The sequence below is a fragment of the Peromyscus californicus genome, unplaced genomic scaffold, assembly GCF_007827085.1.
Source record: "Peromyscus californicus insignis strain IS unplaced genomic scaffold, ASM782708v3 Scaffold_10__1_contigs__length_136768540, whole genome shotgun sequence".
In the NCBI taxonomy this organism is placed as follows: Eukaryota; Metazoa; Chordata; class Mammalia; order Rodentia; family Cricetidae; genus Peromyscus; species Peromyscus californicus.
The window spans coordinates 20,207,470-20,351,648 of record NW_026294391.1 but is presented as its reverse complement, the minus strand read 5'-3'; the positions used below and the strand labels follow the sequence as shown (position 1 = coordinate 20,351,648).

The 144,179-nt window shown below is 41.0% G+C and overlaps 1 protein-coding gene across 2 annotated transcripts; it reads right to left on the bottom strand.

Annotated features, from left to right (window-relative positions):
• Positions 1-29,738: 29,738 nt before the first annotated feature.
• Positions 29,739-136,556, bottom strand: Wwc3 (WWC family member 3). Of its 2 annotated transcripts, none has more exons than XM_052712390.1 (23): positions 136,226-136,556; positions 96,372-96,481; positions 92,627-92,830; positions 81,125-81,201; positions 79,549-79,628; positions 67,911-68,040; positions 66,880-67,029; positions 64,390-64,463; positions 56,608-56,850; positions 51,209-51,298; positions 49,948-50,510; positions 44,916-45,033; positions 43,839-43,913; positions 42,857-42,943; positions 41,735-41,927; positions 41,165-41,332; positions 40,659-40,810; positions 39,083-39,248; positions 37,820-37,984; positions 36,037-36,129; positions 34,411-34,638; positions 33,647-33,774; positions 29,739-32,280 (listed from the first exon to the last, which is right to left on the bottom strand). In XM_052712390.1, exons 1-23 carry the CDS (start codon positions 136,510-136,512, stop codon positions 32,214-32,216), a joined length of 3,648 nt encoding a protein of 1,215 aa, XP_052568350.1. In that variant the 5' UTR covers positions 136,513-136,556; the 3' UTR covers positions 29,739-32,213. The 2 variants fall into 2 exon arrangements, with proteins under 2 accessions (XP_052568350.1, XP_052568266.1); XM_052712306.1 differs by having other exon boundaries at positions 44,916-45,036; positions 136,226-136,555.
• Between the last annotated feature and the right edge of the window lie 7,623 nt (positions 136,557-144,179).

Sequence of the window (144,179 nt, the reverse complement as noted above, 5' to 3'; positions counted from 1 at the left end):
CCATTTGAGAGGTTACAATGCTCCCTGGGATTATTGCCTAGAATCAGAGTTCTGACTTCACTGTGTAGAAGACCTTAGGTTCCATTCCTGGTGTTCAATTCCCTTTGCCGCCTGATTTTCTTAAGTCAGTTTTGAGCTTTTTTGTGCCCAAACCCAAGACACCTATGTATCATTATCCAGAGGACCCAAAGAGTTCACTCATAACATATGTATGCAAATGTATCAACCAAAAATAAAACTAATAAAGGTTACGTTAGATTATAGCAGCTAGGGCTGGAGAGATGACTCAGTGGTTCAGAGCACAGGCTGCTGTTCCCAGAGAACCATGGTTCAATTGGGAGCACCCACAAGACAACTCACAATGGTCTGTAACTCCAGTTCCCCAGGACCTGACACCCTCAAACAGACATGCATAGAGAAAAAAATACCAATGCACATAAAATAGAAATAAATAAATCACTATTAAAATATTACAACAGCTATTGTTCCTATGGCTACAAATACCCAAAAATCCAGTAGAAATGGACCTGGTGATTTCTTCAATCTTCTCACCTATCTCCCGAGTAGGACCTTACACAGAACATCTAAGGAATACAGACATTTTTTGAGGAGGTGATACCTGTCAGGTACTGGGCCAAAGCATTACACGGATTTGCAGAGATGATTGACATTCCTCATGTGATCAACCCAACCAAGGGTCAGTTGGGCCACAAGCAGGAATTTTAGGGGAGGTCTCCAAGTGTAGGGTCCCTTAAATGGCAGTTTACTCTGGTTTTGAGAACTGGAGGTTCACACAAGGAGGGAAGTTTAAACCAGGCGAGAGTCTCGTGTCCTTGGAAGTGGATCTAGTTACATTCTTCAGTCCTGACTTCAGGAGTGTTTAACAGATGTCACAGCAGTCTCACAGGTCACCTTAGCTACCCTCAGGCAAGGTTCAGTGTGTGGCTTTGAGTCAGAGAGCTAGACTACTACAGCTGAGGCCCTAAGTTCGAAACCCCCTTCCCCCTTTCCTTTTTTGATGAGTCCACTCTCTCCTGATCTTTTGTTTTCCTCATACATTTCACTCCTCTGGCTTCTTGTATATGGTTCTATCAGCCATGTGAGAGGCATGGGAGCAAACAGAGGACAACAAGCCATAATTTCAGACCTCACAAGTTTTATCTCATGTCAACTTCTTCCTGTTTGTTTTGGTGTCTTTTTGGTTTTTCCACATAGGGTTTCTCTGTGTAGTCTTGGATGTCCTGGAACTTGGCTTTGTAGATCAGGCTGGTCTAACATTCAGAGAGTACTCCTGCCTCATTTGCCTCCTGAGTGCTCAGATTAGTGTCGAACCCCACATTTGCCCCTGCAAGATACTGACACTTTTAAAACAAGTGTCCTAGATGGAGAGATTGTGAGCTACAGCCCAGATTGATTTAATAAAATTAACCACTGGTTTGGAGAGGCCATGAATATCCAACGAATGAGCTGGAAGTCAGAATGGAGTCCTAGAAACTGTGAAGATGAGGCCTGAAGTGAGGAAGAATGGGGAAGCCTGAAATAGATATAGAGATAGAGATAGAGATAGAGATAGATAAAGAGATGTGGATATGTCTTGAATCTGTTAGCTCAGCACATTTAAGCCTTGTTCTTATATTTTTAGATAAACAATTCATTGTTCACTATTTGTTCCCTACTGTCCTAAGATAGAAGTCCAGTGTTCTGAGTCTTAGGTCTGTGGAGATGTTTTAGCTAGGTTATTTGTCTTGACACCACTAGTACTCCTTAGCATGGGTCATAGTCTTTTGTATGCCATTTGAGAGGCTACAATGCTCCCTGGGATTATAGCCTTTTGTCAGAGTTCTGGCTTCAGTGTGTAAAAGAACTTAGGTTCCATTCCTGGTGTTCAATTCTCTTTGACACCTGATTTCCCTGATTTTCTTAAGTTAGTTTTGAGTGTTTTTGTTCCAAAACACAATTCTCCTATGTATCATTATCCAGTGAACCCAAATACATCTCTCATCCCATATATATGCAAATATATCAACCAAAAATAAAAGTAATAAAGATTATGTTAGATTATAGCAGCTAGGGCTGGAATGATGACTCAGTGGTTCAGAGCATAGGCTGTGTTCCCAGAGGACCATAGTTCAATTACCAGCACCACAAGACAACTCACAACAGTCTGTAACTCCTGTTACTGAGGTTCCAACACCCTCACACAGACATGCATACAGAAAAAAATACCAATGCACATTAAATAGAAATGAATAAAGCATTTTTAAAATATTACATCAGCTATTGTTCCTATGGCTACAAATACCCAAATATGCAGTAGTGATGGACCGGGTGATTTCTTCATTCTTCTCACCTATCTCCCACATAGGACCTTACACAGAACATCTAAGGAATACCGACATTTATTGAGGAGGTGATATGTGTCAGGTACTGGGCCAAAGCATTACACGGCTTTGCAGAGATGATTGACATTCCTCACGAGATCCACCCAACCAAGGGTCAGTTGGGTCACAAGGAGGATTTTTAGGGGAGGTTTCCAAGGGTCGGAACCCTTAAACGCAGTTTACTGTGTTTTTGAGAACTGGAGGTTCACACACGAAGCGCACTTTAAACCAGGCCGGAGAGTCTTGTGTCCTTGGACGTGGATCTAGTTACATTTTAAGTCCTGACTTCAGGAGTGTTTAACAGAATCCACAGCAGTCTCACAAGTCCCTTTAGCTGCCCTCGGGCAAGGTTCAGTGTGTGGCTTGAAGTGAGAGAGCTAGACTACTACAGCTGAGGCCCTAAGTTCGAAACCCTCTTCCCCCTTTCCCTTTTTCATGAGTCCACTCTCTCCTGATCTTTTGTTTTCCTCATACATTTCACTCCTCTGGCCGATTATATGTGGCTCTCTCAGCCATGTGAGAGGGATGGGAGCAAGCAGAGGACAACAAGCCATAATTTTAGATCTCACAAATTTTATCTCATGTCAACTTTTTCCTGTTTTGTTTTGGTTTTTTTTTTTTGTTTTTTTTTTTTTTGGTTTTTCCACACACGGTTTCTCTTTGTAGTCTTGGTTGTTCTGGAACTCGGCTTTGGAGATCAGGCTGGACTCACATTCAGAGAGTGCTCCTGACTCATTTGCCTCCTGAGTGCTCAGATCAGTGTCGAACCCCAAACTGCCCCTGCAAGATACTGACACTTTTAAAACAAGTGTCCTAGATGGAGAGATTGTGAGCTACAGCCATGATTGATTGAAAAAAAAAATTAACCAGTGGTTTGGAGAGGCCATGAATAACCAAAGAATGAGCTGCAAGTCAGAATGGAGACCGAGAAACTGTGAAGTAGAGGTGGAAGATAGGAAGAACTGGGATGCGGGATATAGACATAGAGACAGAGATATGGATATGTCTTGTATCTGTTAGATCAGCATATTTAAGACTTGTGCTTATATTTCTATATAAACAGTTCTAAGGTCACTATTTGTTCCCTACTGTCCTAAGACAGAAGTACAGTGTTCTGAGTCTTAGGTCTGTGGAGTTGGGTTTAGCTAGGTTATGTCTTGATACCACTAGTACTCCTTAGCATGGGTCATAGTCTTCTGTATGACATTTGAGCGGGTACAATGCTCCCTGGGATTATCGCCTATTGTCAGCGTTCCGGCATCACTGTGTAGAAGACCTTCGGTTCCGTTTCTGGTGTTCAATTCTCTTTGCCACCTGATTTCCATGATTTTCTTAAGTTAGTTTTGAGTTTTTTTGTTCCCAAACACAATACTCCTATGTATCATTATCCAGTGAACCCGAATACGTCTCTCACCCCATATATATGCAAATATATCAACCAAAAATAAAAGTAATAAATATTACGTTAGATCATAGCAGCTAGGGCTGGAGAGATGACTCAGTGGTTCAGAGCACAGGCTGCACTTCCCAGAGGACCACAGTTCAATTGGCAGAACCCACATGACAACTCACAACGGTCTGTAACTCCAGATCCCCAGGACCAGATACCCTCACACAGACATGCATACGGAAAAAAAAAAATATCAATTCACATAAAATAGAAATAAATAAATCACTATTAAAATATTACAACAGCTATTGTTCCTATGGCTACAAATACCCAAAAATCCAGTAGAAATGGACCTGGTGATTTCTTCAATCTTCTCACCTATCTCCCGCAGTAGGACCGTACACAGAACATCTAAGGAATACAGGCATTTTTTGAGGAGGTGATACCTGTCAGGTACTGGGCCAAAGCATTACACGGATTTGCAGAGATGATTGACATTCCTCATGTGATCAACCCAACCAAGGGTCAGTTGGGTCCCAAGCAGGATTTTTAGGGGAGGTCTCCAAGTGTAGGTTCCCTTAAATGGCAGTTTACTGTGGTTTTAAGAACTGGAGGTTCACACAAGGAGGGAAGTTTAAACCAGGCCTGAGAGTCTCGTGTCCTTGGAAGTGGATCTAGATACATTCTTCAGTCCTGACTTCAGGACTGTTTAACAGACGTCACAGCAGTCTCACAAGTCACCTTAGCTGCCCTCAGGCAAGGTTCAGTGTGTGGCTTTGAGTCAGAGAGCTAGACTACTACAGCTTGAATCCCTAAGTTTGAAACCTTCTTCCCCCTTTCCTTTTTTGATGAGTCTACTCTCTCCTGATTTGTTGTTTTCCTCATACATTTCACTCCTCTGGCCTCCTGTATATGGCTCTATCAGCCATGTGAGAGGGATGGGAGCAAACAGAGGACAACAAGCCATAATTTCAGACCTCACATGTTGTATCTCATGTCAAATTTTCTGCTTTTTTTGGTGTTTTTTTGGTTTTCAACACAGGGTTTCTCTGTGTAGCCTTGACTGTCTTGGAACTCGGATTTGTAGATCAGGCTGGTCTCAAATTCAGAGAGTCCTCCTGTCTCATTTGCCTCCCAAGTGCTCAGATTATTGTTGAATCCCACAAGTGCCCTGCAGGATACTGGAACTTTTAAAACAAGTGTCCTAGATGGAGAGATTGTGAGCTTCAGCCAAGATTTATTTAAAAAAAATTAACCAGTGGTTTGGAGGGGTCATGAATATCCAGTGAATGAGCTGGAAGTCAGAATGGAGACCTAGAAACTGTGAAAATGAGGCATAAAGTGAGGAAGAATTGGGAAGGTGGAAATAGATATAGAGATAGAGATGAGGATATGTCTTGAATCTAATTGATGATCACATTTAAGCCTTCTTCTCATATTTTTAGATAAACTGTTCATTGCTTACTATTTGTTCCCTACTCTCCTAACACAGAAGTACAGTGTTCTGATTCTTAGGTGTGTGGGGATGGGTTTAGTGAGGCTATCTGTCTTGACACCACTAGTACTCTTTAGCATGGGTCATAGACTTTTGTATGCCATTTGAGAGGTTACAATGCTCCCTGGGATTATTGCCTAGAATCAGAGTTCTGACTTCACTGTGTAGAAGACCTTAGGTTCCATTCCTAGTGTTCAATTCCCTTTGCCGCCTGATTTTCTTAAGTCAGTTTTGAGCTTTTTTGTGCCCAAACCCAAGACACCTATGTATCATTATCCAGAGAACCCAAAGAGTTCACTCATAACATATGTATGCAAATGTATCAACCAAAAATAAAACTAATAAAGGTTACATTAGATTATAGCAGCTAGGGCTGGAGAGATGACTCAGTGGTTCAGAGCACAGTCTGCTGTTCCCAGAGAACCATGGTTCAATTGGGAGCACACACATGACAACTCACAATGGTCTGTACCTCCAGTTCCCCAGGACCTGACACCCTCAAACAGACATGCATAGAGAAAAAAATACCAATGCACATATAATAGAAATAAATAAATCACTATTAAAATATTACAACAGCTATTGTTCCTATGGCTACAAATACCCAAAAATCCAGTAGAAATGGACCGGGTGATTTCTTCAAGCTTCTCACCTATCTCCCGAGTAGGACCTTACACAGAACATCTAAGGAATACAATACCTGTCAGGTACTGGGCCAAAGCATTACACGGATTTGCAGAGATGATTGACATTCCTCATGTGATCAACCCAACCAAGGGTCAGTTGGATCACAAGCAGGATTTTTAGGGGAGGTCTCCAAGTGTAGGGTTCCTTAAATGGCAGTTTACTGTGGTTTTGAGAACTGGAGGTTCACACAAGAGGGAAGTTTAAACCAGGCCTGAGAGTCTCGTGTCCTTGGAAATGGATCTAGTTACATTTGAAGTCCTGACTTCAGGAGTGTTTAACAGACGTCACAGCAGTCTCACAAGTCACCTTAGCTGCCCTCAGGCAAGGTTCAGTGTGTGGCTTTGAGTCAGAGAGCTAGACTACTACAGCTTGAGTCCCTAAGTTCGAAACCCTCTTCCCCCTTTTCTTTTTTGATGAGTCCACTCTCTCCTGATGTTTTGTTTTCCTCATACATTTCACTCCTCTGGCCTCCTGTATATGGCTCTATCAGCCATGTGAGAGGGATGGGAGCAAACAGAGGACAACAAGCCATAATTTCAGACCTCACATGTTGTATCTCATGTCAAATTTCCTGCTTTTTTTTTGGTGTTTTTTTTTTTTTTTTGGTTTTCAACACAGGGTTTCTCTGTGTAGCCTTGACTGTCTTGGAACTCGGTTTGTAGATCAGGCTGGTCTCAAATTCAGAGAGTTCTCCTGCCTCATTTGCCTCCCAAGTGCTCAGATTATTGCCGAATCCCACAAGTGCCCCTGCAGGATACTGGAACTTTTAAAACAAGTGTCCTAGATGGAGAGATTGTGAGCTACTGCCAAGATTTATTTAAAAAAAAATAACCAGTGGTTTGGAGGGGCCATGAATATCCAATGAATGAGCTGGAAGTCAGAATGGAGACCTAGAAACTGTGAAAATGAGGCATAAAGTGAGGAAGAATTGGGAAGGTGGAAATAGATATAGAGATACCGATAGAGATAGAAATGTGGATATGTCTTGATTCTAATTGATGATCACATTTAAGCCTTCTTCTTATATTTTTAGATAAACTGTTCATTGCTTACTATTTGTTCCCTACTCTCCTAATACAGAAGTACAGTGTTCTGATTCTTAGGTGTGTGGGGATGGGTTTAGCGAGGTTACCTGTCTTGACACCACTAGTACTCTTTAGCATGGGTCATAGACTTTTGATTGCCATTTGAGAGGTTACAATGCTCCCTGGGATTATTGCCTAGAATCAGAGTCCTGACTTCACTGTGTAGACGACCTTAGGTTCCATTCCTGGTGTTCAATTCCCTTTGCCGCCTGATTTTCTTAAGTCAGTTTTGAGCTTTTTTGTGCCCAAACCCAAGACACCTATGTATCATTATCCAGAGAACCCAAAGAGTTCACTCATAACATATGTATGCAAATGTATCAACCAAAAATAAAACTAATAAAGGTTACATTAGATTATAGCAGCTAGGGCTGGAGAGATGACTCAGTGGTTCAGAGCACAGTCTGCTGTTCCCAAAGAACCACGGTTCAATTGGGAGCACCCACATGACAACTCACAATGGTCTGTACCTCCAGTTCCCCAGGACCGGACACCCGCACACAGACATGCATACAGAAAAAAATACCAATGCACATATAATAGAAATAAATAAATCACTATTAAAATATTACAACAGCTATTGTTCCTATGGCTACAAATACCCAAAAATCCAGTAGAAATGGACCTGGTGATTTCTTCAATCTTCTCACCTATCTCCTGCATAGGACCGTACATAGAACATCTAAGGAATACAGACATTCCTTGAGGAGGTGATACCTGTCAGGTACTAGGCCAAAGCATTACACGGCTTTGCAGAGATGATTGACATTCCTCATGTGATCAACCCAACCAATGGTCAGTTGGATCACAAGCAGGATTTTTAGGGGAGATCTCCAAGTGTAGGGTCCCTTAAATGGCAGTTTACTGTGGTTTTGAGAACCAGGCCTGACAGTCCCGTGTCCTTGGAAGTGGATCTAGTTACATTTGAAGTCCTGACATCAGGAGTGTTTAACAGAATTCACAACAGTCTCACAAGTCCCTTTAGCTGCCCTCTGGCAAGGTTCAGTGTGTGGCTTGAAGTGAGAGAGCTAGACTACTACAGCTGAGGCTCTGAGTTCGACACCCTCTTCCCCATTTCCCTTTTTCATGAGTCTACTCTCTCCTGATCTTTTGTTTTCCTCATACATTTCACCCCTGTGGCCTCCTATAAATGGCTCTCTCAGCCATGTGAGAGGGATGGGAGTTAGCCGGTGACAACAAGCCATAATTTCAGACCTCACAAATTTTATCTCAAGTCAACTTTTTCCTGTTTTGTTTTCATGGTTTTCTTTTTGGTTTTTCCACACACGGTTTCTCTTTGTAGTCTTGGTTGTCCTGGAACTCGGCTTTGGAAATCAGGCTGGTCTCACATTCAGAGAGGTCTCCTGACTCATTTGCCTCCCGAGTGCTCAGATCAGTGTCGAACCCCACAACTGCCAATGCATGATACTGACACTTTTAAAACAAGTGTCCTAGATGGAGAGATTGTGAGCTACAGCCCTGATTGATTGAAAAAAAAAAATTAACCAGTGGTTTGGAGAGGCCCTGAATAACCAAAGAATGAGCTGGAAGTCAGAATGGAGACCGAGAAACTGTGAAATTGACGTGGAAAATAGGAAGAATTGGGATGCGGGATATCGACCTAGAGACAGAGATATGGATATGTCTTGTATCTGTTAGATCAGCATATTTAAGACTTGTTCTTATATTTCTATATAAACAGTTCTAAACTCACTATTTGTTCCCTAATAATAATGTCCTAAGATAGAAGTACAGTGTTCTGAGTCTTAGGTCTCTGGAGTTGGGTTTAGCTAGGTTATGTCTTGACACCACTAGTACTCCTTAGCATGGGTCATAGTCTTCTGTATGCCATTTGAGAGGGTACAATGCTCCCTCGGATTATCGCCTATTGTCAGAGTTCTGGCTTCACTGTGTAGAAGACCTTCGGTTCCGTTTCTGTTGATCAATTCTCTTTGCCACCTGATTTCCATGATTTTCTTAAGTTAGTTTTGAGTTTTTTTGTTCCCAAACACAATACTCCTATGTATCATTATCCAGTGAACCCAAATATGTCTCTCACCCCATATATATGCAAATATATTAACCAAAAATAAAAGTAATAAAGATTACGTTAGATTATAGCAGCTATGGCTGGAGAGATGACTCAGTGGTTCAGAGCACAGGCTGCTCTTCCCAGAGGACCACAGTTCAATTGGCAGAACCCACATGACAACTCACAACGGTCTGTAACTCCAGTTCCCCAGGACCAGATACCCTCACACAGACATGCATTTAAAAAAAAAAAATCAATTCACATAAAATAGAAATAAATAAATCACTTTTAAAATAAAACAGCAGCTATTTTTCCTATGGTTATAAATACCCAAATATCCTGTAGTGATGGACCGGGTGATTTCTTCAATCTTCTCACCTATCTCCCGAGTAGGACCTTACACAGAACATCTAAGGAATACAGACATTTATTGAGGAGGTGATATGTGTCAGGAACTGGGCCAAATCATTACACGGCTTTGCAGAGTTGATTGACATTCCTCACGAGATCCACCCAACCAAGGGTCAGTTGGGTCACAAGGAGGATTTTTAGGGGAGTTTTCCATGGGTCGGAATCTTTAAATGCAGTTTACTGTGGTTTTGAGAACTGGAGGTTCACACACGAAGGGCAATTTAAACCAGGCCTGAGAGTCTTGTGTCCTTGGAAGTATATCTAGTTACATTTGAAGTCCTGACTTCAGGACTGTTTAACAGTCGTCACAGCAGTCTCACAGGTCACCTTAGCTGCCCTCAGGCAAGTTTCAGTGTGTGGCTTTGAGTCAGAGAGTTAGACTACTATAGCTGAGGCTCTAAGTTCGAAACCTTCTTCCTCTTTTCCTTTTTTGATGAGTCCACTCTCTCCTGATCTTTTGTTTTTATCATACATTTCACTCCTCTGGCCTCCTGTATATGCCTCTATCAGCCATTTGAGAGGGATGGGAGCAAACAGAGGACAACAAGCCATAATTTCAGACCTCACAAGTTTTATCTCATGTCAACTTTTTCCTGTTTGTTTTGGTGTCTTTTTGTTTTTTCCACATAGGGTTTCTCTGTGTAGTCTTGGTTTTCCTGGAACTCGGCTTTGTTGATCAGGCTGGTCTCACATTCAGAGAGTAGTCCTGCCTCATTTGCCTCCTGAGTGCTCAGATTAGTGTAGAACCCCACAATTGCCCCTGCAAGATACTGGACACTTTTAAAACAAGTGTCCTAGATGGAGAGATTGTGAGCTACAGCCAAGATTGATTTAAAAAAAAATCTTAACCAGTTGTTTGAAGACGCCATGAATATCCAATGAATGAGCTGGAAGTCAGAATGGAGACCTAGAAACTGAATTTGAGGCGTGAAGGGAGGAAGAATGGGGAAGCCTGAAATAGATATATAGATAGAGATAGATATAGAGATGTGGATATGTCTTGAATCTGTTAGATCAGCACATTTAAGCCTTGTTCTTTTACTTTTAGATAAACAATTCATTGCTCACTATTTGTTCCCTACTGTCCTAAGATAGAAGTACAGTGTTCTTATTTGTAGGTCTATAGAGGTGGGTTTAGCTGGGTTTTCTGTCTTGACACCATTAGTACTCCTTAGCATGGGTCATAGTCTTTTGTATGACATTTGTGAGGCTACAGTGCTCGCTGGGATTATCGCCTATTGTCAGAATTCTGGCTTCACTGTGTAGAAGACCTTAGGTTCCTTTCCTGATGTTCAATTCTCTTTGCCGCGTGATTTCCCTGATTTTCTTAAGTTAGTTTTGAGTTTTTTTGTTCCCAATCCCATGACTCCTATGTATCATTATCCAGTGAACCCAAATAATTCTCTCATCCCATATATATGCAAATATATCAACCAAAAATAAAAGCAATAAAGATTATGTTAGATTATAGCTCCGAGGGCGGGAGAGATGATTCAGGGGTTCAGAGCACAGGCTGCTGGTCCCAGAGGACCATGGTTCCATTGACAGCACCACGTGACAACACACAAAGGTCTGTTACTCCAGTTCCTGAGGATCCGAAACCCTCACACAGACATGCATACAGAAAACAATGCCAATGCACATAAAATAGAAAAAAAAATCACTTTTAAAATAAAACAGCAGCTAATGTTCCTATGGCTACAAATAACCAAAAATCCAGGAGTGATGGACCGGGTGATTTCTTCAATCTTCTCACCTATCTCCCGCATAGGACCGGACACAGAACAACTAAGGAATACAAACATTTATTGAGGAGGTGATATATGTCAGGAACTGGGCCAAAGCATTTCACCGTTTGGCAGAGATGATTGACCTTCTTCACGAGATCCACCCAACCAAGGCTCAGTTGGGTCACAAGGAGGATTTTTAGTGCAGGTCTCCAAGTGTCGGGTCCCGTAAATGGCAGTTTACTGTGGTTTTGAGAACTGGAGGTTCACACAAGGAGGGCAGTTTAAACCGGGTCTGAGAGTCTCGGGTCCTTGGAAGTGGATCTAGTTACATTTTAAGTCCTGACTTCAGGAGTGTTTAACAGAAGTCACAGCAGTCTCACAAGTCCCTTTAGCTGCCCTTACGCAAGGTTCAGTGTGTGGCTTGAAGTCAGAGAGCTGGACTACCACAGCTGAGGCCTTAAGTTCGATACCCCATTCCCCCTTTCCTTTTTCATGAGTCCACTCTCTCCTGATCTTTTGTTTTCTCATACATTTCACTCCTCTGGCCTCTTGTATTTGGCTCTCCAATCCATGTGAGAGGGTTGGAAACAAACAGAGGACAAAAAGCCATAAATTCAGAACTCACAAGTTTTATCTCATGTCAAATTTTCCTGTTTTGTTTTGGTGTTTCATGGTTTTTCAACACAGTATTTCTCTGTGTAGTCTTGGCTGTCCTGGAACTCGGCTTTGTAGACCAGGCTGGTCTCAAATTCAGAGAGTCCTCCTTCTTCATTTGCCTCCCTAGTGCTCAGATCAGTGTCGAACCCCACAACTGCCCCTGCACGATACAGACACTTTTAAAACAAGTGTCCTAGATGGAGAGATTGTGACCTTCAGCCAAGATTGATTTAAAAAAACACAAAACTTACCCAGTGGTTTGGAGAGGCCATGAATATGCAATGAATGAGCTGGAATTGAGAATGGAGACCTAGAAACTGTGAAGTTGAGGCATGAAGTGAGGAAGAATGGGGAAGCCTGAAATAGAGATAGAGATAGAGATGTGGATATGTCTTGAATCTGTTAGATCGGCACATTTAAGTCTTGTTCTTATATTTTTAAATAAACAGTTCATTGCTCACTATTTGTTCCCTACTGTCCTAAGATAGAAGTCCAGTGTTCTGAGTCTTAGGTCTCTGGAAATGGGTTTAGCTAGGTTATCTGTCTTGATACCACTAGTACTCCTTAGCATGGGACATAGTCTTTTGTATGCCATTTGAGAGGGTACAATGCTCCCTAGGATTATCGCCTATTGTCAGAGTTCTGGCTTCACTGTGTAGAAGACCTTAGGTTCCATTCCCCATGTTCAATTCCCTTTGCTGCCTGATTTCCCCCATTTTCTTAAGTTAGTTTTGAGCTTTTTTGTTCCCAAACCCAAGACTCCTATGTATCTTTATACAATGAACCCTAATACGTCCCTCATCCCATATATGTGCAAATATATAAACCAAAAATTAAAGTAATAAAGATCATGTGAGATTATAGCAACTAGGGCTGGAGAGATGACTCAGTGGTTCAGAGCACAGGCTACTCTTCTGTGAGGACAATGGTTCAATTGACACCACCCACATGACAATTCACAAAGGTCTGTAACTCCAGTTCCTGAGGATCCAACACCCTCACACAGACATGCATACAGAAAAATACCAATCCACATGATATAGAAATAAATAAATCACTTTTGAAATATAACAGCAGCTACTGTTCCTATGGCTACAAATACCCAAATATCCAGTAGTGATGGACTGGGTGATTTCTTCAATCTTCTCACCTATCTCCCGCATAGGACCTTATACAGAACATCTAAGGAATACAGACATTTATTGAGGAGGTGATATGTGTCAGGTACTGTGCCAAAGTATTACAGGGCTTCGCAGAGATGATTGACATTCATCACTTGATCAACCCAACCAAGGGTCAGTTGGGTCACAAGGAGGATTTTTAGGGGAGGTCTCCAAGTGTCGGGTCCCTTAAATGGCAGTTTACTCTGTTTTTGAGAACTGGAGGTTCACATAAGGAGGGCAGTTTAAACCGGGTCTGAGAGTCTCTGGTCCTTTGAAGTGGATCTAGCTTCATTCTAAGTCCTGCCTTCAGGAATGTTTAACAGATGTCACAGCAGTCTCACAAGTCCCTTTAGCTGCCCTCGGGCAAGGTTCAGTGTGTGGCTTGAAGTCAGAGAACTAGACTACCACAGCTGAGACCTTAAGTTCAACACCCCCTTCCCTCTTTCCCTTTTTATGAGTCCACTCTCTCCTGATCTTTTGTTTTTCTCATACATTTCACTCCTCTGGCCTCTTATATATGGCTCTCCCAGCCATGAGAGAAGGATGGGAGGAAACAGAGGACAAAAAGCCATAATTTCAGACTTCACAAGTTCTATCTCATGTCAACTTTTTCTTGTTTTTTTTTTTTTTGGTGTTTTTTGATATTTCAAAACAGTGTTTCTCTGTGTAGTCCTGGCTGTCCTGGAACTAGCTTTGTAAACCAATTTGGCCATGATCTCACAGAGATCGGCGTTCCTCTTCCTCGGATTTACTGGGATTAAAGTTGTGCCCCACCACCACCTGGTGCATCTTGAATATTTTTACACCTTGGTCCATTACTTGAATGAATTAATGAATGAATCCTCCCATCTAATTTGGTGCTATACATGTGAATAATGTTTTAAAAGTTTTAGAGGAATAAGTAAATGATGTAAAATATAATGCTGGCATTCTGAGGTGTGTTCATAGATCTTATCGTACATCTCAAAACTGTAGACTTGGACTATATTACTCTTATCTAGATTGAGGTAATGCCCTTATGGATGTGATAAATGACAGCCTTAAACACCCCCCATTTTTCAGTTAAGTTGCTGTGAATGTCATTGTTTATTCTAGGCTGCTTGTGGCAAGAGGCTGCATAAGTTACAGGAGTAAGAGAACTGTTGCTCCACCTCCCATACCCACACCCACACCCTGTGACTCTACACTTAGAACTCTGTGGGTGATAGTATCTCCCTTTTCTATTTGGCTGCCAGAAAATCAGATTGTGCTAAGGCAACTCACATCTCTCCCTTTTCCCTCTCTTTCTCCTTCCCTCCCTACCCCCTCCATTTGAACCTAGGGGCATGCACGTGCCAGACCAACATTTTACCACTGAGCTACAATTTGAGCCCTCTTCTTGACATTTTTTAAAACAATCTTACTTAGTTGCTCAGGTTGGCCTTGAACTCACTCTGTAGCCCAAGCATGCATTGAACTTCCAATACTCTTGTTTCAGTCAGACATAGTGGCTGGGATGATAGGCATGTATCACCAAGCTTGGTTCAGAAGGCCGTCTTCTCCAGCTGACACATGTATTGTGATATGTCTGTCAATGACAAGCAACCCAGCTCTTCAAGATTAGAGCAAAGCAGCCTTGAGCTACAGCATTTATTGACTCCCATAGACTGTGTTGTTTCACCAAGGCTGATTTCAAACTACTGAATGAGGAGTTAGAAACTGATACACAGTGGCCATTGTTACATACCATCACCATTGCATAGGGACCCTAGAAGTAATTGGATTTTTATTTAGTTCTTTGACAATTTCATGCATGTATATAATGAATTCTAGCTTTTTTCTCATCAAGCTCCCCCATCCACACCCCAACCCACATGTCCCTCTCCCAGATTAATGCCTTTTTGTTTGGTTTTGTGACCCATTTAATTTCACCAGGGCCATCTGTGTGACTACTAGATTGGGACTACCCATTGAAAGCTAGTTGGGGGTCATCAGTAGGATACACACTACCAAGGGCAATGACTCCTACTCTCCCTGAAACTATTCAGAGGAAGTAGTTCAGCAGTGAGGGACAAGGCCCTCTGAGAAGTTCCTCCCTTCATGCCTTATTGTTGATGCTACTCATTCTTGTGCAGACCCAGTGCAGTCCTGTGCAGTTGTTGAGTATTCATGGTTACAACAACTGTGTATTATCCAAAAGGTTATGTTTCACAACCCTTCTCCTATCTTCAGGATTTTACATTCTTTCCACTCCTCTCTTCCACAATGTTCCCTGAGTTTGAAAGAAATGTTATATGTGTCTTCTTTAGGGATGATCACCCCATTGTCATTTAGTTTCAGTACCTCGTGCAACCAAAAGTCTCTATTCACTCAACAAAGTTCATTGGAAAGAGAACCTTCTCTGAGATTAAGGATATATATGGTGCTTCAACATTATGCCAATTTATCTAAATGACAGAATTAAGATTTTACTGCCCCTAAGCCAGGAGTAGCTCTTTTAATCTAGAAAAACATGTTCCTTGTCTCAGTACTGTGAAGCAGAAATATGAATTTTTCTGAATTGTACTGGCCAAGGATGCTGGCCACCAGCAACATTGGCTACTTACAAAAGAATTAGCTTAAATTATAAGTTAAAATTCAGTCTCTCATTCATAGTAGCTACATGTCAAGTGCTTAAATCTCACATGTGCTCCATTAACTTTAATATTTTATTAGGAATCTAGAAAATTGCATCATCATAGACGATTCTGTTAATGCCACCAAGTATTTCTACTAAACAAATTCCACTGAGGTAAAACAATTTGTGTTTATTGCCCTTGGCATGCTGCCTGTAATTTCAGGGCAGGTAAAGCAATCTGGCTGGAAAATATGTTGGTGGGAATGATAGAAAGGCACAGATTCCAGAGGTCTATGTGCCTCTAAGTACAGAACTCAGGCATGGCATTTCCAAATACCACAAAATGGACAGTTTCTGCCTTTGGGCCTCCAGACCTTGCTTCAAGAAGACACAGCAGTACCTGAGCATTGGTTCCAAAGCAAAGATAGAGATGGCTTCAAGTGGATATTCACATAGGAACTCAGAAACACACCCTTCAAAGGTGTATTTTGCACTATATTGAACTGTTGCCCCCCAAAAGTGTTCAGTCCCTTGTCTGCAGGACCTCTAAAGATATTGGCTTAGATGAGGAAAGGAAATATACAGATGTGGTTGAGTTAGTGGGTCTGGAGTGATGGAGAGTTTGCCCTGTGTGTCAGTTATGTTTCTGTTGCTGTGAAAAACACCATGACCAAAAGCAACTTGGGGAGAAAATGGTTTATTTGGCTTACACTTCCATATTCCAATCTATCATCAAAGGAAATCATAGCAGGAACTCAAAGTAGGAACCTTAGGCAGGAGCTGAAGAAGAGACCATGGAGGAATTTTGCCTGTTTCCCATGGCTTGCTCAGCCTGCTTTCTTATACACCCCAGGGAACCTTCTCAGGAGTGGCACCTTCTACGGTAGACTCGGCCTTCTATCTATCATCTATTAAGGAAATGCATCACAAACTTAGCTACAAGCCAATCTTAAAGAAGCATTTTTAAAATTTCAATTATCTCTTCCTAGACATGGCTGTATTTGTGTCAAGTTTACAAAAAATAACCAGCACACCCTAGAACATGTGCATGGTTGCAATGACATCAATAGGACCCTAATAAGGAGATAGGATCAAAATCAGAGAAAATGACATGAAGATTAAATAAGCAATTAAAAAGCAAGAGCTAAAGATACTGCATGATGAGCCTTGAGGATGGAACCATGAGCAGACAAATCGCAGCTGCTTCTAGAAGTTGTAAAGGCAAAGAAATGTTGTTCCCTAGTGCCTGAAGACTAAACACAGTACTTTGGGCTCAGTGTAGCCCATTATAAACTTCCAACCTCCAGAAGTATAAGAGTGTAAATGTGTGTTGTTAAAACCCTAACATTGTTATGATTTGTTATGTTGGATTAATTGCTGAGACCAAAAGATAAAGTAAAAGGGTTTCCTGAGCATTAAGATGTAAGCCTAAAAGAAGGACCAGGTCCTTGAACAAGTTCCTGCAACTACCAGCTGGAGAGCTAGGCATCAGCTGAAAAGTGTCTGCCAGAACAGAAGCAAGAATGTTTTTTTTAATAAAGCAACATCATTAATAAATGTGCACATCCAGATGATCTGTTCAAAGAAAGCATTTCTAGAAATATCAAACACAATGCATTTTAATATTAATCTATGGAGAAACACAGGTACCAAAAAAAGACAGAAAACAGAATATGTACATAGGTACTTAAGGGAGAAAACAACAAAATGAAAGTATCTTTGGCACTCTTGGTGTCTAACAAGATGGAGTTGGGGCTGAAAAGCATGGGACGCAATAAAGAAGGCCACTTCATGGAGGTGCTGTGGGTGATGCTGTCCATTGAAAAGTTAAAGAGTCATTAGGCAATAGCTTTCAAAAGTAGGAATTACCATCAGTGTGAGGAAAAATGGAAGCTTTAACCCGCAAGTATCAACACACCCAGGACAACTCCAATGGACAGAACCTGAGCAAAGCTGAAGAGCATCCAGGTAGTATGACCAATAAGCAGTTCACTAGTGCTTGGATATATGTGTTTAAGTGTGTTCAGTGTTGAAATGTGTATGTGTTCTGCTCCCCAAATCCAGGTCTGTTCAGAATGTCAGAACATGACTGTTTAGAAATAGCATCAGCCAGATGTAATTAACTAAGGATTCTCAAGCTGAAACTTAGGGTAGGTCATAAATCCAATAGTTAGTGTTTTCATAAAAGAAAGGAGGGGAAGATTTGAGGAAACACAGGTGAGAAGGCCCTGTGAAAATGGAGACAGAGACAGGAGGCATGGAGCCACAAGCCAGGGGATGCCTGTAACCCCTAGGATCTAGAAGAGACAGAAATGACCCTCCCTTGGTGTCCATGGAGGAAGCATGGGTCTGACATACCTGCCCTTCAGGTTTTTAAAAATAGGAGAAAAGGGTTTTGTTTTTAATCTAAAAACAAACCTAATCAAGAAAACACATGGAAGAAAACACAAACACAGAAATCAGGAAATTACAGGGGAAAGAACTAGAAAAAAAAGGAATTTTTTTCATATAATATATTTTGTATCATGATCGTGTTCCCCTCCCCAACTCTTCCCAGTCCCTCCCCACTTCCCTACCCACCCAACTTCATGTTCTTTCTCTCTCTAAAAAAATCCAAAGAAACAAAACCCAATAAAACAAAAATGCTAAAATAAAACAAAGAAACCACCCCCTCATACACCGAAAGAAAATACATGGAGTTTGTTTTGTATTGGTTATCTACTGCTAGGCATGGGCCCTAACGTTAAGTGTGGTTTCAGTAAGACTCCACTGGAGAAACTAATTTTTCCTTTGCAGTGAATGTCTATTGGAGACAGTTTTTTGTTTAGGGATTTAAGTTCTTGTCCCTTCTCTCTCTCAGTGCTGGGGCCCCATCTGGCTTGAATCTGTGCAGGTCTTGTGTATGCTGCCACAGATTCTGTGAGTTCATATGTTCATTAGTACTGTTGTATCTAGAGGATGGTGTTTCCTTGGAGTCATCCATCACCCCTGACTTTTACAATCTTTCCACCTCCTTCTATGAATAGATAGACCCCTCAGCAAAAGGAAATACTTTCTTTAAAAGATTACAAAGAAATTTAAAATCACAGATAAAATAAATTTCAAATTACTATGGCTTATGAGGCTGGAGAGATGGCTCAGCACCTAAGAGCTCATATTACTCTTTCAGAGGACTTGAATTTGCTTCCCAGCACCCAAGTTGGGCATCTCACAACTGCCTGTAATCCAGATCCAGAGGTTCTGACACTCTCCTCTGGCCTCCTCTGGCACTACACTCATTTTCACATACTCATACATAGACACAAACATATATAGCTAATAATAAAAAATAGAGCTTACCAAAGTTGGTCTCAAGAAATGTTCTTATTATTTAATTAATTTTGCTTTTTGACAATTTCATACATGTGTAAAACATATTCTGATTGCTCTCTCATTTATCTCCCCCATCCCTGTCAACACTACCCCATCATAATCAGTTCCTTTTCTGTATTCATACAGTACTCTTAGCCTTAGCCAGACAAATCTCTCTTTCTAGTGAATGATGATAGATGTTGAGACTAATGACAGCACAAAATGCTGGGAATGAGTGACAAATAATTGTCTATATCTAAATAAGACATTTATATTTCCCCTCTGGGCTCAGGGGAAATTGCAGAATGGACAGCAGAAAGAATGTAGTATCCAGAACATAGAGTTGGAGGGTGAGAAATGCCATCTCCTTGACAAGACACAGTTATTGTTGTCACAAACTCACAACGGTTGTAGATGCATGCACTGGGTCTGAACAAAAATATGCCTGTCAGCAGGTAGAGATGGTGGAGGAGGTCTGGGGGTTCCTATCCAATGTTGTTGAACTATTGACTACTGATAGATTCAGGGGAATGTAACTGCTTTCACTGGGGTCTTCACTGATGACCCCACAGGCTATAATGCGTAGTTCTAATCCAACTGACAACACAAATGGTCTTGGTTAAACTAAATTAGTCAAGAGATAAAATTTAAAAGACAAACTTCCATAGGAAAGGGGTTAAGAAAACAGCTTAAAGCACTCCTCTGCAAAAAAGTAAAATAAACAGAGCATGGAACAGGCCCAGAGAGCTTCATGGCAGAATTCCCCCAAACTTATTCCCCAAACCAAGAAAAAGAAGAAAAACTTGGAGCTGAGGACACACCTTAGTTGGTAGAGTGCTTGCCTAACATATATAAAGTATAAGCAGTCTATAAACTAACACTCAGGAGGTATAGGCAGAAGGACCAAAAGCTCAAAGTTATCCTTAGCTTCATAGTGAGTTCAAGGTCAACCTGGCTACATGGGTTCTGTGTCAAATAGAAAGATAAAGAGGGAAAGAGAGCAAGAGAGCGAGAGTGAGAGCGAGAGAGCGAGAGAGTGAGCGAGCAAGCGAGAGAGAGAGAGAGAGAGAGAGAGAGAGAGAGAGAGAGAGAGAGAGAGAGAGAGAGAGAGAGAGATCCATGTTTCTTTCATGGAACAGTAATTGACCCTTCCCTTGGCAAAATTTCATTTTTTTTTTTACAAAGGCAACATGATATCACATACCTGTCATTTCAAAATGTGGGAGGAAGAGGCAGGAGGATTACTATAAATTAGAGGCTTGCCTAGTCTACATAGTGAATTATAGGTCAGCCGGGGCTACTTAAGTAAAACTGTGTCTCAAAAAAGTTTTTTATACTGTTTCAATACAAAAATAATGCTAGCAAACCAGCTTCAAAGCATGTTAAAATATACTTATCCTCTGTTGTTTATTTTTACAAAAGCAAGGGTACTTCTCTATCAGTTGAATCATTGACATAATCAATCATGTTTTCAGGGCTAAGAAGGAAAATTTTATGTTCGTCTTAGCAGATGGAGAAGAAAAATGTGAAAGAAATCCAACTTTTCATTTTTAAAACACTCAAAAAGGGTCTGAACTCCATAGTAGCACACATACCCAGCTCATGTGAGGCCCAGCATTTAGACCCCAGCAGTGCTGGTACCCAAGAGGGCTAGAGAAATGGCTCAGAGATTACTGACTGCTCTTCCAAAAGACTCAGGTTCAATTCCCAGCATCTATATCATGGCTCATAGTAACCTGAAAATCCAGTCCCAAAGGCCTGATAACATCTTCTGGCCTCTATGAGTACCACATGCATATGGTATACAGACATGCACATGGGCAAAATACTCATAAGCATAAAATAATTTTTAAAAACTAAGAGAAATGTAAAAGTATTCAATAGACTAGGAATTTGGTATTAACATATATGTGAGAATATGTTTATGGTGTAATTTAGCACTACAGCAATATCTTAATTTAATGGGGGAATCCAGGTGTTGGGCTCAGATACAGTTGTTCTCAAAATTCATTTTGAAAATTTTTTAATGTGTGTGTGTGTTGGTATGTGGAGTCTTTACAAGGTGATTAGTTGCTGAGATAAATTAGTGCCTTTCTGAAGGGAGCAGATTATTGACAGTGGGAGTGCATAACCAGACTCCCACATTTAGTCTATCCCACAGGTGCCTGCTTGCCCTTATTATTTGCACTGTTACGATGATGCAGCACTAGATACCCACCAGAAACTGAGCTGATGCTGTTATTAGCTTTTAAGTAAAGCTGTGTCTTCCAGGGTGAACTCCTACATTATTGTACTCTGATTCATGTTTCTTTTGTTCAAGGAGGGCATTGTTTGGGGGGAAAATGTCTGTACTCTCCTTTCTTGTGGCAGGTAATGAGTCTGTTTGTTTGTTTTGGTTTTTTGAGGCAGGGTTTCTCTACTTAGCCCTGGCTGTCCTGGAACTCACTCTGTAGACCAGGCTGGCCTTGAACTCCCAAGTGCTTGGATTAAATGTGTGTGCCATCACCTGGCAGGTAATAAGTAATTTATTATTATTTCCTGGTAGTGCTGGTTTTGGCTTTGCGCTCAACCAAAATGTGAAGCCATTGCATTCATTTACATTGTCACCATGTGTTTGGCATTATTGGCTTCCAGAACCATCAAGTAAATAAACCTATATTCTTTATAAGCCACCTGATACCAAGTATTTTGTAATACCATCAGAAAGCTGGGTGAAGATCAGGCCTCTAATCCCAACACTTGGGAGACTGGGTAAGGAAAATTGTTAGGAGTTTAAGATAAATCTGGGCTACATAATGAATTCCAGTCCAGCCTTAGTCTTTGAAATGCTGGGATTATAAGTAAGTGCATGCCACAAAGCCCAACTGAAACAATGCTAATTTTAGTGTATATGTATTTATCCTTTTTGTTTGTTTGTTTTTTGTTTTTTTGAGACAGGGTTTCTTTGTGTAACATCCCTAGCTGTACTGGAATTCACTCTGTAGGCCAGGCTGGCCTTGAACTCAAAGAGTTCCACTTGCCTCTGGCTCCTGAGTGCTGGGATTAAGGGCATGTGCCACCACCACCTGGCTATGTGTATTTATCTTATCTTTATTCTCTGCTTTCAAGACCAAAAACAAAATAGGAAAGAGAAGAAATATCCAAAGACTTCATTTTTTCTTGGAGCCAGATAAGTTGATTATAAGGTTCATTTGGAACAGACAAGCAAGAAAGGCTAGGAAAGAAGAAAGGAAGGAGGGCTAGGCTTGAAAGTTAGGAAACACTGTCAACAGCCCTTCCAGGGGGACAGATATAGAGTCTGCAGTGTTTTCTCACATATGTGACATCCTACCAGTGAGGAAACTGACTTACATTACAATGGGAATATAAAATAGGGTTCCTTGAGTAGGGAAACACAGTGACACCTCACAGAATTCCATATGCAGTTGCCCTTGGCTCAGAGATTGCACTTTGTGGGTCCATTACCCCAGAAGTCTTGATCCCCCAAAATGTGAAAAGGTGTTTATAAAAGAAATTCGTCAATGAGTTTTTTCTTTTTTTAAAATTCATTTTACATACCAACCACAGTTCCCCCTCCCAGCCCTCCTCCTGCGCCCCCCCACCTCCTGCAAAAGGGTAAAGCCTTCCATGGTGAGTCAACAAAGCCTGGTACATTCAGTTGAGGCAGACCAAGTCCCTCCCCGCTGCATCAAGGCCGAGCAAGGTGTCCTACCATAGGTAATGGGATCCAGAAAGCCAGCTCATGCACCTGGGATAGATCCTGATCCCATTGCCAGGGGCCCCTCAAACAGACCAAGCTACACAACTGTCTTCCACATGCAGAGGGCCTAGTTTGGTCCCATGCAGGCTCCCCAGCTGTCGGTCTGGAGTCTGTGAGCCCCCACGAGCTTGGTTCATCTGTTTCTTTAGGTTTCCCCATCACGATCTTGATCTCCCCACTCTCCCGCTCATATAATCCCTCCTCTCTCTCTTCGACTGGATTCCCGGAGCTCCGCCTGGTGCTTGGCTGTGGATTTCTGCATCTGCTTCTATCAGTTACTGGATGAAGGCTCTATGATGACAGTTACATTCACCGATCTAATTACAGGGGAAGGCCAATTCAGGCACCCTCTCTACTATTACTAGTAGTCTTAGCCGGAATCATTCTTGTGGATTCCTGGGAATTTCCCTAGCACCAGGTTTCTCCCCAACCCCATAATGGCTCCCTCTATCAAGATATCTCTTTTACTGCTCTCCCACTCCGTCTGTCCCCCGGCTCAACCATCCCATTCCCTCATGTTCTCGTCCTCAATCTCCTCCCTTTTACCCTCCCCTGCCCCAGTTTACCCAGGATATCTCATCTATTTCGTCTTCTCAATGTGATCCATGTGTCCCTCTCAGGGTGCTCCTTGTTACCTAGCTTCTCTGAATCTGTGGATTGTAGTCTGGTTATCCTTTTCTTTACATATAGCATCCACTTATGAATGAGTACACACCGTGTTTGCCTTTCTGGGTCTGGGTACCTTATTCAGGATGATTTTTTCTAGTTCCATCCATTTCCCTGTAAACTTCATGATGTCATTGTTTTTTTTACAGCTGAGTAATACTCCATTGTGTAAATGTACCACATTTTCTTTATCCATTCTTCAGTTGAGGGGCATCTAGGTTGTTCCCAGGTTCTGGCTATTACGAATAATGTTGCTATGAACATAGCTGAGCAAATGTCCTTGTGGTACGACTGAGCATCCTTTGGGTATATGCCCAAGAGTGGTGTAGCTGGATCTTGAGGTAGATTGATTCCCAATTTTCTGAGAAGTCGACATACTGATTTGCAAAGTGCCTGTATAAGTTTGCACTCCCACCAGCAGTAGAGGAGTGTTCCCTTTGAGTTTATTTATTTATTTATTTACTTAGGTTTTTTTGAGACAGGGTTTCTCTGTGTAGTTTTGCGCCTTTCCTGGATCTCGCTCTGTAGACCAGGCTGGCCTTGAACTCACAAAGATCCACCTGCCTCTGCCTCCCGAGTGCTGGGATTAAAGGCATGCACCACCACTGCCCGGCGAGTTTATTTTTTAATAGTAGAAGGTTGAAACAATTGCAAGATGGTTGGATAAACTCACACCCACCAATGCAGTATGCAAAAGTTAAAAAAATGGAGGGGGCGTGAATAATGCTCTATGCATAACTGTGACAGAAGTGGGAGTTGAAAGAGTGTATTTTGCATGTAGGACAGATTTAAATTTTGCAGGGCCAGAAAGCAGACTGTACTGGGTTGACTGATTTTCTTTTTAGAGACACAGTTTATACAGCTCAGATCAGCCTCAGATTTGCTATGCAGACCAGGTTGGTTTTAAGTTCAGGCTCCTCCTGCCTCAACCTCCCAAGTGCTGGGATTACAGGCCTCCATGTCTATACCTCGCTGCACACTGGTTTAAATGGTGGTTCTTCTGGTGATCCAAAAGTTATCTCATCTTAGCACCCGAGAATGTGACCTTACTTAGAGTCTTTGCAAAAATAATTAAATAAAAATCCCAATCTGGGATCATCACGGATTAGCCATGTGGCCTGAAATCCAATGACACATGTTCTTACTGGAGACAGAAACACAGACTAAGGGATGTGGGGATGGGGACAGTGACTAGAGGGAAGCTGTTATAACAACCACTGCAGAGGTGTATGCGTGTGTCCAAGCAATCGAATGCATGTGGGTGTGTGCCAGTGTGAGTGCAGGCTGTGTGCAGAGCTGGGAATCAAACTGTTAGCCTTGTGCATGTAACACAGCTGCTTTACTGCTGAGCTACACTTACAGCCCCTCAGACAAATTTTTATATGAAAAAAATCAAGTGGAGAATATTACTGTGAAAGGGAAGAAACTCAAATGTAATTGTGTATATATTTGGGTATTTATAGTCTTGTGTACTTATCTGTATATGTTTATTTGTGTATAGATATGTTTGTATCAACAAAAAATGCAAATAAAACCAATATTTTAAAAATACTTACTTGTAAAGAAAGAAGGCAGAAGGGCAAAAATAAAAATTAGACTTCTTTGGATAGACTTCACATTGTATATTTGTCTTTGGAACTATGTCAGTATTTTAGATAGTTATAAAAATTTTAAAGTAAATTGACTTTACAGTCCTAATAAAAATATCTTAAGAATGAGGAGACTGCAGAAAAAAATCACAAATGGTTTCTAGCAATTCTATCATCAGTAGTACTGTTGGTTTTATTCTCAAACTGTTGTGCATGTGCTTACATGAGATGGGTTAAAGTAAATGAATAGTGGTGTGACAGTCTAGTACTACCATCCATTTTTCCCTAGGAAAAAATCTCTGACTCTAAACATTAAAAAAATCTAAAAATAATGACCAACCCAGTAGTAATAAAGACCTCTAGCAGTAAAATATGTTGCCCTGAGAAAATGGCCAATTCTAGTCCTGGGGCAATGAGTTCTGCAGGACAGTGGTGATGAGGCCATCTCAGACTACTAGGGTCAGAACGGAGGGGCACAGGAGCTGGGCAGATTCCTCCTGTCAAAGATGGGTGAGTTTGAGCATTAAGCACAAGTCTAGTACATTAAAACACCAGGAAAAGTTTTACATATGTGAGTTATTAATAATGATAGTAAAGTTCTCAAAAATAAAACAACAGAAACAAATTGCTCACCACTGTACATTGGTAGTATGATTTTCTCTTTTGAAAACCAGGAACAAAGAAAAAAAATCATGCATTTCTCACGTCTTTCCCACAGAAACTGTTATCACAGGGTAACCAAATAGATAAGCTTCTCTTTTAAGTATTTCAATTCATGAGCAGAAAAACATGGTAGACTCAGAAGATTACCATTAACTAATCCTTAGGGAACCACTGCCTCTAGGTCTTACCAACAGTAGCTGACTTTAGAAAAAGGCACAAGATACTGTAAGTCACTAGACGATGACCATATGGAAATCTTACAAGTCATTCCTCTCAAAAAAAGAAAGAAAAGAAAATGAACTTCAGTGTGACCAAGCTTTCAGATTTGACTACTGTTGAAGAGTGGCTTCCTCTGAGTTGAAACAGACCATCCTGGAAGAAAGCTCATTAATACTGAGAAATTTTTCACTGGGTGGTGGAGGTGAACACTTTTAATTCCAGCACTCAGGAGGCAGAGGCAGGCGGATCTCTGTGGTGATATCGTGTTCTCCAAAATATTGTTCACCCTAATAAACTTATCTGGGGTCAGAGAACAGGACAGCCACTAGATATAGAGGCCAGAAAATGGTGGCACACACACCTTTAATCCTATCACTTGGGAGGCAGAGATCCATCCAGATCTCTGTGAGTTTAAAGTCACACTGGAAACAGCCAGGCATGGTGACTCACGCCTTTAATCCCAGGAAGTGAGCCTTTAATCCCAGAAAGCAGAAAGGTATATAAGGCGTGAGGACCAGGAACTAGAGCTGGTTAAGCTTTTAGGCTTTTAGCAGCAGTTCAGCTGAGATTCATTCCGGATGAGGACACAGAGGCTTCCAGTTTGAGGAAATAGGATCAGCTGAGGAACTGGCAAGGTGAGGTGGCTGTGGCTTCTGCTTCTCTGATTTTCCAGCATTCACCCCAATACCTGGCTCCAGGTTTGTTTTTATTAATAAGACCTTTTAAGATTCCTGCTACAGATCTCAGTAAGTTCAAGGCCAGCCTGGTCTACAGAGTGAGTAGACCAGGACAGCCAGAGCTGCACAGAGAAACCCTGTCTGGAAAAACAAAAACAAAGACTGAGAAATTTTAAAAAGAGAAACCTGTTTTAATTCTAAGGAAGAAACAAACAAACAAACATAACTAGAGAAATTAATGAGATGGCTCAGTGGTTAATACTGCTTACTCTCTTAACCACTATTCTTGCAGAGGACCCAAATTCAGTTCCAAGCCCCCATGTTAGGTGGCTCACAACTGCCTGTAACTCTAGCCACAGGGAATCTAACACTTTCTTAGGTTTTCTGCAAGATCGCTCACTCCCTCTTGCTCTCTCTTCCCTCCCTCTTTTTTCCCCTCTCCTCTTATGAATAAGTAAATCTAAAATCAAATAAAAAAGAGGAGGTGGAAAGATGGCTCAGTGGTTAGGAACATTGGGTACCCTTCCAAAGGATCTTGGTTCTAGTCTCAGCACCCATATGGTGCTTCACAACTGCCTTCAACTTTAGCATGGAAGCACACATACAAAAAAAAAATGAAAGTAAAGAATACTTTAAAAAAATAAAAAATAGACTCAAGAAATAAACAATTCAAAAGTCTCAGTAAATTCCTGAATCCTACCAGGTGTACAAGGTCCCCCTCTCCCCAACTTTATATTAGCAGTAAGGACTGTGCTGAACAGAGCATACTTTCCAACCCATGTAGCTTCCTGCAAGTGTGTAGAGAGTTGTAGCATTCCAGTTTTCATGAGATACCACCCATGCTGTCGTCAGATTTTTGAATCATCCTTACTTCTATAAGTAACCCCAGTAAATTCATTGGTCCACCAAGTACTATATGGTGGTATCCTTATTTTGTTCTGTAGCTGGTTCCCTATCTGGGGCGAGTAGACATTAATTCACATCTCCCTAGGAGTATCATCACACACACTACTGATAGATAATAAAATTCTGTGGAGAATGTTCAACTATACCACAGAAATTAATGCAGATAAGTCCAGAAACTGGGAGTGTTGTAGGACTCACAGTACGAATCTGTGTGCTGTACCCTGAAAGGCATAGCTACAATGAGATACCACTTTGCACCTTCAAGGTTTGCTATCACTACAACGACAAAACAAGTATTGACTAGAATTCAGAGATTAATGAAGGCCTGGTGCATACCTGCTGGGAATGAAAAATGGTGCAGATGCTTTGGAAAATATTATGGCAGATCCTCAAAATGTGAGACACAGAGTCACCACATGACCCAGCAACCACTCCCAGGACAAACCAATGAGAAATGAAAACATGTGCACATAAAAACTTGAACATGAAAGCTCACAGCAGCACTACATAAAATCACCCTCAAATGGTAGCAACCTAAATGTTCAAGTGACAAAATTAATGGATAAGATATGGTCTGTCCAAGATTAATCAGAGGTAAAAATGAAATGCTGATACAGTGTGGCTGAATCTAGCATTGTGCCAAATGAAAGGAGACACATTTAAAAAAATGTGTATATCATGAGTCTCTCTAGATGAAATGTCCTAAATGTCGAAAGTCCATAGGGAAAGTAAATAGACAGAGGGAAGAATGAAGGGTGACATCTGATAGGTATGTAGATTTCTTTGGGAGTGATCAAATATCCAAATTAATTATGGTAATACTTGCATAATTCTAAATATATGAAGAAACTCTTGAGTCATGTGCTTTAAATGAGTACAATCTATGGGATTTGAATTCTGTTCAAGAAAGGCATTAATGAAAAAGTCACATGCATTAAAAATTAACAAATGGATTATATTTGGATTCTGTTTAGAGTTTAAAAAAATAGGAAAAGTAGGGCTGTTGACCTTGGTGTCTTAATATCAAGGAGTTACTAGATGCTAAGTTATTATAAAGTCATCATGCATGATTTTTCCCACTAACAATATATGCTGAAATATTTTAAAATGAATAAAGGTATATGGAACTTGCTTCAAATCACAAGATGGAGAGTTGGGGAAACACTAATGGCTTATGTGAAAGACAGGTGAGCATTATGTGTGCATTCATTGTACTACTCTCTGATTTTATACTTGTATTTTATATTTTAAAATAAATGTGTCTGTGATAGCTATTCTTGGTTGTCAACTTTACCTCATCTGGAATTAACTAAAACCCAAATGGTTGGGCATACCTGTGAGGGATTTTTTTTCTTTTCTCTTTTAAAAAAACTATTCAATGTGCACTGGTGTATTGCCTGTATATTCTTTGTGAGGGTGTCTGATCACCTGGAACTGGAGTTATAGACAGTTGTGAGCTGCCATGTGGGTGCTGGAAATTGAACCCAGGTCCTCTGGAAGAGCAGCCAGTGCTTCAAGACAGGGTTTATCTATATAGCCTTGGCTGTCTTAGAACTCACTCTGTTGACCAGGCTGGCCTCATATTCACAGAGATCCACCTGCCTCTGTCTCCTGAGTGCTGGGATTAAAAGTGTGCGCCACCACCGCCTGGCCAACCAGTGCTCTTAACTTCTGAGCTCTCTCTCCAGTCCCGAGGGATTTTTTTTTCTTAATTAAATTATTTGAAGTGGGAAAACCCACTTTTAATCCAGATCTCTGAGGTGCGAAAATCCATCTTTAATCTGGGCCACACCCTCTGCTGGCAGCCTATATAAAGGACATGGAAGGAAGCTTGCTCTCACTGTTGCTAGCAAGTCCATTCCTTCACTGGCATTAGAGTGTACTTCTTCAGGATTCCAGAATAATACCAGCTAAGACATTCAGTCTTGTGGACTGAACATCTAATGGATTCTTGGACATTCTGTTAATAGAAAGACATTGTTGGACTAGCTGGACTGCAGCCTGTAAGCCATTCTAATACACACACACACACACACACACACACACACACACACACACACACACGCTCATTTTATAAGTTGTATTTCTCTTGAGTACCCTGACTAATACATCTTTATTTTCCTAAATGTCTTCAGTTATTTGTTGGTGTTGAGACTGAACCCAAGTCCTCATATGTGTGAAATATGTACTCTGCCACTGATCTAAATTTCCAGCACCATTTTTCATTTATTTAAAAGTCTCCATTATACATTCTTTAAAAAAACAAAACACACATTTCCATTTGTTCTTAAAGCAGGTTAGTTTAATTTTATAGAAGAAATACTTTCAAACGATACAAATGACACAATCATAGAAAACAGTGACAAAACAAAGAGATGAATACTGATTCTAACTTATTCCCACAATAAAAGGTTACTTATTTCAGCAATAATCACCAAAGTCTGACAATGCAATGATTAGATAAAGCAGAAAAACCAAATTCCCTTTTACATTCAGTGATGTTTCAGAGACCCTGGTAGCAGAATTCAGGTTGTTGCATGACCAGAGCTGCCCAGAGACCGTAGTTTTCTTTCTCACCAGGCTAAGCATATATACAAACTCACACAGCAGATGGAAACCTCCCCCATCCTCCTAAAGCCCACAGCCTTTCATTTTTCTGAAGTGGGCAATATATTCTGGACATGGTAGTGTTAAGATGTTGGCAGCTGCCAAAAGGAAGCAAGTGAGGGTATTGGGTATCATATCTGCTACAACAGCAAACAGCCCATGCAATACACCTGCACACAATTCACCTTCGCAAAGTCAGATGGCAGGGAGAGAGATATGATGGAAAGGTGTCAAACCTAGGTGCTCCTCTTTAGGATGCATGTGTTTCCTGTCGGGTATGAGGAGGAAGACAATGCTCCCCACAGAAACTGGTATAAGGTAGGCAGTGATGTTTCTGAAAAGTACGTCTGGGTTTTTTTTGTATTGGCATAGTAGGTTTTCCTCAGTTGCTCCCTAATTTGGGTTGGCAGAAAAGCTACCTCATTCCAGGTAGAGAGTGGCCTGGGAAGAGCTGTCTCTGTGAGGCAGTGTCAGTCACAGTTGGCTCTGGCTGGAGGTTAAGGTCCCAATATTCTGCAGACACAGGGGGTGAGCCTGCAGAGTAATGTTGCTTGCTACTGGCAATGCTCTAAGATTGGTGCCTTGGGTCTCTACCTCTATTGTAGGTTCTTACAAAAAGGAAATTGGGGGGGACGCGGGGGGCAAAAAAGCAAGGCTAGAAACAGGAATGCATAGCAAGAGATGACAACTGTAAAAAAACAAGGTTTTCAGTCTTACCACCACTGACAAATTCCATTGTCTGTGATTGGTCGTATGTCAATGAAATGCTTTTACAAAATTCATTTTTAATAAATGAAAAAAATGAAAGTGGGTTATACAAGGGAAGAGTTTAGAGAATGATGAAAAAGGAGACCTGATTAAAAGGGGCATTTCCAAGGAGGGGAAGGAAGATCTAGGAAGAGAGTTCTGTTTTCTTTGACATTTCCTGTGATTACTTCATTTATTCATTCAAGGCCTCAGAAAGAAAACACATTTACATAAAATAAATGTGTGCTAGGCAAACTAAATTGTTTGGCATTTAAAAGAATCATGGCATATTTTTATTTCATTAAATTTTCCCTCATGAGCTAGTTCTAAGATTCCATGAGGAATATTGGTTCACTCCAATATGAGAGAAGCATTCTGATGTAACTCAAATATTCTCCTGCAATGACTTGCTGGGTAAGCCATGTTACCCACATGCCCTTCTCTCCACACACACAAAAAGCACCTTCAAAGGTTATGTCTCTGCCTTTAGTCTCTGTTGTACTCATTCTTTTCACTTTCCTTCACAAAACGGTAGGGTGGGTAGCGGGAAAGCATTCCCTCCCTGCTGTCTGTCAGACCAGCCAGAGTGGCAAAGATAGCTGCACATGCTTTGACAAACATAAGCAATGTGAGCAGCCACCAGTAACTAGTGGACAGGCAGGCTGAAACCTGGGATGCCGGAGGCTCGGTTGCCAGCTTCAGACTTGTGGTAAGCACAGAAAGATGCATTAGATGACAACACAGCAACAAGGAGCCATCAGTGCCCAGCACACTGGGCACTACAACGCATACACAGCTTGCAGGGTATGACTGAACCACTGCAGTTGATATTTTAACATAACACACAGAGAGTGAAAGTGTACAATATACATGGTAAATGCACCTATGAGAAACTGATACACGTGACAAATTCAGCACATAGTGTTTGCGTTTCAGGTGTCAGAAACAAAACCGGCCCCAAGTTCCATTCTACTGCATGACAAATACTGAAGAACAAAATTTCAGTCTTAAAATACACCTTAAAGTCAGTATTTTCCATCAAGGAAAAAAAGTACTATAAATAAATTACAATACAGTGAATTTGCCTGAACTCACTTCGTTTCTGTCTTCCAGCCTTTAGGTCAAATAAAACAGTGTAAAAACTGTACACTCTTAACATGATAGTTGATCTTTTATAAAATAACCTGTCTTCAGAGATGTCGATTTCACAACAAGGAAAAACCAAGCCCTGTTGCCGTCACTATTAGAAAATATATATGTATAGATATATGGTTTTTTTTTTTTACAAAATGTGTATATTAATAGCTTTGCACAAATATTTTAAAGACAAATTTAGCTAATCTAAGAACTTCATGAAAATAAAACAGGCAGATAAATACTTCATGTGCACAATGCACTACATCAAACGTCGTCGGCTGGGAGAGGAGGTATGTTAATCCTTGGTCTTGTAAAAAATGCTATCTTCTCCCTAGGATTGGAAAGAATTATGTGTTAGAAGTGGTTCTTAAAAGATTATGGCTGTAGCTCAGGGACAGAGTACACGTCTAGTTTATGCAAGGCCCTAGAATCAATCCACAGGTAGCAAAGGTGGGGAGAGGAGGGCTGAACTTAAATCTCCAGTGACAACGGTATGTATAAAGCCCTATGGTGTACTTATCTTTAGTGGTTAAAATACTAATTAGTATATGGTAGGTACACAGGAAATACTTGTTCTATTAATAAATGAACAAGAAGGTAAAAACTGTATGAATGAGTTCTAAATCGTAAGTATACTCCTAAATGCTAGTTATGACAAGGATATGAATATTAAAGATTTTAAAACATTAAAGCTAAAAGCCAAACATAGTATTTAGCAACAAAAAGGACTGACACAGGCAGATGCTACAATATGGATGACCTTCAGAAGCCTGATGCTAAATGTAATGAGGAAGACACAGAAAACTACATGTTGTATGATCCCATTAATAGGAAATAGGTAAAGGATGCAAATGCAGAGAGACAGGGAGCAGACTGCTTGTTGGTAAGGCTCAGAGAGGGAGATAGGCTTGACCACCAAGTAGGTATGAGGCACTTTCCTTTGTGGTTGATGACAGTGTTTGAAAACCAAATGGAGGGAGTTGCAGCATGACATTATTGATGCAGCAAATGCTATTGATTTGTTCATTTTAAATGTATTAATTTTATACTTTCTGAATTTCACTGTAGCTTTTCACAGCCACAGAGAATATAGATATAATGATGCAATTAATTCCCCCCAAAGAACTTTACCTGCTTTTGCAGGTAAACCTAATCTATGTAATTAAAATCCAAAGCAATCATGATTCTAATGTAGAAAAGTAGCAGATGCTGACAAATGCTTGATTCCTGTGACAGCAAGTCTTTGATCACTGAACTATACGATTTACATGCTTTGCAGTTTGTAGATTTTGTTTCAGTCAAAAGTCAATTAAAAAGGAAAGGTGAAAAGGATGTGTGTATGTATGTAAATTAGTTACCTACAGTAGCAAATGTTTAGAAAACAGAAACCGGTTAATAAAAAAGAGTAGTTGGGTGAATTAGAAATAAAAACATTATGTTCAAATAAACTAACAAAGTATGTAGCGTCCTGAGATATTTTAATTTTTAAACAACAGACTTCCACATTATAATTACAGGTGGCATGAAAAAAAAGTATAAAAATATAAAAAACAATCAGAAGAAAACATCAAAATGCTACTAGTGGCAGGACATGCTGCTTACAGTAGATTCCAATTGACTGTGCTTTTTGTATTAACCCAGGTGCCAAGGTGATAAGAAAGCAGAATGTTGGGCACAGGGTCTACTTCCCTGCCTACCTAAAGGTCTGCACTTGGATGGGCTCCTTGTGGTTCTGCCCTCGAAGCTGATAGATCTCTTTGGAAGCCTTCTTCAGCATCTTCTCAGCTACTTGTTCTTGATGGTAGTCAAGTTTGGTCTGTCTTGTCTGCAACAGAAACATTTGATGAGCAAGACTTTCTACTGCTACTTAAAAAAAAAAAATGGCCAGGCACTGATGGCACACGCCTTTAATTACAGTATTTGGAAGGCCAAGTCAGACAGATCTCTGTGAGTTTGGGGCCAGTCTGTTCTACAGAGGGAGTTCCAGGAAAGCCAGGGCTGTGACACAGAGAAACCCTGTCTCAAAAAAACAAACCAAATCAAACAAACAAACAAAAAAGAATGAATGAGTTCACTCCCATCCCCGGAGTCCAGAAGATGTAACACCAGCCACAAAGATCCAGAAGAAAGAAAGGCCAGTCCCTTCTGCAGCCACAGACATGCTTGGGGGTGGTTGCGGTGGTTGGAGCCATGCCTGCCTGAATGTGGCCCCAGGGCATTCTCCACACAAGGCAAGCAGGAGCTGGGTGCCCTTCCCTCTCCTTGAAGAACCTCTAGGTGTCCACTGGTGCCAACATAAATGTGCATAGTAGGGGAAAATGTCATAAAACAATTGTCAGTATCTTTTCAATTACTACATCATGATAGGAACAGTCACAACTAGACTCAAGGTGGCAACCATGGTTAAGAAACAGTTAGGGGGTTCTAGAGTGAGTCCAGAGCAGGCTCTTGGCCCTCTTACCTGCCTCTCCGCTTCCTTCAGTAGGGTACGGAACCGTTCATCTCGGAGCACCCAGTGTGGGAGGTCAGTCTGGCCCCGCAGCTGGGCATCTTCCAGACGCTGCCTCAGCTCCCGGAGGGTTCCAATCTCCTCATTCAGCTGCCGCTGCCGGGTCCTCGAGGCCTGGAGGTCCAGCTCCAGGTCCAGCGAGGTGCGGGCCATGAGCTCGGCCAGAGACGACCTGCAGGGCTGTGGAAAGCAGGCAGGGGGCACCAGTGAGCATACACACCAGCTTGGAGTGGTGCAGTCTTCAACTGGAAGGTTCTTCCACAATTAACAGGAGATGACTATGGTACAAGAGTTTCTCTAAATACAACCTATCCCACATCTACATTTTAAAAATCCAGATTCTGGCAAGATTAAATCTCTACTTCAATATAAAAATAAGGAACAACAACCTTTTTTCTTTAATAATAGCCTACAACTGTGTAAAAGTATAGAGCAACAGACCCTTATACATGTAGCTGACAGGAAAAAAAATGAACACACTTTTAGAAATGCCATTTGATAATATACGTCTAAAGCAGCAAAATGTGTATTTTCTTTGGTTTTTAGATTTCATTTTTTTACTTGCATCTGAAAAGTACAACTGTCAACACACAAAAGTGACCCAATTAAGTAAAGTTATAGACAGAGGGGAAAAAAACAAATATATAAAAGCAGGAAAGTCTGGTGTTCATGGCCTCCAATGGGTCAAGGTCAAAGATGGTGATCAACAAAAGAGCACAGATCAGTAACAAAGAATGACTCAGTTCACACTGTTTATACTGGTCCTGTTCAGACACAACTTCTGTAGCCCAATCATATGTTTTCTTAGATTTCCCAGTCTGCAACTAATCTGTATACCAACATCACATGGGAATCTTGGATTAAAAAAAAAATCTATTCCAAAGGATGCTTGCCCAGAAAAGACAAGACTTATCTAGTACCTTACAAACTACAACTTTTAAAGCTGGCATGGTAAGGAGAAGAAAAAAATTGGCGAGTAAAGGCAATGAAAGCTATAGAATAGTTCTTTGTAGAAGCATGCGGTATGTTGAGAAACTCAGATGTAGAGGATGGAGAGATGCTAACTGCTTAGCACCATGTACTGCTCTTGTAAAGAACCTGAATTGGGTTCCCAGTACCCATGCCAGGTGGCTTACAACTGCCTGTAACTCAGTCTCCAGGGGATCAGGCACCTTTTTCAGAATTCCACAGTCATCTGCATTCACATGTGCACACACTCCCACACACATACACATAATTAAAAGTAAAAAATAAAACATAAAAAAGCCCAAATTTGCCAAGTCTATATATATATACTCTCCTGTCAAAAAGGAAAAAAAGAATAACATCACATAGAAACGATTATTCATTTGATACACCCAAGACAACAATAATCACAAATGATACAAAATCATCTCAATAAATACTAATAGCATTATGACACTATTACAGTTTATAAAGAAGTTTACAAAGAAATAAAAAATATTATCTTTTAATTAATGTGACTTTAACCATTTCCTAAAATACCTTTATAAAGAGGATTATACAAATAAAACACAGAGCAGATATAGATTCCATATTAGTTTCTGTGGCACACACCTGTTTGTAGCGAAGGGTTCGTCTTTCCAAAGTATTTCGAACAAAGGAGGACTTCCTAGGCAGTGTTGAACTGTCACTGTCACTACGATAAAGCTGTACCAAAAAGAAAGATATTCAGAAACAAGTTATGAGACATTTTTTATTCACTCACTGTGTATTCTGAGTGAGATTCTTTTTTACTTCTCCCAGACATTTAAAACACATTTAAAACCTTTGTTGATGCTTTTACTAGGTCTCTGGATCTACAAAAGAGTTTTAAGGGAAAACAAAAGACAAAACCAAAACCAAAACAAAGTAAACAAAACTGCCATCTGCTCTTTTTTCATGCTCATCAACTTAACCAAATGGCCTTTCTACCCTGATCAAATCAATCATACTTCTGTACTATCCATACCAACTACAATTTGATATTAGGTAAGATGCTTACAAAAGCAGGTACTGTCTTCAGCATGTTTCACTGTTTAGCAATCATTCACATTTGCTATTTATTTCTGGTTTTAGTGAAATGGCTTTCTGGAAAAAGAGACTCACTCCTTGTAGAAGGACAAGCCAATATTCACCGAGCCCCACTGTGCCAGTCAAGGGAAAGGTGTGGTTTAAAGGAGGAAAATAAACAGAATTTCTTTATGGGAGGGAGCCCCTATAGATTTCATGTGGTGGTAGATCAATGGTTGTCTGAGTGCCCAAGTCTTGCCTTCCCAGCTTTATTTTCTGTACCAGTTTACAGGAGATATTCGGGAAACAGTGCATGGACACTTATTGTTCTCTGGTCATACCAACATGCATATAAACAGCCAGGCTTCTAACACCATCACCAATAAATGCAGTCTTTTATGCAGGGCACAGAGCTCAACCCAGCAGCTGCTAGTCTTCCTCTAAGCAGTAAACTCTGCCCCACTACTACCCTATTGTCAAAAAGCATCTGAATCTGCTCCCTGGTGGTTCTGCCAGAGTATACACTACAGAAGGACCATGAGGATGGTATTCAGATAAGTATGTCCAAGGTCCCATCATGACCATTTTCTCTTAAAAGCCCTTTCACTGTCCAGGTCAGTGGTGGTGGTGTTATCCTGGTACTGTCTAATCAGCTCAAACTCACTGTACTCCCTTCAATGACTACAGTGGCTTGCATCTCCTATTCACCTACCTGCAGGTTCTCAGTCCCATGTGCACATCAGAACTTCCAAAAGTTCTAATTCTCATGTCCTACCTGTGACCAGTGACAAGTCTCTAAGAGTGAGACCTGGGTGTTAGTATTTCGTGAAGCACTCCAATGTGATTTGACTGTGTATCTCCATCATTCCACAAAGGGCATAAATTTCCATGTGGATGAACTGGAATGTACTTCTTAGAGCCTATAGGCTTCAAATTGGCTGGTACCTTGCTGCTCAGCCACTCAACCATGCTTCAGGACTTCTAAGGAACATGCTAGTGCAACCTATACATCTCTATCCAACTCAAGACTGTCCCATTTTGACTTGCTGTTTCTGAGGCTGATGTCACAACATTTACCCTGCCTCCATGAGATGGAACACACACAGTAGTGAAAATCTGTGGAAGGTAGAATTCAGAGGAAATGCAGAATTCAACAGGCCCAGGGCCAGGTGGCAAGCTAAGTGCCTAGCACTCATCTTTATCTCCACTCATACATGGTGTTCATTCATTCGTTGGTATGGCTTGTGAGAATATGCATTTTTTTTAGCAGAAATAGTAAAAATGAGAAGATGACAAAGAGAATGAAGAAGAAAATGTTACAGACAAGAGTAGAGGAATTGCAACTCACTCTGCAAACATACTGGCTCCTTGCTCCTGGTGAAAAGGTCTGCGAGCGCACAATGGTGCTGCTGCGGACGAACGGAGAGCCTCTGGCACGGCGGCTAAGCCGTTCCTTGCGAACATTCACTGCATCCCCCAGGAAAAGGTCTTCTGTGGTGGTCTCCTTGTCAATCTAGGTAGTAAGCTTTTTGTTACTTTATAGTACAAGTGATACACTAAATGATACACAACCTCCTCTCCGAAGTTTCCTCCTGCTGGTATACCTGCCTTTTTAAACCTACCACGCAAAAGCTGCATTGCAAGAACATACAGTAGTTTATTTTCTCACTCCTTACTCCTATTAGCCCTCTTTTTCTACTTTTTGAGACAGAGTCTATGTATCCCAGGCTGGCCTGAAACTCATTACACAGTCCATGCTGGCCTTGAACATACAGCAATCTTGCTTTATCTCCGCAAGAGAAAAATGACCCACGAGAATGCACTGAAGAAATGTCAGGCTATTTTCCATAGCAATTACACCATCTTACAACCTCACCCTTTCCAAAATATAAATATAAATAAAGAAAGGGGAAAACATCAATCTAGCCTCCCTAGCCACTCATTTGGTGGCTACTTTTCAAGGTTATAAACAGTAGAATAGCAGCGATTCCTGGAGGCCTAGTCTAAAACAGCTACTCTAATCTGCTGTAGAAGCTGCAGACTAAGAAATGGCCAAAGGGGAGGGTTCACACTTGCTGTTTCAGGGACCTTGGTGATAGCATGTTTAGCATGTTTACCCAAATAGTTAGGGTAATATTGTTTCAGTGAGGTATAGATACAGTGTCAATTGCTCAAAACATAGTTGTCCCCGGAGATGGGGAAGGGATCACCACATAATGGTGTAAAAAGCTCCCTTTTTAAGTTACAGTTGTCCTTTCCTTGTAATCTATGGGTGATTGACATTTCTGTAAGACCTACTGCACCCACATTAAGGCCTTACAGATCTTAGGCAATGCTACTGTTCAGCATTCGGTAATATAGAGCCTTTGCTTAGCTATTACCTTCAAATGCCACACATCTCCAAACCCCCAACACCCACAAGGCATGGCTATTAGTGAGCACATGTTCTACTCCTACATGTAAGCATGTCAGTCTAGTGTCCTGCAGTACACCTGCCTCTCTTCTACCCTGTCCCTCACTTTCCATAATAGGTATGGGGACATACCCTCTCTCCTTCTAGGACTGGCCAGGCAGTATAAATTCAAAGGTTTTTTTGACACTTTTTACTCACCTTAAGAGGCAGGGGTTGAAGTTTCTCAGGGTTGTAAGAATCTACCTGGCCAGCAAACACATGCCCATGGATGGAGTCCACACCAGTGTAACAGGAGTCTGGGTAGTGGGGGCTGGTCTGGGTGCAGTTACTACAGCCACTATCAACCGAGTCAGCCTGCCAACTCCTAAAGGTAAACATTGCAATAGCCCATGAAAAGCTCATCAGAGGTGATGCCTTTCATTGCTGTTTGTAGAACTGAGTAGCAGAAAAAGCAAAGAAAACCTGTTTCTTTGACTAAAGACAGCTGCTGTTCCCATAAAGTAGGACTATTTCTGTTTTCTAAGGAAGACAGTACTTGTATTTCTCTATCACCCCATTGGAACCACTTAAGATACCAAAAACTCTACCAGAAAATGCCCCAAACTTGCTCTCTGACCACTAACAGAATACCCTGTTCCTCTGCTAGGTGCTCCAAAAGCACATTTTTGTCTAAACTAAATTCAGGCAAAGTCATGTGAAGAAGCAGTGAACTTCACAAAGACAATATTCTTCATGGAAATCTGTAGAAAGAATTCAACATGTAAATGCCTCCATAGAGGATCAGTCAAGCCACTTAAGCAGAGGCGCTCATTAACCTGAACTATTCATCCATTTCTCACAGGTCTTTATAGTCAAGGAGTCATTGATGGACGGCTTCAAGCAGCAGTAGAAAAAGAAGCTGCCTGGTTATAAGATTATATGCTTCTGATGAGGACTGCGTCCAGAAGAGGAAAGTCCACAAAGACAAAGTGCATTTGTGGTAGAATAGGGTCAGAGGAAAGGAGAATTGGGAATGACTGATAATGGGTGGTGGGTGGTATTTTCACTTCATGAAATTTCTCCATAGCTGACTGTGGTAAAAAAAAAAAAAAAAAAAAAGGTATACTGCAATTATATCCCAAACTAGTGAGTTGTACACTGCACAATGTAAATGGCAGATAGATGAAATCTCAATAAGGTGGGTTATAAAAATAACAATGGTGGAAGTGTAGCTCAGTGGTATAATACTTGCCCAGAATGTACAAAGCTTTAGGTTTAATTCTCAGTACCCTAAAAGAAATGAAACACACAAACAAAAAACTTAAAGGAGCTTTGAGTCAGGTATAGTGGCATATGCCTATAATCCTAGCACTCAGAAGGCAAGAGAACTCCAAAGCCACCTTGGGCTAAATAGTAAGAACCCATCTCCAAAAACCAAGAGGAGGAGGGACTTTGCTACCATTAGTCTCAGCAGAGGGGAGTCCTGGAAAGAAATCTGAAGTTAAAGGAAGAGGACTGGGCACAGAGCTCTGGGTATTTCTCTTATTCAGATCACCATGAAATTCCCCACTAGGATCTGGCTCCTGAGTAATGGTACAGTAGCACCACCCAGCACATTCTAGAGAGGCAAAGAGGGGAAAGCAACTTGCAATCAGAAACACTCCCCTGAGAGCCATGCTAACTGGCACTGGGCAGGCTAGCCTGTCTGCAGGAACTTCACTTCACCTCCCTAAGGTACTGTACAAAGTTCTGCCTCTTCCTTTAGCCCTAGGAGGGCAGGGGACTAGGCACTCACCTCTCAGATACAGCCTCTCCCTGCTCTTCCTTACGCTCCATCTCCAGGATCTCCTCCTCAGTATATTCCAGCTTTACACGTTCCTCTGCCAGCTCTCTCTCCACAGCTCGTAGTTGTGCTGTGGTTCTGGCCAGCAGCACTGTCACTGCATCCTGAAGGAGGAAAGGATGCTTCTGAGAACCAGCTCACCTCTTGGCCACGCAGGAGAACAAACCCCACCATTCACAGCAACACTGTTCACCCTGTGCCTATAGCTCTGTGTCTACAAATCTGTACAAAAGTAGTAATCATGAATACGTTTGCATTAAAAATTCATTTTCAGGAAGTAGCCTTATGTATTACCATGTTCCCATTTGATTCCTTCCCTTGAGACTTTTTCCCTGATAACACATGCAGACTTGTAGTCTACAAGGAATCTTCTTAGAAATGAGTACTTGGAACAAAACCAGTCTCAAAGCCAAGAAAACAGTCATGAAAAATTGGCTCCTTGAGCCAGGGCCATGTACCGTCTTTCCGGAGCTGGCATGCACGGTGTCCCGTGTGGTACTCTCCATAACTCGCACAGGCTCTTTCGGCTTAGGCGGCTCAGGGCTGGCAAAGACTTGCACAGGATACCAGCGCAGTTGCATGTCGCTTGAATTGTCACAGTCGGCCAAGTTTATCTGAGCAATGCCCTACACAGGTGTTAAAAATAAAAGCCAGAACCAGTCCTTGATGATTTTATTTCATAACTGTAGTCCCTTAAAATATCAACTTTGACTGCCAGAACCCACACGGTAGAAGGAGAATGAAAATTTTCCTCTGACCACTACATATACACTGTAGCATGCACACCCTCACCCCTACTTGCCTCACCCCCATACAAAGTATATACACACACACACACATATATATATATACACATATATATAAACATAAATCAGAAAGCATAAAAAAGAAATGGCAGATGAAATTAGGAACACAGAAGAGAAGGAGGAGGAGAGAAAGAAGACAGAGTCATAAAACAGAGAGAAAGGGAAAAGAAAAGAGGGGGAGAACACCATATGAGCCAGCAGAGGCCTTGCTGCTACACGTACCAGCAATTCTTCCTGTAGCTGAGGATTCACTGAACACACGTATAACTGCAGTGATTTCAATGTCAACATGCTGGAATGCACAGGGATTCTGAACACTTCATTAAACACCAGTGGAGCTTGGAATTCCAGAGACTTGGAACAGTAGGTGTTGGGAGTGCCGGAGTCTAGTGGGGGCAAGTAGACGCGGATGTGGCTGGGAACAGAGAGGGGGAAACACGTTGGTAGGCAGCATGGACTAATATGCTCACTTACTGGTATGATATCAGTGGTGTGGTTCCCACCCTTCAGGTTCAAAGGACTAACGCATCTCTGTGGATTGGATGGAGCATACCTGACTAGATAAGCCAAGATAAGACTGGGGGATGTGAGGTTCTGCTGGACACTGTTTCAGCAAGAGATCTTCTGCCCTTTCCTGACAGTTCTAGCATCCACAGAGGTAGAGCCTGTTTCCTGTGCTTTCTACCCCTATCCTGGAACTTGGCACATAGATGAGAGGGCTGAAATATTTGTGACCACTGGTGTGTATCACCAGGTGAGATGAATCCCAATGTGGACTCCCATGTTTACAAAGCTAGTTCACAAGGAATGGATGGGGTTGGAGCATTATTGGCAGTTCCTCACCTTAGTGAGACCCTCCACAAGTACCCACCTAGGGTCACAGAGTAGAGAGAGGCAGAAATTCTGCCACTGAGGCCAAGGATACTAGCAGACTGCCAAATGGTCCCAATTCCCATTTCCTGTTCCTCTCCTAGTCAAGGACTCCCTGAATCCAGTCTCAGGCCTCTTGATACACATCATGGGACTACAGAATGGAATGGTCTTGCACCATCACCACCCAGCCCTTTGAGAACATGATAATCCTCAATATTACCAGTGACAGGCCCTTCCTTGGTAGCAACACTGTACATCAAATGCCTCAACTAATTAACCAAGTTCTTTAATATATATAAAATCCTTTGTACTTTATATAGATATTCATTACTGCTTCACTGAAATTCAAGCTTCCAAACCACTTTTCCCCTCCCCAGTCTGCCAAGAAGAATAGGCAATGAGCTGTTTCATGCAGAAGAGGGTCATTACTAGCTATACACAGCTTCCATGTTTCCAATACTGGGAACTTACATTTTGCAGTCTTCCTTCATTACCAGCCCAGCAAGGTTCCTCAGTTGCAGCACATGCACAAGGAGATATTCATTTGTACTGTCATGCCTAGAAAATAAAGCTCATGTTCATAGACTGCAAATTTCCCATGGAGGAAACAACCCTGTGATTCAACTGCAACGGTGGCCACTGGCTGAGGGGCATTTTATCCTATCCTACCCCCAAGGGACATTGGTGATATCTGGAAGCATTACTTACTATCGAAACTGGAAAGGAAGTGTCAAGTGGATGGATGTCAAGGACACAACTGAATACCCTACAGTGTATAAGACGGGACACCATAGCAAAGAATGACCCGATTCTAAATGTCAACAGTGTCAGCACTAAGAAACCTGGACCAGAATAACAAGAATGGGCAATCCAAAACTACAGAACATCCTGCTCTGCCGGCATAAACATCATGGCACCTGCTTTTACTGAAACTGTAAATTAGACATCTAATTGTTATAGACCACTGAATAACCTACTCTGGGGATAAGGGAAGGACCCTGCTTGCTGTGCTTTGTTGAACACTTGTTAACTTCTAACATAAATGTGGAAAATATATCTCCAAGATCTCGAGTTTGATGAAACTTTGAGCATCCCACCTTTCTGACTCCCAACTCTAAGCTAACAGTCCTCAGCTGTGGTATCAATGATGAAAGACAGCAATGCAGCCACTTTTCTCTATCTCTACTTCCTTCTAGCTTTGTTAACTCATCCGAGACTGAAGTAAGACTAGAGCTATCAAGAATGGGGAAGCAACACCTGGGTCACGGGGTTCCTCCAAACCCCTTCACCTGTCCACGGAAATGGGAATGACAACGAAGCAGGCCCCCACTTACAGGACATCTTTAAGGCTGAAAAGTGACTGGGAATATCAAAGGTGATGGAATACCACCCAAGTGGACCCCATTCCATAGGGCATCTTGAAGAACAACAGGAAGTTGGCTTCTATACTCACAGAAATCCCACATAGATCTGGGGCTCGTTGTTTCCATGTGTGTCTCCCAAAGCAGACTCTTCAGCATCTTCATTTCTGAACAATAATGGCAAATCCATCAGGTTTATTCCAAAAGGAACTAGAACTGAGCATTATAGATATGTATACTCTCTCTCATGCTCAGGGTGTCCTTTACTGAGAAGAGCTTTATCAAACTGTGATTCAAGTACATATGTTCATTAAGGGGCTCAAAATCATGGCTCTGGTCTCCAGAGTCCATCATGGGTTATTTCATGGGTACCTGCCCATAAACTTCTTCCTCCCTTGGTTTAAAAAAGGAATTATTTATTTTATGTAATAAGTGTTTTCCTGAGGATAAGTATATGCATTACACACGTGTAATGGCCATGGAGGCCAGAAGAGGGCATTGGAACTCTGGAAATGAAGTAACAGATGTTTGTGAGCTGCTATGTGAGTACTGAGAACTGGTCCCCCACAAGAGCATCAAGTGCTCTTAACCACTGAGCCATCTCTCTAGCCTACCTCTCTGTTTTTAGACAAAGTCTTGCTATCTTAGCCCAGGTTGGCCCAGAACTCACTATATAGCCCACGGTTGCCTCAAACTTGTGGCAATTTTTCCTGTCTTCGTCTCTATAACACTGAAATTATAGGTATGAGCTGCAGCAATAGGTGTCTTGTTTCTTACTGTTTGTTTTGTTTTGTTTTGACCACAAGGGGGCTCCCTGTAGCTAAAGAACTAAAGAAGGAAGAGAGGGAGTAATTTCATTGCTAGGAATGCAATTCCCTCGTATGCATTGTGCATACTTGCTCTTTCTCAGCTCTACTAGCCAGGACCAGGGAATAAAGCCATTCCAGAACAACACAATAAGGGCCAGCCTCCAAATGGCACACAGAAGCCAGAGGTGTTTTCCCCACTAAGGCCCAACCTCCCAAAGACTAAAGGAGGTAGAAAAATGTGCATGGGGCTGTAAACAAAGTTCAGAATTAAACTATTTCCATATAGATCCTTTTGTGCATACCAGTAATGCTCTTGTAAGTGTACTTAAGGATGAAGAAACAAGGTGGTAGTCTCCTAACCTTTTGGTTAGAGGTTCAAACACCCCACTGTCACTGGCAAGGGAGTAATCTGACAGGCATGCAGAAACACGGCGTGCTCTCCTCTCCAGTCTCTTGGCGCTGTCTTCCCGGAGGGTCACTGCTGCAAACAAGGGACACACCTGGGTCAGGAGGTGATAGCACAGGAGGCCAGGAGGATATCTATGGCAGAGTGCTGAAAAGTCACTAAGTGCTCCAGAGACAAGCCACAGCATGTGCATGCAGACAGGCACTGTGCATGATTGTCTTTAATATTGAAGATCAAAACCAAAACCAAAGCAACAGACTTCCTGCTTTTTTTTTTTTTTTTAAGACAGAGGCTCACTATATAATTCTGGCTCTTTAAACTTGAGATATTTCTTACCCTCTTGCATGCTGGTATTATAGTATACACCATTATGGCTGGCACTGGCATCTTCTTTAAAAAGTCTCTTAACTGTCTAGAAATACATGTGGACTCATACATCTTATATTTTCCCTTTGATGATGAGCACATAGAGTATAAAGATGACAGAGGTGGGAAACCCCTAAAAGATCTGGGAGGAAAAGGCTACAAGGAAGGGATAGAGGTAGCAAGGGGTTGGAGGAGATGGGGAGAAACAGAATCACAAAAATACACTTTGTTCAAATATATCATAACAGTATATAATACATTCTATGCTGATTAATTAAAAAGGAAACATATTTCATAAAAGAACAAAGACACAAGAACAGCAGTGACTGTGAGTTGTAATTTTTCACTTTCCCTTTTTATACCATTTGGTATTTTCCATATTTTACACAATAAACCTATTTGATATTGCTTTTATGATCACTTTTTAAAGTTATCCAAATATATCCTAACAGAATTCAATGATCTTCTAAACAGAGACACTGATTCATCCTTTGAAAACACTGTCTTGGAGACCTGTGGCTTGCACAGGGACTGACATTTCTCTATTGATCTCACTGCAGTAGCCTCTTCAGCTACCCTGGGCCACACTAGCTTCTGGAGTAGCTTTCCTGGGTCAGAATGCTACCATTACTGAGTATTTGATTTTTATCTTTCATTCTACTTTTAAGAGCCAAACATAATCACTAACATTTTCTTATCTATTTTACCCTTTTCTTTCACTGAAATGGGTTCCTTTAAACAAAACCAATACAAACACACTCAACCCTTTTTATGTTACATGTAGTTATATATCTTAGGAGCCTATATTTTACAAAGGACATACTTTGTTAAAATACAGAATACATACGATGCCCCAAGATAAGCATTGCTATTCTATCACTTGCTAATAATATCAGTATCTCTCTTGTCTCTATGCTTCTTGTTGGCTAACCAAGTTCCAAAAACTGAAAACTTGACACTCTGAACTGAGGGAAAGGATGAGTCCAGTAACAACCCAGCTGTCTTTCTTTTTAACCAAATTATCACCCACATCAACTAAACCCAAGCACATTAAACAGATAAGGCCATAGCATTTGGTCTCTCAATGTCAACTGGAAACAAAAGCTGGCCTTCCAATTGTCTGTAGTACGAACCATGAGGGTAAGCTGCTTCAGCTCTGATCAGCTAAGGACAGAAACAAGCTCTATCCTGAAGTAGCTGAAGGTCTAAACCTCTTAAATTGTAACCAGAACTCTGAAGCTCTGCTCTTGTCTTCATCGTAGTCCCATGAAATGACCCCAGCCCCGACTGCATGTGGGATCTTCTAGTATCTGAGTCTCTCCATTACAGATCTATACAAGGGAAACCAATGCCTGTTTCTAATCCCTACCCTGTCACCCACCACAGATGCTTCCTCCATACACCTTGAAATCCCTTTGAGGAAACAGCACTAGGTAACAATCTTCCCACTTCCACAGTCCTACCCCAAATTACAATTCTAACCAAAACAGCTCTCTCCTCATTACAATGGGAGTCTGCTCAGAGAAGATGGAGACTAAGAGCTCAGAGTGAGTCACTGAATTCACAAAGCAACAGGGAGTAACTTCACCAGGTGTCCTGAGTGAAAAAAAAAAAGACACAGCAACTTCCACACTACATGGGGCTCTAGGACTTCAAGACAGACTTGGGAAGTAGTGCCAATGAAGCAGGGAATAAAAAGAAGTCTTCTAGCCATTCATTTAAAAACAAAAACATAAACAAAACAAACAAACATATAAAATACATGCTGCTCTTTCCTTAATAAAGATAGACAGACACTAAAACCAAGGAATATAATAAACACTGCTTGATAAAAAGGTGGTAAAAAAAAACCCTGAAAATCACATCACAGCCAAAGCTGTCCACTGGCATATTAAAATAATGAATGCTATTAGATTTGGAGAAAAAAATACATATAGGAAATATTGAAATCTTTTAAAAAAAGTTCTTACATGATTATTAATAACAGCAGTGAAATAAAATTATGATGACAATCAATAAGCTACCACCCCCAGCCATCCTATGCATGATGTTACTGCAAAAGTTGTGCCTGAAGCCTGAACAACAAAGGGGGACAAGGAGGAATACCAAGGCCACTTACAGTAAACGTTTCTGTGGAGCAGCATGAGAAGAGATAAAAAAAAATCAAGAGTGAAAACTGTAAGATTCCAGCTAGTAATTTTAAACAGGGCATGTATAATAAAATCATCAATAAACAGACGAGCAAACTCAAAAGAATTTCATGGATTTTGTTAGCATATTCTAACCAGTAAGTAAAAACAGGAAGTACTTCAAAATCAGGATACATTTAACTTTAAAAATCCAGGAAAGACAGAACTGCAGCAAAAATGTAAAAAATGTCCCAAATTACAGTCTACTCTTCTGTCTTGCCACCTGCCCATCTGACTGCCTTAAGGTATAAAGGGGGGAAAATCACCGCCTTCAAGCTTGGGCAATTTAGATTTTTATCTTAGTAAAATTTTATGTTACTAAAACTTGCCAGAAGGCAAACTTAGATTTTATAGAGCAAGGCTTAAAATTGGAGGGAAATGCATGACTCTGAGCATCACCAGATGATGGGATGAGGGGAATCTGATAAGCATGCCTGAATCCTATGACTACTCTAGAATGCAGAGTTGCTGAATCACACAGGAAAGCAAGGGGTCCCCATATGTTCAGTCTTGAAATCAGTTTACCTGCTGAGGATCCTGGGAGCATCTAGCAGGACTCAGGAACTGATTCTGTCAATTATTTCAAATTCTTAAAGACACAAGTCAAATGACAGTGTCATCTAAGAATCTACCACCAGGTGGCAGTTTCTAAATGTAGATGAAGCAAAACCCTTCCAGTCTAACAATGTCTGTCATAGAATGAGAAATTAAATAAGGAAAAAAAAAAAACTAATGAAATCAGGATCAGAAATAAATTCAGCTCTTCTCCCTCCAAACCTGTTGTTGCCCTGTCCCAGAGGGCCCTCATGTAGACTGTCTGCATAACCAAATATTCTTCAAATTCAACCTTTAGAGAGAACTTAGTAAGAAGGGGGAAGAGTAGAAAGATGAGTTTAATCAAGACATATGTAGAATTCTATCATTATTTCATTTCTGTTGAAAGGAATAAGTATGGAGTGATGAACCTATAATTGTAAAGAAGAACAAAGGGAATAAAGGTTACCCGTATGTGTGAGTTACAGAAACAATGTATCTGGGACATACAAGTACATTTGCAAATATAGGATAAGACACCAAAATAATAAAGTCAAAAGTCAAGAGGCAACCCATAACATAATGATCTCTAGGTAAACATGTAAATGCTAGCCGACTGCTATATAAGGTAAAGATCAATTGATCTTTATATCAATCTATCAATTCAATTATCTCTTAGATAACAAAACAGTGGCAAATGGAAGAAACCATAAAGGTACCTTGTTTGAGGGCAAGAAATGTGGGACGATTCAAGGAAGGTCACAGAACTAGAGGTCAACATGACAGGGAACAGAAATTTGGCCTGAGACTGCTTGTTTGAAGCCGTTTCCACTATACCACATTACTTCTGTATTCCAGTTTTATTTGTGACCCTCTGTTGGATATACAGTCAATAGAATGCTTCTCAGGATTCTCAGCCTCTACATTACTAACATCTTGGGCTAAACCATTTTTGCTGTTTGTAGGGGCTGCACTATGTATTTATAGGAGGCTTAGCAACCTTCTTAGCCTCAATCCACTAAGTACCAAAAGTATGCCTTCTGCCCATTTGTGAGAGACCAGTGTCTCTCCAGACATTGCCAAATTTCCCTCCAGTCAGGGAGGAAAGAGCCACCACACTATTAGCCTAAATTGAATGTCTAGAATATTTTTGCTGTGTAAATGAAAGTTGACTACATGGGCTGAACTTCAGGTACAGGAAACCTTGTTCTTGGTATTACATTACAGTAGTCAACAGTTTCTCAAACAGCACTAAAGTATCAATAAGGGGTTGAACTAACACAATTGAGTAGATGAAGAGTCCTATATAGTCTGGTGGTCCTCCATCTGGAGAACAACAGAGAAATGACTAGGTGCTAACTGGAGTGTCTTCTGAAATGGCACAATCAGAATTAGTTCCACATGTGATAGAATTATATACTTAGAAACAAGGGCATGTGGCTAAAGAAAGAAGTCAAAGTGGCAATGGCCACTTTGTGACAGAGGAAGCAGACATTTCTACCAGGATGCAATCAGATTCAAGTCTACATGCTGGTCTGAGGAGAGTATACACAGAAAGTTCCATCTTAGCACAGGCACTGCTGAGTGCACTGAGGTCCTACTAACTCTTTATTTGTGTTTGAACATGAATGCCTATGAATAAGATTATGTAGATCTTAACATTATTTTTCAACAATTAAGTACATTCCATAAATGAGCTGAATACAACTTCATCAATGTCAGTCTTTCCTGACACAGTCAAGAAAGACTAATGAAATGAAGATCTGGATTCTTCCTAGCCCTATCAATATACTGAAACTAATAGCTCACCAGTAACTCAAGTCACCAGCCTCAAAGCCACAACTCCCCACTCCTCCCTCCCCCAGAAACTCAGGCCTTTCTTCTCATTACCACTTACTTCCACTAGTGGGAGCCACAAGTTGAGGTCCCCGCTCACGGGGTCCTTCCCCATCCACAGGGATTCCATGTGGCTGAAGTGTCGCAGTTCCCTGCAAATCTTCATCTCCTAGAGTAGAGGCCTGTGACCGCAGTCTGTCCAGTGTTCCCAGGCCTTGCACCTCAAAGCTGTCAGTCATCTGTGCCAGAGGGGAGTCCCTCGAAGCTGGGAGGAAGGGTGTGTCTAAGGGAGAGCTGGGGGGTGACAGAGAGGACAAGGAGGAGCGAGAGGACAATGAGGCCAGAGACTGGGGTGTATCCAGGGACTTCCTCTGCTTGTGGAAGCCCGAGTGGCTCTGTGGGTCTGTGAAGGGGACATCACGCCCCAGGGAATCAAAGGGGATCAGATCGAAGCGTAGAAGCTGGCCACACTCAGCATCAGCCTTCTCATACTGTGGGAGGCCGTAGATGTCTGTGAAGCTGATGGAGCTGAGGGAGCCACGGCTGGAGGCCAGTGAGCCCCTGCTGGAGGCCAGGGACCCACGGCTGCTCCCAGAGGACATAGTCAGGGTGCTGGCAGATAGGCTGAAACAAAAGAGCCATGGTTTCAGAAAAACACATGCTGCTCCCACTACCCACCACACGGTAGCTGGGCTGTAGCCTCAGGGAAGAACAGAGCCAACGGGAATGCAGTTCTAAGCTTGAGAGCATCTGATCAGAGTTTGCTTCTTATCTCCTTTGAATGACACTCAGCGCACAACAGCAGACTCTTTCCTGAGTTGGAGGAGTGACTGATAATGTCATTCATACAAAGCCCTCCACATCCTGCTTCACAATACAGTAAACGCTTGACAAAGGGAGCTGCCATTATGCATCCAGATGTTGCTTTTACAAAAGCCCCATAATAAAAATGTGCATAGATGAGTGCTTTTGAAGCTGCTAAGTAAATTATACATTGTTTTAATAAACTTGACTTCATAATTGAACTCCATGTCCTCCTGCCTCAGCCTTCCACATGATAGAATTATAGGCGTGTGCAAACATACTTACTTATTCTGAAAGCAAATATGGTTCTCCTCATTTTATCTGAGTTGTATGTTAGCAAGTTATGTACAAAAACAAAATGTATCAACTTTTCTACTCTGTTTAATCCCACTTCAGGTTCCAATTGCTAGTAGTAGAAAATCAAAGCTAAAATAAACTATGAAGTTCATGCACATGTTATTGTAATACAATACATGTCTCTGCAATTAAGTATACATTTCCCTCCAAAAGTACCTTACCTCTTTAACTGGGACTGGAGATATGATGTTAAACGTGTAGCTTCTTCCAGCTGCATGAGCAGACAATTTCTTTTTTCCTGAAGTAGAATCCTATAGATACAAAAATAGTCATTTGTTGGGTCTAAAAGGCAGGGAAATTCTTTTTATAACAAGGAATTTAGCTATAAGGAAGAGTTAGGAATGTACTTCAACGATATATTTGCCCAGTGTGTCTATGGACCTGGATTCTATTCCCATTCCAATATGGAGAAGAAGTAGAAGTAAAAGAGAGAGGAAGGGAAAGAGAAGAGTGAGAGAAAAGAAAAAGAAAAAGGGACAGAGGAGAAATTCAACTCTAAATTCTCTGTAAATAATTCAGGTTGGAATGATTAAGTTAATTCCAAAGGCATACATTATAAATGGCAACATAATAAAAATAGTTTTGTCTTATTTGGAAAATACATCCCTGGAACTCTAAGTTGGCTGAAATACTGTAGATACTTGATATATACATGTTTGGAGCAAGTGGATGATAGAAAGAGTAAGTTAGTCTATGGATGGCTGAAGAGACGAACAGGTGAGTGGACAAGTAGGAGGGCAGGTGAGTGTGTGAATGGGCATATGAATGGATGGTTAAGGTGAGTGAAGGATTACAGGGTAAATGGATAAAAGAATAGACAGAACAAGCTCGGCTCAAGTGCATACAGCATGCACTGATTTGCTGGGATTCCTTACAGCAAATCCAACTCCTTCATCCCAGGCCCTCTTAAGCAAAAACTATGTAAAGTTCCATTGACATTATAGTAAAACAGGCTCTATAACATTTTCCACTGATTCAAACATCTTCATGGAGCCACTCATTACACAACACACTTTAAAGCTGAATAACATACGTTAAAACCAATGACTTTCAAAGTATGGTCCACAGACCCTGGGGGAATCCCTGACATCCTGTCAGAGGTCCTAAAATATCTCCTCTTCTTCATGACATATCTGTGAGCAGAAAAATATTCATATGTTCACCACAAACAACATAACAACAGGCTAAATGCTCTAGCAGCTGCCTTCTAGAAAGCCAGATGTTTAAAAAGTTCATTGCAAAAAAATGTTAAAGTACTATTCTCTTTTTTTTTACTTCAAAAACATTATCAGCTATAAAATTTTTATTTCTAATAAGGCTTTGTTATCAAATAATAATGTCAACCTAATTTCTAAATCATTAATTATTGACAGATAAAAACCAGTACAAGCTCTTTGGGACTCCTTAGTAATTTTAACAGTGGAAAGCCATTCTGGAATCCAACAACTTGAGAAGAGCTATAATATACTCTTTTTAATGTAATAGTTTTGTTTTGTTTTTTTTTTGTTTTTTTGGAGACAAGGTTTCTCTGTGTAGTTTTGGTTCCTGTCCTGGATCTCGCTCTGTAGACCAGGCTGGCCTCGAACTCACAGAGATCTGCCTGGCTCTGCCTCCAGAGTTCTGGGATTAAAGGTGTGTGCCACTACCTCCCAGCTTAATGTAATAGTTTTAAGATTCTACTTACTTATAATTTTGAAGGAAAACATTTTATTATTTGTCCAAAGAAAACTTTAGCAACACAATGCCCTCTTGGGTGAATTATTTTAATAATTAGATATTTAGAAGTCTCATATTAGTGCCTTAAAAAGGACAATACAAGCCGGGCAGTGGTGGTGCCCGCCTTTAATCCCAGCACTCGGGAGGCAGAGCCAGGCAGATCTCTGTGAGTTCGAGGCCAGCATGGGCTAACAAGTTCCAGGAAAGGCACAAAAGGTACACAGAAAAACCCTGTCTTGAAAAACCAAAAAAAGAAAGAAAGAAAGAAAGAAAGAAAGAAAGAAAGAAAGAAAGAAAGAAAGAAAGAAAGAAAGAAAGAAAGGACAATACCCTTAACACTTGGAATCATGCCACACCTCATTTCCTGTCACTCACTTGATTTTATCCCCTTTATCAGATGAGGAAACAAACACTCATGGAATGAAAGTAATTTGCCTTGGCTATGGAAGATCAAAGCTTGGGCATCAGCCTGAACCTAAAGGCAGGGCAATTTATCAGATTCCAGTGCTTCGACTTCCCAGCATTCTTATTCTGTTGTTGACATGTGACAAGAAAGGGGGCATCTTTTCATCATAAAACATTTCCCAAATTTGGGGTCATGTTTAAATTCCTACCCAAGGCTTAGCAATGGAAAAGGCACCAAACTCTCATCTGTAGTTTCTTATCCAGAAAATGGAGAAAGAGTAAAAGAAAGTGAGCTTCAATTATGTTCCCTCACTCAGCTTTCTAACCATAACCCTTTATGAATGACTTTGAAGCTGAGACAGGCAAAGACTGGGTCCTGATCATTTAGCTACCTCAACTTAGCCAGAAGAAGCTAGCCTCAGTCCCTCTGTTCCACCTCCACTCTAGGTCTAACCATACAGACTGTGCTACAAGAAACCTCCTACCCTTAAAGTGATCCCACACTTAAATTGGTAGGAAGTGACACTAAGAAATGTGGCCAGCATCCACTTTGCAGAACCAGTCAACAGCTGAAGATACCCTTTGGGGCATTTGGTTTCATCTTATACTCAGCAGTTGATACTAAGTGCAAAGTAGAGAGGTACTTATCATACAAGTATGTTCTCTTGTAACCAAGGTCATTTTGTAGCAGATTAGGGAATTCACTTGGATCTATTGAGCTCTGATTGAGGGCTCTTGCCCCAGGACTGACTACCCAAGCTCGTCCCACAAGAGACCACCAGCTGGATGAAAACTAGTCTTTGCTATCTCATCCCTTGGTCCCAGGCATTGGAGCTAACATTGTCTCCAGGGAGTTCTGCAGATGTGTACCCTGGGCCCACAGCACTGGCAAGTGTTGAACTTCACATGGGGAAAGAAACCATAGTCAAGGGTGTGTAGGTAGAGGTTCTGAGGAGGCAGGCTCCATTTGTACACCAAATCCACCCTGCTGAACCAAGACCAACATGAACTCTAGGCCCTCCTATCCAGAACATATAAAAGAGAATACCAAGGTTGAAGAGAAGGTAATGTTTAGCTAAGAAAGCACAGAAGCTCAAAAGCACAAAAGAAAAGTTCAGTAGCACTGTGCTGTTTGAGATTCAGACTCAGCTCTAGGTTTGGAGTAAGATGGTAGGGCATACTGTTATCTCAGGCAAATTAAAATTCATTCTGCTCATTACTAGGCTAAACTGAACTCTCCAAACCCTACCTCTTCCTTCCAATGCTGCCATGAGTGCTGAGCCCCAAGTCCCTCCAGGCTACCATTCATCTACTGTAAAGATTAACAACAAGCATCCAAACATCAAGATTGCTAGGCAATACAAAGAACAGTCAGAAGTCACAGTGAAAGTGGGTGGAGTAGTGCATGCCTTTAATCTCAGCATTCAGAGGCAAGTGGATCTCTACAAGTTTGAGATCAGCCTGTTTTACATAGTGAGTATATATAGCCAGAACTACACAGCAAGACCCTGTCTCAAAACAAACAGATGAACAAAAAATAAAAAGGAAGTCATAATGAAATCGCCACTATATGTATCAGCACAGGTCAAGCAATTCTGATTACTTAAACTCTATGACTTTATGTAGACAATGCTCAGAAAGATACAATTTAGGGACATGTCAATATACTAAATCAGAGCAAGCCAGTGTATTAACAAAGGGGGGGTTCCCCCAAAGTTCGGCAGATAGCCACAGATCAAGCACTGACAGCTGTTAAATGTGGAAAGCAGACCCAGTCTTCGGCACACTCCACAATCCCAGGCAGCAAATGGAAACCAGGAGACGTGGCACATGATGAAAGGCTGAACAACTTGGCATCAGAGAATACAAAAGACACAGGCTTCACGTGTCTTGTGCTTGAAAGAGTCTCAAGAGTAACTGAGGAGAGGCACGTTCAGAAACGGACTCACAAAAGGCTGCCGACTTCCTACTGCAAAAGAAAAAGCTGCCTTCCCTGGCTAGAAATCAAAGTTGGAGATAAAAGCAAGAGGGAGACACCCACAATGCTACAGGGAGCAATTCCCCCCCCCCCACCCTGGCCAGGCAACAGTGGCTCCCTGTTTTGGAGCTGGAACGCCACCTGCCCCCCCCCCCCCCAATCTTCCTGCAGTTGCCTCCGATCCTACACAGGCACTGCTCTGCAAAGAGGCAGAAACCCAAGCACCCACACCAGAAAGGGAACAGTGTAAATGGTGCTTGTCCTTCTTCCCTCTCGATCACTGTCCTCCACCCACTTCTTTATGTTTGTTTCTCTTTTTTCTGGAGATTAGATGTCACTCTGTAGCCCACTATCAAACTCTGAAACTCACTATGTACCCTAAGCAGGTCTCAAACTCAAGACAGTTATTCCACATCTAAGTGCTGGGATTACAGGTGTGAGTCATCACACCTGGCTTTCATGTCCCAGTTCTGAGTTGATACCAAGAACCATAGAAAGCAGCTAGCACCTCTCATGGCACAGAAGGCACATGATTCCACTTCCCACACATTCTGTAAGGAAACATGCCAGATAGTCACTGTTCTCAGGGGAAGTGGAACACCCCTGATCTGGGAGTCCCAAATCTGAATGGATGCAGACCCTCAAGCTGCTTTGTCACCTAAGTATAATGTAGATTTAGGATTTGAGAGCATTTCAGATTTCAGATTTCCAGATTAGAAATTCATAGGAGTACATCTACAAAAATACTGAAAAAAATAAAAATAAAAAAACAAAACAAAATCTCCAGCCCCAAGAGGAGGCACATGCCTGTAATCCAGGACCTGAGTGGTAGAGGCAGGAGGATCAGTAATGCAAGGCTAAAGTTAGCTACACAGCAAGTTGGAAGCCAGTGTGGGTACATAAGACCCTGTCTCAAATAATGAAGGAAGAAAGAAATGAAAGAAGGGAGGGAGGAGGAAAGGAATGGGAAGAGAAAAAAAGAACGAAGAGAAGGAGAAAGGATTCTAGGGGCTGTAGCTTGATGATTAAGGAGTTAACCTAGCATGTAAAAATAATTAAATATAGAAATAAAATACTCTAGGGCCAGTGAGATAGTTCACAGGTAATCTGCTGCCAAGCCTGGTGACCTGGGTTTGACCCCTAGGACCCACATTATAAAAGGAGAACTGACTGCTGCCAGTTGTCCTGGGACCATCACACTAGTACTGTGGCACACACACATATTTATTCATATACACACATATACAAAATAAATAAAAATATATTAAAAGTTTTTAAATAAAATAAAATACACCAAAATTGGAATCATTTCTGGGCTCATGTATTTTACAGAATGACTGTTCAACCTGTATTCATTAAGAAACTCCTCAAACCATATACAAGCCATTCATTTAGTGTTTCAAGTTGGTTCATTTCTACAAGTGTTACCCTCTGACCCCCAAATCCTGGAAAGCCACACACCTTTCCGTGGCTCCCTGTGCAGATGTGGCCCGAGCACGTTGGATCTCCTCCTCCAGGCGCCTCCTTTCTTCTTCCAGCCGGGCCACATCTTCTGCCGACCTCGGCTGCTGAATAATGAGCTGCAGCTCCTGCAGCAGGGCCTCCTTTTCTTTGATGAGCTGCAGCCGGTCTCTGTCGGCCTCGGCCATGCCTGGCCATGACTCGTTAGCCAGCTGAGCCAGCTGCTGCTGAATACTGGAGACTCTGAGACAGAGGGGCAGGAAGAGATAGGAATGAACAGAAAACCTGATGTGGACACATTTACTTCACCATTGCTGACTCCATAAGCTCACTTGGTTAAATAAATGATGAGATAATTGCTCCGACCTTCAACTTAATAGCATTTGGAAATGAGGGGTCATGAAAGCACTGCAGAAGTCCTTTGTAATTGCTCCTCATCTGAGCTGTGAGGTGACAATAATTACACTATACTTGTTTCAAAGAATTGACAAAAAGGTAGCAATCTTCAACATGTCCACACTCTGTTTCCTACTCAATGTCATCCCAGAGAGGAAGGAAGCCGCTCATGTCTCCTTTTCCCACCACCATCAGTATTTAAACTTTCATCCAAGAGATGCCTCTGCCTTTCTGCCCCCTTGTCCAGGGGTAAGCACTAACAGACACATTGGGAAAATAACAGGAGAAAAATGCATCCATCAGGAATGTTTCAGAAAAGAACAGCCCTGGGGCCGCAGGCTCCACATCTGTTCCTTCCTGCCCCAGAGCCCTTGGCCAGGTGGGATTGAAAAGTGCCTTAAGGAGGGGCAAATACTCAACAAAAGCTGAGTGTTTGAACCCTTCCCTGGCCCTAAATTTCCAAGTGCTTGCCTGGCAAACACATTTCATCTCTTGTGCCCTGAAGTGGTGTTGAATTCAGATTAAATAAAATAGACATTGCTCATGTTTTGAAAACATACTTAAAAGTGTGAGCAGTATGTTTTAGATAAGGGTTCTTTAAGAAAAAAACTAGGAATGCCAGACCCAACATGAACCCAGTGCTGTGGAGTACGAAGTTTGGCACGCATGCCTAAAAAACGAAATCCAAAGATTTCACTGAGATGACAGAAATCTGTGAGAACATGTAAGTGTCAGGCACCACAGAACCTTAAGGCAGTGATTATAAAAAAAAAAGTGGAGCCTGAGGACTGGCGCCTCAGGATCACCTGGGAGCAGTTAGAAAGGCAACCATCAGGCCCAATCCCAGATCTACTGACTCCTACGCCATGAGGTTGGGGTCTTGGCAAGCCCTCTGGGCTCTTCTGCCGCTCACTCAAGTCGAACAGCCAGGACTCTCAGAGCTTCCTCCTCTGCAACTCTGCCCAGTCTGGAAGGTGCTAACTGACCTTTAGGGAGTTACACCAGGCACTGACAGGATGTTGTTCTTCACTAAAATGGGAATGGCAGAGGCAGGGCAGGAGCACGCATGAGACTGCCTACTTCCTGTGCCCAGGACACATGGCACTAACCGTTGTCTGGCTTCTTGCCTGCTGGGTCCAGTTCTCAGAATCATTCTCAAACCCGAGCTCCACTTAGATGTCATCAATTGACTGGAGTTACCACATGCATTAAGTAAACTGTGGCCCAGCCCTGTGCCAAATGAGGCTCTGTCTGATCTAGATATGTGCACAGGCTGGAGAATTGGACAGAACTCCTCTCCAGGTACAGAACCAACCTAAAACCCGTGGTCACAGAAAGAAAAGGGTCTGCAGGCTAAAGCTTACATTTATGCATTTTACTCAAGCCCAGTTCTTCACAAAGGTAAAAAAAAAATCTACTTGTGCATAAGTAGCTTTATTAGATAAGTTGTTTTCTAACTTAAAACTAATATCCTGAAAATGTACTGGAAAATGAGGCCAAATCATGTCACTGGAAAAAAGTAATGTCAGAGGCAACTAAGCAGGGCTTAAGTATCCACCTATGTCTAATTAGTGGAATTAGAAATTTATGGCAGTAATATATAACTGAAGCCCAAGGAAAACAGACTCTGAGCAGGACCATAAATAATCCAGTGGCAAATTAGACATTATAACCAGCAAAATTTCTAGAACAATCTACTATAACCTAAGACAAAGGTAAAGAATAAATAAATATAAAAGACTTGGTGACTAATGAGAAAATCTGGCTATGTCCTCACAGCAGATTTTTATTTCAGTTTATCTGCTTCTTAGGAAAGCCTATCTAAGCTAAGCTCTAACTATCCACATCTGTCACACTTATGACACAAACAGACACATTCTCAAAAGCACTCCTTTTGAGTTCTTAGAGGGACTTCTGTCCTATGTGTATGTGTACGTGTGTATGTGTACGCATGTACACTAGTGTCTCTCTCTCCTTCCCTCTCTCCCCCTCCCTCTCTCTCCCCCCTCTGTCTGTCTGTCTCTCTCTCAGTATGTGTGTGTGTTTTACTGGAGCCATCTCCTGGACAGCATACATGCTTAGTTACCACTTATTACTAAGCCATATGCCATCCCACCAGAGCACTCTGAATTTCCTATGGTATAAATACAAAGAGATGAAGACTCCATTGAGCCTGGCAGCTCTATGTTAGCTGGTATCTACAAGGATTCAACTTGCTGAGGGTGACAAAAGATCCAGTTCCTGATAATTCTATCCTTCTCAGGAAATCTCAAGGGATTCACACTATCTAGAAAAATCAATGAGCAGAAAGGCTTAATTACTGGAGGTAGGAGGCATACAGTGAAATTTTCAATGAGCCTGCTCACCTTAAGCATAATGAACCAGTAAAACAGCCAAAGTTAAACCATATACTATAACTTTTCATAGCTTACAGGAAAAAATGTGCTAGGAAGGGCCAACTTCTCCAGCAGAAACAAGATCCGGATGAGGATGATTTCTTACAACCCATCTGGAAAAGTTGTTTGGGTCGTGCTGAAAACTAGGCAAGCATTTCCATGCTTAAGCAAAATACACTGCTTTGTTAATTCCAACTTCACAACAGTGAAGATGCTTGTAAGCTGCTTTTCAAGCTACCTCAGAATCTAGAATACTGACACGTTGGAAAAGGCAATCCCCTTCTTGTAACCACACTCTCGATGTGGACTTTTGAGCCCCCTTCAACCAAAAGAGGCACACCAAGCTGTGGTCTGTCTCTTCTAGAAGCTAAAAGCACTAGAAGGAAGGATTCCCCCAACAACTGACCACTAGCACAGTTCCCTGGCCTTTCAGTATCATGCCTTGTCTGTTGGGTTAAGGTCCTGGAACAGAGCCACAGGCAAGGAGCATCCTAACTACTGGAGGTTTCCATGAGGAAGCAGATTTCCTGCCTGAGGCAAAACACAGATGTGCCAGGGTCTGTGCACCTTCTTCTAGATCCATGCCAGAAGCTGATCCACTGCTTGAAGGCCCATTCCTGGGAGGGCCATCATTTCAATTCTGAGCATTATAGAAAAAGCAATTTCCAGAAAGACTTTTCTTTGAAGTATTAGTTCAATAAAATTAAGTGCTTGATGAAGGTTTCCAGGAAAAAAAACCCAAAAAACTTTCCCAAGTTCATTTTTAAAGAGGCCAATTTTAAATATAAAATTGGGAAGGGATTTTCTTCCTTACTTTTTTGTACAAATCCACTATATGCTTTATTGATTTTTCTTTTTCTTTTTGATAGGTAAAACATCGTATGGCCTACATAAAATCTTTCACAAATGCCTTTAAGAACTTTAAAAGATATGTTTCCCTATACCCTGAGAGTGAAGAAATGAAAGCAAAATTTCACTTCAGGTTTCACATTTATTGCATGATTTCTAAATTCTGTTCCCTGAGCAGATCTAACACAGAAATTAAATATGAACTATTCAGTTCTGATATCTGACCACATGTTTTTTTCTGTCACAACCAAGGCATGTTAAACCATGAATGGAAACCTGTGTTTAGGTTGCAGAAACTACTCAGATTTTCAGTTTGTGGGGAAATCTTTAATTGTTTGAATTTTTTAGGAATAATGTACTTTTAATAATAAAAACATTTGAAGCACATCAAGAATAATCCCAAATTCTACCTAAAATTTTCAATCTGTTGTGTAATTTCCCATGTTTCTAAAATCCTGTGGCTTTCTGGAATAGCGAACAGAATTTCAGAAAACCTGTCACTCCATTTGATGGTGACAAGTAACGACAGATCCTACTGTCATGGTGCCAACTTAGAAACTTGTATCTTCAGATTTCAATTCCAGGCACAGATCTGACATCTCATACATTTTCACTCAGTTTTCTTCTTGTGCATGTTTACATTTTATGAAAGAAAGGTCAAAGAAAATCTCAGCTGAGATATAATTGGAGATACATGACAACATCTCCAGCAGAATGAATGAATACTGACAGGTCAGTGTAGATTCTACTAACTTCTACCTGGGAAATTCAGGAAGTCTCCATTTAGAACACATAGTACAAGAAGTATCTGTCAATATACTACTGTCTACCATGTCCCTCAGCTACACTCTCTAACATTTTCTCCCCTTGAGAAGGACAGACATTTAGATAGGAACTTTCCAAAATGAAAAGCAGCAAGTCTTCAACTCCTTATCTTTACCCAAATGGAAAAGATGGAGCCACGATAGCAAACACACTTTTATTTACTTGTCAAAGCCCATATACAAAGCCACTTGAGAAAAGAAGGGGTAAATCCAAGTGACTAATCAAATTCAACTGGAATCATACTACCACTGAATCCTGACAACCGACGAACACCAGAACCAATCCTGACAGCAACAATGAAGACACAGGAACTGAATGCACCACATGTTTTGTTCCTATCTGAGCCGAATGTTTCCATGGAAATGGCTACAAATTGTGCACAGTTCTGGACCAAGTGCTCTTAGGTTAAAAATATGGAGCTATCTGCGTCATCAGGGTTGCTTCAAGAAGATTTGTTCTTCCAATTTCAAAAAAATTCCAAAAATTTTAAGTCAGACATGTGAAAATATTCCTCTCATAATGACTGCCTTGGGAATCCAAAGAGTCATTACAGGAGAGAAAGATAAAAGCAGCCCTCTTGGGACATTTCAACCCAGAGTTGAAATATTAAACAGGTTAATCTTGACAGTGGTAGTCTGGTCAGATAATTCTCCAGAATTCTCACACTACCACCTGGAATTATAAGTTCCATTCCTAGGGACTTCCTTTAAATCTGAGCACACATAAAACCCTTCATTGTCCAGAACTCCACAGTTTTGATAACCTTGTGTTTACTTAAAACAATCTCAATTCTAGACACTCAAGAAAGACTTCTTCAAAATGTATAAAAGCATCACTTCCTCCCCCTTTTAGAACTGGAAAAACACAACTGATTCTGTAGTGGATATGTATAACAGTTACTTTGTATGTGTGAACTTGATTAAGCTAAGGGATGCCCAGACAGGTGGTAAAACATGATGTCTGACAGTATCTGTAAGAGAAATTCTGGAAATTATTAGCATGAATCAGAAGACTAAGTAAAAAAGACTTGCTTTTTATCAATGTTAGCAAGCAACATCCAATGGACTGAATTTAAGTATTGGACTTACTGGTACAAAATACAAAAACAAAAAACAAAACAAACAACAATAACAACAAAACCTGACCACAATTGTAATGGCTTAAAACAACACTACTATTTGACTATAGTTCCACAAGTCAGCAGAGCTATGTTCCTTCTAGAACCTCTAGAAAAGAATACCTCTCGTTGCCTCTTCCAGTGTGTAGTTGGCCTCTATTGATCCCCACCATACCTTCTCTCACTCTGACCTTCCTGAGTCTTTCTCACAGGATCCTGGGTTGGAAGTTGGCATCCTCAGATCATTTAGGAGCATCTCTCCCCATCTTGAGATGCTTAAACTCAACATACCTACAGAATCCTGTTTATCTTTCATTTCTGAGAAGCCTTTAATGTGCTGCTAAGGTAGAAGTGCTGGGGCCTGGATTCTTCTAAGTAGTTACAGTAAATAAAAACAGGGTTCTAGCAACTGTGAAAGAATACTTTGATGCCAAAGTAATGATTAAATGCAGTGTCTACCCACTGAATAATCTTAAATCCTCAACTTTTTGCCCAAATGTATTACTTTGACATCTAAAAGGTGACTTTGTACATACTGACACCACTTCTAGAACAAAGAAGTCACTTGCTATATTTGGTAAATGTCACAATAACATATAACAATTATGGTTGTAAGTGTAGCAATAATCTATTTTCTGTGTTTAATACAGCACAGCAAATTCCAGCACCCACACTTGGCTGTTCCACTTCGAAACAGGCACGAAGGAGCAGAGGACTGGTCAGAAGAAACAATCGCCCCCACAAGCACCCAAAGCTATCATAAAAGAATGCATGCAAAATGAAGCATATGACCAGGGAGGTAACCAGGACTGGCCAATGAACTTAGGAAATTCAATGCCAACCACAAGTCCACTCTGAAAAGTCCTGGGAGAGCTGGTGTGATGCTTCCCAGTTTAAAAAAAAAAAAAAAAAGCAGGTTTTGGTTTAGGCTACTGCTGCAGCAGGAAATCAGATGGTTTGCTTCTCTATTAATGTTACAGTTTCATAAAGGTGATTTTCATGATCTCAATGAACACTGGTCCAAGTGTCAAGCTTCTAAGGAGTCCCTCACTCTGCCTGGTATTCTGCTCTCCCCACCCGGCAAGATAATAAGACTATGTAATTCATAACGAAATAGAATGTTTTATTCTTCAATCTGGGCCTTGTGTACAGACCTATCATCCTAGCTCCTCAGAAGGCTGACACGAGAAGATCACAGGTTCAAGGCCTGCCTGGGCTAGCATAAGTTCAAGGCCAGTCTAGCCAACTTAGGGAGACACTGTATGAAAATACAAAATAAAAAAGCAGCTGGGGTATAGCTCAGTGCTAGGTCAACTGTTCAACATACTTGATGCTCTGGGTTATATTCTCAGCATGGCATATAAAAGTGAAATAAAAATTCAAATCTATGTTGCATGGTTTTCTGAAACACATATTTTAAAATGATTTGGTTTTCAAACTCTAATTCTATAAGGCATAATAGAGAAACCGTCTCTAAATAAAGGGGGTATAAACCATGCAAATATTGAAAATTGAGAACCTAAGCACCTGAGGAGAAAGGCAACACACTAAAACCACAGGGGCAAAAATATTGCACTGTGAAAGGATATGACCAATGTTTTGTGGTGAAGACTGGAGGAAGGGATGGAGTGAGGAAAGATAAACCCAAGACACAAACTGTGATAAACGTAGGCAGGTAAGCTATAATATAGGTCAACCCAAATGATGTCACTTGTCTCCAACAAATGAACTCTAATAGATATTGCTATCACCTGCTGACCTATCAGTACCAAACTACTTTTGATGGTAAGATGGACAGGTTTCTGTATCAATCTAAGTGATTAATGCCAATGTGTGTGAAAGACAAAACAGTTTGCTTCCACTGGCCTGATGGATGGATGCTATCTGTAGGTCGGATGAGAGGGAGGGCAGGAAAGGATTCCCAAGTATCTGGTATGACAGAGAAGGCTGCAACAGTCTCTTATGGATTCACATCATCTTAACTTTAAATACTAAGAATTTCACATTTTAAGAGCACTTGAAAGTTCACCAAGTGTATTATGAAGATATAAAGAATAAAGGACCTTTTCTTTTCTATTTCATTCATTGTTTCCTAGTGAAATGTAGGCACTCAGGCACTAGAAACATGTTCAGCCCTTTTTCCGCAGAAGCAAGCAAGCAAGCAAGCAGAAGGCTAGGCTGTAAAAGTGTGCTTCTTACCTTTTGCGGGCTTCTTCATACTGCCAGTTAAGTCTGACACGGCCTACAAGTCTTGTTTTGTCATCAAAGAGAAACTTTCCAGAACACAAGGAACAAAAAAGGAAGAAAAAGAATATTAAAAACATGTTTTCAAAGCAGAAAATTCACTTAACTTTTGGGGAAAAAAAAACCCTAAGAATATTATTTACAATGTATTTTTCAAAGGCCTAGAAGGAGCACCAGAAGTAATACTCTGCTGCCACCCCTGGCTGGTGAGTGCTGAGAGGCAGGCTGTGAGAACTTCTGCTTCCTAAAACTGGCATTATTTTTGTTTTTAAAACAATGGACACACAGACACAGACACAGACACAGACACAGAACACAGACACAGACACACACACACACACACACACACACACACACACACACACACACACACACTCATCTATTGTATCACTGCAAATAACAAAAATGAATTATATTTCAATTAACAGGCAATTACTTACTGTAAGCTGACACAAAGGCAAAACATTTACCCTTACTTTGCACTGTAGATTCTCCAATTCCTCATTTAATACAAATATGGCCAACCCTCCATATTTGTGAGTTCCACACTGTAGATTCAACCAACCATGGATTAAAAAATGTAGTTAAGTCTACAATGGTTGCATCTGTACTGAATATGAACAGACATTTTTCTCCTGTCATTGTTCTTAAACTGTAAGAGTATAATAACTACCCATATAACATCAGGTATTATAAACTATCTAGAGATGATCTGAAGTGAAGAGGAGGAAGTTTGTGGGGGTCTGTGCAAATAGCATGCCATCTGACATATGGGACATAATCATTTGTGGATTCTGGTGTCTCATGGGGTTTGGGAACCAATCCCACATGGACATAGTGAGAAAAGTAGACGTTCTACTTAGAAATCCCAAAGTCTAAATTAGATAGACTAGTTTCCTAAAGAAGGGGCTAGAGGATACCTTCCAAGGCTCAAGGCATAAAAAAGGAAATGAAGATAAAAGGAAACAAGGCAAGGTCTAGACTGGGGAGTATCACCTACAAGTTACGCTTTAAATGCTCACAATACTGTCAGTAGTTAGGCTTAAATATTTTCATGCCAATTATATTGAAGGTAACAAAATCCACACAAAACAAAAAACTAGTTAAACCAAGATAACAGCTGTAAAGCTGCCAACCCAGGGCCGACCCCAGTAACTTCCAGGGGCTTATAAGCCATGACAACTTACAGCTGGAATGGCAGAACCAGCCACTACTCCCAAACTGACATTTTTAGAATGGCTTATTGAAATCATTAGAGAGCTTTGATCTTATCTGTTTCTCTCAAACTAATTAAGAGCTATAAATTCTAAATCAACTTTAGGATAAGAAGAAAAAGTCATTTCCAGAACTCAATGAGTCTTGTGCTTGCTTCCTTTCTTCATTCCAAAATCTCTGGGCAAAAATGACAAGTGTTTTGGCTCACAGATTTTTCTCTGTGTATTACACTATTAACCATGTTCTTTAAATAAAAGATCCTTTTTCAAAAATGTCTAAATACACTTTCATCAATTATGAAAACAAAAATTGAAAACATTATTTCCAGAACACCTAAAACAATTTATCATTTATACTATACTTCCCCCAGAAAGGCACTATTTTTCAAACTTTCAAAGTACTATTAATAACTAAAACCCAGACATTCTCACAAATTGTTTTACCCCCTCTCTCTTAAGCTTTCTTTTATTTAATGGGAGAAGTACCATGCCTCCCACTAATGTTTTATCTTTACTTAATAACCCGTGAGGAAAAGAAGTCCTCCAAACTGTTCTCATTTGGTTGCAAATTAATTTCAAACTTCATTACAATTCATTCATTACATTCATTGTTCCAAGTCTCAAAGAAAATCAATTTCCTGACATTGTCTTAGAAGAACAAGAAATGGCAATAAAGTATAACCCTAAGTGACAGTGCCACAAAACCTTTGGAAATCACAGCCTAAACCAGAGATCAGCAATCTGATCCTGGAACTAGGTCCAGTCCACCGCCTGTTTTTTTGTTTGGGAAATAAAGTTTTAATGGCAACCAATAAGCCTATTCTCTTAGGTATCATCCAGAACACCTTTTTGCATTATAATGACAGGTGACCAGTTAAGGAAGTGACTATCTAGGCTTTCAAAGCCTGAGATATTTACTACCTGATCCTTTGCAGAAATCATTTGCTAAGCCACACTCTAAAATGTCATGGATATTTCAAGAAAACACTTAAGTTTAATGCTGGCAAAGCGACTGCCATTTTTAAGACACTTAATCACAAGACAATATGCATTCAAAATGCAACATTACAGCTAAATGTGAGAAATGTGATTTTCCTTTCAAATTTATTGACACAAAGCCCAAAATATCTTTGAGGTAGAAATTAAAAGTTAGTTCAAATGGGTGACAACACCACCAAAGCCAGTGACTCCTCTTTGGGAATGTTCATGTCTCTGTCCTGGATGAGCATACCTCCCCTATAGTATCAGTCTGAGAGCCAGCATCACAAAACTGCTGAGGGACACCAGAGTCACCAAGTGCGCCTGTGCTGTGAGAGAAATCTTGTAGAGTGTCCGTAATGGAGCAGCTATTCTTGAAGCTGTCAGTAAGCTTGGCCAGGCTCTGGAAAACAGTAAGACAAGTTCTGTGAGTGAAGACAGCATAGTTTCCTTCCTTTAGAAGCAGCTGTTTCTTTCTGGTTCAAGGAGGTCTACAGCCTAAGACTAAAGCGATATCTCATCTCCATTATCATTAGATTTTTTTTTAACAAAAGCATCTTTTTCAATGCATATACTTTAGAGAAAACTGTTAGTCATTTAAGTAAAGAGAAACTGAATCCTTCTGGTAGCACACACATAAAAATAGAGAATAATTATGGTACCATTGTTCTTGCTTTTTTAAGCGTTTGTGTTTCTTGATTAAAACAAAACAAAAAAAAAGCATTGCTATCCCAAATGCCCAAATAGTTACTGGGTCTGACAAACATGCATGCCACCTCAAATTTTTTAGAGGTAAACCAGAGATAAAGCATCTCCCAAACCACACTTTTATAACCTGATTTTTTCATCCATTGTGCTAAATGGAGAAAAGTAATCTGTGGATGTTAACATGCTAAAAATTACAGTAAGTATGAATTCTGGCACATGAAACTTGTTTGTGTGGACATTCGAGAGAAATAAGATTGTTTACTATTTCTTTAGGCTTTGGTACTTATTCACTTTTGGCATTGCTGAAGACACCAGAATCAGAATATACAAGTGCAACAGAACTCAGGCAGTTGGCTCAGAACTGAAAAGAAGGTGTTTTGGAAGGGGCCAGTCATCCTGAGTTTATTTAAGATGGAAGAGATCAGGTAGAATTAATACGCTTACTTAAACATGGTGTGCATGTGCTCAAAATACACATATATAGTACTCATAAATTATGTATATAATAATATAAAAATGTAATAAATAAATGACAGGTCGGCAGGCAGAGTTTTCAAGAGGCAGCCTTGGTTTTACCTGCATCAGGTCCCGCCGCTCCTTCTCGCCTGTACAAATGGCTTTCTTAATAGTACGGAGTTCACTCATTATAGCCTGAGCCTCATCCAGTTTGTAGTTGGTGTGAGAACTTGACATCTTCCGGTCAATCCTGTTTACAAATAAGAAATTAGAGTCATTCCACATGAGATTATAACATCCCTTTAAACAATAAATATTCAAACATTCCAATATTTAAAACAATATATATTCAAAAGTATCATAGAAAGGTGGAAAACAGTTAAAAGCAGAGTTTGGGCACAAAACAGCAAAGACTCCATGAAACCTTCCATCCTTGTGGCAAATATGAAGACCTGAGACCTGGTTGATGGATATCTGCCTTTGCTTCAGGAGCATCCTGTGTAGGAGAGGAGGCCCATATCCTCTACTAAGCAGCATGCTTGAATAATACATGAGATTGTATATTCCCTCTGGGGCGGATAACCAAAGTTTTTCATTTATTCTCAGCATTATTAAGGTCAGTGGTCAAATATGTTTATTAAATAAACTTATGGGTGAGATTTGTACGCCAGGAGAGTATATGGAAAACAGCAAGAAGAAGTATGGTCCAATAATATACTTAACAAAAATTGGAACCTCATTTTGTGGTATTGGGGATTGAACCCAGGACCTTGTCCAGGCTAGGCAGCATTCTACTACTGCACTATATCCTCAGCCCTCAAACTGGAAACGTATGCCTTCTCTATTCATTCATTTCATTCTAGTTATTACTTACCATTCTAGTTATCACTTATCTCTATCACTTATTCTATCTACCTCCTTGATACTTTGCTGCAGTCCAATATCCATCCATCAAAACTTCCTTCCTTCCCCCTTCCTCCTTCTTACCCTCTCTCTCTCTCCTGCTTCTGTCTGTTCATCCACTCAGTCAACCTATGCACATATAAGCCTGGCTGGTGGTAGTAGGTATAGAACACAAAACAACCAGACTTGGCTTCATCTTCCAATAGCAGGCAGTCTTGGGAGCATGTCCTCTGTCATGTCTCCCATTCCTAAGTCTCAAGCCCGGGAAGCCTACAAGGCTAAGGAAATGGAGAAATTGGTCCAGATGTAGAATGAATTCCTTCCCTGGAAAGCAGCTACCTTACTCAACAGGTTCCAGGCCTACCATCACACAGGTTCTGAACCTAATAACTTCCCTCAGAGGTTATCCTGAAGATTTGGATCATCATTGTGAGCCCAAACTGCCTGGTTTTCCACTACACAAACCTAGTATTCTGTGAGTAGGATAGAATTCCAGCTCCACCACTCATTAGCTGTGGGACCCTAGACAAATCATCCGTATCTTTTGATCTACTTCATTGTGTCTCAAATGGGAATACTAACAACACTACTCCCATAGGACAGGCGTAAGATTTAAGGAGAATATGGAAGGAAAGGACTCACCTGGCAGAAGTCCTAGAATATAATGTTTGTAATAATGATGATTATCAGGATAATAAAACTTCTTACTCATTGGAGAAAAGGTATTAAGTTGACAACTTTACTATTTTATTATTATTAATAAATTCCTTGTCATATGTGTAAAAACACAAAGCAAAGCTCAGCACCAGAATTGACCTGATCTATTGGCATCCTTGGAACAGAAGGGCAAATACAGAAGCAAGAAACTGAGTTGGAAAAGGGCAATAGAACCAGTCAGTATTTCTATGATAGTCATCAACTACTATGGACATTTATGAAGATGGAGACTAAGTCTTTTCCCTAAGAGAACAGATACAAATAAACCACAGGATACCACATATTGCACGACGACAATTCCAAGCCAATCACAGCCTGACTCCACAGGCACTTCCATAATGGTCAGGTACACCCTATAAGTTTCTCAAATATACATTTCTATAAAGCAAAATTCTTTAGTTATATATTATTTTAATTAGTTGCATGTATTTTTTAACTAAAGTGTTCTATGCTAAGAGTTAAATTACATGAGCATGAACAGAAGTTTGGCCTGTAGGCATTGTTTTTTTGTTCTCAAAAGATCCCTACTCTGGATCCTTCATAACACCTTATCCAAATGATTGAGGCAATTACTTTTAACTCCATAGCACCTTAACGGTTGTCATGAACTTTAGTAATAAAACATGAAAAGGCCAGGCAGTGGGGGTGCACGCCTTTAATCCCAGCACTCGGGAGGCAGAGCCAGGTGGATCTTTGTGAGTTCGAGGCCAGCCTGGTCTACAGAGTGAGTTCCAGGACATCCAGGACTGTTTCACAGAGAAACCCTGTCTCAAAAAAACAAAAAACAAAAAACCATAAATTAAAAAAAATAAAAATAAATAAATAAATAAAAAAGTTCTATTGAATGTGGTATGCAGGCCCGTAGTCAGGCAGTAGATGCAGGAGGATCATAACTTTGAGGGCAGACTAAGCTACACAGGAAGACCCTGTCTTAAAACAAAACAAAACAAAATATATGTATGTGAGTGCCTGTGTGTCTGTGCACATGCATGTGTATTTCCCAGCATAGTATCAACTAGCTATCTGGTGAATGCTTAAAAAAAAATAAATGAAAGTCAATAGCAAAAGTGGCAGCACCTAGCATATAAACCGCTTGTATATTTTTTAAATTCTTTTGTCCTCAAAAGCAGACCCCCTTCTGCCAAAATGGCTGGTTTTCTCACTCACTACAAGTATGCTGACCTGTAAGTTGAGTGTGATAGTTATAAAATTTTCTACTCTATACTTATATTACTGATCATAGTTTCACAACAAAAATCAACGTCATGGGACTGAAGTTTTGCACAGAGGCTGTTGCTAAACTAAATGATGTGATGAAAAGGGTGACTGGAAACAGATTAGAGAATCACCAGAACAAATATCAACTCCTGGTTCCCTGCTGTTCCTGAATGCCTACAGGTAGGACTGAGAATTTTGTTTACCCAACAACTAGCTCCCAAAAGGTTAGAGGTTCCTCTTCTTACACTAATTACCATTCACTGACAATATAGTAATTATTATTAAAATGAAGTCCATGGCCTCTGTACATGTAAAGCCCCAGGAGTTGACAGTAGAAAGAATTCTCTGATAGAGAATGCTTTTGGTATGACATTACTGAAGGGCAAAGCAATACCTTCAAATAATGATGAAATTATTTTTTAGCCCATGTCCAGTTCAAGACCACAGGCTGGAGTTAGGTCCAGCTGTTCACCTAGAACTGGAGTGTATCTCATGGCTAGCATCGATAAAAATGTGTGAAGACATGAGTTCAATCACCAACACCAGAAAAAAAATTCCCTTGAGAGCTATTCATCTCAGCATTAAGACCCATAATGCAGGAAAACTTAAAGCAGGGGCATCCCATGTATGTTTCCACTTTATGTACTCTAGAAAGAGCCGCAAGTCTCTAACACAAAGGAAAATTCAAGGGTCATACATTTTAAACCACTAACTGCCAAGAAAGTCACGAAATGTTTCTTGTAGGCCTTATTTAAATAATATGTTCTGTACTAATCTTCTGATGAAAGGCTTTACCATATATTGTTGTTAATGTCATAAACCAAAACCTCTGTAGGCTGATGAGATCTATAGAAAAGAGTAAGGTCATCTTCAAACAAAATCCTAAAAGCCAGGGATGTCCAATTGCTCTCTAACCATCAATGGCCACTGTCTCTGCTACTAGGCCTTCCTGCTGTTCCAGAATGAAAAACAGAGCAAGGCCTGCAAACAACCCTCATAGAGAAAAGGGAAACTTGTCTATATTAAATGTAATTTTCCACGTGCCTGGGAATGGGTGTCAATAAAGTATCCATAGTTGTATAGCTATGATTCACAGTGAAGGCTGCAGTCCCATACCTGCTCCTCTATCAGACCTGAAGATGTGGTGGCTGCATTGCAGCTTTCAGCAGTTGCAGCACCAAAGCTTGGCCACTGTTAAAATCTAGTAGTGGAGTCAGCAGCCTGTTGTGGCACCAGATTGTACAACAGGAATAGCAGCCATATCAAGGAAAAGACACCCAACTTTATCAGTAGCATGAGCACGTTAGTCCAGCAGTGGGCATTGCAGAGGCCTTCAGAGAATAAAAATGGACTTCAAGGCCTGGACCTGGGCTCTGGCTACAGTTCTACCTTCGTAGCCATGAGACAGTGAAACGGAATAAAGATTAGGGGCTAGCAAGATGGCTCAGAGTGTAATTGCACTCACCATACAAGTTTGATGATCTGAGTTTGGACCAAAGAACCTACACAAAAAAGCCAAATGTAGTAGTAGTGCAAGGTGGAGACAGGAAAACTGGCTAGAAGCTTATGGGTCAGATGACCTTGATATGCAACACCTCAGAAATAAGAAACTCTGTCTCAACAATGTAGAAGGCAAGAATCAACTCTCTGAAGTTCATCTCTGACCTCCACAACATGTGCTATGCTACATTCACGCATCACACGTCTCTCTCTCTCCATCTCTCTCTCTCTCTCTCTCTCTCTCTCTCTCTCTCTCTCTCTCTCTCTCTCTCTCTCACACACACACACACACACACACACACAGAGAGAGAGAGAGAGAGAGAGAGAGAGAGAGAGAGAGAGAGAGAGAGAGAGAGAGAGAGAGAGAGAGAGAGAATGAATATAATATGCCAGATAGACCCTGTTTTAGCGATACCCCGTAACAGAAATCCCCAGGAACAGAGCAAGGAACCCATGAAGAGATCTTTATCATCAAACTCATATCATATTGCCCTAAGATTTCCATTTTTGGTGATTAATTGAGGATGCTGGTAGAATTTACTAGCAGAAGAAGGAAAAAGCCTAACACACCTTAAACTCTCATCTTTGAGAAAAGAGCTGCCAGTCCTCTAGAGTCATTCCATGTTAATACCACAGATTAAAACACAAAAGAATAAATAGTTTTGTTACAGTCACCAGGTTTTAAATGAAAAGTTCTAGAAAGGGTCTTGAATGCACATCAGAAAGCTTTTGGCAGCTTGCTATCAACAGTGGGTCTTGTGTGCAATGCTAGGTCTGTCCTATCACTGGGAACAATGTTACTTTTGTTTCCACCCCATTTCTGTGTGTCTTACTACTATATGAGTGGTACTGCCAGAAGGGGGTTTCACAGGCTGTACCTTATATGCAGGTTAGTGGGGTGCTGTTAATGGAACCCTACTCTATCCATGCAGTATCGCTACTCTAGCTGTACACAATTCCATTCTTTTCTGGACCAGTAAATCCTCAGACAGAAAGTGCTGACTCTCTTATCTAGTAATGCCTCAGTGTGATATCAAATACTTAGAAGTATGTAGTCACTCTTATTTAAGGAGACAAATAGGTGTAAATCTATCCATCCTACCTCAACTGGGAAGTTTCTTAATCAACAGTAAGGCTGAGAAGCTCACAGAGTGGAAGGAATGGACCTAGTAGAAATTGGTTGTTGGACCACTTAGTGGACACTCCTTTCGGTAATGTGAATAGCAGACATAAGTAAAAGGACTTCTTAAAATCCAGGGCTCAAATGAAATATAATCCAAAATGTAGAGGAGAAGGAAATACTTGAGCAGTTAATAAGAAGGCAAGCAGGGCAATTAACAGTTCTCCTTAAGACCCTGGCAGCTCAGAGGGTCCCAGTATTTAAGAATGAAGTAAATGACATGACAGCTAGCAGAGACCATGATATCAGTCACTCCCACAGAACTCAGACTAGGGTCCATTTATTATGTTGAGCTGTTCCTGTTCCAGAAATTGTCTGAATCCTCTTGATGGTGTAGGAACCAAGGCAAAGTGTCACACTTGAATCATGAAGGTAGCCAATAAGATAAAAATCATGATAATAATGCAGTATCCATGGTTTTAAACAAAATGAATCCACTTTAGGGTCAGTGTGCAATTGAGAGTTTGCCTATTTCAATAGGATGGTTCATCAAGGATCTAAGTAAGATGTCACTTGCCCCAGAGACCCACAGAAAAGAAGGATGAATTTAGGTATTAAGTACTAGTTCTAAAAGCAAGTGTCCCAGGTAGGCCGAGAGCTAGCAGGGTGGTCAAAGGGGCAGGCACGGAAGACTGGAAATGAAACTAGGGTGAAATGAAGTTGGTCTAGTAGGCTAACTCATCAAACATCTACTTTGTATTCTAGGAGAGAGACGGCCACATGAGAGTCATAAGGTGAGGAGACATTTAAAAAGAATTTCTGTGGTTACTCACAAGAATCATGAATCACAGTGGCTCAGCTTAGAGTGATCAGAGTAGAATCTGTGAGAGGGATTGGGTGCCAAGTATGGAAATACCATACCATAAACAACAGATGTGGTAACAAGGGGGTCAGGGCAGCATTCTGGTCATCATACCAGTGTCAGAGACATTACAGTGTTAGGCAGATAAATGGGAGAAACTTGGGGTAAAGCCATGTTAGGTGGGCTTCCCAGTCAGGACAGCTCAGAATTAGCACAAGGTTCACTTCAGATCTCCAAACAGGGGACTACCAAGGAGATTCTGCCCATACCTGTGAGCATGCCCACCACATTCTTGTGTTTTGTTCATTCCAGAAATATTCTTTAGTTTCTGCATCCTTCTATTTGCCTCTGGAAACTAGCAATGAGTCACATTAAGGTAATTTTCAAGTTAGGTTTCAAAAGTTTGTGGACAACAGAGTCCAATGATCTTTCACTGAAGTAGCTCACTTAAGACTTTTTTCAAGATAAATGATTTTTCTATTTTCTGAAGACTTTTGCAGAGATCCATGAGAGAAATGCAAGTGAATAATACACTTAGATCCTCTCATTCACCAATGAGAGAGGCAAAAATGCCATAGCTTGTCAACACATTCTGTTGGTAAAGCCATGGAAAACAGAAACGTTCATGTCCAGTGGTAGGAAGAGAAAATGATGTAGCTGCTATAGGAAAATTTGGCAATGTCCAATATATGACAAATACATTCATCCTGTGACCAATGAAACTAACTTTCAGGTACTTAACCTAAAAGAATCTTTTAGGAGACAGAAAGCTTATGAGAAATATTATGCATGGCTATAGCAAGCCGCCAAAGCCAAAACTCACTGAAAATCTGGAAAATTAAGAACTGAAATCTAAAATCAAGGAAACTATACAGGACACACAAATTTTTTTCCTGAGCAAATCAGTTACTGGGAAAACAAAAGGTGAAGAATCATAGATGAAGAGATTTAACAGATATACCCAAAAAATGCACTGCGTGGGCCTCATTAGAATTTGGAGCCAAATAGAATGGGGAAACAGGAAAGCTCTTTGCTGATGGGTGCCTAGTAAGTGGGATACTAGGACTCAGATTATGTTCACAAAGGGGTCTACAGCTTTAAGAAAAGGATTTATTGATTAAATGTGATTTGGGGATTTATTCCAATAAGAACTTAGGGAATGAGACAGGGCTACATATTTGCCAAGACTAGTCACTGTGGGGTTAAAATAGGGAGAGGGCTATAGGAGGCTTGTTTCTCTCTCTCTCTCTCTCTCTCTCTCTCTCTCTCTCTCTCTCTCTCTCTATATATATATATATATATATATATATATATATATATATGCACACATACATAAAACTTCATCATTAATCCAGAGAATATATCCAAGGCCAGTTCCCCTCCACAAATATTTACAACATATATAGATTTTTTTAAAAAAAATACAAAAGGTTCTTTTTTACTCCCTTGGACTCAAGCATAATGATGGATTTCCTTGCTAGCCAGGAAATTCACCAAGATAAACAAGCCAAGTTTAAAATGTTATAAGCGGCCAAACTCCTGTTGAGGTGCTCTGAAGTTTCTGGGAAGCAAGAACAGCAGACAGTTTCTGGAGGAAAACCTAAGGCTGCTGCCTTGAACCGTGTTAGTGTTAAAAACAAAACTCAACAAAAATCATAAGCATCGTGTTTATGTACAACAGCTCACTTGTTATCTGGACTTAGAGTCTTGATTTCACAGTGAGAGTGAGATGATCATTTTTTTCTCAAAATTTCTCCATGAACAATATAAATATTCACAACTAATTTGATCCAAACATAAGTGCCCAATCTTCAATAGCAGAAAATTAATTAGGATGTAAAAATCTCATAGTCAGTGGTACTCAGGGCAAGGTATCAGCTTGTTTTTCGCTTGCAAAGAATTTTAAGAGTGATGTAAGTGTCTATGTTTTCTCTTTTTCCTGAGGCTGTATCACAGATGCAGTAAACACAGTGATAACGCAGTTTCCAACAGAGCAGTAACATGCTATTCGAGCAGGGCTCTCTCTGGGGAGCTCCTTCCTGAAAGGTGTTTGAAGCCTGGCTCACTGGTAGGACACAGAAATGAAGGTAAGCCCCTCAGGACCAAGGCTAGGTCCAGAATCTCCCCCATCTACTTTTTGACAGGTAAGGGTGGGTATTCCCATAAGCTCTGTCATGCAAAAGGAGCCTCCCCTTGGAAAGAGGCAAGTTTACAATAACTGCCCCCAATCATGGAGTCTTGCTAAGGCAAGCAGAAATTAACTAAAAACACCATACCTCTCTCTTCTAGGATCCCAATTCATATTCCATGTCAGCTCTAGGCATGAAGTTAAGCCTCTCCCTGTGCTAGTTCATACTACATAGCAAGAGAAACAGAGGCTACCTCCTATCTTCAAGCCACTTACAACAGATGGACTACTTCCTAGCAAAGTCAAAGGGAAGTCCATTTTCCAGTTCCCAGAATATTTTATGTTCTAGATTATTCAGTCTTAACCGGATATTACAAACATTGTATTCAAACTGGGAAACGGGCTATCCACAATGGGTCAGGAGAAGCACTGGGCACCAAGCTCATTAATCCCCTGCAAAAGCCACAGCCTTCAAGGAAAAGTGCAGAAATTGGCTCCCCTGTGAGCTTTGGGGCTGTTGGACACCCTCAGATTCTTTCTGAATCCTAGTCACCTTCTTCAGAACATTTGCAAGTAAAAAAATGAAATGGACTGCAGCTTCCAACATATAAAGAGCCCACCATTAAAATGTTAGATTATCCCGTACCATAGAGTAAAGCTATTAGTAGCAAAGGGCACTGAAAGCAGGAAATCAACACCTTATTCAACTACATAGTCCAGGCAACTTTTGATAACATAATATGTCCAATTATTAATTTGCTTTTATTCTTTATTCATCCCTTTTAACGGAATAATCACAACATACAGGGAAGCATCCTAGAAAGTGTTGGGAGACCTAGAGACTCTCTGGATGATTGGGGAAGGGGTGGGAAGATAAAGAGCCTGCACCAATACACTGGGAAGCACTGCATCAAGTAGACCAAATGAGCAACAAAGGCAGTAACCAGGAAGCACACAGTGACAATGCAGCTTCCTACAGAGCAGCATTGGAGAAGAGGCTTGATTTGCTTAAGACAAAACTTTTAAAAAGCAGAACAAAAACAGCTGTGCTAACTGGCTAGTGCTAGTTAAAAGAATCTCAGATTGCAGAATCAAAACCCAGGCAGACCACATAAACAGACTGCTCAATGCTAGTAAAGAACAAAGAGGGATAATGACTTTAAAAGAGCTCAGATGGCATTACGCTGATGGGTTTATCAAAATCCACCTGCAGGGGGCATGCCTGTGTTTCTGAATAAACTGTCATGTTTTTAACATTCCTGGGAGTCAGGGCCAGAGAAGCCAAGTTCCCCCAGGCAAAATGCAACAAATCCTTTGTTTTGTGTCTTCCCTGGTACCCAGATGACCTTAATATAAGGTACACATAAAGCAACCCTGAACCAACCCAATCCGACTGACTACAAAAGTCAGTCTCTGGCTGGATAAGTGGTTCACAAATTCAAGTACTTGCTGAATAAGCAGCAAACATGAAGACCAGAATTTGGATCACCAGGACCCATATAATTGTCAGGTAGGTGTGACAGCCTGCTTATAACTCCAGCACTCAGAAGTTGGAGACAAGAGTTCTGGGTTACATTGAGAAACCCAATCTTAATGAATAAGGTGGAAAGTGATGAAGACTCCCAGATGTTAGTCTCAGGCCTCCAAATGCATGACATACAGGTCCACACTCAAACAAGCATATACAAACACACCACAAGCACAACACATGAAAAAAGAAAACTAGTCAATCTCAATTTAATGTTCAAAAATAGAGTCTGATATGACCAGATCATACCACTTACACAAGGCTAAGGTAATTAATTACACTTGTCAAACACACTTATCTATTAACTCTCCATAAAGATCAGCACTGCCCTCATATTTGTTACAGTGTTACTAAATGTGAATCCAGGATACAAAACATGCTATGTTGTTCATCTTTACACACTACAGTAACCATGCAGATGGACCCCCTACCTTTGTCAAAGATTAACTTGATACTAGGCAGGTAATTTCGCACTCTGGGCAACTGAATTTGATCAATGCTGTTAATGAACTGTGTATTTATACCCCTTCCCCACTCTTCTGTTGAAGCCTTATGCTCTAATGTGAAGGTACTTGGATGGGGCTGGGGGTTAGACAAGGTCATGAGTGTCCCCACAAATGTCCTTGAAAGAAAAGGAAGAGAGACTAAAACTTATACAACCTCTCTCAGCCATGTAAGGATACAGTCAGTGTAAAGGTGACTATCTACAAGTCTGGAACTGGGTCGTTTCTAGGAATAGACTCAGACTTCCAGACTTCATGCAGAATTATAAAATTAAAGACTGTTCTTCAAGCCACCCACCTGATGGTATTTTGTTATAGCGGGCAGAATGGCTAAGACAATCATGTAAAGAGGAGAAACACAGGCACAGAAAGTATGAAGCACATGCCAAGTTTAGCCAGTGGAACCAGGCTCTGAAAGGTCTCTCAGGCAATAAGTCTACACTATTTCCTTTAAGAAAACTAATTCTTTCAGGCCAACACCATCACCATCTATAAACTGACTCTTGTTCATTTAATATGCTGACTTAATACAGCTTACTAACTATAAGAAATTCCTCCTCAAACTGTTTATAGGAATACAGTTCTAACTGCAAGGGCAAAAAAAGGAGGAAGTCCAGCAGTACTATTTGTGATGATGGGAATCTACAGCTTATGATGGCCAATGTGTAGTCACTAGTCTTGTGCTTCTCAACTGTAGGCATTTGACAATGTCTGGACACATTACAAGTTATTACAATAGAAGTTAGATGGATGCTACTGACAGCTAGAGGGCAGAGGTCAAAGATGCTGCACAACTTCTCTGTTATGCAGGATGCTCTACACCAAGACTCATCTAGCTCAAAATATTGCTATTGTCATGGTAGAGAAAATATGTATTACTCACGTGTGACCACTGAGAACTTCAAATGTGACTAATGAGACTGGGAAACTGTAATTTTATTTTAATTGATTTTAGAATTAAAAAATTTAAGAGAAACTAATAAAATCCTGAATTTAAAGGTAAATAGTTACATGTGTCTTAAGCCGTACAGCTACCAAAAAGCATGCATAAATATAAAAAGAAGGGTTTTGTTTCCCAAGTATTTCCATTTGAAGGAATACGGTATCTTCAAGGAAAAGAAAGATTCTGATATTTGAGATCATAAAATAATGAGCATAAATAAAAGCAAAAAAGTTAAATTCTTGACACATTCGAACATGACATGTCCAGGTACCAAATGTATCAGAAAAAAAGGAAATCACAAGAAAACGCTCCCATATACACATGCAAGTAACTCACTCTTGTAGGGTCTCCACACCCTTTTCTTTATACTGTAGCTCCTGCTTCATCTGGGTCAGCTCTCGCTTTAATCTGGAAAGCTAAAAACAATTTATTTTTTTAAATCCAAGCAGTGATAAATTATTTCTACAATAGTCATCCAAGTTATTCCTTAGCTTTCAACTGCATGGATCATCCAGTCTTCACTACTCGAAGAAAACTGCCTTGCTTAGACTAAAAGGTCCCCAATCCTGTGGAGTGTTGTGAAAAACTGTCTTCTGGATATAGCACTGTATTGCAATTGTGAACTCACAGCAACTCTGGTTACCTGCTACAAGACTTACACAAAATCAAGCCAGCCAAAATTCTAGCATAGATGTTGAAGAGGCTCCCTTTCTGAGGAGTTCTTAGCAGTTAATAGGTGACGGGGAAGGAAAAAATCATCTCCTTTTCAGAATGTGGCCACTGGTAGAATTCCCATCCTCCAGTAGATACTATCATACTCACACACATATGGTCAAACACTAATTGGACTTAGGTTATCAAAAAAAGGAAAAGACACTAAGTTGGGAAAGGGATGTGTTGGGGGAATATGGAGGGAGCTGGAGGGAGGAAATGGGTAGTAGATATGATCATATTTCATTGTATACATGTATAAAATTCTCCAATGAATAATTTTTTTAAAGCCCCCAATCCTAACAGGTCCTATGCAAGTGGGGAACAGTACTTGTTTTTTGAGGATAACAATGTACATATCACATAGCAAATGTAAAATTTTGTCATCTTCATTTGTACTTACTCTTCATAGATGTTACCAAGGACATTTGCAGCCTCTGACTACCTGAACCTCAATTCCCTGATATGATTCCTTAAACAGATTCTGGAACCTAATCCATGTCTTTACCAAACCACAGGGGAATGGGCTTACAGACTTGCAAGTTTAAAAAGCTCCCCAGGTGGTGTTCTTTGCTGTGTTTAAACTTGAGAACTAAAAATACACAGCCTAGTTTATGGAATGGCACATCAATAAAAGAGGAGGCCTCATTACTAAGATGTTCCCTGAGCTTTGTCACAAAACAATACATGGATCCTCTTTTGGACAACCAGGTGGATAAGGGCCTAAAGGGATGAGACAAGGTGTCACTTAATGAATGTAGGTGTCACCAAGGAAGGATCAGAATCCGGATGAAGCACTGCTATAGGAGCTGGGACTCTTTGGGACTAGCAACCCAAGAAGAACAACAGCTACCAAGGGTCAAAAGTGGTATCCTATTGGCACAGAGAAGCAACCCGGCAACACTGGCCCTTGACACCTTGCCATCTTCCCAAATGGTTGAACGGTCTATCCTATAAAACATGCAATGGATGTTGGCTACTTTTTTTTCTGATGAGAAACAGCTTTAAAATAAAGTATTTTTTTTCTGCTATTGCAAAACAAGTGAAAAATAAAGCAAAATGCAATATAATTTGGGAAATAAAAATCTTACCAATATCTTGGTGTTACACATACTGATGATCACACAATGAATCATGATAAGTATTGCTACATAAAAATACATACAGTGCTTCCAGCTGTGAAAACCATGGTTTGACTTACCCTATCCCGGCGACTTGCTATTTCTGCTTTAATCTGGTGTGGATCATACTTTGTATTGGTTGAATATCCAGAGAAGGCTAAGGAAAAAGAAAATGTTTTCTTTTATAACAGAATCTTTACAATAAATGGACAAAAGGAACTTCTGATTTATCATGTTAAATTCTCAGTCTGGAATTTACACATGGGCACTGGCTCCCAAATAATTAACATTTCACAACCTCAAATCTTGATGTTTGATTTTTGCATTAGGATTTACTACATGATCACATAAGAAAACATAAGCTACAGGGAAACAAACTGTTTACTTCTACTAGAAATCCATGAGGGATAAAGCCCACACAGACATAAGGGAGAAAAGACTATGGTATGGAAAATTGTTCTTAGTTACTTTCTTTTCCATATAAACACACAGAAATGACTAAAGGATAGAATCATAGAGATAACTATTGTTATTCTCCATGGTTGCATGTCAAAGGATTTTATCTTTATTGTCTTTGCATCTATAGTTTCCAGATAGATAATTGTTGCCATGGGAAGGAAAAAACACTGAAAACGTATAAAATAAAAAGGCAGCTAGTTTTCCAGTTCTGTCAAAATCTAGTTACTGTCAGTCTCATCAGACTGAAGGCAGTGTGCTCCCAAGTTACTTGTTCCCTAGAAACTGAAGTAAGATACTCATACTTTGATTCTCAGTCTGTTTGGATGTCTGGCTAAAATAAACGTATAGTTTCTTAAACAGTGTCATGCATGTGATTTAACGCTTTTTAAAGACACAGTGTCATTCGTATGACTAGTCATTATCTGGGGTGAATAAACCCCACAGATCTTCTTCTGTCCACACAAAGCTGCAAACCCTTTCTAGCATTCAAGCGGCTGAGACAGCCAGTACCTGTCCCTGTGTCCCTCATTTCTCTACACTGTTTTTATCCTTCTATTGCTATCACTTTTGTTTACCAGGCTGAAGGCTTGGTGGTTTGTACTATGGCAACTTGATTTCTATTCTCTTCCTTAGTTCCATGGTCTTCATCTGTGAGCCAACCTACTCAAGTATCATCAGCTTCCTGGTGTTGTCCCTTTTTTTCACTCCTGTGATTTTAGTATCTATGACTGACCCTCTCAGTTTAACTTACATGCTCACAACTAGAATTTAATTCAAGATCCTTTCCTTACTTTATACTGGAAAGGACAGCTTAAAACTATCAAGTAGCTTACACAGCAAGATTATTTAAAACTTCAATTAGAACCACATCCAAAGTTAATTTGGGCAGTTCAGAGCTCCTATTTTAAAAACAGCTCTATGGAAAATCTACTATTTAAGCCTCATTTAGTCAGAAGTTCAAACAACTGAATCTACTGGAAATAAATATCTGAAAGAGTGAAATGTCTGCCAGCTTTATCTCAAATTGTCTTATACTTAGAATTGTGGTCTCTCAAGGACATGGAGGAAAATTTTTTTATAACACAAGTCTTTGCTGGGTGTGGTAGCTCACGCCTATAATCCAGGACTTGGGAATCTGAGGCAAGGGGACTGCTTCAAACTGAAGGCCATCATGGGCTACAGAGTGAGACTGTCACAAACAGCAAAATCCACAATTCATAGCCTATTGATCGTAGAATACAGATATTCATAGAAAATTTCATAGCATGAAAAAAGCCCAGTATTTAACCAACTCCAGTCCCCCACCTCACCCCACCCCACACCAGAATTCTATCTTAGATAAGAATGTCTATTTTGAAATTTTACAATTTTCAATGTTACCTGATTGGTGGCTTTCATTTAAGATCAACAATGAATGTTATGGCTCAAACAGGGTTATTTTAAAATTTTTTAAATTGTATGGGTATGAGTGTTTTGCCTGCATGTATGTCTGTGTACCATGGAGTTCCTGGTGCTAATGGAGCCGGAAGAAGATATTGGATCCCCTGGAACTGGAGTTACAGACGCTTGTGAGCCACCATGTGAGTACTGGGAATCAAACCTGGGTCCTCCAGGAGAACAGCCATTGCTCTTAATTGCTGAGCCATCTCTCTAGTTCTCAAACAATGTTCTTTTTTTTTTTTTTGGTTTTTCAAGACAGGGTTTCTCTGTGTAGTTTTGGTGCCTGTCCTGGATCTCACGCTGTAGACCAGGCTGCCTTCAAACTCACAGAGATCCGCCTGCTGCTGCTTCCCAAGTGCTGGGATTAAAGGTGTGTGCCACTGGCGCCTGGCTCAAATAATGTTCTTAACAGGCAAATATCATTTATAAGAAATCTCCACATCAGGACTAGGAAAATGGCTCAGTGTGCAAAGTACTTGCTATGCAAGCATCAAGACCCAAGTTTAAAACCTCAGAGCTCATGTAAAGCCAGGTTTAGTAGTGCACATCTGTAATCCTAGTGTTCCTACAACAAGATGAGAGGAAGAGACAGGAGAATCTGCAGAGGTTCTTGGGCATACACAGGTATGAAGAAAGATGTTGTGTCTCAAGGTGGAGTGTAAAGACCAATATCTAAGGTTGCCTTCTGACCTCCACACACATGCTGTGCGTGTCCATTTTCACACACACACACACACACACACACACACACACACACACACACACACACACAAACACACACTCCACACCTAAGCTTAAAGGCCTCTGGTTAAATGTAATATGCAAATGACACTAAGAGTTGCTATCTTCTCCCTTACACTCAAGTTAAACTTGTCAACTTAAATCAGGAGGATAATGCCAATTGTTAACATCTGGGATCTTTCCCACTGAGACTAGAAACTAATCCTACCACCAAAATTCAACAACATTAAATTCAGCAAGTTCCAGGACAGCCAGGGCTGTTACACAGAGAAACCCTGTCTCGAAAAACAAAAACAAAACAAAATAAGAACAACAACAAAATCCCATGTTAAAAACTAGTAACATGCCGGGCGGTGGTGGCGCACGTCTTTAATCCCAGCACTCGGGGAGGCAGAGCCAGGCGGATCTCTATGAGTTCAAGGCCAGCCTGGGCTACCAAGTGAGTTCCAGGAAAGGCGCAAAGCTAAACAGAGAAACCTTTTCTCGAAAAACCAAAAAAAAAAAAAAAACAAAAAAAAACCCTAGTAACAGCAGAGCCTGGGAGAAATCTCAGTGTATAAAGTACTTGTCACAGAAGCATAAGGATCTGAGTTCAATCTTCCGAACCTACGTAAAAAGCTAGGCACAGTGGTATGTGTTTGTAATCCCAGTGCTGGGAAGACAGAGATAGCTGAATCCCTGGGGCTTGCTGGCCAGACAGCCTAGCCTAATCAGTGATAGGCTCTGTCTCCAAAAAGTAAATAATAGTAACAACAAATCAAAGCCCCTGAGGAACAATATCTAAGATCTGGTCTCCACATACATGTGCACTCATATGCATACACATTCACCCACACACACATGTAGGTGCACACTTGAAAACACACACACAGACTGGGAACCATCACCACAAAACTGTTCCTGCCTCTGAAATTTCATAGGAAAAATTAGCAGGGACTTGAAAAACACACGAGAGCTGAGATGTCCACTACTATACATTTACACGGGAACCTCTCCCGACTCCCGACTCTTGCGTCTTCCTCCCAGAATCGTAACACTGACCAGTAGCCACACTCGGCATACTTAAGATATAGATGGAGGGCTGGATGAAACAAGACTACCACCGCAGAGGCTCCAAAGCCACCAATGAAAAACCCCAACACAATCTTGGGAAGACTCCATTGTTCATGAATTGCTTAGTTTCCAGGCATGTGGGATTAAGTCTTCCATTATCTATAGCTAAAACCATGTGAAATGACAGCTTTTACTGCACTGAAACCACTTCTGTTACTGCCTAAAATTAAGAATTCCAAGTCGGAGAAGAAGGAAAAGGCAATCCAAGTACCCAAGACTGCAAATATATTTAATCTCCAGATGCTAAGAATAGTTGTGAACACTGCAAAACTTTTAATAGTATAATTCAATTTATAAATAAAATGCTGAGTTCCAGTAAGTCTATCAGAACCACTCTCAGAGTCCAAGGACTAGTTTGGACTCCTGACCCCTTTTCACAGCACACATGCCACTTTTATTACAAGATAGCTGCCTACCTAGCTCCAACCCCGAGGTTTATAATAAAGACCAGACTCCAACCTCAGAAACCTCTTTTCTTTTGACAGCTCAATGTAGAAAGACATTAAATAACTCAAGGGGTCTGTTCAGGAATATAATATTGCTTTGGATGATATAATAATAATGTTATAGTTTTAGATGTACCACAAAAAATGCAAAGTATTATTATACCTTATTATCATAGTGCCTTTCACATGTATTTTACCTATTTTAACAAAATCTTTGTCAAGCAGGGAAAATAATAGTATTTTTCCTCTTATGTACAGGAAAATACTGAGTTTGTAGTGACTTGGCCTGCACTGTGCCATCATTGACAGGAGGAATCACAGCTAGGACTTGAGCTCCTGGGGATTAGCTCTCAGTAAACATGCATGCCCTCCTGTAGCCTTCGAAATTGAGGCTTGCTGACTAACATGTGAGAAAAATGCTGTGTGATCTATTTTTCTCTGGCCTGCTCCAACCTGCTTGTGGGAAGGGAAACAAAAGGATGACAGGATTGCCTAAAGCCCTCATCCTAAGCCAGACAAGCAGATGAGAAAACTTTTAGCAGAGTGCCGATGGAAGATAGTGAGTGGGATAGGCTTGGAGCCTCAGAAAGAATGTTGGCAGTACTGATGGCTGATAAGGTCAAGCTTTGCCACCACCTGACCAAAGAATCCAGGATGAGTCAGCATGTTCTCACCGGAGATAAGGCCGCCTCCTTCCCAGGCACCCAGAGACACTTCCAGCAGCTCAGCCCATTCTTGGAACCATGATAATAAAGTCACATTCCTGCTGCTAGATGGGACAAGTCACAGTCAATCTAGGCCACCAGACCTCAACTCAGGAATTACCTGAGAGACTTTAAAGGAACAAATAATAAAAATGTCCAACTCCATCCACAGCTAATTAACAGGCAGTAGCAGTTGATAAAGGCCCTCCAGGAGACTTTTCCCCATGGTTGACAACTCCTGGTGTAGACTGAGGGTAAGAAATTTTTGCCATAAAGAGATACATATTAATTATATTTGTTTGGTTCTCTGGGCCATACAGTCTGTCTCAAATACTTGATTCTGCTGTTGTAATTGCCATAGACAGTAAGTGAGTGAATGCCATGGCTCAGTTCCAAGAAAATGCTTTTGCAAACACCTGCATGGATAGAATTCAGCCTGCAGGCCTAACATATTTTGCAGACCTGTGGCTCAGACTATAATTCTACCACAGGCAAGAATTTTTTTTTTCCAAAGGCTTCTGCGAATGGTCACATAGTTCATCTGAATTCATGCAGAGGCTAGGGTTTCACAAGAATGAGGGAGTAACTACAGAAAAAATTGCTGAGATAAAGAATGCATTAATCAGTAAAAGGAAGGCAAACAGAGGAACATGTTGCAATGAAAGATGTAGGAGAGAATTCTGCAAAATGGAGCTGTAGGAAAAAGTAGTGGTGTGTCCACTGTAGAACTGTTTCATCTCAGGTGGTCTACAAAGCATAAAATAGGACTGTATAACAGGCAGTAAGCTCAGGTGCTCATAGACATGAAGGATGGTTGCAATCTCTGTTCCTGGAGACATGTTTCCCCTAATACAGCAGAGAATCTGAATTTGTTTTAGTCAGGAATAAAAAATGTCACGGTTCAGATATTCTTAGATACCAGATGGCTCAACATTGACACCAAAGTTTTCCCCCAGTGAATGGAGTTTCATTCTGGTGATTCTATAACTCAGGGGTAAATGTGTGAAGGGTGTGGGCAAAATTCACTTCCGCTTCTCCAGTCCTCTCTACATCCTTCTGTTCCAGCACTAGAAATGGCTGTTCTAGTTTGTTTCTATGTTTATCACTGTTGCTTTATTTTCCTGACAATCAGCCATTACAGATAATTGTGTCCCCAGAATTTAGTTCATACCCACAGTAGGCCCTAAGTAACTGTGCAAAAATGAACGGAGGGTTTACTGATCCTATGTTGGCCACAAGAAAGTCAAGAAATAGGCTGGGCGGCAGTGGCGGTGGTGGCGACAGCACACTCCTTTAATCCTAGCACTCGGGAAGCAGAGGCAGGTGGATCTCTGTGAGTTCAAGGCCAGCCTGGTCTACAGAGCGAGTTCCAGGACAGGCTCCAAAGCTACATAGGGAAATCTTGTCTCGAAACCTCCCACCCCCCCAAAAAGTCAAGAAATAGAAAGTACTCTCCCTTGTAGTTGTCCCACATATTTTGCATAAATTTCTAGACACCTTATTAATTTATAGTCAGTCATTATGTTCAGATAACATGAAAATGAAGTAGGTCTGAGTGTGTTTCAAAACTGCAACCAGCAATTTTGAGATGCCTTTTTCTTGTTTAAGAAAGAGTACAGAGAATTGAAGGTCACAAATACATCTGGGTTCCAATCTAAGTTCTATGATCTCCTGGGTCCATAACCTTAAAAAAAAATTTAGTCCAACTGATATTATTTCCCGCTCTCCCCCCCCACTCATCTCTCGGTGTGGGGGCATGTGCCTATGTATACATGTGCATGTTCATATGTGTGCCAGAGCACAAGTGTATATTGGTGTGCATGCATGTGGAGATCAAAGATAGCTTCAGATTTTGTTTCTTAGGTACCACCCCCCCTTTTTTTTTTGAGACAGGCTCTCTAACTGACTTGGAACTGCCAAGTAGACTAGGCTGGCTGATCAGTGACCCCTGGGGGAATCCACTTGTCTCTACCTCCCTCAGTATTAGGATTACAAGTATGTGCCACCATACCTAGCTTGTTTTCACCGGTTCTGGAGATTGAACTCAGGTCCTCCTGTTTACAAGACAAGTACTTTAATGACCAAACTATCTCCCCAGCCTTATATTCAATTTCTTTAGAGAACAAAGAAGATCACAGCATGTGATTATCGATGGCAACCATACTAACATACACAAAATATTAGCTTATTGAATTCTGTTTTCCTTTTGCTTCAAGGTATTATCAATGGAGGAAGTAATTAATAGAAAGCAAATCTAGATAGACAACTCTCATTTCCCAGTACCATAGCAAGGAGCTAGCTACCTCCTGGCCTTGAATCGACTAGCTGGCATCTAGAGATATCCCATGCAGCTGATTGGAGCCAGGTGTGCTATGAATCCAGCCAGAAGCAGCTCCTAACATGGTCCCAGGCCCTCTGGTGTGGCCATATAAACCATCTGTTAGATCACAGGCATTTAAGCCAACAGGATCACTATACTGAACTTTACCCTTTGGCTAGAAAGAATTCAGTTGAGTCATGACTAGCAGGGTTTTCCTCATTGTAATCAGTAGCTCAGGTTAAACAGAACACTGAAAAGGCCTGGTGGAAACCCTAGGGACAGCAGCCACTTGATAAACCACTTGGATTAACTCCTAGATTCCATTCATAGCTGACTTTTTCCCTGGTGAGCTGATAGGCCCCAGAAAGCTCCACTGGCATCTTCAGCCCTTTCCTGAAAACAGGCAGGCCCAACGCTGGCCTTCAAGATAGCCTACTCCTGGAGAAGTCTAGAAGGTTACTTCTGGCAGGTCAGGTGATAGAACCTGTTGAACATGTCCTAACATCACTACACCACCGAGTCATCAGCTACCTCTATGGAGACACAGAGGTCCTTTCAAAGGCAGTATCTTGAGTCTTTCTAACTGGAGGAAGGAATGTAATCGAATATAATTCCTTATTTGCCCAAACATCAAGGGAATGAAAAGTCCATGGAAATATAAAATATAATCTTGTCAGTGTCTCAGCTCCATAGGACCTTAAGTGGTGAATAACCTTGCTCCATAGGCTCAGCACTACACTGGTGTCCTGTCCCACACACTTACTCCTCCCCAAAGTGAGTACTCTAAGGATATTTGTATTTTCAATGTTGAGACCCCCATGCTCAGACCTAACTAAACTGGCAGTTTTCAGGTCATGGCCCATACTTTGCCTTGACACAGTTTTACTTTGCCATTCACTGGCAAGAAAGTTTAAAGTTTTCTTTTTCCTTTTTTGAAAATTTTTTTTTAAATTTTTTGAGACAGGGTTTCTCTGTGTAACAAACAGCCCTAGTGGCCTAGCTGTCCTGGAACTCACTTTGTAAACCAGGCTGGCCTTAAACCAGAAGAAATCCACCTGCCGGGATCAAAAGTGTGGGCAGCATCACCTTGCTTCATTCCAGTTTTTCTGACATGTATTCCTTCTCTTTCTTTTTAAAACAAAATTTGTTTTTAGATTTACTGATTTTATTTTATGTGAACAAGTATTTTGCTCTGCTCACATGTGTGTGTATCATGTGTGCCTTGTGTTCACAGAGGTTAAAATAGGGCATGGAGATCCCCTAGAACTGGAATTGTGAGCCATCATGTGGATGCTGGGAACCAAACCCAGGTCCTCTGCAAAGAACAAGTGTTCTTAACTGCTAAGCCATCTCTCCATCCCATCTACTCCCTTCTTCTAAATTCTGAATTGAGATCCCATCTTGGGGACCTCACCAAAACATGTAAGATAAAGTACATAAGGGTTTCTGGTTAAAAAAAAAAATGGATTTTTTTTTTGTTTTTTGGTTTTTTGGTTTTTTCGAGACAGGGTTTCTCTGTGTAGCTTTGCACCTTTCCTGGATCTCCCTCTGTAGACCAGGCCTTTAATCCCAGCACTCGGTAGGCAGAGGCAGGCAGATCTCTGTGAGTTCGAGGCCAGCTTGGTCTACAGAGCTAGTCCAGGACAGGCTCCAAAGCTAGAGAAACCCTTTTCTCAAAAAACAAAACAAAACAAAAAACAAAAAACAAAACAAACAAAAAAAAGCAGCCTTAGTGTAAATCATAAAAACAAACTAACAAAAACAAACCCTGCCAATATTTGCCTCTTCTTTAGCTACAAAAATGCTAATCCTATATGGATTAACCTTGTTTCTGCCAAGTAACTTTCTGGATGGTTAAAAATTGCTACATATAGGACCTGAGACCCAGTTATAAGCCAATGCTTCAGCTTGGTATGACCTTGAGGTTCTAAATCTGTGACCTTCTGATACTATGATAGCCATACATGTTGAGCCATAAAAATTATCTCAAAAGACTGAAATCTTACCTAGTATAGTTTCTGGGAGTAATAGATCAGTAGCAATAAATAGCAAAGTAGAACAGCAATAGATCAACAGCAATAAATCAGCAGCAACTGAATATCTTTTTAAAGTCCCAGCAACTTACTTCTAAAGAACCAATGGGTCAAAATTAACTCATAAAAGAATTTAGAAATTATTTTGAAGTACACAAAAATGAAACAAAAAACAGCATACTAAATTTTGAGGGAGAAGAATTTATATTTTCAAAAGGTATGTAAAAAGTAAGAAAGTTTAAAATCACTAACCTACAGTTCAGCTTTAAGAAAACTAGAAAAAGAAAGGGGTAGCAAGATGGATTAGTGGGTAATGGCACTTGCTGCCAAGCTCAAGGACTTGAATTGGGTTTCTGGGACCCACATGGTAGACTAGCCTGATCAGGGAGCCCTAGGTTCAGTGAGATACCCTGTCTCAAAAAAATAATGGAGAGAGCGAGCAATGGAGCAAGACAATTGGTAATTGACTTCTGGCTCCCATGTGCATGTGCACTTGCACACATACACATGCACAAACCCAAAAAAGGAAATAATAACATAAATTATTAATATTATGCATGAAGGAAGAGACCACCACCTCACAGCCTACAAACATTACAGCTCAGATCACAATCCAACAATCTTTCCATGGGCTGAATGTAACTGTCTACCTGTATTTATACGTTCAATGGAACATAGCTAGATTCACACATTTACGTATTGTCTCTGGCTGCTTTTACACAATAATAACAGGGTTGAGTAGATAGCTCTGAGATGGAATGGTCAACAAAGTGTAACATATTCACTGGTGATACTTCATAGAAAAGACTGCTGACTTTGGGACTAGATGCAGTAGATAAACTCTTAGAAACACACAAATACAAAAACTTACTCAAAAAGAAGCACAAATTAAATAGTCTGTTATCTAATTGAGAAATTTCCACAAAGAACTTTATACCCGAGGACTTTGTTGGTGAATGATATCACAGTTAAGGCAGTATACATACCAAATCCTCATGAACTCTTTATCGGAGGAGAGGGAATATGCTTGTCAATGCACTCTATGAAGCCAGCATTGCCCTGCTACCAAAATTAGAGCACAGCCTTAAAAGAAAAGTGTGGAAAAAAGAAAGCTTCTATAGCTTTGTGCTGAGTTGACCTATCACTTTCTGCTGGGAAGTTTAAAAAATAAAGTAGGATGAGCCAGTATCTTATGACCAAGAGATAAGATGACTTGGAAGCAACACATCATTATACCTGAGCTGCCTCCATTCTCTCAAGAAACATAGCAATAGAAATACCTTAAATTCCTGCTTCAGAAGCAAACCCTTCCCAATGTCCATAGCTTCTAAGCTTTTCACCTTCAGCAGTAGTCGCAATAAAAAAGAGCACAAGACATACAGTCCTTTCCTTAATTCCATTCTGATTTACAACATAGAAAAAAGCTAGGATTCTATCTTTAGTGGTCAAAGCTCTGTTAGGAGCATCAAATATCTGGTAATAAAGCATTGTCACTAGTTGGTTCCCTGCTCCCATGTCTCAACTAGATTTTATTGATAAAAAGAAAACCAAGTTTATATGTTCTCTCCAAGATCACTGGCACCCAGAACAATGGTAGCTAAGTATATAGGCAATTCTTTTGGGAAGGGTCAAGCATGTTCAAATAGTGACTGATCATGTTACAAAAGGCTCTGGCTTCTGAAACTGAACCCGGCTCCTTCCACACTTAGGTGCATGCTAATTGTTGGTAAAATGAAAGCTCACCTCTGGCAGTCTCTAAACTAAGTAAGGTCCCTTTTGAGACTAGAGGAGGGCAACCTCTTATTTGAGGATCAGAGAGACCTGGATTAGACTGGAATTTTCCTCCTTCAGTGTTCTGCCCAACAAGTCTACAGCCTAATGAAGTCTAAAGCCCAGGAACAGCCTTTACACAGACAGGAGATTGACGTATCTGCAAACTCCTGGATCTCCCCATTCAGTACTTATGAAGCCACTCTGTGGCTTTTTAAGAGATCATTTCAGACAAGCAGTGTTAACTGCAGCCATCTCTAAGTGGAACTCTCCAAGTGAAACTTGACAATCATGAAATAGGAAATTGTTTCACATCGCTGCCTGAAACTGTATGGGTGTTTACTTTACACCATTCACACCTGATCTTTGTTAGTCACCATACTCCAGAATCTGGGCACAACATAGACAACTTAATAAATATGGATTTCCTAATTAGTAGGTGACTGAGACTTTACAAAGTTATCTTGCCCAAATAAAACTAACCATGTTTCAGAGAACTCAGTCAAAACAGTAGCTTTAAAGAAACACGTTCATTGAGGAAGACAAATCAACTCACAGCTAGTATATGAGCGGCCATCATCCTCGCACAGTTTGTGCAGCTGTTGATATTCTTCCTGAGCTAACTCAAATCGCTGTTGCTTGATCTGGTAGATTTCTTTCTTGGCATTGAGAGCCTCCTGGGCTACCACTAAATACTCCTTCAGCATCCGTTCCTGCTCTCGCCTCCACTGCTCCCTTGGATCTTCAATCTGGGTAAGCTCTGAAATGAAAAAGGAAATCACAAGTGAGCTCAGGGTGATGTCTGCAAGTTGACTGACAGGTGTTTATGTGACCAGTCAATTAATTAATTACCAAGATGCACAATGTGGAAGGTTCTACATCATGAACCTTTCTGAAGAGTGGCCCACCTTCTACTGTGGTATCCATAGCTCAGACAAGAAGAAAATGCTACAGAGATAAAAGGGAAGGCAATACAAGAAAATAAACATTGGAGAAGACAAACCTAAATAAGCTTAGAACTATATAGCTAGAGGGTATTTATAGCATTATCCTTCCAGACCTCTTTAACGTGGGATAATATACACACTACTGTCCTTAACCCAGCTTGCTCCTCTCCTCTTCTCATTCTATCTTGACCTCTTTATCTCTTGACAATCAGAATTGTGACATTTTTCACTTCTGCCTTCTCACTCTGCAGGCCTGGGAAGGGCCCAGACATATCTCCAGTTCCAATCTTTCTCTTGAGTTCCAGCCTGTGATTCTCATCTGCTTCCTGACTTCAACTCCTACACAGACCTAAAGTAACTCTAAGCTAGTCTCCAAAGCACAACTCATTCTCATACAATGGCTTTTCACTATCCAAAGCAAGACCAAGTCAGACAATACATAACACACATTGCTTCATCCTAGGCTTTCCTTTTTACCATAAGTAACATCAAGTAGCTTCACCAACTTAGTCACACTGGGAATCAACTTAACTCCTATCCTCAAAGAACTCTCATTCTGAGTTCTCCCTCCCACAACATGCTAGGAGTCATGAAGATATGCTGGAATAGCATGGAGAGCTCCCATCATGGAGGAGTCTCAAAAGAACAATGCTAAATGAAGGAAGCCAGACCCAACAGGGCTCATAGTGTTTGGGCCCATTGATATGAAATGTCCAGAATAGGCAAAATTGCAGGGACAAGAAGTAGATCAGTGGGGGAAGACAGAGATGGGAAGGCTATGCAGGGTGACTGCTTAAGGAGGTAGGTTTCCCTTTGGGTTAAATGAGAGTGTTTTGCAACTAGATAGAGGTGGCTACACAAATGTACCAAATGCTATTGGATTGTTTACTTTAAAATGTTTTCCTTTATGATCTCACAGGGCTAGAAAGTAAATTATATGTTGTCTATCACATACATACGTGTATACACACACACACACCACAGACACATAGAGGGAAGGATGGTAGCAGGGAGGAATGGTAGCAGGAAGGGAGGGAGAGAGCAAGAGAGAGAGCGAGAGAGAGAGAGAGAGAGAGAGAGAGAGAGAGAGAGAGAGAGAGAGAGAGAGAGGGAAAGAGAGAGAGAGGGAGAGAGAGAGAGAGAGAGAGAGAGAGAGAGAGAGAGAGAGAGAGAGAGAGAGAGAGAGAAGAGAGAGAGAGAGAGAGAGAGAGAGAATGAGAATGTGAGTGTAATTGTTCCAAACAAGTCCTTCTTGGAAATACTCTCCCCACCTATTTGACCCTATTCAGTCACCCCAGTCTCTTAGAAAAATCTCTAAGCCTTCTCTATTTCAAATAGGTAAATAAAAATGTAAAAAACAAGAAATCAGAGTCTTGCCCCAGCACCAGAGTTCCAGATACAGTTGGCCTAATGTGAGACATGGGCAGGGCTTCTTAATAACTGCCCAGATGTTACTAATGTTTATTCAGCTGTAAGACCCACTGCAACCAGCCAGGTGAACAGCATTATTCATACTATTCCAGTGCCCCAGAGGGTCTTGGGAACATTATAGGCTGCCAGTCTAGGATCTTTTTGTCCCTTACTTCACCATCAACCTGTTCAGTTCCCATTTTAATATTGATTCCTCAGATTTTCCCTTTAAAGAGTTTTAAAATTGGATTCTCTGAAGGTTTTCAGGAAAGAGGTGGTGTGACACTACAACTGTTGTCCTCACCTACTGTCTCCTATGTGGTGGGCCATGCTTTTATGATGGCTGGAAGAAAGTCCTTTGTCTCTATTTGCTCTTAAGGTTCATGTCCACTTTTGAGAGTATGAAACCCTTAAGAGTTGAGAACTTGTCTCACTCTCCTGTGTTCCCAGAGCTGGAACACAATAGGAAGTATAGAGGAACTCTAGAAATGTTTGTTGTGTCACAGTTAGTGAGTAGGAAAGCAAAAGCAATGGCAAACAAGGGGATACCAGAGGAGACTGTTAAGTTTATGAGAGAAGACTGGCAAGAAAGGGTCCTGGGCCCACAGTAGCAGGCAGGCTTCCCAGGAAAGCTATATTGCCTTTGCCATCTGTTAAGCATAAGCATCCATACCACCTGGCCCTGAGAAGGACAAAACCTAGTGATATAGCCACAGTGCCAAGACCCATGGTCCAGGGAACCTGGAGAGCAAGTTGGTACTATGTATTCAAAGGTTCTCCTGGAGACCTTAGTTGGGAAGACAACCCTAGATGGCCACCTTCCCCTGAACACACACAGTCATGAGATGCTGGGCATGCTAAGGGCCAATGGAAGGGCTATTTTCAGCTTCTGTCTCTCAGCTTCTCTTCTGACTTTTCCAGTATATGGTAGATTCAACTTAAAGCTTCATGACACTTGGATCCCTGCCTAGAAGGGCAACAGGGCCAGGACACTACTTATTCCCCTTTTCCAATCATCACTGACTAGACTTCGGGACAGCTGCACTGCTCCAGGCTCAGTGTCCCACATGGGAAGCTCCACTGCTCCAAGATCTAAGACACAAAGATTCAGACCTCGGCAACTAAAAACTTTGGAGTCAGCCCCACAAGCCCAGCATGGGAAAGAACTTCAAAGTTACTAAGATAAAGAACAACATGGATCTTCAGACCCATACATAATGAACAGAATCATACAAAGCAAGCCAAGGGAAAGCCATGCTTCATGGCCCCAGTGGCAAAATGACAATGACAAAAGTACTGAGAGAAGCTAGAATGAAAATGCAAAGAGAGTCAAAATGGAACCTTAATCGAGATCTGGTCAAAGAAGGCTCATGAAGAGGCAGACCACCAAAGCCTAGATAGAGAACAGATCTTGAATGAGGTACAGCCTCTGAATTTGAGTTTCTACACCTCAGCTCTACTCACATTTGGAGCATGTTCATTCTCTATGGTGGAGCCATCCTGATTACTATAGCAAGTTGAGAAGCATCCCTAGTCTCTACCCACAAATTACCACCAGCACTTCTCCCAGGTCTAGCTATAAAAAAATGTCTCCACACATTGCCTATCAGGGGAAGACAATCATGCCAGCTTCTAAGAACTTTTAAGTTCTACTTTGCAATCAACATGAGTTTTTCTGTTTCCTGGATGCCTGGGGAATTTATTCCTTATCGTAAATAGTAAAACTGGAAGTAAGGCACAACTATATGCCTGCTTTGTGTATTCAGAATTCAGCTAGAGAAAACTTAGTATACCATACTACAAAAGCTCAATATTTCATTGGGCACCATGATCATTTTGCTTTACAAAACAAGGGTTTAAGCATTTTTGAGATTATATGTGAAAACTTGAAAAACCAAACAAAAAACCTCACATATAACAATGAAAATGTGGCACTCTACTTACTATTTATGTGGTCCATATAATAAATTCCAATTTGTTTATCATATACAGTTTCCCATCCTAAAGGAAGTTCATCCCCAACACAATCGGCAAAGGTTAGTGGCTTTGTTATCCTGAAAAACAAAATTGGGAAAACAAATTTCAAAGTCAGGTCAGATTTGAATAACTTTGCTGATCTAAATTTTTTCATACAGAAATATAATTTGTATTATCTAAATGACAGCTTTTGCCCCAACTACTTGGTTGAAAATTAATTTATCAGGTTCACTTAAGTAACAATCAATAATCACGTAAGTTCACACACCATTAAAAGCATATTGTTGCAAAGCACACTTTAAATACCAATGAAAACAGATATTGACGATGACCAACCAAACAAGTAAGACAAGCGTCTTCTTCCACATAGTGTGATTAATGAGGCCATGGCAATGGAATGTAACTCTTCCAGAATAGGAGAGAACCAGGCTCTGTTCTCACTCCCTGAGAAATGTCCTCCCTCACAACTTTCAGTTCCATGCAACACACGTGAACACTGTTTTAGGTCTATGTACAAGGTACTTGAAATATTGTCACCCTGCCCATTAATGAATCAAATATCAACCACTGCACAAAAGTAAAAAGCCAGGAAACCTAACAATGTAGTGAGATGCCTTCTGAATACTTCCTGCATTCCTTGTACAGTAGGGATCAAAGATTTCAAAGGGTCCTTTTTTCTTTTTCTAGAGAAAAACCACCAAAGCACAATGCCTACAAACATCTCTTCTTGAAGGAAATCTGATTAAGGGGCCCTGGGCTTACCAGGAGTTAGAGAAAGTAAAGGGTGTACCATGGATTTCTTTAATCGGAGCCTCTTCCCTCCCCCACTTTCATGATCATGTTGATTGACAAGTCAGTTTGAGGGCAGCAGCTGTTGTATAAAACAGGACACACCTATAATTGTCTGAGTCTGGGCAGCTATCTCTTTGGTTGTCTCTATAAATGCACACTGACTGGCATGCATGGGAATCTGACAATCTAAATTTCACAAGCTCAGTCCTCCCACTTCTTCTGTTCAAGTCCCTGGCTGCAGAAAACTGAAGATATCAAAACTGTAGCCAATCCCCGTGAGATTTTCCCAAAACTGGTTGGACAACAAAGCTATCTCTCCTAGGATGGTTGAAAAATTGATAAAACACTATCAGAACAACACTGACTCCAAACTGCATTTAATCTTCATTTTAAACATATGATTTCAAGAAGCTATGATCAATACAAAGCTGGAAATATATAAAAGATAAAATAGTCTATGGAAAGCCTCTCAAACATGGTACATTAAAGAGGAGGAGGAAGAAGAAGAAGCACAGCAATAGTCCAACCTATTTCACATTTCCCTGCTCCATCCCACAACACACTGAAACAGGATTCACTTCTAGGGGGAAAAGTGGGATGGTATACTTCCATGTTAAGTCAGCAGCGGCAGGATGTTGTGAACGATGGGAACAGATCATAGCAAAAACAGTTCTACCTTACTGCAAATTGAGTCCTTAGTATATCACTACCATCCCAGCACAGTAAATACTCATATTTAAGCCTAGAGAACCATACACAAAGACAGGTAAATCTGAAGTTTATTTTCATATGTGATATGATTTAATCAATATATGCAAGTGGGAAACATCTTTATACCATGGCTGAGCCTAATTCACTTACTTTAGACTCCAGAATTGTTGGAAAAATTATAAGATACTACCTTTCTATTTTTTATAAAGAAAATCAAGTTGTTCTAATAACAATTCCATACTCTGCTCCAGGAGGAAACTGAGTGGTACTTCTGCCATTTTGATGAATTTCATTTTGGCATGTTTCCTGATTCCACTTCCTTTCTATGTCAAACATGAACTGTTATAATCACACACAGTACAAGTGCCTCAATGCAATCCAAGGAAGAGTTACACCTCTTGGAGTTCAGTTAATGTCAACAGCTAGGCCTTTACAACCACAGAAAAGTGATAAAGTTCTTGAAGGTGGTCTTAGAAGCCACAGCACCCACCACATTTTCCCAGACGACTGGCCTCGAGAAAAACCAGTAACCACATTCCAAAGATGCCTAAGCTACTTCATCATGTCTTTACTGTACAAATATCAAAATGATGTTTTTCTGCCAAAAAAGTGTTTGTGGATAACACTACATGAGGAATAAATATATCATGTCATATGAGTTGTACAGCTTCAGAATCTGTTTGATCACAGGTCTGATGAGGATATTGCCGCTGGGCACTGTCTAGGATTTGAAAAAAAATGGAGTTCTTTTGGCTGTTGTTGGCTAAAAAGCATGTTTCCTGTCTTGTCAGGGTGAGATTGAGAGCCACCCACAACAGACCTTAGATTTGATTGGAAAACACCCAGCACCAACAGCAAGGTATTAGTTTCTCTCCTGGACAAATGTCATGATCCCTTGTCTTGCCAGCTATCAACCCTCACTTGGCAAAAAGACACAGATTCTCCCTCAAATGCAGTGGCTCTGTACAAAAATGCAAAACATTGGGCTCAGATACCTTAGCAATAGGGTGCTTGTCCAATATGTGTAAGAACCTGAGTTTCAGGGGGGGCGGGAGGAGGGAAGAGATCTGTGGTTGGTATGTAAAATGAATAAAAAATTTCATAATAAAGAAAAAAAAAGAACCTGAGTTCCATCCCCAGCAATACACACAAACAAAAGGACAGAGCATTGAGTCTTCCAGGACCCTGGGCTGCTGTTATAGTCCTACCCAAAACAAACCCATACAAAGCATCTAGCTCTTTTTACTTCAACCTCTATACAAACACAACTTCTGTTCCAGGTAGACTCTGTCTACCTGATTCCCACTGCTCACCCCTGCAAAAATCATTCTCATTTCAGTCTACCACCTTTCCCTCAGTCTTTCCTAGGCCTATGATTAAAGCTACTCTCCTTTAGTGCCCTGAAAGGTCAGCTTCCCCCCTCATAAATCATTAGCAAGAATTTGTTCAACTCCCAAACCCCTTCCACCTTGGAAGCAACTTCCGTTTTTGCCTCATTGGGCCCAGTGGGCATGAAACAGGACCCCGAGCCATATTTACTGCATTTCTGTACATCTTCCACAGGCATGAGGTTAACTGTTTAGTCTCCTCACTCAATCAGAGCCCAACAGAGATCTTGTAAAGAAGGAAGGTGGCCTTTGAAACCAGCAGGCAGCCTAAGGCACATTTGTTTTCCCCCATGACAGTCCTTCCTATCCTCACTGAGTCTGAGCTACAATAATATCCATGTCTCCAATCTCAGAAAATGAGTCCTTTTAATCTAAATTACTCCAAACCCTATACCACCCTTCACGGTCAGATTCCTTCTTTTTCCCAATGAACCCAAGATTCATGCCTTCTCATGGGAAAAGCTCGGTTTGGAGAATTCAGGTATCTTCGGGTGTGCCTGGTACCATGTGTGCATTTTTTTTTACATCTTCCTATATTGTTTTCAAGCTATTGTGGGTAGAAAGAAGCACAGAAACTCTTCTCGGTACAAGGTAGTGTGAACCAGAAGGAGGAGCCAAGAGGACGCACAGCAACCTGGCCAACATTTCATTTATTAATCTGTTGTGATTGTGTTATTTTATCAAAATATAAAGATGGAAAAAAAACGAAACTGCTAATGCTAGCAGATGGCTTGTACAAACTTTATGCAGTTAAAAGAAAAATGGAAATTGCTCAGTATGTGGAAAGGCTAAACCTTTAAATAACATCTGGATTCAGCCGAATCCAAAGAGAAAAGGACAGATTTAATGGAACTGAACAAAAAGTTAGAAATATGTCAACAACTTTGTGAAAAAGATAAGGCAGAAGTTGACTTGTTTACATCCTTTTCACTTCTTCTGGACTGGAGACCCTTCCTTCCAACCTCCCCCAAGGCCCTAAAGTCTTTCATCTTCCCCATACTTACATACCTTATAGCAGCAAGGAAGAAAAAAGTAGAATCAGAAACAGAGAGAAAACAGTGTGGCTTATCAGCAAGGGAAAGGAGACACAAAAATTACAAAGAACAAAATTCAAACCACCAAATCTGAAGACATTCAATAAAAGGTTAAAAAAAAAAGACCCAAATGAACCCTTTCTCGAAAAACAAAACCAACAAACAAAAGGCCCAAATGTCTCAGTTTCTCCAAGACCCTCCTATGTTTCAGTACTGTCCAGTGAAGTATATCCATGAAGACTATCATGAGTTTATTTATGTCTAATTCTATTTGTCTTTTACTTTGTTTATTTATACTTAATTTTTTACTACAAAAGCTTTTTTTTATACTATCAAGGAGATAAGATTTCTAATACTGTGATTACTTTATGTCTAAGGGGACCATTTCTATTTTGAAAATGTTATTAATTTTCATTATATTTACTTTATTTACTTTTACTAGTCCAGATGCTGAGTACAAAATTAAAAATATATAAAATAATGATGTATATAAAAGTGCATTTTATTTTCTTACAACCCTGACCCATTTCCTACATTTTTTTCTATGAAACATGTTATCCAATAAAACTCACTGACTTGATTCTGAATGAATCAATAAAGAGGAGAACAAAGTAAAGCATGGTGGCACCTGCCTATAATCCTAGCACTGGGGAGACTGAGTCAGGAAGATCATGAATTTGAGGCCAGGCTGAGCTACATAATAAGACCCTGCCTGAAAAATGAACCAAGAACACACCAACTGGTTATCCAATACTAAATGGTCAGCCCTGAAAACACACACACACATATATATATATATACACACACACACATACAGGTAACATTATATAGACCAAACAGGTTGTATTTTTATTTTTAGGAATGAATACACTCACACACACACACCACCAGCACCATCATCAACAACAACAACAACAAACAATAACAACAATTAAAGAAAAAGAGGCCCTGAATCTGAAAGAGAGTAAAGGGAAGGGGGCATATGAGGAGTCTAGAGAAAGGAAAGGGAAGGGGGAAATGATGTAATTATGTTATAATCTCAGAAAATAAAAAAGTATTAAACAAACTAACAATAAAAAAGGCAAAACTAAAAAGAAAGGGCATTTTTGTTCTAAGGCTGGTTTCTGTGCTGTGTTTCACCCAACCCTGGTAGGAGTCCCCCACACTGACACTTCTGGCTGCCCTTTGAACAGAAGTAAAATCATGCTGGCTCTGTGCTTTTCACCACTCCCACCCACCTCCCCAGGTCAGGAAGATCCGAATGTTTAAAATGGAGATAAGTGGGCTTGCTAGCAAGGGAGGCACTCAGGCGGGCCCCAAGTAGAACATTCTGGAATCAGCAAGGCCAGTAGATTAGCTGGTTTGGGCAGTTTCTCAGCTCTGGTCTTGGAATCCTTTCTAATCTATGGAAAAAGATTAGATAATGCTCTTTGAGCAAATAAATAAGCAATTCAATTTTGTCTTCTTATAAAAGCACGGTTAAGGCTTTAACTTTGAAGAGTTTTTTTTTCCCACTGAAAAAAGTTAAAAGCCTCCTATTTAACTACCCAGCAGGGCAATTGCTGGTGTCTGGGTAAGGCCACGAACAGGCAAAGGACATCAACTAGGAGTCAGTATGTCTGAGAAGGGGAGGAAGAATGGATCAAGTCTAGCAGACAGCATACTATTTCCCAAGGTTCCATCTTTACTCACAGAGAGCCTGTCAAGTCTCTTCAATTTTCACCTCCTCCAAAACAGGATGCTAGACTATTCCCACCTACTCCACCCACAGTTCTCATGCACAGACAAGGGGATACTTTGGTTTCCACTATAGAGAGTTTAGAAAAGAGACTTAAAGTCTATTCATAGACATAATCACGATCACACACTACATACAAATTTCGCTTACCGTTTTCACTTAATTTTGTAACATTTAATTCTTCCTTCCTTCCTTTCTTTCTTTCTTTCTTTTTTTTTTTTTTTGGTTTTTTGAGACAGGGTTTCTCTGTTTAACAGCCCAGACTGTCCTGGAACTTGCTTTGTAGACCAGGCCTCAATCTCACAGAGATTTGTCTGCCTCTGCCTGGGATTAAAAGCATGCACCAACACAGCCCGGGCAAAAACTTATTTATTTTTAATAGCACAAAGATGGAAATAACTAACAGACCTCAACTAATGAATAGATAAAACATGGTCTATCTATATGGTGGAGTAATATTGGGCTTTGGGAAGTTTTTCTACCCTTTATCTTAAATTCAGTACATAAAACCAGATAGTAAAATTTAAAGACCAGGAACAAAATCACACATGATCCAGAAGCCCTAGATTCACATATTATCTTGTTCCCCTTCCCTATTTTTTCTACCTTTCATACAAATAATATCATACTACATACAATTTCATAAGTTGATGTTTTTAAGTTGGATATTTATGTCTTTTAGCTCTCAACATTATTTTCTGAAATCTGGGATCTTTCATTTTATGCAGCAGACCACAATTTATTCACCTGGCTTCTACAGAATAGTGTTAAGGCCTGCACCAATGGTGTGCTGTTTATGATAAATAACGAATATGTACTTATATTAAACAGTTGTTACATACTGCCAAAGGGCTTAGCCATAACCTTAGGTTCCCACCAGCCAAAGAAGTAAAGTCTTTCAGCACCCTCTGGAGATATTTTTAATACATGTACTCCAGAGCTCAGAATAAATCCATCTGTCCTGAGCATGCTTCACCCTGAGGGAACAGGCAAGAAGGCTCAGCAGTGGCATGAGCTGAACAGCATTTGCAGAATGTGGGAAATGAAGATTAGAGGAGAAACTAAAAACAGGAACCATATTCTTTGTCCTGAGCTGTCACCCAGAAATCTTGCCATTGCAGATTCTCCCCTGGGCAAATCATATTTCTTGGCCTCTGCTAAGTGAGAGAGAATATGTTCTGCTGGCCACTCTTAAAGAGCAGGGCAGTATGAACTGAGAGAGTGGTGGAAGCCCAGACTCTGATTTCTTTTTGCTTTGTCTGTCACATCCTGCTGGGCTGTCTAAATGCCAGCTCAAAAAGGACTGCGTAGTGTCATGAATTAAACCTTGAGTGAGTCACTCCATTTTGCCCCAAGCCTCAATTTCCTAACTCTCCCCCCCTTCTCCAGTATGAGCTACTGAACCTACAGCCTAAAACCTGCCAGGCAAAGCTACTCAGCTATATCCTAGCCCATGTTTCTTAATATTTACACTGAGGATAACCAGGTGAACCTCATGGGGTCATGTTAGCTGACTGTGGCCTCTCTGGTGGCAGCCTGAAGACCAGCAGGTACTTAGTCCCCTTCCGGCCATCTCACTGCACCAGCATTTGCTTCAGACTGGATTGCTTTCTTTTTGCTACACCCAAAGTGTTGGTTTCAAACAGTCACATTTCTTCTCTCACAGTTCAGAAGGGCTCAGCCTCAGCTGGTTGGCTCATTGTTCTCTGACCATTCTCAGAGGTCTGAAGACACCTAACATGGTCACACAGGCCTGCTTTACTTTTTGAAGTCTTGAGAGCATGTCTAGCCTTTTGATACTGCAATTGTCATCTATACAGTTCAAGCTCATGAACAATGCAATCAAATTACAAGACTGAATAAATAAAACATAAAAGTCTCATAATGTCCTAAGTCTATCATTTTGCATTGGGCTGCATTCATAGCTATCTTCAGCCATATGTAGTTTACAAAGCCACAGATTGGACACACCTGGCCAGGGGAGGGGGGACTGCTGCCTTGCCCTTTCCAGCTCCTGGAGCTGTAGCTTATGGCCCCCTACTCCTATTTTCAAAGAAACACTGCTAGGAAGGCCAGCTCTCTTTTCTGCTTTTCTTTTCCATTTAGAAAGAACTTTGCTATGACATGGGACTCACCAGGACAATCTTCCCATCAAAATATCCCTCACTGAGTCACATTTGTAAAGTCCCTTTGGCCACATAAAACAATATACTCACAGGCTACAGGTATTAGGACATGGATGTCTTCACAGCCGTTTCTCTGCCCAGTACAAGGCAGCAACTAGGAACACAGCAGAGTCTGAAGGGGTGAGCCTAGAAGCCTATACTCTCCTTTCCAGCCAGGCTGGGCTCAAGGGACTAGCCCTTTCCACACTAACCATATCAAATTATATAAATGTAGAAGCCAGTAGCAGGAAGTGGGGATAGAGAGCAAAGCACTGATTCTATTCACATTTTTGTTATCAAGAGGCCAGAGTAATCCCTTGCCCTTGAACTACACTTTCCAGTCTTCTGGAACAAAGTCATCTTTATATTTCTAATGCATGCTTGTTTTTAATATGCTACTCAGAGAGGACACCATTAATCTCAATTTCAGTGCCAAACCAATCCTCAAGAAATTATAATGACTTCCTTCACCTTTTCTAAGATGCCTGGCTCTCAATATATTTCGAAGTCCACCGGAACTTGGACACAGTCTATCTGTGGTTACTTATGTGGTGAATTCAACTGTGTGTGCTGTTCTAGTTGTTTCTCCAAGCTTTTGATGGCATAACATTTATACTCCAGAGCCAAGGTTCTCACTCATCAGCAAGCAGCAGATTCCTGGGGACATTGCTTGCTCCCAAAATGAAGCTGTAGTGCTTTTTTTTTTTTTTTCGAGACAGGGTTTCTCTGAGTAGTTTTGGTGCCTGTCCTGGATCTTGCTCTGTAGGCCAGGCTGGCCTCGAACTCACAGAGATCCGCCTGGCTCTGCCTCCTGAGTGCTGGGATTAAAGGTGTGTGCCACCACCTCCCAGCGTTGCAGTGCTTCTTTAGATTCTTTGTACATCTGCCAATTTTTATTACATTTATTTATTGTGTTTGTGCACATACGTACATGGGCGTGCATGTGCCACAGGAAATGCATGGAGGTCAGAGGACAGTTTATAGGAGTTCTCCCCTTCCACCATGTGGGACTTGGCAGATCAAACTAAGTTTGTCAGATTTGATGGCATATACCCTTACCTGCTGAGATGTCTTGCCATCCCCGTCTATCAGTTTTAAATAGCAGGTACCATGTCAAAACCTGCCATGTTAGTTCTGAAAAGCCATTTGTAATACTCGTTTAAATGCATGTTTTAGCCTCAAATGCTTATTTAGGATATGTATAAAAATGGAACTGGCAGGTATTATCAAGTTCCAACTCTAGAATTTAGGGTAATATTACTCAGAATTCAATCTAACCATTGCAACTGACATGCAATGCCTTAATGAGATGTGAGGGTCCCAGTCAGTTACAGATCCTTAGAACTGATCATTCCTAAATAAAAAAATGTGAATCCTGCATAAAAAGATGAAGTCTTTTTGAGAATAAGAATTTTTAAAAGTAAACATTGGCTAATCTTTTCATTGTCACTAACACAAAACTGTCAGGGTATGTGGATAAACTCACGGACTAATCTGAAGAGCAAATGGCTCCTGGATCTTCCCTCAGGGTAAAGAGCTGTGCACAGCTTTTCATAAATGGCAATGGCCAGTAAAAACAAATGAGAACAGATAATTGGATGCAGCATGCTCCTCTGCACAAACAATTCACTAGCACATCTGCAAGAGACCCCCAGCCTAAATGGCTTCTGACAAACAAAGGGCACATCATCAGATATATTTCACTGTTTTGGTGGCAAGAAGCTGTGACTATTCTATAAGCCTTCAAGTAGGTGAGACATACTGAGATTCTTCTAAATGACTATATCCCGCCCAGGAGTATTTCCCATTAGGAATTAGTATGTTTTGCTGCACCCCCTACCTGCAAAGCCACACAGTGTCATGTTTTGTGGGGTGCAGATTTCCCCAGTGCAGCAATATAGTCACAGCCCACTCACCTAAGTTTTAAGGTCAGTGTTACTAATAGCCTAGCAGCAGTATCACTCAGGTCACAAAATCCCATTAAGAAGTGTGCCAAGTGCTTTTTTCAACAGTCAATAAAATGGTACTGCTCCATCAATTGAGCTAATATTTAAAGGCTGTGAGTATCTGAGTACTTGCTACTCAAAATAATGGAAAAGAAACCATGATATGTTTCTTGAGTCCATAGAAAAGCCATATTTCCCAGTCTCTCTTGCTTGGGTAGGGTTACATGACTGGGCTTTAATCAAAGAAATATGAGGTGAATTCATGTATATTGCTTCTTGGCCTGTCCTATAAGCTTCTGTCAGGATCCCCATGCCATCATCTCTCTTCCTTTTTCTGTTGGCTAAAAGCAAAGGAGCGGGTAGATGGCAGCAAATGCCCAAAAGATCAGTGAGCTACACCATGGAAGAAGTCTGGGTCCATGGATGACTGGGTGGATCACAGGCTTAGAAAACCCTTCACCATTCATACTGAGCTAACATGAGCAAGAAATTTCTATGTTGTTAAGCAACTGAAATTCTGGAGTTGTTTGCTAGATAGTTAGATGACTAAGAAAGATCACTTGTTAATATATGCATTACCTTCCTTCTCTATTAGTTCATGAATTTCTTGAATGAAGGGATGCTGTTCCTTGGGACTCATCTTTCTAAGCTGGAGCTCCCAGCAAAACAATGTGGAGTGTTTGATCAATTAACCCAGCTGATTTCAGAAAACCAAACCATGGGGGTGGGGAGTGGGACAGAAAACAGCCTACTAGAAGACTCAAGAAAAAATTAGCAATTGAGATCAAAAGACCCAGATGCTAAGAAGAGTGAGACTCCAGAGTCCAGGATCAGTCATTCCTTAGACATCTCTGTTTTTAGGTTGATGTGTTCCGTAGTGGGAAGAAAGGCTACCAGAGCCAGGTGAAATATCAGTGAAGACTTCCTGTATCCTTTTGTTCTGATTCTCTACTGACTAAGCCAACTTCAGACACATTATAAGACTTCCTGAATGCAGTCTTGTCCACAAGAAAGGAAGTACCAAGAGAAGACAATCTAGAGGCAAGATCTTGGCAAGATGTTCTATCCTCCGGCAAAGAATAAACTGTCCTAAGACAAATCAGTAGAGGAGGCATGTAGGAAAAGGTCCAAACTTCTCAGGCTCAGCTCCCACAGCCATCTTATTCAACTAGTTTTCAAATTTGTTCAAGCACTAGTATGATGGAAGTGAGAAGATCTGAGACATGTTATCAACTGATGAGTGGCTGAATGTAAAGTCCCTCAATATATATTTTATTGAATCACAAGCATAGACAATGGTAACTCTTTAAAACATTAAAGGTGAACAACTATATAGTAATGTTGTTGAGCCTAGATAAATGACTTGATCTAATACCTCAGTTTCTTCCTCTTTTCTAGGGTGGGGTGATGGAGCAGAGACACAGAAACCCATATCAAGGCTTCTGGAACTTACTACACACTCCATAAAGGTTTATTTTCCTTCTGTGTTATTTTTTCCTGTAAAAACTAGAAGAATGTCATTATTATTCTGATTTAGCAGCATAATATTGTATGAGTGGAACATAGTTTAAAAGCAAGTTGACCTCAGACCAACCTGCCAGTGTACCACCCAAAGGAAACCACACCCAGAGGAGGCCCGACCAATCCAATCACAGTCACCCAGCAGGAGCAAGGAAAAGAATTTCTCAGTAAGTCCATCAAGTTCACATTCCTCAGATGACATAAAAACGTTTTGTTCCCCTCCATGCATAAGCTGTAATGATATAAAAGCTGGGGTGAAATAAAGGCAAAATTCAGCCTAGTTGGTAAAATTATTTCCCTAGGGCATAACTGTGACACAGTGAAAGCCACACACTTAATTAAACAAAAAAAGTAGGTTCAACTAATTGTAAAGACATATTTTACTTAACCCACTATACTCAAACATTTTATTCTTTATACACTGAAAAATACCATTATTTTAAAATGTAGTGACCATAAAAGCTCTAACTGGGATACTTTACATTCTTTTTTGTATGAACTCTTTAAAAGCAAGCATGTGCTTTACACACTGAGCTCTTCCCACCTTTGAGCTCACCAAAAGCAACTGTTCAGGTTCAGATGGCTTATACATACTATTCTGGAGACCTCAGCTCTAGGGTGTCACCTAACTTCTACAGTTATTTTTTTTTCTATGACTGATGGCAGCAGAAAACCATCTGGCTGATGCTGGGGCTCCTATAAAAAAAAAAGTCTGACTAGAAAAGAGAAGATATCCTCTGTAAGCCCCTAGTAGGAATTATAAAAGAATCAGGTTTCAGAAAACATAAAATGACAAGCAGAGAACTCTTAGCTCCCTTTTGGCCACTTGTCCATCTGCTTCCCCAGCAGCACTGTCTCCCAATTTGAATCATTCTTTTTCTTTACTACAGTTCCTACTCACCCACCTCCTGTTCATATGCCTATGCCTTTTCCAAGTTGTGGTACAGATTCCTCCTGTCTAGACTCAGCACCTGAGCAAGGTGTCTTTCTTTGGCTGGCCTCAGTATTTGGTCTGTTCTATGATGTGCCTATTTACATGTCACCTCTCCCCTAGTATTGGTGCCTTCAGGGCTAGACTGGCATCTCCTCCAACTCTGACTCAACCCCAGTGGAATTGTAGAGCATGCCTAGCAGGTGCTCTATTGCATATATAAGATGAGTCAGACTTGACTTGATCAACACTGAACACAGCCTGCCACCAAATAGGTGTCATCTACAGCAGGTTTGGTGTTGTGTTTAGTTGGTGCTGGTCTCAAGGGAATATTCTCACGAGCAGGTATACAGAGTTGATGAGAAGGAGAAAGGCCTACAGTTTAGTCTCTAAATTAGTTCTACACCCTCATCATGAAGCTCCTCTCATGCCCCAGGCCTATCTATAAATGTTCAGAGGAGCCCCTAGTACCCTCTGGAGGCCACATATGAGTCCTCTTTCCTGAGCCTCAGAGCAAGGAAGTTGGCCCCTAGAGAGATACCCAGGCATTGCACTTCATTCATCAGGAAAGGTGAAGAAATGATGATACTCAGGAACATCAGGCTACTGAAACATACCTTTTCCTAAAAGGAAACAGAGGCAAGAAAAACAACATGGAGATAGTGGGAAACACGTGTATGTTCTAAAATGCAGTTGTGACAATGGTCACAGCTGTAAAAATCAAATAAAATTCAGCAAACCATGGAAAAAAAAGGTGAATGTAATGGAATCTAAACCCTCACTAAAAGCTGTTTTTACAAAACACACACAAACATTGAATATTTAATTTGCGGTGGTTAGAAACAATTTCAGGATTCCAACTCCTATGAAACACTTGAGGGAAAAAGAAACATCAGAGGAAGCTAAATTCATGGTCATCTTTTTCTTTAAACTGTTATATGCTCCAGCTATTTGATTTGTAAATTCTCTGATGAATCAAGTTGCAGAATATCTCCAAAATATCTGTAAACATTATCTCAGTCCATGACTTCTGATCCAATGTATTCATTTACCATCTTAACTCTATCAGGATTCTCACACCATAGTCCCAACCCACAAAGGAACAATTAATTACAATGAGTGGGTCCCCTTGGAGAGATGGCTCAGTGATTAAGAGGACATACTGGTCTTGGAGAGGACCCAAGTTTGGTGCTCAGCCCAGCACCCAAGTTGGGTGGCTCACACCTGCCTATAACTTCATCTTCAGGAGATCTAATGCCATATTCTAGCCTCCAGGGCACTTGCACTCACACATCCGCCATGCACACGCATGTGTGTTCCTGAGTGCATGCGCACGTGTACATACATACATACATACATACACACACACACACACACACACACACACACACACACACACACACACACACAATCATTAAAAATATTGGAGCATATAACATTTCATAAGGGTTGTATGGTGCACAGTGTGTTGTAAGCTTGTATTTCATTTGTGTATGTGATGTAAAATAGTCCTCTTACTTTTAGTAACAACAATAGTTGAAAAGCAATACTTTAAGGATGTATTTATACAGTCAATCTTGGTATCCACAGGGGACTGGTTTCAAGATCCCTGTGGGTACCAAAATACCTGTGTACTCAAGTCCCTCACAACAAAATGGTACATGCAGTATTTGTATACAACCTACTCACATCTCCTTTCTACTTTAAATCATTTCTAGGTGGCTTACCATATCTACTGCAATGTAAATACTATGTAAGTAGTTGTTATACTATATAGTTTACTGGGCATAAATGGGGGAGATCTGTATATGCTCACTCCAGATGTAATTTTTAAAAATGTGTTTAATCCAAAGTTGACTGAATTAATAGATTCAGAACACTCAGATATATGCATAGATGTGCCCAGTCATAAAAATGCTAAAGCACGGGCTGGAGAGATGGCTCAGCCGTTAAAGGCTAGGCTCACAACCAAAAATGCTAAAGCACTCAATGCATGGAATCACCTACAACTATGACCCTACCAGGTTTGCAACCATCTCTACAGCCAGACTGCTGAGGCCAGCACTGTGTTTAGCCAGACAAGAGAGCTTTTCTCTCATTATCACACCAATTTTGAGAGGTGGTAGAGCTTTGTCTTGCCCACAGGAAGCCCTGAGCTCCATACCCACTTCACCTGTGTAGATACTGATCTTAGGGACATAAAACTAAGAAAAGATACAGAGGAGACTAGTCAAAACCTGCATGACAAACCAACCACGTTTTAAACAAAATTGAAGGGTTCCCAGACCACTTTAGAATAACCAGAATGCACCCACACACGGCTTTTCAGTGGCTGTTTTATCAGCCTTATTCTCTTGAGACGTTCCTTACATGATATACAAGAGGATTTCTAATGATGATTACTTTGGTGAAAGCATGAGGCAAGTTACTAGCCAGCTTATTTTATTTTTCATACTTCCAAATGCTACAATGGATTTTGAATCAATCTCTTAAAAATATAATACAATATTATAATAATTTGTCCCTTAATTTACTCCTGAAGATAAGAAACCGGAAGAAGTGTTTAAAATTTAAAAGGGGAGGTTTTAAGGAAGGATTTAGGGAAAAAAGAAACAAATAGTAACAATCAACGGAAGAAGTGAATTCAGACGAAATAGGAAAGGAAAACCACAGTGGCCAAAGGAGAGGGAAGAGGCTGAACAATAACATTCTTTAGAAATGGCATCACAGGGGAGGCGACCCAGGATGGTTCTTGGCTATCCCCAGACATCCCAAGGCAGCACTGTCACAGTCCCTTGGGCACTAGGATCTCATTGTAAACTTTTCAAATTCTGTAACGATGGAGTTACATTTGTGTTGGTTGAAACCTGCACCAGACTTCTAGGAGGAAAAGTTAAAAGGATTTTATCACTCACCCTTTTCTGCACTGATCACCTTTCCCTGCAAAAGCACATTGTCAGCAGTCATGTAGCTTGTTTGTTTAGGCATGAGAATATCACTGTTTATAAATGCATCTTTGAGACTGGCAGTGATGGCACACATCTTTAATCCCAGCACTCAGAAGCAGAGGCAGGCAGATTTCTGTGAGTTCAAGGCCAGCCTGGTCTATAGAGTGAGTTCCAGGACAGCCAGGGCTGTTACACAGAGAAACCCTGTCTTGAAACAAAAGAAACAAAAATGAATAAATAAATGCATCTTTGCCTATATCACCAGGTGCATCTATGAACTTTAAAGGCACGGGGTGGGGAATGTTAAATTTTTATGATGTAAGAACTGCATGCCGCCGGGCGGTGGTGGCGCACGCCTTTAATCCCAGCACTCGGGAGGCAGAGCCAGGCGGATCTCTGTGAGTTCGAGGCCAGCCTGGACTACCAAGTGAGTTCCAGGAAAGGCGCAAAGCTACACAGAGAAACCCTGTCTCGAAAAACCAAAAAAAAAAAAGAACTGCATGCCAAGAATGGATATACAGCATAATAAGCTCTCAGAGATGGTGGTTCTTTTTAGGAACTGGATCTCTTTGAGAATTAGAGACAAGCATTAATCTTCCTAGAAAAATGTGCCTACTCAGGATACTTACAATGCTGCTAGTCTTGGAACTCCAGTTTCAAGAAGCCTATTCTCAAAGCTCACTGCCTAGGGCATTGCCATGAGGGCAAACAAGCACCAGCTCTAGGTGGAAGGGCTGGTTTTAACCTAGGTAGGTACCAAGGTATCGTCTGCAAAGTGCAGAGGAAGAGGAGAGGACACTTGAGCCTTGACAAGACAGTTCCACGGATCTATCCTAGAAGGGAAGCTGCTGAAGAAAGCCTAGGGTGCCCTGATAAAGAATACAAGCTGAGCCAGGCGGTGGTGGTGCACGCCTTTGATCCCAGCACTCGGGAGGCAGAGCTAGGCGGATCTCTGTGAGTTCAAGGCCAGCCTGGTCTGCAGAGCAAGATCCAGGACAGGCACCAAAACTACACAGAGAAACCCTGTCTTGAAAACAAACAAACAAACAAACAAAGAATACAAGCTCTGCAGGAGGCATGAAACGACTGGGTACTGGGAACCAGGATGTGTCCTCAGCAGACTGACTTCACAAAAGAGCTCCATTCCCCAACCTGGCAAAGTGGAAAGCAGAAAGGGGGGGGAGGTGTGGGCAGGAGAGAGTCATCTGGCAAGGATGACAGAAAACCAGAAGGCCTGAGTTAGATCTGGAACAGGAGTAGTGATGATGGGGCTAGGGTGTTTGATGCCACTGTGAAGTAAATTACTAGGTCTCTGACACAGATGGGGTGAATAACATCTCCACTGTATTCTGTGGCAAAATTAATGGAAGGGGACACTTATGCTTCCTCTGAACATTTCTCATCATTTCACCCACCCTGGTGGCTTTCCTTCCAAGTGTTTCAGAAAGACATGGAGGGTGAGCTTTTCTCTGCTCTAATCTCCGAAGGGGCAGGAATATTGTTGCTGGTACCTGTTTGACAGTACCCCAGTATTCCCAGCAGAGGCCCAACACACAGGTGTGCAAAACAGTGAATAAATGAAGCAGCTAGGTGTTACTAGGCTGGAATTAGACATCCTTTAGAATAAAGGATTCTGTTCTCCAAATAAAAGGCACTGATGCAGGGACTGTCATTTTGTTCAAAATCAAGTCATATGAATTGTATTTTGTTGGGGGGAGGGGTGTCCTCTTTTAAATCCTCAGAGCAGGACAATGGGCAACAACATCTGACTCAAAACATCTGGAGGCCAGACATATGAACAGCTCTTTGAGGAGGCCTGATAGCAAACTCCCATTTAAAACTGTAAAGAAGCTGAAAGGCTACACTCGTTTGAGTGTAATTAATACTCTGTATCACACCAACTACCTCCAACTCAGCAGCAATGTGGAACCAAGCCAGTATACACTACTATATACCACAGACACTCTGGCAAAACTTCTGGATCCTATGGCATCCAGAAGGCCATTAGCATCCATACTGAACCTCTCTAAAAGCTACAGTGAAATATGGGCAGAATTCCAGGCAACCTAGCAAGCCTTCAGCCTGGCATGCATCAGGCCACAACCAACCAAGCCTGGCTGTGCACATAATATTCAACCTATTTCCCTCAGCGGGTATGGTTCTGGGGCTTGTCCAAAAAGAGTTCAGCATTATCATCAAAGGGAACTGTCAGGTAAACTGAACCTGCTAATGAGCTCAACTGGCTGGCCACCTGTATCACTGGAACAATGTTTATCAGAACTGCATGCTGAGTTCCTTTGTTGGCACAAACCTTGTGTGCTCAAGGCCTGCCTCATGGTGGGAGAGGGAACATGAAAGAACTAAGCAGTTATCTTGAGATCCAGAAAGCAAAGAAGGTCAAAGGTCCATGCTTCTCTGGTTTTGAGAGATGACCTAGCATTTCCATCACAGAGAATGAGAATACAAGGATGGAAGCCTTTTTTCCCCCTGTATCTTCCAAAGCAACAGCCCAGCGCTCTAATTCCAAAATTGACTTGCTCTCAAAATATCCTACCCTTGTATGTATCCTTATTACCTTTTCCAAGGAGAGGCTGCCTTACCATCTGCCCAGGCAGTTTTGATCCCAAGGTTCTCTACTCTGCTGTGAGTCTTAGAGGAACAAGTGTCTTTGGATGTCCCCACTATCATGAAGCAGTCTTATCCCCCAGGACCTAGTGTGAACCCCAGAGTGTTATATGCCCAGATAGATGGAGGATTGTAAGGACAGAAGGAAAATGGATGGATGGATTGATGAATGGACCTAAAGATGGACAGGGACAAAGGAGGGGCATGGAAATAGAAATGATGTGAAAAGAATGCCAAAGCTGTGCTGGACAATCACTGCCTACAGACATTTTCCCACAATGTTAATCAGCCATCTTAGCTGCAGCCATGAACAGACATGGCATCACATTAGTGAATACACTGCCAGTTTGAACTCCAAGGGATACAGAAATCAGGACAAAATGAATGGTGACAGACTTCTTGGAACCTAAATGATGAAACTGTAGAGATCCTCCAAAATGAACATAAATTTATCTTTGAGAAAAGCAAAGAATTGCCCTGAAGGCAACTCAAAGAATCCCAACGCTCCTAGCCCCTCCTAACCACAAGCCCAGGGAGTAGGTGGTTTCCCTCTGGGTTTCAGGGTCAGGGCCTTTGCAGTGTCATGTGAGTAATGCAAAGTGGGGCATCAAGCCAAAGACTAGACATCAGCCTTAAGGTTTTTATGGAATTAGCCTTGCTAGGTTTGAGACTTGCCTGGGACCTGCTACCTCCTTCCTTTCCTGCTTCTTTCTCTACCATGCCTGTTCCACCAGTGTATTTGGGAAGCATATAGCTTGTCTGGTTCTACAGGTTCAGAGTTGGAAAGGAATTTTGCCTCACAAAGAATCACACGAGTCTCAGGCAAATCTGATTTAGATGCTATTTAGAAGAAATTTTGGGCATCAGATGTTCGAGGTGATTCTGGAATGAATTCAGACTTTGGGGGGCTGCTAAAATGGAAAAAATATTTTTTTATGTAAGAAGGACATGAATTTGTCCTTTTGAGGGACCAAGGGTAGAATTTTGAGGGACCAAGGTTAGAATACTATGAACTAAATTATGCACCACAAAAAGTTCATATTAAAGGCGTAATCTGGAAAATGACAGTATTTGGAAATAGAACCTCAGAAAAGGTGATAAAAATTAAATCTTTTCATAAAGGCACAGGAGCTAATCTTGTAGAGCAGGTGTCCCTATAAGATTATCATGAGACTGCATAAGATCTTGAGATTAAAGCCAGCCTGGACTACATAGTGAGACAGTGTCTCAAAAGAAGATGAAGAGAAATCAGAGCTTGCTTTATTTGTTTTGTTAGGACACAGTAAGAAGGTGACTGTCTGCAAGGAAATAAAACGAGTCCATACCAGAAACAAACTATGCCAGAATATCATCTAGGCATTCTGGCTTCCAGAAGGCTGAGCAAATAGGGGGTAAACAGAGGCAGTGAGTAACAGGTTAAAGTCTAAAATTAAAAAACAGTGATTGGTACCTTTCACTTCACTTATCAAACTAGTACAGTGATTTCAATCAGGGGCCATTATTCTTCTCAAGGGACACTTGACAATGTCTAGAGACTTATTTTCAGTTACTATAAGAATGAATTGGGCAGTGTTCCTGGTATCGTATGAATGGAGACAATGAAGGCTGCTAAACATACCCCAATGCATAGAATGTTCTCCATCACAATGTTGTGGCACCAAATGACTATAGTATCATCTATAAAATGTATATGTATATAGCTAAAATATGTATAAGTTTAAAAATATATAACTGGGCAGTGGTGGTATATGCCTTTAATCCCAGCACTCCAGAGGCAGAGGCAAGAGAATGTCTGTGAGTTGGAGACCAGGCTGGTCTATAGAGCAACTACCAGGACAGCCTGAGCTACATAGAGAAATTCTGTCTTAAAAAAATATAGGTGTGTGTGTGTAAAAAGGCTGCACCAAAATTCTATTTAAAACAGCAAGAAAAAAATAAAGAACTTTGCCAAATATCCAATGCTAAGGATATGATCCAAAAAAATTATTGCATATTATTCATTATATGGGCTTGGTGGTCCACAACTGTAATTCCAGTACTCCAAAGGCTGGGGCTAGATGATCTCAAGACCCTGTCTTTAAAAAAAAAAAAAAAGTTGCTAGGTGGTGGTGGCGGTGGCGCATGTCTTTAATCTCAGCACTTGGGAGGCAGAGGTAGGATCTCTGTGAGTTCAAGGCCAGTCTGGTCTACAAAGCAAGTTCCAGGACAGCCAGAGCTGTTAAACAGAGAAGACTTGTCTTGAAAAACCAAACCAAAACAAAACAAAAAACAAAATGTTATTCATTGAATACTAGCTCCATGTGGGGTTTGCTACAGATAGAAAATAATCAAAACATAATTCAGGTCTTTGTAAAACCTACCTGGGATTTTCTTTTTTGAGACAGAGTCTCAAGTAGCTGATCTCAAACACACTACCAAGTTGATGATGTCCTTTAAATTCTGATCATTCTGTCTCCATTCCCCTAGTACTGGGATTATCACCACACCTGGCTTTATGCTGTACTGGCATGCTAGGCAAGTACTCTACATACTGAGCTACATCCCCAGTGCAATAACTTTTAAAGGATGTTTAACAAGACACTGTAATAACATAGGAGTACTTTTATGAGATTGTTAGCGAGAAATTACTTGATATATGATCACGTTTTGGTTCCTTTGTTTCTGGGGGTGGGGACTGAGAGAAGACCCCAAATTTAGCTGTAACTGTTGCTGTTGGGGTGCATAGGGAAATAAAAGAAATCAATTGTTAAAAGAGTTCACCCAGAATCCAGCATGGTCTCCTCTTCTTGCAATCCCTGACCTGAGGGCAAATGGGCTACAGACAAATTCTGAGTTCTGCTTTCTCTCTGCCTATGAGCACATTTAGCTAAATGGTGAAAACTAGAATCACATGACTCCAGAGGTGCCCATGCCACTTCCATCTATAGACTTGTTTGTTCTGTCTGGCTTTCTGGGTTGGCCCTGGGGATGCTCTACCATTGCTACAGTGGACTGTCAGCAGTTAAAATCAGAAGATTTCATTTCAAAAAACCTGAAATAAAATCCTAAAAAACATGAAGAGCTGGTACACATGGATAATAGTCCCTAAATAATAATTTTTTTAAAAAAGTCACGCATGATGACTAGGGCCATCCGTTCACTCTTACTACCCGACTTACTGCCCGACCACTCTGTAACATATTACATCGGGCCAACTGGTTGTGAGCCAACCCAGGTGGGTACCTTAATGTGCAATGACCCCTGCATAGAGATGGGAAAGCCTTCCTGGGGAACAGCCTGGGCAGCCAGATAGCACGTACCAAGAGCACTTGCCAGGTGAGGCGTGCAGGAAGTTTGGGATAAATGATGCTCATAAGCCTCAGGCATGTCACCTTGGCTAAGGATGAGAGCACTAGAGGACCCCACCCTAGCAAAAGCTCCATGAAGACAGCAAAGTGCTATGCATTTGCTTAAATATTCACTGAAGAAAAGCTATTTGAGATCTTCAGTGCCAGGAGTTAACCTCAAGGAATTCGGCTCTACCGGGGAACAAACAAATAACAAATCCCCATTGCCCAATACACTCACCACACTCACCCTGTGGGAGGGATTCAGACAGAGCATAAAAGAAGCTAGGAGCAGGAAACTAGCTGTTCAACATAAGTATAAATATTTTTGTGGTCAGCAGAACATCAAACTTGTATCCTGATCCTCACTTCCCACCTTTGCTCCAAAGAAATAATACAATTACATTTATAACTGTTTCAGGTTGTTCTTCCTTTACAAGTGCCAACATTTACAGTTTCCAAGGTCAAGTCTTCCCTATCCAAACACTTACACATGCATTTTCATGAGCAGTATTCAGAATGTAGAAATACCCCCAGTGTCCATCAATAGATGAATGGATAAATAAAACATGACCTATCCATATAATGAAATATTATTCAGTTATAAAAGCAAATGAAGTATTGACATAGGCTATAACACAGATGAATCTTGAAATCATTATGCTAAGTAAAAGTAGTAAAGTAAAGGACACATACTCTGTTCTATTCACATGAGAAGTGCAGAATAGACCAATTCACAAATACATGAAGTAGATTAGTAGTTGCCTAGGGCTGGAGGTGAGGAGGAATGAAGAGTAACTACTTAATAGGTACAGGGTTTTCTTTGAGGCTGATGAAAATGTCTTGGAACAAGATAAAGGTGATAGTTGCACAACACTGTACATGTACCGGATGTTACTGAATTATACAGTTTAAAATGTTAGTGATTAATTTTGTTTAAATTTTATTTTAATTTTTAGCCTGGATAATTTTATGTGTGGGAAGGGGTAATGATTATCAGGGGTGTCCTAGGACCTGTTGATCAGAATCTGGAAAGGGGCTGTGTGTGTGTGTGTGTGTGTGTGTGTGTGTGTGTGTGTGTGTGTGTGTGTGTGTGTTTGTAAATACAAATATATAATTTTTTCCACGTGGAAAGTTAAGGGAAGGGGAGAGTGAATAGAGAGAAAGAGGGAGGGAGAGAAAAAGAGGGGGAGAGAGAGAAAAAGAGAGAGAGAGAGAGAGAAGGAAAAGGAAAATGGAGGCATGTGCAGCCTCATGGAGAGAGGGAAAAGGGAAGAAAGAGGGGAAGGGGTCCAAATATATAATCATTATAAAGCCCCCCAGATTAATCACACTTGCAGCTAGGATTTAAAAGTAGCAGATAAGGATGCTGGATGTTCATATAACCTGACAAATAGACAGAGTGCATTACAAATGAACTAGAGAGCCCTTGTCAAGAATCAGCTTGCTTGTTATAAGTGCTAAACAAGGGCAAACTAACCAGGATGAAATGGAGAGTTGAAGCTTCAGCTGCAACTATGCCCAGCTCAATAGAAAAAAAAAAAAAGATGGATGCAACTAGGAGCTTCCCCAAACATCAGTGGTTAAATATGTCACTGTATAGGAAGACCCACAGGACTGCTGGTGGGCCAACACTTTGGGTTTGTGATTCCCACAGGGAATATGAGGAGCAGGGCCCACCATAAAAATAGGCTTCAAGTCTATGGTGTTGCAGTTGGTTTCACTATGGATAGTTCTTGCAGGTACTTCAGAAATTGGATGTTAAATCAGAGATCCATGAATGTGACACCATTTAATTAAACAATTTCAACTTGAGTAGTTACTATGAGGGATCACTAGATTCATTCATTTGTCCTTTTATTGACGGGGTTACAAATGACACCTTTCTCTAGCATCTTCTTTTCCTTGCTTCTGAAGAATTGGCCCTTTTGGTCTATCATTTCAGTAAAGAATCGTGGTCTAATACCAGGTATATCCAATTAATGGCCCACAGGCCACATGCATCAAAGGGCAGTTATGAATGCCTAACAAAAAACTAAAAACTTACTGAAACCATTAGATTAAAAAAAAAAATCTTTATAACCTGACTGCAGAGTTTTCAAGCATGAACTCTGCAGATGATGAAGGTATGTCACAGAATCAAATGTTATGCTTCTGTTCTATTTCATCTGTATTTTTACAGCAAGTGGTGTGAGAGGAATAAAGAACTTAAGAACATTAGTTTCATCAAACAAAAACAACTTAATAGAAGAATTTAACTTTAATGTGGATCCACCATTTTGTAGAGAAAACATGCATACAGACACACACACACACACACACACACACACACACACACACACATTCATTCTCTCTAGATCTATATCTATTTACATCATCTATCTACCTACCTATCTATGTCAGATAGATAGATAGATAGATAGATAGATAGATAGATAGATAGATAGATCTTTTTTCTATCTCTCTTAAAAACTTTGGCAAACATTGCTAGCAAACAACTTCAACAAAACCAATTTCAGTAACTCATACACTTGAGGTGCCATTATGTCATGGGTTTGCTTCATGGAAAATTTCCTGATTCCCATTTATTTTAGTAGCTTGGATTATGATGAGGGCCCTTCATTAACTTGAGGTGGAAGGGAAAAGCAACTCAACACCAGTGAGCCGAAAAAAACCACAAAAAAGACATAAAAGGCACAGAGGCACATTCATTGCCTCTGTAAAGTGATCAGTGAAGATCTCACCATTGACAGAAGACCTGAAGATCCAAGCTACAGGCTTGCCAAGGATTCTTCTCCAAACTGGTCTCATGGGACATGAAGGTAGAAGAAAAAAAAGTTTAACTTCTGCTTCCCACCACCTGGCTGGGGTTAATCTACATGGTTTTAGAACTTGAAAATGAGACAGAAAGGAATGCTGGTCTCTGAAATGAGATCATAAGTTGTTATTTTCACTGGTGCACAAATGGGATGAGGTCCCCTGCAAACAGTAAGAGAGTGGCCAGTAACTGTTCCTAAACAGATGAGAAGAAAGCACTATGGATCTCTAAGTGACAAGAGAAAATGAATACATCTGAAGGAAATGCAGACTTTGTATTCCATCAAATATTGACTGAGCTGGCACAAGCTTGTGAACTGAGACACTCACTGACAATGACTCAGGAAAAAAAATCAGTCACCAGCTTATGTAAAACATTATAGCTATCTATATTTTAAAGGGGAACTGGGTGATAAATGGAACAAGAAAATAACAACAAAAATAATTCTATTAACAACTCTGGAAGCATAAGAAGTACATGTGTTTATATTTTAAAATTCAAGGTATGACATATTTCTAAAACTCCAAGGTAGAGCTGAGCATTGGAACTTGTTCAGACAAGAGTTGTTGGTTGAGGCCACTGCCGTGGCACTTGAAATTTGAAAACTACTCTGTCCTTCTCTTGTAACTGCATATGAATGCAAGAAGCTATTCTTGGTAATCCTTGACATTTTTGTCAATATGCCATGTACATGGTGACATTTTGGAGGTTTATGATATGGGCTGGGGAGGAGGGAAGGTTGGTTTCTGGTGTCTTGGCTTTTAATACTGAGATTAACAAGATGACAATCTTAGGTTAACCTGGATCAGGTCAATCACAGAATGATTTATCTTGAAGGCCTTGTGAATAAGTAATATGTATAGCAAATAAAACAAGACCATAGTGCTGAAGAAAAGTCAGTGTCAATGTAACATGCTCTGTGGAGGTGATCACCAGACATTCAAGCCCTATCATTTCAATTGCTTAATCACTGTACCCATTTGCAAGCAATCACCACTTTTAAATAATAATAATAATAATAATAATAATAATAATAATAATAATATAACTTTCTAAGCAAAAATTACTAACAACACATGGGCTTTCATAAAGTGTATGGCTCTCCTCAGTCGATACCATCATTAGTGTATCTTTAATGTACTACATCTTACAAATGTAGTAAAATTGTAAAAACATAATGTATGCACTACCCTTCATTTTCTGTCACACAAAATTCCTTGTAGCCCCAGAAGCAGAGCTGGGGATAATACAGAAAAGTCAGCTCCTCTGTGCTGATCCAACTGTGCTGATTGAATGTCCATTTTGGCAGGATATGCTATTGCCCAAGCTGACAGGGAATCTGAGAGAGGGTCTCAAGAAGGGTGAATTATACCCATGACCAAAGCACAACATCCAGAGCCTTAAGAGACTATATACATCTATGTCTGAGAGCATTCCCTCAGCCTTCACTGCCTGACTCTAAAGAAAACCACTATCTCCTAACTAGTTCTCGTGCCTCAGTTCCTACTGCCCTAGTCTCCTACAACAGTGAGAGAACCCCCAGTGAAATGTTAACTCTTTCAAGTAGAATGACTTCCTAGCCTATTTAGAATCAAATCCAGAGTTCCTGTCAATAGATGCTTCACTACAAATATCACCTTCCAACTGGCTCATTGTTCATCACTTCAGCCTCTGTGGCTTTTTTTTTTCCTCTCCCTAAAAGGCTCTTTACCCAGATGACAGAATTCCTTCTGACCTTCTGCTAGGATTAGCTAAAAGGCCTACCTGAATCTGGATAGGCTTCTCCTGATATTCTCCACAAAATGGCTACCTATATGTATCACACTTGATCAACCCCCCTCAAACAGAATTTTCACCTTAGAAGATACTAACATATTCACTATTGTTCTTTGTCATCACTATACTATAAATCCCATAGGAAAAGGTAGGACCACTTGGTCTCAAATTGTAAACACCAGAGATGGTTCATTGTTTGTCATGAAAGGCAACCATCTTGGGCTTGGTGTGATGCTGAGCAATGTTACTGGCTTCCAACCCACTACATGACCTTAGGCCACACTACCCCCACCCACCACCAAGTTGTGACAGCCAAAAATGTCTTCAGCCATTGCCAAATGTCCCCTGGAAGGCAAAAATTATCCCTGGCTGAGAACCACCACTCTCAATGGAATTTGTGAACCTAAGGGTGAAGATATTTTACAACTTTGGACACATGTTGCTAGGAAAATACCTAAGTTTAAAGTGAAGTTGATTCTTCATTGCTTTCCACTGCTTCTCTCTAACCCTGTTGAACCTACCTTTTCCTTCTCCTACCAAGCACATTAAACACAACATGAACAAGGATTTTCTAAGACATGCATATGGATCAGTTACCTCTACCTCCTCTGCCCACACTCTTGACAGTTTCCTTCAAAGATCCAACAGCACAGAATTTTGGAAAACATTATTTCACCCCAAAAGTAAGGTCTACTGTGTGCACAACAAAGCATATACCTAAATTACTGACATATTCTTTCTGGTACAAGTGGATATGGCAAAGATCTTGATCTTGCAGCAAATTCTATTCTTAAAAATTGGCTGGGGTCAGGTTGGGAATTTAGCTCAGTTGGTAGAGCACTTGCCTAGCAAGCATAAGGCCCTGGGTTTGGTCCTCAGCTCCAGGGGGGAAAAAAATCTTAAAAGAAAAAGGGTAGGAGCTCAAAGTGCTTGAGTTCAAACCTGTAGGGAGGAGGGAGGAGGGGGGATCTGTGGATAGTATGTGGAGTGAGTAGAAAATTTCTTAATAAAGAAAAATGAAAAAAAAAATTGGCTGGGGTAACAGCTCAGTTGGTAAAAGGCTTACTTTGCAAGCAAGAAAACCTGACTTAAATCCATCGAATCCACATAAAAAAGCCAGATATAGATGCTTGCACATGTAATCAGACAGATAGATTTCAAGGGCTTACAAGTCAGCCAGTCTAGCTCACTTGGTGAGCATTAGACCAGTGAAAGTCTCTACTATATATATATATATATATATATATATATATATATATATATATATATATATATATATATATATATATATATCATATATAAATAGATATAAATAATGGTTGATGGTATCTGAGGAATGGCACCCCAGGGTTGTTCTCTGACTTTCCACATACATATGCACTTATGTGCACTTACACATCCATGAGAACACCCACATACACATAAACAAAAGAAAAACAATTAAAAGCAATAAAGTGCAGTACCTGTTCTACAGTAGACACTGACCTAAGTATCTATACCATCTTACTGAATCCTCAAAAGCTCCTAGAAAGCAAATATAGAAAAGAAAACAGTATCAGAAAGCCCACAGCATATAGTAGAGACAGAAGTATGTCAAGGCTGTCCTGTGTCTGCAATCAGTCCACACAGTTAGTGATACAATGTAAGGTTAATGTTCAGCCTGCTTCTGGCCATCCATTCAAATGCTAACTAAAAAATACAAAAAGTGTGTAATATAATATTCAATGGTTTATCTCCAAAACATTAAAAAAAAAAGAATGCTGCTATTTTAAAGGTCCAAATTATCAAATTGGCCTTCTATTCACCAAATTATCTTTTCTTCCCAATCCTGTCATATAACCAGACAGCACTTCAACTTTCCTAAAACAAATAGAAATATGAGTGAGTCATCCTACAAGATCAGTGGCTCTGAGTGAAAAAGTTAGCTGCCTAAGTAATGATTACCAGGTTGTTGCATAGTATTGTTCTCCTCTTACAGTTGGCAAAGCTCCTAAGCAATAGTAACATGTGGCTTCTTGGCAACTTGCCCTAACAATCGTATGGACATTCTGAGAAGCCCCCAAATCCTTTTGCATGGTCAGAGGTTGCCAAGTCTAATCTACATAGTCTTATCTCTCCAACTACAAAGTCAAGGTAGCTATCTGAATTTTAAAGTGATTTACCCTTAAAAATTGCTTGTAAAAACTTTATTAGCTATAGCCATCAGGCAATAGACTCTTCCTATTTCATGTGTACAATTCCATGATTTTAGTAAATTTAGTGAGTTGTACAACACATATTTCAATTTTAGGACATTATTCAATGAGATAGCTCTTGCCTTTTTGCCAATACCATCTCTTCTCACTTCTAGACCCAGACACCACTAATCCATTTTCGACCTTTATAGATTTATATTTTCTGGACATGATAGTAATCAGATAATACTATCTGTTGTCTTTGCCTCATTGTTTCACTAAGCATCATATTTCTGAAGTTCATTCAACAATTTCCCTTTTCACGTAAAACCTACCCTGTACTTGGGACTATACCTCACTATTTCAAGCTGTATTGGAAAAGCATGAGAAGTTTTCTGTGACTCACTGTGGAATGAATCTTTTATGATATATCTAGGCTGATGATGGTTAAGTACAGGAGCATACACTCATTTAGCAACAGGGTAGGTGGCAGGGATATTCTAGGGCAATATGCCCATTCTAAACCAAATCTCCATTATTTTAGGAGCTACATTTTGGCTTGCAGATGTCTGTGATCTTCCTAAAAGTATATGCAAGCTTCCACATGCTGCCACCTTTATCTGAACATAGAGTGTTCACATCTGATTTCCCAAGCTCCATGATTCCAAAATCCATGAAGCCTCAAAGCAAGACTGTTTGGTTCTAAAAAAAAGTCATTGGCATAGAAAAGAAACACTGGTAGAAATACTGGTGAAATCCAAATGTCTAGAATTTCCTATCAGCAATCTGGATCAAGATTGGCTTCTCAGTCTCAACAAAGCTACTATGATAATATTACAAGTTAACAATGGGGGAGCTACCCAAATTTTACAACTCTTCAATAACTCTGAAACATTGCAAAATAGAAGTGCGTTAAAACAAATAAACCAAAGGGCATTATTTTTACTCTACATTTAGAAAACATCATCTCCCTTCTAAGGCAAACATGAAGCAAAAAAGAAAAAGAAAAAAAGGAAGGGAGGGAGGGATTGGGAGGGAGGGAGGGAGGGAGGGAGAGCGGGAGAGGGGGGGAGGCACACAGGAGCATTACAATTACAGTACTTCATCATAAGTATCACAGACAACCAAAATGGTTAAAAATAAGGGAAATAAGTGTCTGTGTATGTGCTTAGTGACAGCCTACAGATCTAGTAGGAATGCATGAAGATGCCAGGTGGTGGTGGTGGTGGTGGTGGTGGTGGTGGTGGTGGTGGTGGTGGTGGTGGTGGTGGTGCAGCACACCTTTAATCCCAGCACTTGGAAGGCAGAGGCCAGCCTGGTATACAGAGCTAGTTCCAGGATAGCCAGGGCTGCAAAGAAAACTTGTATTGAAAAACCATTAAAAAAAAAAAAAAGAATGCCATGAAGAAAACTACAGGTGACATTGGGTAGAAAACATAAATGAATATACATTTGTGGGCTGGAAAAAACAGATACTCAAGTTTAACTGACTTAAAAGGGAAGGAGACATGTATAATTTTATGTGAGAAAAAGTACTGAGGGTAGATAGCCCAGAGGTGTAATTGACCTAGCCACACATCTTAGCAAGGGAATAGTCTTTCTGTTCCCCCAACTTATAACCAGCTCCTTCCTAGCACAATGGCAGCAGTACAGCTGCTTATACCCTAAAAGACATTATTTAACTCCACATCAGCTTATGGGGGTGAAGACCTTCTCTTCAACCATTCCTGCCCTGTACCTCCTAGCCCAGCTCAACTGGAAAGATCTGGATCATGTAATCCTGTATCAACCAATTGTATACTTCTATGCTAAATGTCTGGCTTAGTTCACTGTTAGGCACTATTAATATTTAGGGATGGATCACTTTTGTTATGAAGACTATCTTATACATTGTAGTTAGCCCTTTGTGTAGGAATACCTAGCACCCTCCTTGGTCTCTACCTACTACATGTCTTCCCCTTGTTGTAGCAGCCAAAATGTCTCCAAATACTGTCCTGTGGAGGATAAGAGCCTCCCCATTTGAGATCTAGTATGTGAGAACAACTAGAATTTTATCAATAACTACATATGGATCCCATCCCAACTCAAGAAAAGGAGAGGCTATGCTAACAAAATATAGGCACTGACATCTTTATATAAGGAGGAATTCCTCTTGAGTACACTAGAACATATGAGAAAAACTCAATGAAATACAGAAATGTAAAATTATCATTACAAGTCAGTAAAACTTGTCCCCAGATACATGATTACATTGCGCATTTATGGAAGACATGTATATGTCAGGTACTGTGTAGACAATTCAGAATAAAATATGTTTGAGTTAAAAGGAAGAGAATTTTTAAAAAACTACATTTTTGCTTAGTTCCTTCAATCCCCAATTTACTTTTCCTAACTTTTTATTTTGAAAAAAATCCACAGGAGTATTACAAAGGATTATCCAGGGACAACCCTATAAGACATCTATGAGATGATACACATGAAAAACTGATTATTTGTTGACTGGCTTTGGGGGAGATAGGGAGTGACTGCTAATGAACATGTGTTTTCTCTGGGGAGGGGTGACAAGAATTAGATATCGGTGATGGTTGACAGCCTCGTGAATATACCAAAGCCACTAAGTTGTACCCCTTTAAAATGGATTATCTTATTGTATGTAAATTAAATCTCAAAGCTTTAAAACTAAGCAATAGATACTAATCAAAAGGCAAATTGAGTCAACTCCACACTTTGAGACAAAGAGTTTTAAAACGCAGAAATATCCACGAGGTTACATGGCCAAGCTCCAGGTAGGAGTTCTCTCACCTGATAGGAATGAGGCTAGTACTTTGGAGCTGCTCAGGATGTCCTGTTTGTCTCAGTGGCCCACCCACTAACACTGCACAACAAGCCACCTGGGGGTGGTACAGATAGCCTGACTGCACTCCTCGTTCTTTGCATTAACATTCCTCTCATCTCCTTCCCACTCATTCCCTGAGTCCCTTTCATTTAAAGACATAGAGCATTTTCCAGATGAAAAACACTGGGGATCCCACAGACCCCTAAGCTTTCGAGATGTGTATGCTTGCTCTGCATTTCCAGACCTGAACAGAGGCAGAAACAACCCTCGGACTGCTTTTCTGTGTACTGAAGTGGGCGACTCCATGGCTCAGAGCATCTTAGGCAGCTGATACCACACATCTGTACATACATGCACACTCACACATTCAGCACAGGGAACAATCACAGCCCCAGGTTGCTCCAAACAATGAAGTGTGAATACATTCATTTTCCTTTGTGCCACTGTACATATGTATATACCATAAATACTTATCAGTTGAGATTACCCTCAGAATGGAACAATATGCAGACTAACATATATTCCCAAAGTTTCATGTGCTTGTTTAAGGCTTCTCAGATGCTCATGGGTAACTTCTGTTCTTCATGAAAATACAGAAACCAGTCCTCAACAGTCTGACCTGATTACCTACAGTACCACAGGAACTACCAATCTGCTTAAATCAAAATGCAGTCACCAAAGCATTGTAACCAAGGGATACTACCTTCCTGACAAAGGCAAATGATAATGTCTAGAAGCATTTCTGATATCTGAACTTAAGTTTGGGAGAGGATCACTACCACCATCTAGATCTAGTGAAGAGAGACCTGAGATAATAACCATCCTATGCTACCACCTCCCAACAAACAACTATCTGCCCCCAAATACGAAGACTGTCATAGCAGAGAAACCCTGGTCTAGTCACACTTTCATGGTCTGGATACCTTTAAGGACTCTACTGTGAGCTGTACAGTCATTTGAATGACCCAACAGGCTTCTCTCTTCTATCTATATTATTGAATATACAAAATGGTAAGAATGAAGGCTTCCAATAATAGGTAAGAGTCCTTCATATTGGCTCTGAGTGCCTCAGCTCTGCCAGTAGTAAGATTGTAGTAAGAAGTCTGAGATCCCTGATCATTTCACTGGCTATACCTTAAAGCATTATCAAAATCCTCTGCACTTCTTGTTTTCCTCCCAAATTCTCCAACATAAACCTTGCCCTTTCTAGTCCTAGTGCCCCAGATCTCTCTAGTGCAGGCCCATCATAATCTGAGAAAACCTCCAATAGTCTCTATTGCTGTCAGATGTCCAACTTGCCCACCATTCCTACTTGATCAGCTCAGCAGAGGACAGGATACAGTACTTATAAGTCTCAACATAAGACTCCACACTCAAGCTACAAGAAAGGTGGATCTTAGAGCAGAGCTGCAAGAAAATGGTGGGAAATGCATAGCACCTGCTTCACTGGCATGTGACAAATGAGAGGCTATTACTAAAGACAGCAAGCTGACCTGGTGCTTCCATTCTTCCCAGGACACAATACATGGGAGTATGGTAGTTATGTCTATTGATGGTGAGACAAACTGCCAAAACCCAAAGGGCTTCAATCAACACACGTGTATTATATCTCACAGGTTCAGCATCAGTTTCACTGTGCTAAAGTCAAGGTGTCTACAGGGCTAAATACCTTTCTGCAAGCTCCAGGAAAGCATCCTTTATTTGTCCTTTCCAGTTTCTAAAGGCTGTCTGCATTCCTTGGTTCATGGCTACGTGACTTCAACCTTTGCTTCCACTGCCATATCCTCACCTCTGTCTCATCCTCATCTTCCTGCTCTCTCCAGTAAGCCCCATTGTGACACTGGACCCACCCAGATAAGGCACGACCATTTCCCTATCACAGAATCCTTAACTTAATTGTATCTGCAAAACCTATCTTGCCATGGAGGGTAACTTATTAACAGGGAATAAGACATTAAAATATCTGTCTTTCTTTAAGGGGCCATGATATTGCAGAGGGGAAGAAACATCAAACAACAATGAATGCAAGATAAAAGAACCAGTGGGTCCAAAACAGTGCAAAGGGCCTAAAATTTAGCCTACTCAGGGGACGGTCAAGTACATGGTCCCTCATTGGCTGTGAGAAGGAGGTCTCTGAGTCAACCACCCATTGGCCTCAGTTTCATCATGTGTCCATCTACACTTCATGCAGCCATGACTGGCTTCTGATAAAAGCATGCATGTAAATGCTTTGAACATAATATAAGATATATGATATGTCTACCATATCCACAGAGCCAGGGGCTGGGGTTTGACTCAATGATAGGGTGCTTGCCTGACACTGACAAAGCCCTGAGATCTGTCTCCAGCAGTGGAAAAAAAAGGCATGGAATCCCAATGGAGAGAAACCTTACTGTATGATGAAGTCTTACTAAAAAAGACATGAGTGCATCAAAGACAGTATTCGCCTCACAAAGGCAGGGCCCTTTCTGATATCATTTACTAGAGTCCCAAACCTTGGAAAAATGCTGAAGAGAGAAAGGCTGTGCAACATACCCTGTTGAACAAATGAACAACTGAATGAACAGAGGTGGGATACTTAAAATGGGTGTGGACTGGATGGCTGAGTTGTATGCTAGAAAAAGCAATAGGTCAAGGGTCAGGAGAGCCCATGGCCTTCTAACTATGGGCAGAACACACCACTTAGCTGGGCTCTCAGCTGTGAAGAAAGGAGTTTGAACAAGATGTTCCTAGCTTTTCTGGCCCCAAGACTGTGGTGATCTCAGCTAGGAATGGTCTGGCCCAAGTCTTCAGCCCTTTACATACAACCTCTGGGCCAGCCATATCAATTCATTCTCTCACTTGTTTGGAACACACTCAGCACTTCCTCATCTCTAGCATTTTTCTCATGAGCCTCTTTATCTTGCTTGGTTCTATAAGCACTTTAATATCTTGCCCCAAGACATTGATAGACAAGGATAAAAACCAGTCCATGTTCAAGAGAGCTCTCCTAGCAGGGTGAGACTGTTAAATATTTTCTCCCTCCAGTCGTGGAAATAGAGGTCAGTACCAGGTTGATTTCTCCAGGTCCTATGACTCAAACACATCATTAATATGGTCTTATCATAAAGTTCTGGGAAGTATCTTCATCAATAAATTCTTATCATGAAGTTCTTGAGGGTAACCAAGAGCAGTAGCATCAGACTGCAAAGGTGTTTTTTGGGAGGGGGTGTGGAAATCCACTGGCCAGTAATTCAAAAACAGGTGACCCACACCTGGCACTAGACTATTTGTTTGATAGTCTATGGTATCTAGGAGAGGCCTTGCACCCTGCAGCCCCCATTATAAGGTAACTCCATTTGTTTTAGGAAGTTTCTACAGTAGTAGGCTTCCAAAGGGCTTTTATGTTGTTATCCCTCCCCATACTCCCTCCTCTACCCTGCACTGCCAACCCCCACTACATTTAATCATTCCTGCTCCATATTTTCCTTTCCCCCTTCATACCACCTGTGTTCAACCCCCTTCCTCTGAAATCCCTATGACCCCTTACTAGTTTCCTGGTTTCAACTTGTAAGCCCTGCAAAGTATGCCCACTGGTATATTACGGGAGTAACTAATCACCTTCTTGTTGGATTTAAAGCCCATTCCACAAAATGGAACTCATGTCTGGTGCTGTTAACTGGACCAAAAACCTGTCATAGGCCCTAGGGGAGAACCTAATACTACTATTTTGTTGAATTGACATAGCATTAAACTTTCTCCTAAGTTCTTATCTATATACCTATAGCTTAAGAGATCTCTCATGCATCATCAGAGACACTTTCTTTTGCAGTAGATGGCAATTTGTACAGAGACCCACAACTGGTTGACGTACAGAGAATAAGAGACTCCTAGACATGATATGGCCACAGGGCCTTTGCACACCTGGTGGGGGGGATGGCACCTCAAGACGTCCCAACCCTGTTGGAAATTGATGGCTGTAGACAAAGTATGTTTTCTCCAGGAATAAAATCCCCGAAAGACTACCCATGCCCTGGGAGATGATGATCCTATACTCATGCAAATACAGGCAGCATTAAGTAGACTCAATGAGTTTAAAATAGAGAGAACAGACGAAACTGGAAGGGGAAAGTGGTGAGGAAAATAGGGGAGGAATTAGAAGGAAAGGAATCAGGATAGATCTGGTCTAAATACATTACATATATGTATGAAATTCTCAAAAAATATATAAGATAAGTAATAGTGTAAGTTTAAAAAAAGAAACTGCTCCCTCCTTCTGTTGGAAGTTATTTTCACCTGGGGAACTGAATTAATTATGGCATATCCCATGACCTTTATCAATTTTGTTTGTTTTATGTTTGTCACCTATGCCTGACCCCCCAAAAACCCTTGTCTCCACGTACAGTCCCAGCACAAGAGGTCAAGAATCTTCATAAATATTTCTTTGTTTTATTAGATTTAGATGGAGACAATTGATTTCTATAGAATTTAACTTTATTTTTATTCCATTATATTAAATTTATTGGAAAGGCAAACAACATTAGCAGAAGGTCCTGGGCAAGAAGCCAAAAGTCCTATCTCAGGCTTACCAGGTGACCCTGTCATGTCACTTGACCCACCGTTTCCTGAAGTGAACCTAACAGTGACTGTGACACACATTATTTCCACTTCCCAAATCAGAGTGAAAGGAAAGAGAAGGAAACTTGGAGACTTCTAAACATCCGAGAGTTATTTTTGGAAATCAATGACTTTTCCATTTACTTTTCTTGAAGAAAAAAAAAGAGAAAGGAAGAAAAAGAAAGATATTAGACTGAAAAGTGGTAGTTGACATCTAAATGGATACAAAGGAAGATTCTTCCCAGGGGCTGACCCCTGATGGCTTTTAAAGCCAGAAACTCCCTCATGTTCATACAAACACTATCTATAATCTTAAAGAATGAAAAATGGAAAAATCATTAAGTTGTTTATCGGAAAGCTCAACTTAGACAGTTCACATAACCCAGAAATAGACTCTGTGAGGTAAATATAGTCAAGCTCCTATTAATTAATACTGAATAGTGGTTCCAAGAAGGTAGCAGTGTTATCTGGCTCTGTTATAGAAGGCTCCAACTTAGCAAATACCAGAGCCAAGACTGTTTTCTCCTTAAGGCAAAAGCTTGGAGTCAAATACTCCCATGTCTTGGGCATATAATAAATTTTGTGTGTCCTTTTCCTGTGCAAAAAAAAAAAAAAAAAAAAAAAAAACAGAAGAAGAAAAAGAAAAGGCCGGCTCAAGGGACTTTTAATATACCACAGAATTCTTACATGTGGCAACAGGTCAAACCCCATCTAGTAAACAAATGGCCCTCAGCTCTCATGCCATGACATAATCGTAGCAGTCAACCATTATTTACACTCAGCTCTGATCTCAAATATGATTTCACAGTGCTTTATTTTTAATTTGAAGAGGGGAATGTGCCAAAATGTGCATGTGGAGGTCAGTGAACAACTTTGGGGAATCAATTCCCTCCTTCTACCACATGAGTCCTGGGGAGGTAGCTGAGTTCATCAGGTTTGGAATCAGGCACCTTTAGCCACTAAGCTGTCTTGTGGCCCTCAAATGTGATTTTTGCCCACTGTCCTTCACTTCCAGTAATATACAACTACCACTAGGCAAAAGAAATAGAATGTCTAATTTCAACAACTGGATCTTTGAACAGCGTAATTCAAAAGAACTGTGTAGGAAGCACATGCACACACAACGGTTAAAGGAACTAAATATTTTTTTTAATTTGTACTATATTTTCTAAGTATAAGATTTATAATTATTTTTTATAAGAAATAAGTTTCTAGCCAGGTCGTGGTGGCGCATTCCTTTGATCCCAGCATTCGGGAGGCAGAGGTGAGGCAGGCAGATATCTGTGAGTTCGAAGCCAGCCTGGTCTACAGAGTGAGTTTGAGGACAGCCAGGGCTACACAGAGGAAACCCTGTCTCAAAAAAGAAAAAAGAAAAGAGAGAGAGAGAGAAAAGAAAAGAAAGAGAAGGAAGGAGGGAAGGAAGAACTTTCTATCAGGTGGTTAGTGTACACTAAGATAATATATGCAAAATATATGTAAGTCACACATGATTTATTCAAGTGAACTTCAAGCGATAGAAACAGCAAAATGATTTCACATTTATGATACATTAAGCTGACTATGGAAATCATATAAACAGTACCATTCTATGAAAAAATGAATTTAAATCCAAGGGTGGTTCACAGTTGAACTAAAAAGTTATGTTGATAAAATAGAGACACTTTTTCATGGACATTTGTAGCCACATCTGTAAAGATGTTTTCTTACAATTGCATGCTCTTCATTACTTTAGAAAAAATTAGAGGTCCAATAATTCACCAATATGTTGAACTGGAAATATCTGTTATTAAACATTGAATGGAATTACTTTAACATTCTAGAAGAGTTTATACTTCATGCTATTAAGGATTTTAATAATTACATATGAAATAATGTTCAAAGTCAACAACAATTTTCATCTAACCTACCACATTCATTTATTCCTCCTTAACTTTATTGTCTTTAAAAAGCTTGTTTTTCCCTTGCCTCTCCTGTCATTTCTGTTTGGAAGCTATATGGTGAAAGTTTCTTGAACACCATTTTCTCGTCCTCTGAATGAAACAAGATTCATAACCTGTCAGATGTACATGGAGAAAACATGGTGTTCTGATATGCAGTCTTGTTCATATAATAAAAGTTAATTACAACCTTAAAGGATTCCTAGTCACCTATAAAAATTGGCAACCTTGTGTTTTCAAAGAGGAAGAATGACTAGCACACCCTTCAGCAGGCTCCACTGAAATGTTTGTGGCTTGCTGAACATTCCATACATATTTCGTGCAAGGTATTATGGGAGCTGAAGTTCAAGCTGTCCCCAGCTGAATTTTCACTCACTATAAAAACAATGTCTCAGAAAAGTACACACATGTTTTTACTTTACAAAAAAATGTAAAATATCCACTTTTGTTCATTCAATCAACACTTAGCACTTAGAAAGGGGACTTTAAAAACCTGTAACCTAAGTAATGTCTAAAAAGGGTAAAAAATGTTATTCAGGAGCAAAACAGATTTGTGGAAAGAGAATTCTACAGAGATGAAGATCCTAGAGGATGATTCCTGTAGGTCCTTTTGCACCTATGTTGCTGGCTATACCATTAAAATAAAATATTTACACTTACTTTTATTGTTATAAATCTCTTTTGCAGAATAGCCGCAATTGTTATAATATCCTTATAAAGTAGGGATTAGCCTTTTCTAAGCAAAACACTTTTTTTCAAGACCAAGTCCTCCTATGCACCCCAGACTTGCCTTGAACTCTTGATCCCCCTGCCTCAGCCTCCCAAGGGATTACAGACATGTGCTACCATGCCCTGCTTTAAACACTATTTAATTGGTTCGTTTTCCAGTTGTTTAGGATTTTAACAGAAATACAACACAAAAGATCATCACATTTCAAGCAGTTCCACCAATTTCAGAATCATCCAAAGTTTGATCAAACAGATGTGGTTCTCACATTTGGTTAAAATTATATGTCATCCGATGTTCAAAATAAGCATTTTTGAACCCACAAAGCTGAAATTGGACTTACGCAGGTTTCTGTATCCAGAGGTCTGCAAAGGTTAGAGGGAATGTTCAGGAACCACGATTGTTTAGATTTGTTTTGCCCTATCTAAACCCATAGAAATCTTCAAAAAAGCTAGCAGTTTCCCTCCTCAAAAGTTTATTTTCAAACGACAGTGCCATACAGGCTGCCTTTCCTGTGTAGGTGGGAGGAAGCAGGCACAATGTCACCACACCGGCCTTTTCAAGTCTTGAAATCACTAGGAAGCCTACAGTATTTCCTTTTTGGCATTCAGGCCAGGGTGGAGAGAACTTGCTCCAGAGAGGACAAGATATCAGATAACTAGTGGAAACACTTGGTTTCAACAGAATTCCCATTTACACACACACACACACACACACACACACACACACACACACACACACACACACCTCTCCAAGAGCAGCTGACCCAATGGATGTAGGAGAAACTTTATTACATGACATTAATTAAATGAAATCTGGTAGTGCTTTTGGAAGAATCTGTTTTTACTTGATCAGATTTATTTACATGAACTGGACAACTTTGTGCCCTGTGCATATCATGCACAAAAAGGAAACTTAAATTCAACTCTTGTTTTTCACTTATTCCAAAAGCATATGGGACTAATCATATCACATTCTGGCCACAATACACAAGGCTATTTCAAACAGAATTTTAACTCACTTGATTTTAAAGGCACTAGAGCACCAAAAAAGTTTAACAGCCTCGCCTAACTCCAGAAGGATTGGGAATACTTTTAATGCCCGTCTGGCACCAGGTTTTGGATGAAAACCAGGCTGAGCCCTCCAGGCAGGGAACTCATTCCCTCATTCTCAAAACTGGCGCACACGTTTGTGATCCAAGGTGACAGCGCATCTTGCATCTGCCAGGAGCTGGGAATCCCTGTTCCGCCAAAGCCGGGGTGGTGGGCCGCCAAAGGCCCGGGGTATGGATGGGCGAGGCCACACCGCAGAAAAAGGAAAAGAGGGCCATCCGTCAGACTCCAGAAAGGAAATTCCAGGGGCCCAGCTCCCAGGCCCTAGACAGCGAGTGACGTGAGGGAATCGTTTCAGTGTCCACCCCGCGACAAGGGGCCGGGAGGAGATAGGAACTTCTCGTTCTGGAGACTCCAGAGCAGTCACCTCCATCCTCGGCCAGAGTACTGAGAGAAGGGATGTGCGGCTGGAGAAGCTCAAATCCCATCTCAACACCACGGATACAGGAACTTCTCCCAGACCTAGGGGCCTCCTGTACTCCATCCTGTCTCTGGGCCCAAAGGCTAGAATTGCTACAACTATAGCTAGGACTGAGAGGTACCGTCCTGGGAATGGAGGCACTCGAATCCCCATCTCAGCACCTATCCTGATCCAGGGGGCCCAGGGACAGGGGCACCCAGAACATTCCTGGCTGTTCCACACTAGGCTGCATATATCGCCAGCACATCCTCTGTGGGGGCACCCTCACCCAGTTCCGCGGCCCCCGTTGGCCCACTTACCGGTCGCGGGGATCGATCCACGACGTCTGGCGCGTGTTATGGTCGATGTAGAAGACGCGGCCGTCGTAGTCGCGCGCCTCCTCCCAGCCCGCGGGCAGCGGCAGCTCGGAGCTCTCACGGGCCCGCGGCTGCGGCGGTACCGAGGGCACCACCGAGGGTGCGGGGACCACGACGGGGGGCGCTGGCGGTGGCGGCTCCCGCTGGGGTTGAGCAGGAGGCGGCGGCTCTCGCTGGGCCTCCCGCGACTGTCCCCGCCGTCGCCGCCGACCGCCGCTCAACCAAGGCATGACGGCTCGGGGCCCGCCGCCGCCCGGCCGCCCAGCGCGCGCCGCCTCCTCCGCCAGCACTAAGGCCGGGCGCCCGGGGCGCGGGGGCGGCTGCGGGGAGCCGCCCGCCGCTCCCGGCGCATCCTCTGCTGGGCGCCCGCGCACCGGCGCCCGACCAGCTTCGTGAGCCGCTAGCTGCGCTGCCCGTTCCGCTGCGATGGCCCAGGTCGCTGCCACGCGCGGAGTCACAGTCCCAAAACCGAAGCCGCGGCCACCGATATTGGCGGCTCCTCCACTCCAGAGGCCGGTCCGGCCATCTTCGCTCCACACAGCCGGGTCGGGAGGGCGGGGTGTTCCCACGCCCCTCCCCTTCCAGGCTCGCCCCGCCCCTCCTTGCTGCTCTTCTATCATTCTCCCTTCCAGGCTCCACCTCTGCCCCAGGCCTAGGCTTCCCCCTCCCCCGCCCCTTACTCCGCCTCTCCCTTCTCCCCCTTTCCCTCGCAGCTCCTCCTCCATTTCCCTCTCCAGCTCCACCTCTGTTCTCAGAAACTCTGCCCGCCCTTCGTCCCCTCAGGCGGCTCCTCCTCTGCCTGCCTTCTTGGATTCCGCGCGCTCCTCCCTCTTCCCCTCCCTCTTCACACCACCTCCCCCGGCCTCGGGAATCCGCACCCGGCCCTGGACGGGCGCCGCCACGTCAATCCGCCCCCGGGCCACCTCTGAGAGAAAGGAGGGCCTGGAGGACCGTACTGCACCCGGACGCAGCCTGCTCAGGACTGACTCCTGGAGAGGGCAGTCACCGCACTTCACCCGCCCTCAGACCCTAGACGCCTGGGGTCCTCCCCTCCGCGCACCTGGGGGTGGAGGCTGAGCCTTTGGTCTGTTGACTACTCAAACTCAAGCCACAAAGTAGGCAAAGCCGCGGGAGCAGGCGGAGGAACACTAACAGTCTCCTCAGTTGAAACAAGGGACACAACTTACAAGAGGACATCTAGGTTGGTGGCAAGCTCACGGCCCAGCAAGGAGATCTTCAGGAGATCTACCTAGGGTCCTTATGCTGGACCCCAGAACCTTCTCTGGGCTCTTAACCCAGCTCCATGATCCCACAGTTTTAGCGGAAACCCTAGAAAGCTAGTGCTGGCTAGGAAGCCAGGTCACATTGAAACCTAACTGGTAATTCTGTTCTGCTCACATCTCACAGCAGAGAAACAAGAGACCCCAAAGTGAAATCTGGGTCTCTCTCTAAATTTCCCAGCTATAGATCCAGGGCCATAATCCACTAGTCCCATAGAGCATGAAAAGCAGGAACATGTCACTTTTTTAAAGCACGATAATGTTAAATCATTTATGACTACGTCTTAACCATCTGCGGAAATCCAATGCACGATTAAAGTCGTTTGAGGAAAATTTGTTCCCCGCGTCCCCCAACTCACAAATGTTCGCAGTAGTTTTCATTCCTTGGGCTTTTTTTTTTTTAAATTACCTTCTGATTTTCTTGTAAAATGGGACTATTACATAAAAGGAAGAATTGTATCTAAAAAGAATGTGAAAGATAAAGAGATTGCCAAGAAAGGTGTACAAGAAAGATCTTTCTTTTCCTTCTGCCCCTAGAACACCGAAATTTCTTTACTCCTCAAGTATTTAGGCATCTCTACCAGAAAACGGTGTTAAGAAATTTCACTAGTTGTATCATTTTAGTGACCAATGAATGATCATTGGGTGTCCAAGAAAAAGGCAGAAGGGCCATAAAAGCGAATACAGGCTTCCCTCCACACCCCCTAGCCCCAATTCGTGGATTTGCCCAAGCAAGCAGACAAAAAAAAATATTTTTTTTCTCTGTTGCCGGCGTACACTGTGTAGTCAGGCCTACTGTGGTTACATTTGTACTGAGCATATACAGAATTCTTTTCTTGCAATTATCCCTAAAAAATGAAACAAAACAACTATCGACATAGCATTTGACGTAAGTAACCTAGAAATGAGGAACGTGTAGATTGTAGACAAATATTACTAAATTTTATGTAAAACTTGAAATCTAAGGATTTAAGTTGTGGAGAGGGACTCCGTGCAGACATGGAGACATGTGATGTCTCCATGTGTCACACAGAATGCCCCATATGTTGGGTGTCCCCACTCTGACTTTTTTGCTTCTGGTTGCTACCATTCATTACCAGTGGAATCCCGCCGCCTTCTTTTTCTCTCTTTCCCTGCCCATTCTGCAGGCAGCTTATCACCCCACATGTCTGGCTGTTCTGACAAGCTGCATTCCCACCCTCCCAGGCACGTTGTCTTTTCAGAATCTAACAAATCTGGATACAAATGAATGTGGGAGTGAACTCAGCCTGGAGAAAAGTAGAAAGGGCAGAGAAGGCCAGGTGAAGGAAGAAAAAGGCAGATAAAAAGTGAGGTGAGGGACTAGTCTGCATCCACTCAGAAACTCAAAAAGGCCAGTACTGATTTGCCTTCCCTGTGGTGAGAGACTCTCTGCCTGCCCTGCTGACGCACATGGGCAGATGCTCCTTGGGGTTAGGGGTTGAGGATTGTGGTGGGGGAGATGACACACTATACAGCCTAGGATCTGTGCTCCAACCTCACCTCTTGGGGATCAAAGGAAGAAATAGAAAATTATAATACGATGGTGATTTGTCTACTAACGAAGCCTAGATTCCAGCCTCGACTTGAAGCCTCAGGGAAGCTTTTGTGGGAACTGAAGGGGAGGTACATTAGATGGGGAAACTGAGGCATGGCCCTTTTTGATTACTGAGTTTCGAGTTCTTGCCGTTTGGTCCATAAACTGCTGTCATCAAATCCTCGTTGATTGTTTAGCACATGGTACAAAGCACAAGGTGCTCTTCAGAATGCCATTCTGAGACTGGCTCCTTCTCCTAAGCAGGGCTCCTTAAACTTTTCCTACTTGTGACCCCTCTTCACATGAGAAATTTTTATATAACCCAGGGTGTAAATATATAAAGTAGGTAAATAAATCAAACATTTACTGCTAATAAACCATGAGACAATACTTTGATAGACACACAATTTTACAAATTTATGAAAGATGAAAGCAAATTTGTACACTATGAGGTGGGTTGCTTTGTTTATTTTACAAAAATAATTAATCATTGGCTAAATGTTTGATTCTGTAGGCCATAAAGGATCGTGAATGTTTTTTAGAGTTAGTCAGTATTTTGATTTTATAATTATGAATGTTAGAAGACTGCAAAGTGGTAGAAGTATATTTAGAGCCATTTCAGAAATTGTTGGAACATCTGTCCTATCACAGCCAAAATTCACTCAATGATTTTTTAATTAAAAAAATGTTGGAGTTGGGCAGTGGTGACACACACCTTTAATCCCAGCACTCTGGAGGCAGAGGCAGGCAGACCTCTAATTTTGAGGCCAGCCTGGTCTACAGAGAGGGTTCCAGGACAGCCAGGGCTGTTACATAGAGAAACCCTGTCTTGTAAAAAACAACAAAAAAGTTATTTTTTTGGAACTTCATAAATGAGTATATTGTATTTATATCATTTCCACATCCTTCCCCCTCTAACTCTTCCCTTCTCCTCCACTCACTCTCAGATTCCTGACCTCTTCTATCTTAATTATTATTGTTTTACACACACACACACACACACACACACACACACACACACACACACACAACTACTGAGTCCATTTAGTGTTGCTTCTATGTACAAGTTTTTAGGACTGACTACTTGGGATTGGATAACCTCTCATGAGTCTTGTCCCTGGGAAAAACTGATCTGTCATTGACTACCTATAGCCCTTCATCCAGGGGTAGGACTTTGTGAAATTTCCCCCATCCCCACTGGTATGTCAACTGCTGTCATTATGCAGGCTTTGTTTAGGCAACCGTATTGTTGAGATTTCACAGGTGCAGCATACCTGTCATATCTAGAAGATATTATCTAACAACAGATGCCCCGGTCCTCTGACTTTTTACAATGTTTCTGCCTCCTCTCCCATAGTGTTCTCTTAGGTTTAGAGGTAGATAGAGGTCGTGTTGTAGGTTTACCAAATGGGGCTGGGCATCCCATGGTCACTTAAGAGCTGCATTTGACCAGTTATGGATCTCTCTAGTAGTGTCTGTCTGCTGCAAAAAGAAGCTTCTCTGATGAGGATTGAGAGCCACGCTTATGTGTGGATATAGAGAAAATTGTTTAGAATATAGTTAGAAGCTAAATTGATTTAGGAAAATGGTAGTCATAGTTTCTCCAGTAGGGTATATGACCTCTCCAGCCATGAGCAATTGGCTAGGTTTATAATACCAGGCATAAGTTCCTGGTATTGAGAGGGCCTTTTAGACAGCTAGTTGGTTACCCCTAAGATATAAGTTTAACTATTTCACCGTTGAGGATGCCTTTTTCAGACCGATTCTTGTTGTGGTTTGAAGGCTTGCATCTACACCTAGGTAGAGCTATGGATTATTTTTTCTCTTGGCATCTTGCACAGAGACTTCCTTCCAATGAGAGCTACTCCTCACTGGGGAGACTTTCAGGTCATATCCATGTTAATTCCTCCAAGTCCTGTGCTTCAAATGTGCCATGATGTATGTTGAGAACCAAGGCTACTGTGAAGTCACATGATATAACCAGGGCAATTGCTGGAAGAAACACCTCAGATTCATTATGTATTTGATTTTGTTGTTTTGGGACAGAGAGTCATATAGCCCAAGCTGGCCAGGATCTTACTATGTAGCCAAGGTTGGCCTTTAACTCTTAATCCTCTTACTTAATCCTCTCACGTGCTAGGATAACAGGCATGTGCCCATCACATCCAGCTAATATCTGTTTGACTTTGAATAATTTTTTGGTCATTTCACATTCAGAAATCTTTTATTCTTGCCAATTTTTTTCATGACCCCACATGTATTTAAGAAACTGAGCTATAGAGGCAATTTGAGAGGTTTTATGCCTCGCCACTGGGAACTGATTATGTAGAATAGCAGCCAATCCACCTTGCCTTGGTGGAACCAACTCCAGTACCATACACACTCACAAGTTGCCCAGGCGCTTGGGCTAGACTTTTCCAAAACCACAACTTTGCCATGGCCTTCTTCACCCTATTTTGCCTACCATATCTGTGTAAATCTGCCTTTGATCCGTCACTCATATGAGAACCTCTCTTGACCACTCCTTCAAGGGAGCCTGACATAGGACAGTCTCAGAGAGTTTGCTCTTGTCTAAACATTTATTAAATATGCACATAAGTCATTGTCCTCATAACAGTATCTATAGGTATTCTTCATTTTCATCTATACATTAATAGAGGAGAAAGGAGAGTGATGAGGCATGCCAAGGAAGACTAATTGGAAACTCTTGATAGTTTCATTCACAAACCCATCTATTATCATCTATAGAATACTGCCTTAAATAAGTGAAGTAGGACTGTTGTATTTGTCTTCTAAAAGGAGCTGAGCCATAGAGGAAGAAGCCAGCACTGGGATGACCAAGATCCCTCTGTTACTTAATTACTCCTTTTGTTTCACGTTTGTGCTAGACATCTGCTGATTGGTCCTACAATCCTATGAATGGAGTTAGAAAGGAAAAGAACTGTTAGAGGGATGCAGAAACTCTTAATTTTGCGGCTTCCCCACAAAACTAGGGAGGTGTAGGGAAAATAAGGCCTGCCTTTCTTGAAGTCAAGTGGGACTTTCCATGTTGAACTAAAAACCACATGCACACAAACATACACAATACTGCTGCGTAAAGGAGTCTTTAGTCTTAACTGAATGCACAATTATGCATTCTTTATTTCCTCCACATTAAAACTAATGGCCATGTCAGCAACAAAAGTATGAGCATTGTAGGGATCCATCCTCCCACCAAGATTTCACATGGAAAAACAGCCCAGAAAAATCCATTCTGGCTCTGGGTAAAGGACATACAAATACTTTTGTTCTCCTACCCAAAAGCCCTCTGGGAAGTTCCCTTTTCGAAGTTGCTGAAATCCAGTGGTTTATAACATGCAGAAAATGTTATCTTGAAAATGGTTGTTACAGAGTAAACCAAACATGGACAGAAATTGGAAATTTTTCTTTTACTCAGTTAGATTCTGCCTTCTCTCTCAACTCATTTCTCTAAAGAATAAATTTTATTTTTAAAGGGAAGGTACAAAATTGGATCAATGCACATGCAATATTTGAGGTGCTGCTAGAAAAGTAACATCCGTGAAGGTTGCAATCATCACATATAAAATAAGAAAAAGAAATAGAGTACTGCTAGAGAAATCTTTCCTACCTTTTATAAACAAGGCAGTATTCTAGGAAGTTAGAACTCGGGTAATTCTACACATAGTGCCAGCAGAACAAGGGAAATGGTGCTGGATTGGTACTGCAGAAGAAATGGTTTATTGTTTGACATTCTTTAAATGCTAGATTTAAATAATTAATTATGAGTGCTTCTCATATATCTAAATGAAACAAACCCTCCAGCCTGCTCTAAGATAAAGATTAGAAGCTACTTTTGTTCATTCTTGCCTTAATTTCTGGGGTGAGAAGGAAGGGGAAAAGCAAAGATTCCCAAGGAATCTTCTCTAGGCTCAGGAATTGAAAAGTAGATGGCATGAAGTTGTTCCTTTTTGCTTATTCTGTGGCTTTCCATAAGGATAGACAGATTAAAAAAAAAAAAACTTAGACCAGTTTCTCTATAAAATTTAAGAAAATTTGGGTCTCAGTGTGACGACACACACCTGTAAAGCCAACATATAGGAAACTGAGGCAAGAGAACTGAGAGCTGTGAAACCAACCTGAGCTACAGAGAGAGACCCTGTGTCAAACCATTAGGAATGTAGCAGTGGGGGGCGGGGAACCAACTTCTTTCCTCTCCAGCTCTCCCTTTTCAGTACTGTATTTTTATTTCTTTTCCTTCTCAGCCCATGGGTTCTGGTTAACAAAATGCTAGCAGGATGATTTAAAATTTATTTCAGGCAAACCATCATTTTAGAAAGATGAAGCTTCCCTGAGCTGGCCTTGTACAAGAGCTTCCTCCTCGATGGATTCCTTTCTGTTTAGGATTACCGAACTTGTCCCCTGAGTATCTGGAAAAACTGCAGACCTCTGCACTCTGAGCCAAGCTGCACAGCTCCAAGGATTCTGCCTGCAGATACAAGAAGGGGAATTTCTCCCACACAGAAAGAAGCAAACATTTTGCTTTTTCAATCCATAACAGTGGCGTTACAAATGAGTTTCTTTTATAATATGAATGGAAGAGTCTGTAAAGCTGTGGGATTCTGAAGCAATAGCTCAAGATAATAATTATATGGCAGTGACACTCAAAGGAGAAGGGGTACTGGGTCCCTCAAGGTGATGTATGAAGACAGGTTTACTTGTCACAGCCACGATGGAGGTACTATTGGCATCTAGGAGGTGAAATCCAGGGACACTGCTACACATTTCGCAGTGCTCACAGCAACAGCCACCATGATGATCAATGATCTCAATCTGCAAAGGTTGAGAGACTTACAAATGCATGCAATTCTTGATAACATTTATACTACAATATTGACTCAAAGAGCCATCTGGGTAGTGTTTTCCTCACTTCACCCCATAATCAATAAGGGTTTGTTTACCATTTAAGAGGTGCCAGGCCCTACAGCAGTCATTAAGCGAAGTGTAATCACAAGCCACTTTCACACTTGCTCAGCTTGATGAGCAGGTTTAAGAGCCTGGATCT

Bases quoted from the DNA above. Each gene is read 5' to 3' on its own strand.
- Wwc3 (XM_052712306.1), bottom strand. From the start codon at position 136,512: ATGCCTTGGTTGAGCGGCGGTCGGCGGCGACGGCGGGGACAGTCGCGG. The intron at 68,041-79,548 runs GTGAGTTACTTG...ATTTGTAAACAG, and splicing joins GGTGTGGAGACCCTACAAGA to GATTGACCGGAAGATGTCAA. The intron at 41,928-42,856 runs GTAAGTTCCCAG...CTCTGTTCCCAG, and splicing joins ATGAAGGAAGACTGCAAAAT to CCACATCCGCGTCTACTTGC.